The sequence below is a fragment of the Vulpes vulpes genome, chromosome 1 (assembly GCF_048418805.1).
Source record: "Vulpes vulpes isolate BD-2025 chromosome 1, VulVul3, whole genome shotgun sequence".
NCBI lineage: Eukaryota > Metazoa > Chordata > Mammalia > Carnivora > Canidae > Vulpes > Vulpes vulpes.
Window position 1 is genome coordinate 51,125,012 of NC_132780.1, and position 144,179 is coordinate 51,269,190.

At 39.4% G+C, this 144,179-nt stretch overlaps 2 protein-coding genes, 1 long non-coding RNA gene and 2 pseudogenes across 6 annotated transcripts; 3 read left to right on the forward strand and 2 right to left on the reverse strand.

The window, feature by feature from the left end:
• Nucleotides 1-6,450: 6,450 nt before the first annotated feature.
• Nucleotides 6,451-62,145, reverse strand: SLC35D2 (solute carrier family 35 member D2). Of its 4 annotated transcripts, none has more exons than XM_072763919.1 (12): nt 61,926-62,145; nt 51,551-51,584; nt 49,471-49,557; nt 42,536-42,603; nt 38,623-38,694; nt 37,658-37,726; nt 33,035-33,137; nt 31,636-31,728; nt 26,393-26,460; nt 16,946-17,024; nt 15,828-15,910; nt 6,451-9,545 (listed from the first exon to the last, which is right to left on the reverse strand). In XM_072763919.1, exons 1-12 carry the CDS (start codon nt 62,117-62,119, stop codon nt 9,488-9,490), a joined length of 1,008 nt encoding a protein of 335 aa, XP_072620020.1. In that variant the 5' UTR covers nt 62,120-62,145; the 3' UTR covers nt 6,451-9,487. The 4 variants fall into 4 exon arrangements, with proteins under 4 accessions (XP_072620020.1, XP_072620014.1, XP_072620031.1 ...); XM_072763913.1 differs by lacking the exon at nt 6,451-9,545 and adding an exon at nt 14,269-14,981; XM_072763930.1 differs by lacking the exon at nt 6,451-9,545 and adding an exon at nt 14,269-15,339.
• Nucleotides 9,650-10,594, forward strand: LOC112908722 (syntaxin-18-like; annotated as a pseudogene).
• A 90-nt stretch (nt 62,146-62,235) lies between the features above and the next one.
• LOC112908714 (uncharacterized) lies at nt 62,236-64,585 on the forward strand. The gene is made up of 3 exons (XR_003232972.2): nt 62,236-62,623; nt 62,916-63,012; nt 63,153-64,585. It is a non-coding gene; the product is annotated as an uncharacterized lncRNA (long non-coding RNA).
• Nucleotides 64,158-88,422, reverse strand: ZNF367 (zinc finger protein 367). The gene is made up of 5 exons (XM_072763955.1): nt 85,335-88,422; nt 73,963-74,113; nt 71,106-71,225; nt 69,637-69,775; nt 64,158-66,798 (listed from the first exon to the last, which is right to left on the reverse strand). The coding sequence occupies exons 1-5, from the start codon at nt 85,725-85,727 to the stop codon at nt 66,576-66,578; spliced, it is 1,026 nt and encodes a 341-aa protein (XP_072620056.1). The 5' UTR covers nt 85,728-88,422; the 3' UTR covers nt 64,158-66,575.
• A 36,330-nt stretch (nt 88,423-124,752) lies between these two features.
• LOC112908704 (ER lumen protein-retaining receptor 1 pseudogene) lies at nt 124,753-125,753 on the forward strand (annotated as a pseudogene).
• The last annotated feature ends 18,426 nt before the right edge of the window (nt 125,754-144,179 follow it).

A 144,179-nucleotide genomic window follows, 5' to 3' on the forward strand; every position in this document is an offset into this window, starting at 1 on the left:
CATGATCTGAGAGGCAGCTGGGAGGAAGGCATGGACTCTGAGAAGGACATTCCAGATGTGCATTTTGGCTTTGTAAACAGTGTGGTCCCAATTGTACATTTAGATGTGATAATTAGCAGAAAAGAAATATAGGTATATTCACCAAAATGTTAACAATGTTTTTATATTGAGATAGTAGATTTAAGGGCTTGTTTTTTCAATTGCATCTTTGTGCTTTTTTATACTTCTTAAATTTCCACAATGAAGGTGTATTATTTTTATAATTAAAAATCATGAATTTGAATTAAAATTCCACCAAACCATTAAGGACCAGCTGAGTTGATACTTCTTTTGTTAAAACTTCTCAGCTCTTTCCATTGCCAGAGATCCTTCTCTGAGCAAGTTATGGAATCACTCTGAGACCTAAATTGCTTGCCTATAAAGTGAGGACTCGTGCGCCTGGGTGGCTCACTCGGCTGGGCATCAGACTCTTGAGTTCAGTTTGGGTCTTGAGCTTGAAGTCGTGAAGTGGAGCCCCACCTCAGGCTCCATGCTCAGGGCAGAGTCTGCTTGAGATTCTTTCTCCCTATCCCTCTGCTCCTCCCCCCATTCAAGCTCTCTAAATAAATAAGTAAATAAAATCTTAATAAAATAGAATAAGGACTAAACCTTTAAATGAAAAATATATATACAGTATTATATATATAATGTGTTATAAATATATATTTATGCATCGTATATTATATATTTTTCTATATATAATATTCTCTCCATATATTGAAATAAATATGTATGTATACTTCAAATCCTGGGCTATAGAAGTACTTGATAAGTGCAGTTTTCTTTTTCTGAATACCAGAAACAAGCAAAAAAAAACCCCAAAACCAAAAAACTATAACTATGTGAATGGCTGTGTTCTGATAAAACTTAATTTACAGAAAGTCAACGGGTCAGATTTAGACTACAGGCCATAGTTTGCCAACTCCTGCCCTAACAGTTGGTTAGATTCGAGGTTCAATTTCCTAGCAAGCCATCTTCACAGGCTGTGCTGTGTGTTTCTAGAGGAGGTAACTGATGTCTGGTTGTCTCTTTTTCTGAAAGTAGCATGATTCATGATCAGTGCCTAGATCCAGTCTTTAATTATGAGTTGCAAAATGGTGACTTTCTAATTCTATCATTTTTCTTGCAGTATTCTAAACAACCACAACAACAACAAAACACCTGAACTACAGGATTGCACAGAACACTGAAGTATAGTTAATACAGAAAACGTAAAGCAAGTGCTGGACTCTTTCTCTTTTATTTACCAATTTCAAAGTAATGAGTTGGTTTCCTCGTGTCCTAAAAGGTGGACCAAAGACCTGGTTGGTTGTTTTCTGTGGTTTGTCTGGTTTTTGTTTTTGCAGGGTTTTTTGGTGAGAGAATCATTATGAAACATGGATATTAACATTTTTTATTTGTTTCAATCCTTTGCAGTTATTATTCTTTTTTTTAAGATTTGTATTATTTATTCATGAGAGACAGAGAGAGAGAGAGAGAGGCAGAGACATAGGCAGAGGAAGAAGCAGGCTCCATGCAGGGAGCCCGATGTGGGACTCGATCCCGGGACTCCAGGATCATGCCCTGGACCGAAGGTGGCGCTAAACCACTGACCCACCCAGGCTGCCCTGCAGTTATTATTCTTACCAGTGCTCAGAGCATCCCACCTTCGGTCAGTGGGACCTCTTCCAGTTCACTCCTGGATTCTTCGGACAAGATTGACGAGACCCCAGCAGTCTTTGCTAGTGTCTATGTTTTTCCAGAATGACATTTTGTCTAATTTGTGTTCAGACATGGAATGTGCCTTTTCTCAGAGGAGCCTGAGTCCTTTTAGTGGAAAATGACATCTAGAGACTATAAACTGGACACCAAGAGTACTCTTTGTTGCCAAATTTGTCATTAGTTCTAACCCTTTATAGGGCAATACTGGGAAACTCTTTTAAGTCAATGTACTTCATGAGTCAAAGTTAGAAATATAAGAGTTTTACTTAGTATCTTTTATGTGTGGATTATTTTTCTCTGACACTGAAAATCTTCATTCTTAACACATTGGCTTTGTCCTCTGGGGTGTAAATATATTTGCTCCTTTTGCTTTCACTTTTTTTCAGAGATTGCATTTTTAAAAATTCTCTGTGGTTTAACTTTGTTTTATAAATGTATAAACTTGTTTTATAAATGTATAAATTTGACTTCAAAGTCAAATTTACAATAGAAAGTTCATTCAGGAAAGTCTTGAGTCTATCCTTTATTTATTTGAGAAAGAGAGAGTTAGGGGAGGGGCAAAGGGGGAGAGAGCAAGTGAATATCAAGCAGACTCCACACTGAGCATGGAGACTGACACAGAGCACTATCTCAAGACCCTGAGTCAAAAGCAAGAGTTGGATTCTTAAACAACTGAACCACCCAGGTGCCCCATCCTCTTTTTTAAATTGAAGTATAGTTTACACATAATGTCATATTAGTTTCGGATATACAATGTAGTGATTCAAGAACTCTTCACATTTCTCAGTTCTTACCACGATAAGTGTAGTTACCATCTGTTGCCACACAAAGTTATTATAATATTATTAACTATGTTCTTTACTCTTCCATATCACGTATATCCTGAGTATGTAAAAGCCAATTGGGATCCCAGCTTCATGGAAGATGTTATTATACTAGACTCTTCCTAAGTCCATTTTTGTCCTCATAAAACTGATGCTCAATGTCACCCCATTTAGCAAATGTAGGGCTAATGTGGTTTTAATGCTCTAGACTGGAGTTTACTCCTACACTGCAATATCTTGCTGTCTTGATAGCTTTTCATGCTTTTAAAAGATTTTTAAGAATACATCTTCCTCTACCTACAAAACACGAGTGAAAATCAGACATTTTGTTGAGCAAAAGAAGACATAGAAAAGTACTGCATTATTTTTCTATTTGGTAGGAAAATTAAGCCAAAACTTCAGGCCTTACACTTTTTTTTTTTTTTAAGAGTCGTCCTTCTTCCCTGTGTGGGATGAGAGCTTTCTTTCCCTTTTTTTTTTTTTTTGAAGATTTTATTTATTTATTCATGAGAGACACAGAGAGAGAGAGAGAGACAGGCAGAGAGAGAAGCAGGTTCTCAGCAGAAGCAGAAGCAGAAGCAGAAGCAGGGCCTGATGTGGGACTGGATCCCGGGACTCTGGGCCACGCCCTCAGCCAAAGGCAGAGAGGCTCAACCACTGAGCCACATAGGCATCCCATTTACAACACTTCTTATTATCTCATGAATCCTGCAGGCTAGGAATGCAAGCATGGATTGGCTGGGTGTCTCTTGTTCAAGATCTTTCACAGGCAAAGTTCAAGAAGTTCAAGAACAGGCAAATCTATTCTTTAGTAAAATAAATCAGAATATTGGTTTCTTGGTAGAAGTACAGGATTGGTTAGGGTCATAATGAACTTTTCTAGGCTGATGAAGATGTTCTATATTTTGATAAATGTGTGTGTTTCTTGGGAGTATGCCATTTTTTAGAACTGCTTGTACTACACACTTAAAGTCTGTGATTTACTGAACATAAATTATTATACTTCAATTTCACAAATTTTATCCTACAATTAATGGTGTAGATAACTAAGCGTTACATAATTACTAGAAATGGAAATGGCAGCTCACTTGTATGCTTGATTTTATTTATTTATTTTTTAATTTTATTTATTTATTCATGAGAGACACACACAGAGAAAGAGAGGCAGAGACACAGGCAGAGAGAGAAGCAGGCTCCATGCAGGGAGCCCAATGTGGGACTCAATCCCGGGATTCCAGGATCAGCCCTGGGCTGAAGGCAGGCGCTAAACCGCTGAGCCACCCAGGGATCCCTGTATGCTTGATTTTAGATCAAAGTTCCCACTTTTACCTCTCAATATACAAAATACATTCAGAGTCACCTGGGTGGCTCAGCAGGTTAAGCGGCCAGCTCTTGATTTTGGTTGTCATGATTTCAGGGTTCTGGGATGGAGCCTGCACTGGGCTCTGTGCTCCATGGGGAGTCTACTTAAGAATTCCTTTCTTTGGAAATAAATAAATAAATAGATAAATAAATAAATAAATAAATAAGTAAATATAATTCCTTCTTTTGGGACACCTGGGTGGCTCAGCGGTTGAGCATCTGCCTTCAGCTCAGGTCCTGATCCTGGTACCCCAGATCAAGTTCCCCATCCGGCTCCTTGTGGCGGAGCTTGCTTCTCCCTCTGCCTGTGTCTCTGCCTGTCTCTGTGTGTCTCTCATGAATAAATAGATAAAATCTTTAAAAAAAAAATTCCTTCTCTCTCCCTTGCCTTTTGCCCCTCCCTGTCCTTGATTGTGCTCTTTCAAATAAATAAATAAAATTTTAATATACATATGTATTTATATATTCAACACCTTTAATAAGTTAAGAAACTACATGCCAATGTCTGACTATGGATTTAGAAAAACGTTTAAATAAATTTGTCTTTTACTACTTGAAAATCAAGGTTTTCAAAGCAGAAATGTTTTTTTGTAGTCAGCTGTTATCTCCCCTACTCAAAAAATATGACTAAATGGGGCAGCCCAGGTGGCTTAGCGGTTTAGTGCCACCTTCGGTCCAGGCCGTGATCCTGGGGACCTGGGGTCAAGTCCCATGTTAGGCTCCCCGCATGGAGCCTGCTTCTCCCTCTGCCTGTGTCTCTGCCTCTCTCTCTCTCTCGCTCTCTCTCTCTCTCTCTCTCTGTGTCTCTCATGAGTAAATAAAATCTTAAAAAAAAAAAGAAATACAACTAAATGAGTGATACTATTATAGCAACATTAAAAATAGCATAAAACTTTTAAATATGGGCAGCCCCGCTGGCGCAGCGGCTTAGCGCCACCTGCAGGCCACGGTGTGATCCTGGGGACCTGGGATCAAGTCGAGCTCCTGCTTCTCGACTGAATGGAACCTGCTTCTCCTGCTTGTGTCCTACACCCTCTCTCCCTCTCTCTCTCTCTCTCTCTCTCTCTCTCTCGCTCATGAATAAATAAATAAAATCTTAAAAAAAAAACTTTTAAATACATTTTTTAGTCTTTTAAAAAAATTTATCATATACTTTTTATTTTAAAAACAACTGTATGGGGGCGCCTGGGTGGCTCAGTTGGTTAAGGTTGCAACTCATGATTTTGGCTCAGGTCATGATTTCATGGGTCATGAGATCGATCAAATGCCATGTTGGGCTCTGCGCTCAATGGAGAATCGGCTTGGGATTCTTATTCACCCTCTCCCTCCATTCCTCCCCACCATGCTGTCTCTCTCCCAGTCTGTCTCTCAAATAAATAAATAAATAAATAAATAAATAAATAAATAAATAAATAAATAAATCTTTTTAAAAAACTGTATAAGCTGGAAAGCTATCATAAGTGTACTTAAATCAGCAAAATTTTAAAATGTTTATTTTGGTTTTTTATTGAGATATAATTGACATATAACATTATGTAGTTGTAGGTATACAGCATGATTTGATATTTGTATACATCCCAAAATGATCACTACAATTAATTTAGTTAATTCATCACCATACATAGTAACAATTTTTTTTTATGATGAGGGGTTTTAAGACCTACACCCTTAGCAACTTTCAAATACGCAATACATTATTGCTAACTATAGTCACCTTGCTGTATGTTACATCCCAGGACTTATTTATTTTATAGCTGTAAGTTTGTACCTTTCGACCCCCTTTGCCCATTTCACCCATTCCCTCCACCCCTCTGGCAACCACCAATCTGTTCTCTATAAATACAATATTATTAAAGCTCAATAAATAGTAATGAGAAAATTTCCCTGCCATACATATCTAGCAACTCCACATAGTATGGAGACAAATAGTTTGAGAACTGGCCTCTGGAACGAACTGGGATCAAATATGCAAATGCTTAAGGCCTGGCCCAGATTATGGGCCCAAGGGGGGTCTCCAGATTCAGGACATAATGTTGAGGCCAACGGTCAAAGAAAATTTTGAGGTAAAAGACATAAACAAAGAATTAAATACAGAAATATAATGAATATGCAGATGTGTGGAATAATATTTAACTCCCTGTATCATTAGAAAAGCAAATTAAGTGAATAAAATACTACATACATGTAAATTAAATTAGCAAGCAGAATTTGAGGCTGTTACTCAGCACTCATGAGGGTGCAGTAAACCTCATATTCGTCCTTCATGCCCTAGTACTACCCTCAAATAACTGGAAAATTTTCTTGACATGCATTATAAACAAAACAGGCTACTGGTTCCCTAGGGCTGGGGGTGGATTGGAAATTGTCTAGAAATGGGATGAAGGCTCTTTTTGAGGTGATGAATACATTCTCAAACTGAATTTGGTGATGGTTGCACAACTCTATACATTTACCAAAAATATCATTAAATTATATACTTGCAATTGGTGAATTTTGTGGCACTTAAATAATATCTCAATAAATCTGTTTTTCGAAAAGATTTTATTTATTTATTTAAGAGAGAGAAAGTGAGAGTGAGAGCATGAGCAGAAGGGAGAGGCAGAAGGAGAGGGAAAAGTAGACTCCCCACTGAGCAGGGAGCATGACCAGGGCTCAATCCCAGGATATCCCAGGACCCCAGGATCATGACCTGAGCCAAAGGCAGATGCTTAACCGACTCAGCCCCCGGGTGTCCCAGTAATTTTTTTTTTAATTGACAGAGCTAGGATGTAAACCCATGCCATCTGATGCTGGAAGCTGCCCTCACACAACTGTTGCCTTCCTGTACAATCACCAACAGGAGAATAATATCACAGTTGGAAAATGCAAGTCATCTAGATGTCAGCAATTTCCTCATTTGGTTTCCAAGATAAAATATGCATGACCATTCGGTTCAAAACTGTGCACATGGTAACACTATCCACCCCTTGCTCCTCAAGCCAATACCACAAGTTTGAGACTGGAATGCTTGAAAAACTCAGTCTAGAAGAGTTGCCCAAAACAGAAGTCCCCAATCCCCTGTAGTTTCTGAAAAAAGAAACTGCCACCCTTAAGTAATTTTCAGTATCCCTAAAAACCCAAATTACACAATAGCAGTCCATCCCAAAGCCACAAGCTCTAAGAGAGAGCATAGAGTGGAATTTACCAACTGTGGGATTTCCATTGTTCTCTCTCTGTGGAGTCAGGACACTAACTTTCCCAGTATCGGTGTGTGATAATATGCATGGAGTATTGCCAAACCAAGCCTCAGGGTTCAGAGTCTTATTGGGGCTCTATTACATAACATGATTGATGGCCCAGATAGCTGATCTCAGTCTCCAGCCTCCTTGGGCCTCACAGAGTCCCCATCCTAAACCACATTATTGGCTTTCCCATCCTAAATCATCCTAAATCACACTGTCAAGACTATCCAGTATGACCTGAAGACACCAGGCAAATAATAACGTTTCTATCAGGCATAATATTCCAAGGGCGTAGAACTACCTAGAAGCCAAGGGCAAAGGCCAGACATCTGTTTTTGTAAGGTCAAATTCTTTCCTGCACAGATTGGCTCTTTCGGGCACGCGCTCTGAGCCTCAGCTATGAATGCCAGCCAGGCAGTAGTCTCTGGTCTTGTCAGCTTCAGGGATCAAAGCTCCGCCCTACAACCAAGTTGGGGTGAGGGTGATGGGGAACTCAGGATTCTTGGTTTAACACACCTGGGGAAAGCCTCCATCCAATGGGTGGGGGTTAGACAGGGAGGCCCTGTCCATCTGCCACACTCCGTGGGAGCCAGGCCTCTCCAATGGGGAGAAGATGGGAAACCTGGGCAACCTGTCCCCCTGGTCAGGCACAAACCCCACTGGGTGCCAGGAGCAGGAGCCCCTGGGTCTGGCCTCAGCCTCCTGGGATGCAGCTTCCCCAAGCTGAGCTCAGGGCATTGATAAGGAGGTGGGTCAAGGCTCCAGTGCCACACTCTCATTACCAAGTGTATTACGTTTTCTCAAATCCATATTTCTTCCTTTGCTACCTGCCCCTAGGATAACTTCTAGAGATCTTACTTAAATGGTTGTTTTTGATCATTTTCTCCAGTTTTGCGTGTTTCACCGGAGAGAGGTTCTGCAAAGCTCCTCACGCTGCCGTCCCACCCTCTCATCAATAGACCTTTAACATTACACCCCAGGCAAGTGGTCACAGAATTGGAAGAATAAGGTTCTGTACTGTGACATGACTGAGGATCCCTGTGTCTGTTCTGACCTTCAAAGCGGTGGCTGCAGCAGAGAGCCTGGCTGCCCTTGTCTGTCCCTCTCTTGCTCCACTCTTTCTGGCTGTGCAGCTGCAGACAGCCGGCCCTGGGCTGAAGATGACCCCCTCCCACCAGGCGGCAGATGCAAAAAAAATGCTCCTGGGCACATCCACACCCATTCAGGCCACAGATCTCCACTGGTAGAAAGGCCAGCAATGGAACAATTTCCAGAGAAAACATATTAATCTGGAAATTTCTCTTTCCCTCTAAGACAGAGATCCTTCCCTTTTTTCAGTGCCATGGACCACAGCAGTCGTTCAGGGGCAGCTACCGCCTCCTTCCTGAAATAATGGTTTTAAATCCCTAAAATAAAATACATAAAAAGATAAACAGATTCCCCCCAAAAAAGCTATCACAGTATTTTCTAAATATGATGTATGACACATAAGCTTCTTTGTGAACTAATGCTAACATCAAGAACTGGTGGAAGGTCTAGTAACTCAGAGTCCCCAGCAGGACATAAATGATTTTTCTGCAGAAACTGTACATGATATGAAAATATCTCAACCTCTCCTGATAATAAAATCAGAAATAAAGCTACTACTACATGGTTTTGTCTACATTTTCAAATGAAAAATGCTAAATTTTGGTCAGGGAAAATTAAGATGTATTCTTTCCCTATCCCCAGTCACCAGCCAGCCCCCTAAATCCTGTGAACCCCTGGCTAAGAACTGGTACTCAAAGTGTGGTCTGGACCAATCTTCTGCAGTGGTGCTTCTCAAATCACCTGGGTAAAAATGCAGCTTCTGCTCGTGTGCACCCCAACATCCTGCAGGGGGTCTCTTTCTAACACATCCCCTAACATGCTGGTGTTCTGGTCCAGGCTGCGGACACACAGCATGGAGAAAAGGCCCTGAGCTCATCATGGGAGGAGTGGAGGTAAGAGTTGAAGGCACACAGAAAGTGTTTCCTGACCCGGAGCATCCCCAGGAATAGGATTGGGATTTTCTGACTTCATTCTAGGGGCATGTTTTCTTTTTCCACGTTTCAGTGTCTGATGACAGAGAGGAAACAGAGATTCTGAGCTGCTGGGACCCTCGGTTTCCTGAAAGCTGCCACAGAGCAGCACCTGCTGGTCAACTAGGGTGCTGATCCTTGCCAAGTCCCAGCACCCAAAACGTAAGCCCAAGTACACATATCCATTCACAGAAAACAGCAATGATTAATAAGGCCAAGTAACCAAGACTTTAGAGTTCAAGTGGTCTTCTTCCCTCATCCCCAAGTGATAAATTCCTAGTCATTCTTCCAAATACACCTTCTCTGTAGAGCGAAGCTCTCTTTGCAGTTCCTCCCCACTGTAATTAGAAACAAGAATGATAACAATAATATTATTATTATTAACAACAGTAATTAACTTTTATCAGTCGCTAGGGGCAAGCAGTGGCAAAACACTCTCCACATGTTATCTCATGTAATTCTTATAACACTTAGAAGAAGGTGCTGTCTCCATTTGATGGATTGGATGGTTGTAGGCTGGGGGAGAAAAATGCCTGTGGCCTCTATCTCTGTGCCTTGCATACCTGCTCTGTCCTAGCACTTACTGCACACCCCCAGGGCTCACCATCCTTGTGCTTCTGTCCTGCACAAGCTTTTGCATGCTGACAAATTGAGAAGTTATCTTCTGGAACACAGGACAGATTATATAAATGGTTACCACCGCATCATGCCTGAGTGTGGAAGGATGATAGGCACAGAAGATCAGATAGACCAAGACATTCAGACAGTCTTGAGGATCTGCTCAGAAGCCATCCAGCAGCTAAGAACACAAGCCCTCAAGGAGCACAGGAGTGCTGTTTCAGATTTTAGGGCAGCTTATTTGAAGAGTATACAAACTTGACTCAGAACAAAGAGCCACCGGAGTCCAACAAGTAGTGGTGAGAAAAGATGATGTAAGTTGGAACCAGATCCAAATACAAAGACAAGAGAATTCATGTCTTCTGAGAAAATTTCACAGAAACCCTCAAAAGATTCTGATGAAAAACCCATCAATGAGGAATATCCAAACAAGACTCCATGCAGAGCACAACCTGACCTGGGCACCTGGGGAGACGGCAAAGGGGAAGACGGCAAAGGGGAAGACGGATCATCCTCAGAAAAAAACACAAATGTTGGAACAATGAGAGCCTAAATGGTTGAGTGAATGGCCTGTTGGAGGAAGCAGGGCAAATCAAAGGAAAAGTGGTTGGAATTTCCAGATTCACAGATAGTCACAGAGCTTTTACAGCAAGAAGCCGAGATTGATGGCATTCACCGATTAGCTGGAGAGGGAATGCAGCTATGGAGGGGGATGAAGAGAGCCAGGAAGAAGCATGCTTGGAGCTGGAGGAGTTCTTCCTCCCGGTGATGTGGTCCTCCTCCTTGCTCCTCCCTATCCACAGGATGGCTGTAAGCAAGCTCTGTGCCGGGTGCTGCCCCCACCCTTGATCACTGGCAAACAGTATGCTGTCCTGGGTCTCCAGCATCAGAGTGTGGTTTATGATAGGAGGTTATCCCAGAGCCAACTGGGGGGAGGGGCGGAGGCAAACATGTACTCTCACAGCAGGTACCCCCAAACCTGTGGTTTTAAGCTGATTTTGTAGCTAAAGACAATGAAGTTGAAAAGAAAGGAGAAAACTAAGTTTAAATGATTGTGCAAAAAAAAGGTGACTAAAACTCTGAAATTATTGACATAGACAACTTCATCATTTTCCCAAAGGCGCAGATAATATATACAAATATAAATATAAATGTGTGTATATGTACATATACATAATATAATATATAACTTTTCTCTGACCTAGGTTCTATTCTTTAAGCAAATTCAGCTGTCCAAACCTCCAGTGTCCCCCCAACTTGAAATACATTTAATATGCAGGAAAAATATTAAAACAGCAGGAAAAAGTCCAAGTTAACAGGTGGTGTCACTGTTATTGCAGTGCAATAGCCAGAAGTAAGCAAAATATTGAGGATTTTAATTTTCATTGTCCCATCCAGACTGGCTTTTACAACTCCTTTTAGTAAGGAAAAAAGAAATCTGGAGACCTGAAGCATGAGGCTACATTTACCCTTTAGCCTCCTTGAGGCTCACAAATCCCTTTCGTACCAACTCTGGACTCCTAGCTTCAACTAATATTAATTCAAAAATCAGATTGGAGCTCCCACCACAATGCCACCAGCGACACCGCGGGAACTGGGTCTCTAGAGATTCTAGAAACTGTGGATGACAGAACATGAGAGACTCCTAACTCTGGGAAATGAACAAAGGGTAGTGGAAGGGGAGGTGGGCGGTGGGATGGGGTGACTGGGAGATGGGCACTGAGGGGGGCACTTGACGGGATGAGCACTGGGTGTTATGCTATATGTTGGCAAATCGAACTCCAATAAAAAAATACACAAAAAGAAACTGCAGATGCCGCTGGGCTGCTCTTCGCTGCCCTCTGCTGGCCACACATGGAAGCAGGACAAGTCTCCACAGGTAAAAAGAAAGGGTCATGTGAGAAAAGGCCAAAAAGCATTCAGGGTGATTGCAGAAGAAAAAATTTAAATAGGAACCCCCAAAGAGGCGTGTTGACTATGAAACAAAGGATTGACCATACTAAGAGTAGAAAAGTAGAAAATCATCTTGTTTAAGAATTCAGAGAATGAAAACCAGAAAAAAAATTGTTGGAAGAAAGCAAAAATGTGCCCATTTTGTTTTGTCACTAAAAAAATGAGGAATGGATGTTCACATCTTTTAAATCTTAGCACTTTTGGTCTCTGGGTTTCAGGACTGATGTTCATGGTGCAGGAGAAGGTGGTTACAGCAGCTCCAACGCCTCTTCAAAGTAAGGTAAAACAATGAAGAACTCTTTTTTTTTTTAAGATTTTATTTATTTATTCAGGAGAGACACAGAGAGAGAGAAGCAGAGACATAGGCAGAGAGAGAAGCAGGCTCCAAGCAGGGAGCCCGATGTGGGACTCCATCCCAGGTCTCCAGGACCACACCCTGGGCCGAAGGCAGGCACTAAACCGCTGAGCCATCCAGGGATTCCCCAATGAAGAACTCTTGAACTCAACAACAAAACACACAACCCAATTCAAAGCTGGGCAAAGGAATTAGATAGCCATGTCTCCAAAGACATACGAGTGGCCAAGAAGCACATAAATAATGTCCAATGTCCAACCCCACCAAAAATTAGGGAAATACAAATCAAAACACCAATGAGATAATCACCTCACACCCGTCAGAATGACTACTACAAAAACAAAACAAAACACAATGCAGAAAATAACAAGTCAAACAAGATATGGAGAAATTGAAACCCTTGTGCGAATGTAAAATGGTGCAGCTGCTATAGGAAACAGTAAGGATACCTACACCCCCGGGTTAGGAGAGCTCTGGGCTGGGGAACACATCAGTGTGTGGGAGGTTGGGGTGCACCCAGAGAGGGCACAGAAGGTCCACACTCCTTTCCACACACCTCTTCCTATGCATCTCTTCTTTCTGTTCCCCAGCTGTATTCTTTATAAGTAACCAGTAATAGAATTCAAGCACTCCTCTTTGAGTTCTGTGAGCCATTCCAGCAAATTATCCAACCCGAGGGAGGGTATGTGCAAACCCCTGATTCATGGCCAGTTGGTCAGCAGAACAGGTCACAACCTGGGACTTGGGATTGGCATCAGAAGTGGGGGCAGCCTTGTGGGACTGGGCCCTTCACCTGTGGGGTCTGCACTCATGCCAGGCAGTTAGAATTGAACAGAATTTGCAGGACACCTAGTTGGTGTCCAGAGAACAGGAGAATTCCTTGATAGGAGTAAAAACTCCACACGTTTGATGTCAGAAGTGTCTGTACAGAGAGGAAATTAATTTTAATATCCAAAGGAATTGAAAACAGGGTCTCAAAGACACATCTGCACACTCTTGCTCATAGCAGAATTATTCATAAATAGCCAAGTGTCCATTGCAATGAATGGATAAGCAAAATGTGGTATATCCATCCATATGATGGAATATTATTCAGCCTTTTCAAAAGGAAGAAAATTCTGACAGCTGCTATAAGAAGGATGAACCCTGAAGGCGTTACCCTAAGCAACGTAAGCCAGGCACAAAAAGACAAACACTATGCGATTCCCCTTATATATCTAGAACAGTCATGTTTACAGAGACAGAAAGTAGAATGGCAGTTGTCAGGGGCTGTGGTGAGCTACCATTTCAAGAGTGCAGAGTTTCAGTTTTGCAAGACGAAAATGTTGTAGAGATTGCGTGCACAACAATCAGAATGTACTTAACACTACTGAACACACTTAGAAATGGTTCAGATAGTAAATGTTATGTTCCGTGTGTTTTACAATTAAAACTAAATTTCCTTAAAAGGTACTTTGAAACAACACATCAATACAATCATTCCTTCACTTGCTCTCTGCCACACATTTGACTCAGCTTCTAGAAACTGAGAAAGTGAGACCTAGAAGGGATTTGGAGATCCTGCTCAATTTTTACAGAATAAAGCAATGCAGACCCCAATGGCGAGGTAAGCTGTGAGGATGTTGGATGGTTAGTGGTAGAGGTGGGATTAGAAGGGCTCGAGGCTCCCAGACTGGGGCCTTACCTGACACCTGAACCCCAACAGGGACAGCCCATTGCTTTGTTTCTTTTAAGCAGGCTCCATGCCCAACGTAGGGCTTTAACTCATGACCCTAGATTGAGAGTTGCATGCTCCTCCGACTGAGCCAGCCAGGCACCCCAGCTCATTTTTTGATGTTAATGAAAATAATAACGCTCCTCCATTCAGGGCTCCTGGCCCACTGGGAGGCCAGATGAGTCCATGAAGGAATATACATTTGGTTAAAATCCAAGTGATCTGAATTTCAAAGCCCACTGAACAAACCTGGGAAGGTGGGGAGAGAAATATAAGCTACTGAAATGTGAACAGGACACATGGAGGGTTTTTCTCCCCCACTGAGTTATTTTGTAATATTTTCCAGCATGAGCCTTAAAAGGAATATCTTCCTCCAGGCAGAGTCTTCCTGTCTATCTACAGTAATATCACAGTATGAGGCTGCGTATAAATTATTTTTTATTTTGCTTTGATGATTGGGAAAAGATACCAGTATATATGATCAAATCAGAGCTAACAACTTGCAGTTAATTTGGCTAGTTTTATTAAAATAAAGACATGTCTGTTTAAACTGAGAAGAAAAATGTTCTCACTGGCACTTTACTTTGGCTGGGATCCTTGAAATTAAGGCCAACGTGCTGATAATAATCACTCTCACACCATCGGCCTTGTTCGTCCTCTGAAGCACACGTGGTACTGGCAAACAGCAGCTCAGAGATGTGAATGAGTGAGCAAACAGTCAGTGCTCTGCCCACACAAGACCCTGGGTTACAATCCCTTTAATCAACGGTTTACTCTGAAAGATCTGCTTTCAGATGGTAAGGCTTTGCCAGGATGAGTTTCTCAGGGCCGACGATGGCTCACTGTGCAGTGGCATGTGAGGTAGATTCTCTTCACATTTTGCAGATGTTCCTGTTGTTCTTTAACCGGGGGTGGGGGTGGGGAGGTGAGTGCTGTCCATGACCAGAACATCTGGATTCACATTCCTACATGGGGGGAATGCCTCCCCATGTCCCCAATCTGCAAGCCAGTCTGCAATTCTGCCTCACATTCTAACTCTTCAAATCCAGAGGAATGTTTTCTTCATCCACAGGTTGTTTAGGTTTTAAGTGACCACTCAGAGTTAAGAAGGAATATCTCAAGCCCCCTGCCATGCTGAAAGGAGGGGGGGGAAGTGAAAATAAATAAATCTCACAGGTAGTACCACCAGATCTTCATAAAATATACATCTTTATAGATATAGCCAGCTTATTGAGACCTCTGTTTTTCTCCTAGTTTGTAGATTACTTGATGAGAATTACCCCCCTCTTATTTAGAAATCTGTAGAGGCAGAAAAAGAATAGATCATATCTAATACAAAACTTTGGAGAGGGGATCCCTGGGTGGCTCAGCAGTTTAGCGCCGCCTTCAGCCCAGGGTGTGATCCTGGAGTCCCGGGATCGAGTCCTGCGTCGGGCTCCCTGCATGGAGCCTGCTTCTCCCTCTGCCTGTGTCTCTGCTTCTCTCTCTCTGTCTCTCATGAATAAATAAATAAAATCTTTTTAAAAAAAAAAACTTTGAAAAAAAAATAAACATTTGTTTATTGCTGAATAAACTATACTATTATCCTAAGACAGTATCCCACATCTAGGATCCCAAAATGCCTTTCAAAGGTATCTCAGCCACCCCTCCCAATATCCTTAGTGTATGGTGCTTTGACAGAGCAGGACATAAGTAAGGCCCATTTCACAAAAGGAAGACAAATAACTTAGGAGACTTTTTTGTGAGAAAGACACACGGATTAAATTCACATCTCAGCCCCTTGAATTTTCATCATACATGTCCCCACAATCCATATGAAGGAACATGTCATAAAAACAGATGAATTGAGGGATTTAAGTAAAATTATCTCAAAAACAGAAATGTCAAAACACCTCCCATTCTTTCACTTCTAATAGATGAATCAGACTTTTTAGAATTCACATTTTACTAAAATGATGTTCATTTAGAAATCCCACTTACCAAATATTTAACCCTACAAAGTTTAACACAGAAAAAATGTAGTCTCCACCAACTAACATCCCAATGTAGGCAATGGATACATTCTGCAGAAAAAGAGAGAGGATTAGTCATTTTCAAAGTGAAGGGTTTAGGGGGAAAATACATATAGTAAATATATATTTTTACCATATATAAAATACATATGGTAAAATCTGAAACTAAATATTTTACTTTGCCCAGAGACTTGTACACAGAGCTGTTCACAAAATGTTGAATAAATGAATAAAAAACCATTACATATGGCTTTATAAAGAATGTGAACCATGGCATGATAATTACAGAACACTGCATCATTCATGCCCCTTACAATTAATACATAGGAAAAGAGATATGAGTTAACTTGTCATCAGCTTTCCATATCCCATTTCTTTACCATCACTGGGTGGTGAATTTTAATCATACGGACCCTAAACTTGCACAGATTAGACATCCAGCGAATTCCAAGCAGTGCCCTGCATTGAGCATTCCAGAAGGACCTAGGTGGCCAATGGAAGAGTCTACTGTTAAAGCAGGCGGTCTTTCTCACTCTATCCATGTGAATAGGAAAATAAAGCAACTGTAGCATAGAACACAGGACACCCCCCTCTTCATTCCTGTGTATCAGGTGCACAGACACAAAACATACCTACATGCAATCCATGAGTTTAGTACCTTACAACTGAGCATATATCTAGATTAAAAGCAGTTCTTCACAAGGCTTCCCTTTCTTAGTCAACAGGTTCTCCCAGAAAACCAAGTTGTACAAGCAAGGTATAGAATAAGATATGTCGGTGAGTCCAGAAATTTGGGACTTTTTCTGCTTTGCTTTTTTTTACTACATTTGCCTAGACCATCCCCTCCTATCAACCCCAAAGTAAACATCAAAATTTGTCTCTCCTTTTTAAATTAGTGAGCCCTCCCTCTGTTTATGGATTAGGGGATGAGAAGATCTAAGAAGAGATCACCCAGCTACAGCTGAAAATGTCACCAGCCTCCATGCTTGCATTATCTCCGTAACCACAATAAAATCAAACTCCGCTTCTTTCGTGACAACTGGATTCACAGCTAGTTCCTCAACACCCAAGTCTTCACCCACTTACCTTGATGGCTCCAACCACCGCTGTAGTGAGGGCTGAATTGTAATAGCTGCACAGAACCGTGGAATACATCAGCAGAAACCTGGATCAAGGAAGGAAGCGCCAGATGCATGCCTTACTGTGCCAGGTATAATAACAGATGAAGAAGAATCTGCACGTGAGCCACCCACAAGTACTTTAAACAAGTAAAAAAGAAAAGATTTTATAACCTACACCTTAAAACATCTCCTTTATAATTCCATCTTTGTACAGTAAAGTGGTCCAGCTGGGCATTAGCGAAAGTTTCTACCTTCAGTGTCCTTTTCATTCTGTCTGTGCATTTCCCATTATGTTTCCATGTAAAGAGGGTAAGAACACGGAGATTGTTTTTTAATGGTCTGAAATCTTTTAACAGCTATGTCACAACGGTGGTCTTTAATCCTCTGTGTATATTAGAATCACCCGGCACACTTTTAACATACAATGATGCGTGACAGTTTTCCCTCAGTGGGTTTGAGGTGGGGTCCTTGGCTGCGTGCAGTAGCAAAGCTCTACAGGTCATTCTCACATGCTACCAGCTGAGAACCACTGGTGTTTAGAAGGGAAAATGAGCAAAGCATTGCTTTGGATGGAAGAGAGTTAAAGGATTCCCTAGCAATCAGACAACAGAAAGGTCATCCAAATTGATAAGGAAGAAGTCAAACTTTCACTATTTGCAGGTTTATACTACTTATATTTATTCTATACTGTATATAGCAAGATTCCACAAAAAAAAAACTGCTAGAACTGATAAATGAACTCAAGAAAGCTACAGGATACAAAAATCAATGTACAGAAATCTGTTGCACTCCTATACACTAAAAATGAAGCAGCAGAAAGAGAAATTACAACAACAATCCCATTTACAATTGCACTGAAAATAATAAGATACCTAGGAATAAACTTAACCAAAGAAGTAAAAGACCTCTACTCGGAAAACAATAAAACATTGATTAAAGAAATTGAAGATGACACAAAGAAATGGAAAAACATCTTCATGCTCATGGATTGGAAGAATATTGTTAAAATGTCCATACAAAGTGATCTATACATTTAATGCAATCTCTGTAACAATTTCATTTTTCACAGCATTTTTCACAGAACTAGAACAACCAACCTTAAAGTTTGTATGGAACCACAGAAGACCCAGAAGAGCCAAAGCAATCCTATAAAGCCAAAGGTATCACAATTCCAGACTTCGAGTTACATTAATGTAGTGATCAAAACAGTATGGTACTGGCACAAAAACAGACACATAGATCAATAAAACAGAATAGAAAAACCAGAAACAAACCCACAATTTTATGGTCAATTGTAGACAAAGGAGGCAAGAATATACAATGGGAAATACAGGCTCTTCAACAAATGGTGCTGGGAAAACTAGACAACAATGTGCAAAAGAATGAAACTGGACCACTTTCTTATACCATATACAAAAATAAACTCAAGATGGATTAAGGACCTAAATGTGAAACCTGAAACCATAAAAATCCTAAGAGAACACAGGCAGTAATTTCTTTGACATTGGTCATAGCAACATCTTTCTAGATAGCTCTCCTGAGACAAAGGAAATAAAAGCAAAAGTAAACTATGGGGCCTACATCAAAATAAAAAGCTTCTTCAGAGCAAAGGAAACAACAAAACTAAAAGGCAACATACAGAATGGGAGAAGGCATATGCAAGTGATATATCTGACAAAGGGCTGGTATCCAAAGTATATAAAGAACTTACAAAACTCAACACCCAAAACACAATTAAGCCATTTAACAAGTGGGCAGAAGACATGAACAGACATTTCTCTGAAGAAGACACACAGATGGCCCAGAGATACATGAAAAGATGCTCAACATTACTGATCATCAGGGAAATGCAAATCAAAACTACAGTGAGATGTCAAAGTGGCTAAAATCCAAAACATAAGATACAAGTGTTGGCAAGGGTGTGGAGAAAAAGAAATACTTGTGCACTGTTGGTGGCAATGCAAACTAGTGCAGCCACTGTGGAAAACAGTGTGGAGGTCACTCAGAGTTAAACAGAGGACCACCTCTATGATCCAGTAATCACTACTGGGTATTTACCCACCAAATACAAAAACACTAATTCAGAGGGATACGTGCACCCTGATGTTTATAGCAGCATTATCTACAACAGCCAAATTATGGAAGCAGCCGAAGTGTTCATCCACTGATAAATGGATAAAGAAGTAGTGGTCTTTACACACAATGGAATATTACAAAGCCATCAAAAAATAATGAAATCTATTTGCAACAACATGGATGGAACTAGAGTGTATTATGCTAAGTGAAGTAAGTCAGTCAGAGAAAGACAAATACCATATGATTTCACTCATCTGTGAAATTTTTTAAAAAGGTGAGCAAAGGGGAAAAAAAGGAGAAACAAACCAAGAAACAGCCTCTTAACAATAGAGAAAAAACTGATGGGTATCAGAGGGAAGGTGGGTGGGAATGGGTGAAACAGGGTTGTTAAAGAGTACACAAAAGGAAAGGAAAGGAAAGAAATAAACTAATGGATTCCACATGCCAATAATACTCCTGTGCCCTTGGACCAAAGTTAGTTCATCAGGCATTCAACATTGAGCACTATATTGATGCTTATGTCAAGAAAATGACTATAGAACTGGGACCAAGCACCAGCCAAAGAATACATATGTACAGGGAAGAATACAGAATCTAATCAGAAGAAATATGTTCATTCCAATCAAGAACTGAAGAAAATAACCTAAGTGGGGTGCAAAATTCCATGTGCCCAAAGGATACAGAGAGATCCTAGGTGTGCTGGATTTTAAAGCTAAATCCCCGTTAGGAAGCATAAGGCTGGATCCCCCGGGAATCAGACTCTAAGGAATGGGCTCAGCCCCTGTGTGTTAGGTAGCCTCTTCCTGCAGAAATCTAGTGCCCCTGGTCCAGGTCAGAATCCCTACTAGTAACAGAATCTGGATCACAAATCAATAAACGCTTTCGGCCTGAGTATGTTTCTTACCAGGGATGGTAAAGAAAAAAATCTTAGAGATAAAGTACACCAAGCTTTTATGTTAGGGAATAAACTCAATTACAAACTTAAATTCTGTAATCTTCAGAATAACATGTGTCTCTGTTATTAAGGTAATTACAGCAATTTGACAAGTTTGAGGACCCAACGTCTTGACCTCTGTGGTTTGAAACTGAAATGTGCAATTGGGATTAGATTTGCAATTTTCAGTTGCAAGAAGTAAAATAATCTGAGTCAGTCCGAACACAGTTGATGTTTAAAAAGAAGGTGACATCACATTTTTAAGTTTGGTTTACTAGATTTCGAAGAGTTGCTTAGGTATGTAAAGCAACCTGGCTCATAAACTGCAGGGCTGCATTAGGGCTTGAACTAGCTGGAGAAATATCAGGTGAATCGTATTTGTAAGTGGTGTTTAAAATGTTTAATGTTTTTTTTTAATTCACTGAGTAGTAAACAAGACCAACTTATAGTAAATTGTTCAGGAGATTTTAATCAACTAAACTTGAGTTAAGAAGCCATTAATCAAATAATAAAAGTAAATGTTCTTATGGTAATACAAAAATTACTAGCTTTATAGAGCAACAGTATTTATAAATTGAACTTAAAAAAATTTAAGTTTTTTTTTTTAAGATTTCATTTATTCATGAGAGACACGGAAAGAGAGGCAGAGACACAGACAGAGGGAGAAGCAGGCTCCCTCTGGGGAACCTGATGTGGGACTTGATCCCAGGATCCCAGGATCATGCCCTAAGCCGAAGGCAGACACTCAACTGCTGAGCCACCCAGGTGCCCCAAAATCTAAGTTTTTTTAATGTTTATAATTTTAATAAATTCAACATTAATTCAGAGCCCAGGAACTATAAATAATCCTATTCATGCATAAAATTAAAAGATTAAAAAAAAACTCAATGTGGGGCGCCCAGGTGGCCCAGCGGTTGAGTGTCTGCCTTCGGCCGAGGGTGTAATCCTGGAGACCTGAGATCAAGTCCGACGTCCAGCTCCCTGCAAGGAGCCTGCTTCTTCGTCTGCCTGTGTCTCTGCCTCTCTCCCTGTGTCTCTCATGAATAAATTTTTAAAAATCTCAAAACAAAAAAACAAAAAAACAAAAAACAAAAAACAAACAAACAAAAAACCTCAATGTGATGTTACTGAGTATCTACTGTGTTTGCCCAGATAGTGAGAGTACATAACACAGCAAGCACCCTGGAGGAGGTAAGTCTAATAAAATACTAGAGATAAGAGCACAGGGAGGGGGTCTACCCCAACTTAGGGAAAAAAGAAAAGTTTCCTGCAGGCTCCTAAATGAAGTCCTGCAGACTTCAACCCAAGGCAATCATGGATGTTATTTTTATTTTTGTTTAAAAATTCCAACTCCAGGGTTCCAAATATGCAATGTTTTCTCCATCCTACCTTTTAGTGAAATCACCTCCACCTGCATCAGAATTGGCTGATACCTTGAATATAAGATTCCAGTATCTATCCACCATGAGTGTGGACAGCTAGGACACAAACTCACCAGCTGGGCTGGGCACAGGAAGAACCCCTCTCTGAGGCCTGGGGGTGCTTGAAACAGCCACTGTCCCTAAGGGGCCTGCAGACAGAGGCTGCACTTATCAGTGTGTCCACTAGGTGTCCCCAGAGAAAATAAGGGGAAAACCACAAGGCGCAAAGTAGTCAGTGTAGGACAATCTGTATTACAATTTTCTAAGAAAAAATTTCTACATGAGAGTATGTTCCTATATAATCCTTTGGCTAAGAACACCAAGGTTCTAAATTAAAAGAACCTCTGCTAATTCAGTACAAAGGAAAACATACCACTTTTAACACTAAAAATATCCACCTCCACATGACAGTAGTTTTGGTTTTAGCATCTATGGATTAAAAAAATGCAAAGATATTTAAAAGTATTGCTGAATTATCAGTATCTCCTTGCCATTCTGAACTTTTAAATCATATATCTTCTATGTACACTTGAAAAATAATAGCACATGTATGTGATATACATTCAGACAACATATGCCAGCTGTATGTTTGGGTTTACAGGTCCCCAAGAGATGGATGTGCTCACATAGAAACCCCTGGAGCAGAATTCCTGCTCCAAGGTTCTTACTATTTCTGAAAATGACATGAAAAATAACTTATCTACCCAAGGCTGTATGGCACACTCATACAGTCACTCTATTTGTGACAAATAGAATTCAAATGAATTCAAAGGACCTCATTTACAACTTGCAACAGTTATCATTCCATGAAGGAGCATTTATATAAATTAACACAAATGTTCAGATAATAAAAGGCCACATTTATCTCCCTTCTCTCAACCACAGTGATACCCTAGCACATGACTCTAATTCCAGATTTCAAAGAATTTCAAGTAATCTCATCTCACTCATCTCTAGTAAGAATACACTCCTACCCAAGGCCTCTGTGGTGTGCCAGGGATGTCAAAGTCATGGGATATATGTGGTCCATCTTCCCAGGGCACTGATTTTACATGAAGATTGGTTTATTGGGAATGTGGGAATATCTGCACTCTCTGAAGTTCTGTTGCCCTGTGCTATCCACAGAATCCTATATCAGGGAAGTTTTAAGGAATAGAATATTTTTTATCCTGGGATTAGAAAATATTTGGTACTTTTGTGTTTTTATTAAGGAATATATTACTGCTTCACTGGGAACAAAAGGTCCGCTACTGGAGCAGAAACAGATTAGACTAATCACCACCAAGGCCTGAGGGCTACTGCCAGCAGCTGGTATGAATGAACCAGAACCTGTAATTTTTCAGCAAGATTGAAAAGACTTGCAGAGCTAGGTTTTTATTTTATTTTATTAAAAGATTTATTTATTTTAGAGAGAGTGTGTGTGCAAGCAGAGGGAGGGGCAAAGGGAGAGGGAGAGGGAGAGCATCTTCAAGCAGACTCCTCACTGAGCACTGTGCCTGCGGGTATAGATCTCCCAACCTTGAGGCCCTGACCTGAGCCAAAATCAAGAGGCAGACACTTACCTGACTGAGCCACCCAGGTACCCCAGAGCTAGCTTTATAAAATCGAGTTAGTCAATTCAGATTTGTCTATATTTTATTTCTGCCTGCATTAAACTATCTTAGTACCCACAATCCAGTTTACCTTCCTGACATAATTAAACTCCATCATATGCTTTACAAACTCCTGATTACAAATAGCATTTCTGAAAACAGTCTTTCCATCATAACTCAAAAGAAAATTAAAAGTCTGCTTTTTTTCACCATTCCATTCACTTAACATGAATTTTTATTTTTTTATTTTTTAACATGCATTTTTAAAGCATTAAAATTTTATAATTATGTTTTCAACATGGGATAGAGGTTTAGTGGTTAGAAAAAGCAAGTTTGAAATGCAAACTTGAAAGAGTGAAAAAAGTGAGAAGCTGAGCATCAGAGCCCTCTGAAATCAAGGGCTGGGATGCATATATATGAGCCTCAAGTCATTCCTTGAGCAGGGACTAAGAAAAGAGACAGATGAGCCTAGTACCAGTTGTTCTGAAAACCAAAAATGTGCTCAAAACCTTACAATGGCTTCTTTTACAATGAAGAAATAAATGACTCAATCCTTTGAATGAGAAACTTTGATAAAGGATTCTGAAAAATCCAACATGCCAAAATTGGAGCTTCCTTCCAGAGCCGTTTCAGAATTAAAATTTGACCACTGAAGGTAAAGTACAGTTGACCCACTGCAGGAGTTTGGGTGCCGGCCCCCTGCACAGTCAAAAATCCAAGGTATTACTTTTGACTTCCCCAAAACTTAACTGCTAATAGCCTGCTGTAGACCAGAAACCTGATTGATAACATGGTCAATTAACACATATTTTGTATATTATGTGTGTTATTCACTGCATTCTTATACTATAGAAAGCTAGAGGAAAGAAAATGTTATTAAGAAAATCATAAGAGGAAATGCACTTACAGTACTATATATATATATTTTTAAAACTCTGTACATAAATGGACCCACACAGTTCAAACATGTGTTGTTCACGGGTTAAGTATATATGTAATAGAAGGAAGAGGTCACAAGAGAGCACCCAAACTCTCCTCCTTTAAAAAAGGAGGAACTGGATGCAGTGATAAAGAATTAGGACCAGGCAGGAGTCAGAGCAGCAGAGTTAGAATGGAACAGGAGTGGGGCCTCAGGGCAGAGACCTTAGCAAAGCAGCACTGAAGAAGAAAGAAAGAAAGAAAAGAAAGAAAAGAAAGAAAGAAAGAAAAAAAGAAAGAAAGAAAGAAAGAAAGAACTGAACCTTGAGCCAAATTCCAAGTTGGGAGTTACACTTTAGCCCACTGAGCCCAGACCCTCGAAAATGCCTGGAGTGGTGCAGGTCAGGGGCAATACCTGGATACCAGCTGGAGCAAAAGCAATTTTTCTCTACAGGAAAGTTTCTCAAATTTTTAATTTGAAAATTGGTAATCAGCCCACAATATTAAGACTGAAGCAATATGCTCACAATCACAAGTCACCAACCACACACAGTTTGGCAGTCGCATTCTACATACATATTTAGACTCTTAAACACTGCATATATTGAAATCATTAGATACAGAATAGCTAAGTGTATAACATTTAAAGAAATGAAAGTTAAAACAATCACAAAGATCACCAATGAGAGAATACTAGGAATGAACAGTAAGTTTGGAGGAAAAAAAAAAACAACTGTGAAACTTTTACAAACAAAATATAAAATTATTGAAATCAAAAAGTCCTGAGTAGGTCAGTCAGTTGACTGACTCTTGATTTTGGTTCAGGTAATGATCTTGTGGTAGTGAGATCAAGTCCCACATCAGGCTCCATGTTGAGCTTAAGATTCTATCTCTTCCTCTGCTTCTGTGCCCACCCCCCACCCACCACTCATGTACTCTCAATCTTAAAAAAAAAAAAAAAAATCAGGGATGCCTGGGTGGTTCAGTGGTTGAGCATCTGCCTTTTGCTCAGGGCATGATTCTGGAGTCCTGGGATTGAGTCCCACCTCGGGCTTGCTGCATAAAGCCTGCTTCTCCCTCTGCCTTTGTCTCTGCTTCTCTGTGTGTCTCTCATAAATAAATAAATAAATAAATAAATAAATAAATAAATAAATAAATAAATAAAATCTTTAAAAAAGTTTTTTTTTTTAAAAGACTCCATCACCAGGCTAAACATTAAATCAGACACAGCTAAGGAGAGAATTAGTGAAATGGAAGACATACATAAATGTTTTTATTTTATGTGACTAATCACTGCAATTAAAATTAAGTTTGAGAATTTTTAAGCGTTGATCAAAGAGATTGTGAGTTGCTCTTAGTTCACTTAAATGTAATGAAAAGGGCAGCGTGGGTGGCTCAACGGTTTAGCACTGCCTGGTTTAGTGCTGCCTTCAGCCCAGGGCGTGATCCTGGAGACCCGGGATCAAGTCCCATGTCAGGCCCCCTACATGGAGCCTGTTTCCCACTCTGCCTGTGTCTCTGCCTCTCTCTCTGTGTGTCTCTCATGAGTAAATAAATAAAATCTTAAAAATAAATAAATAAACAAACAAATAAATAAATGTAATGAAAATTATAGTATTGGAAGTAAAAAAAAAATAAGGGGAAACTCATCTTTCTTCATAGGAAAAATATTTTGATGAGTAATTTCCTGAGACAGTCATTCAAAGCACCTTTCCATATGGGATGAGACACAGGTATTGTATATGCAGGAAGCCCAGCTCAGGGACGATACTCCAAAGACTGAGCAGTGGTGACCTCTGGAGAGGTGAACCACAGTGCTAGAGGGCAGGGAAGAAGGGGGGCTTATGTTGCCCGGGCATTCTGTTGCAACTCTTGGATTATTTACTAGGTTGTGTGTATTATCTGTTCATGAAAAGGAATTTTCAAGCTTTTGGGGAAAAAAAAAAGCTACATGGCTTTTCAAAAGGAAGACAGAAATAAGGAAAATTTTAAGAACAAAAGCCTAAAATTATTGGACAATATAATGGCCTGGACATCTCACCTCAGAAATTTCCCTGAATATAGCAGGTACAGCACTAGAGTAAATGGTCATCATTTCCACATATTTAGGTGAGGTAGAAAATCTTGAAAAACTTGGGACATCATGCCCAAGACGACGAATAGTACTAAATTTGATACATCAACTGATGTCATTCAGACTTTCAGAAATCAATAGGCAACATCATATTTTGGAGTAGAATGTGACATTAGCATGACTTTCAAAAATAAAACTGATTCCTGCTTGCTCCTGGTCTTTTAGGTGGTGTTCCCAGGGACTCTGAGTCCTATTCCTCTGCTGCAGGGGTCCTTTCCAGAGAAATCTGGAGAAGCACAGACAGAGGGATTCTGACAGGGCAGATGGAATGTATATTTTGACTCGATTTGTCAAGAGATATCATAGATCAAGCTTCTAATTATGCATGGTTTCTTACCCCAAAAAACAGGAAAGAAGAAACTGTATGATAAATAAAACATTCTTCCATTCATTGAATTCAGTAGCCTATTATAAAAAAGAAAGAAAACCAATGATTAGACTAATAATATTGCAGTTCAAATCTATGGCTTTTACCAAATTGTGTGTTTTAATACAGGAACCACTTTCCCAAACAAGAAATACAGCTTAAAAAATCCCAGACAACACCAATTGTTTGATGTTGGGCAGATTGCTTTTACTCTCTGAATCTCAGATTCATTTTACAAAACAGGGATCTTATTTTAAAACTTCCTCAAAAGGTCAAGGTGAGGATTTAAAGAAATTGTTTAGAACTCAGCAGGTGGCATGTATACAACATAGCTATGTTGCTGTGACTGTCTCCTTACTAATCCATACTCACAAAATTATGGTTGGGTTTACTTTTTATAAATAATCTTAGAAGAAATCTTATTATAAAATTAGTGATGTTAGCAGGTGGTGCAGCGGTTTGGCGCCGCCTGCAGCCTGGGGTGTGATCTTGGAGACCCAGGATCGAGTCCCACGTCGGGCTCCCTGCATGGAGCCTGCTTCTCCCTCTGCCTGTGTCTCTGCCTTGCTCTCTCTCTCTCTCTGTATCTGTCATGAATAAATAAATAAAATCTTTAAAAAAAAAAAAAGAAAGAAAAAAAGAAAATTTTAAGTCCATGAACTGTTTTCAAGAATTTACAAATGCTTGGGGTGCATGGGTAGCTCAGTCTGTTAAGCATCGACTCTTGGTTTTGGCTCAGGTTATGATCTCAGAGTCCAGGGACTGAGCCCCATGTTGGGCTCTATATGCAGCAGAGAGTTGGCTTGAAATTCTCGCCCTCACCCTTGCCTTCTGCTTCTCCCTGTTTACTCATGCTCTCTAAAATAAATAAATACATAATTAAATAAAATCTTTAAAAAAGAAGAATTTCTAAATGTTTAGTAAGTATTATAAACAAATAAACTATTATTTGCTATTTACAAAGCAAGCAAGTAATCAGGGTGGAAGAGCTGGGACAAAGAAGCTTACGAGACAGTTTCAGCTCTCCAAGAACTGAGTCCTTAGCTGAGAAAATGAAATTAACCTTCTTGAAATGATAGGTCACAATAAAAAGGAGCATGTTATTCATAATTTGTCCTTTGTCTGCATCCAAAAATGATTATAAAGTGACTCAAGATTATACATTAAGAATGTGCTGAACAACATAATTCAGTATAAGTTCTATTTACTTTCTACTAGATAAAGCTTGTTAGCCATGTCTTAGTAATTTTATAGATTGAAAACTATTTAAATCTTTGTTAAGTTTATAATTCAAAAATTTTAAGCCAATTAGAATGGAATTCTCTTCATCTAATAAATACATCCTTGACATACTTGTCATTGTTTCATTGGTAAGACTTCACTCACCTCTCTCAACAAAAAGAGACACATTAAATGTTAATAATTGTTGAACCTAGTTGTTATACTACTTGTTCTCCTTCTGTATAGGTTTGAAGGTTTCCATCATCAAATTATTTTCTTTAAATGCTTACTGGTGAAAGAAAAGTAATAATAAATATAAATCTGTCTTACTGGCAAGCACAAGCCAATCAAAGGGGCAGAAAAAAAATCCAAGGTAAAGATCAAAGCCAAACAAAAACTATAGAAAACACTTTATATCTAAAATTAAAATAATACTGGCAATAAGAGAAAACCATATGCTCTAAACTTCAAACCAAGAGTAGGAAAACACTGATTCAACAAGCTGGAAGTATTTATGCAAACAGTAAAAAACTATATATTCCTGATACTATATAAACCACTAAGGGGTACACAGTACTTTTCATAAAAATATTTGTATTCTTTGCCAACCTAAATTTTAACAGATTTTGATTTGATTTTGTTCCTTTAATAATGATGAGGCTATGCAGGTGGCATTGTAAAAAATTATATAGTATGACATTTATTTTAAAACACAGCGGCCTCTGGGTGGCTCAGTTGGTTAAGCATCTGCCTTTGGCTCAGGTCATGATTTTGGATTCCTGGGACTGAGCCCAGTGTCAGGCTTCCTGCCCAGCGGGGAATCTGCTTCTCCCTCTCCCTCTGCCCTCTGCTCATGCTCTCTCTCAAGTAAATAAATAAAATCTTTGAAAAAAAAAAAAACAAAGCAAAATAAAGATGAATAACAATAACGTACTGCTTCCTTATGACTTGCTATTGTTATAAAATTATGATAGAGTGTGAATCTGTTTTGCATATATGTTTTTTTAATCAGAAAAATAAGTCCTATTTATCCCTATTCATCAGCTGTAATAAACGATGTACTCTGAACCAACTGCAGCAATTCGAATGACTAAAGAAAGGTGACCTTTCACTCAATCAGTATTTTCCAGGGGCCTAAACTGTTGACAAGAGTTGCTGGTATCGCTGACTATGCTAATCAGAGAGAATCAAGGTGCTGTTACCAGATTTGTTGACCACGTAAGTCCAAGGTCCAGGTGTGAACTCTAGGGCGGTGAGTCAGCTGCACTCGTCTTACCACAACCTCTGATACTCTCCAGTCAACAGGAAAAAATGACTCATCAAAGTACTTCTTCTATTAACAAGTTAACATTTCGCCCTAATTCATCAATTTTTGTACAATCACACCAAACTGGGCAAATAAAATGCAATTTTATAGTCTAACACACCTAATTACGTAAGTTCTCTTCTTTATTGTATCATTTGGTTCACAATCTAAAATGGATTCAAACATGATTAAAAGTAACCAATTGGAAGAAGCTTGTCATGGTTCAATGGAACACAGCAGAACGATCTTACTAGTAAAAAGTGTCATTATTTTTTCTACAGGGCTTTAAAAATGATTATAATAAGTAACCCATGTATTTTGGCATCTCCTATCTCTAAATTAAAAGAGTCAAAGTTTTAATTTTATGACTTTGTATTTTGTCATTTTTATAGAAGGCCTTTTTTCCAGTTATAAAAACACTCTATTTTTTTCTAAATTATAATTTTCTTACAGATTTTTAAATAAATCTATATATTTAGCTCTGATCCATCTGGAATTACAGTGAATAGTAACCACAACCGGGGCTCTAAGATACCTAGAGGATCTTCTGTTTGAAATCCTAGGAGCCTGGTCAAACAGAAGAGGCTACACGGGGTAAATACTGAGATAGTTCAGTCAAAAGCCAGAATAGGAGCATAATATTCTCCTAGAACACCACTATTTAATAAGTTAAAGTATATGTTTGGCCACTTATACTTTCTAAGACATAAGTGATGGGTTATGGTTTTTCATGCATGAAGGAAAGAAACAAACACTTTTCATATACAATAAAGTAACTAGGATTACAGTGGAGGAAGTGCTCCAGAGCCAGGCTGCCTGGATGTACCACCTGTACCTGAAAGCTATTTAAACACTGTGCTCTAGATTCCTTCTCTAAAAGCTAATTAGCAGTACCCTCTCCTCAGAGCACTGTTGTGGAAAGCAGTAAAACAGTTAACGTATAATGCTTTCAACAATGACAGAATAAGTTCTCAGTAAATATTAGATATTATTTTTAGTATTAATTGAGAAAGTATAATAATTCTGCAATCCTAAGTATTACAAGCAGGTGAAACTTTTTTTTTCTTTTTTTTTTTTAAGATTTATTAGAGAGAGAGATTATGTGCGCATGCACGAGAGCGAGGACCGTCAGAGGGAGACAACTCTGAAGCAGACTCCCTGCTGAGCACAGGGCCTATGGTGGGGGGGGCTTTCCCATGACCCTGAGATCATGACCTGAGCTGAAACCAAGAGTCAGACACTCAACCAACTGAGCCACCCAGGCGCCCCACAAGCCACACAGGTGCCCCACCTGGGCATCCCACAAGCAGGTGAAACTTCTGAGAGCACATGCTACAAGTTGATAAAGCAATGGTTTGGATGTGGGAACACATTCCTACTGAAACAATGTTATAAATTATTAACATGATACATCTAGTGGATTTAATTCATAAGGTAACCTAAAATTCAGTTTCTGCTCACCATGCCATTCATAACACTGCTGCTAAGCCTTCTGCTGTCCCCTCTTTTGGAAAGAAATTGTACAAATGAGAAAGTATAGCTTTGAGAGAGAATAACGTCCACCCAAGGAACCCACAGGAGCCTGCAGCCTTCTCAAAGTATTCCAACAAATGGGATCTACTCAACCTGTGTGCACCACAGAAGCATGCTGATTAGTAAACTCATAAATACTGGCACGTGGAGGGGGCATGCTATTGCACAGGGCCCCTCTGAACCGCACACCAGATCGAGCAACAGGAGAGTTAATGTCTGAGGGCTGGTTCTGTGGGCAGAGGCCAGGCCGAACCATCATTTTTGCCTAGCAAATTTTCTCACATGAACTTAAACATCTCCCTTGAGATACAGGCAAAATTCTTAGAAGTGGTGTGGCTAGCAATTTTATGAGAAAGTAGAGTTTGGCGGGGGCTGGCACACTTCAAGACCATCACTGTGGGTGCTACGGGGTGAATATTAACCCTGTAGACTGAGACTGGCCTTCACTCCCTCCAACTGGGCCGCCTCTATTTCTACTAATTGCCCATTTTACTTGTCTCTCATCTGTGTGCAGCAGACACATGAGCAGGGCAAATGCCAAATGCACAACACATTCTCAAAATTCTAATATATGTCCTGGAATATTTTGGTGCAAAATGCCGTGATGTCTGGAATTTGCTTTAAAATATTCCAGGAGGAAAAAAAATGAAAGCAGATGAATAAATGAAAAATGAATAGATGAAATGAGAATGGCAAAATGCCAAAAAGTGTTGACACTGGGTGGTGGGTATGTGAGATCCATTAAATAATTCTGCTTTGCATAGGATTCAAAATGTCCATTATAAAGGTAGTAGATAAACCCATTTTAAAACTGTTAAAATCCCCTTTTAAGTTAGTTTTCCCAGGATCCAACATCAGCAAATAGGGATATTAAAACTCAAACTCAGATTTTTGCTGTGATTGTTTTCAAAAAAAGCTTCAAGTCCAGAGTTCTTTTGACTATTTCTTGCTGCTTCCCACATGTCTAAAAATAAACAGTACAGAAAGGGTTGTGCCAAAAGGTGTTACTCTGGATATCACAGACCTTACTTTCCTGGGCCCTCCTGGTACTCCTGGTTACTGGGACAGTTCCCACTGCAGTTACCACCAGAAGTTACCTATTAAGGCTTTAAAAGACTGCTCAGCAGGAATGTCATGACTGTCACCATCTCACCTGTTGAAGGTCTCCAGTAGAGACACTGATGATAAGAGTTGGTATAATCATGAAGCAGGCATTGTAGAAAAGCACTCCATATTTCCCTAACTCCTATAAAAACAAATAAAACATTGAATTTTTGAAATATAAAGCATCAGATTTCCAAGGGCCAATTATACAACTACATATTTATTGAGTTAAAAATTATTCTGAAAAAAATTATTCTGACCAACTTTATATTGGAATATATTCAGAAAATTCCTTTTTTTTAAATCATATTCCTCATGTAAAAGGCTTCCCTTCAAGTACATCATGATAGCAAAATAAACATTTGTTTTACACAAAAATGAGAAATAAAACAAATGAACATGGAGGGCCTCTGAGGTCCCACCCATCTCTAACATTCTAATTGGGTATTTTTTTAAAGTATTATATTCAAAATAGGAAATCTGGAATAAAATAAAGAACATTTAAAATGTTAATATAAACAGAACTCCTTAAAAACATCTGCTCTTTCTGTTAAGGAGCAGCAGGGTTAAAACATCAGGTTTCTTGCTTTCTAATCTTGCATAAATTTACTTTTCATTAATGTGACTACAGCACTTCACCATTTTTCATGAATGGTGACATACTGTGACCCTCAAAGGGCAACAAACCTGTTTTTGTAAAACTGCCACCAGTAAAAAACAAAGGAGGCTGCACAGAAAAAAAAATAGCTCATAGAAATAAATCTGTCCATCAGAGCAAACTCCCTCACTCAACACAAAGAACTTGGAACAAAGCAACATATGCCTGGCTCATCCTCCCAAGCTTCTGAAACAGCTGGGGGAGTGGGGAGGGTGGGCAGGGGCCTGGACTCGGACTGGGGGGAGCCCCAGCGAGAGGCACTCATCTGGCCGCCATGGGGAGCCTGCTCAGTCACTGCCAGGAAGGGAACTTCCTGCCGGGCCGGCCCTGCCACCTGGGCCATTTCACAGAGGAATCTGACCCTTGGAGAAGTCGGTCCAAGTCACAGTGACCCGTCAGCAGCACAACTCCTCTCTGTAACCCACACCTTCAGACTCAAACTCAGTTGCTTTAGAATACCCCTGACTTTGCCCTGGTCACTGAGGAGGATGGCGAAAAAACTTCTTTTAGTTGGCCTTTCAAAATAATCTCTTTCTATATTCTGACTTTGCATCCAAAATAGTGGTACCTTTTCCCTCCCTGATTTTCACCCAAAACTTTGCAAGTTCAGGGGTCACAAGACCCCATACAGACTGAAAAAGATAACTGAAAAGAAATTAGTGATTTATAAAGCGTACCATGTAAATTAAATTATATGACAACTTTACAATCTCTTTTTTTTTTTTTTTTCATGCAATTTCAGGGTCCAGATGACAAAAGCCCAAAAACCCTAGGAGTGAAGATCTGGTACCTTTGGGTCCATTTTCTGTTTGGTATAAACTCCATTTGCTGCTGTGAAGATATCATTCAGGAATACAAAAATATAGCCTTCCAAGTTAAAGGCAAGGTCAGAACTGGGAGGGAGAACACAAAAAGGAGGACGATCATTCAGAAACTCACAACACAACTTGGCCTTCAACGCCTGCCAGCCTGTTTTATCTTTCCCTAATCAAATCCACTTGTGATGCTGGTAACTACCTTTTCTTCCTCTGGCAGATTTTCCCCCTTCTGTGGTTAATTCCTCTGCTTTGCCTTCAGACAAAACAAAACCAGGCCATCAGGTGGCTTCAATTTAATCATGAATGGCTTAAAACCAGAGGGACATTAACCATCCTCCTTTACTGCAAAGCCCTTTCTTTGGCTAACGATCCTATCCACTGGCATAATAATTGGTGAGCCCTGCTTTTTTTAAGGGGAATGGTTTGTCCAACCCACCCAGTGGCTTTGCTTATTGTAATCAACAGGGCCATCTCCAGGGTATAGTCCTGTGGGGACAGCTGAGCACTTACTGGGGCAAAGAGGGTCCAATGAGGAACTGACACCCCCCATCTGGTGCCCAGCTGGTCCCGTCATCCACCAGCACCACCCACCCCTGTCCAGCAGAAAGGCAAGGCAGAGATCCGTTCCTTCTCTGCAACTTCTCTAAAGTTCCTTTCGCCCCATTCTTCTGAAACCTCTTCTCTTCAATTTCCACTTTACACAAATAATACTAGTATAAAAATGTTCAGGGGGATATGGCACAGGAAGGAGAGAGAACGGCTGAGCCATGATATGACTCACCTACTACACTTGATCTTACAGACAGTACCAGACCCATGTCATAATTCATAAATACCCAGCATCAAGGTTTCCTCTACCCTCTTAGGTTCAGTGACTGGAGCCTTCAAGTTTGACTGACAGTAGGTTAACAAGAGAAAAGGAATATGACTTTAAGTAAATATTTTACATATACGGGAGTTCACAAAAAATTTCAAATAAGTAATTAGACTCTAAGGCTTATATACCATTTTAAAAAAGAAGAAGTTTGGATTCCAAGGAACAAATAAATTATGGGAAAAGGGCTAGGAAATTCATGGATGAAACTACTTGAAGATAAGGGTTATTGTAGGAGCTTTATTTATGCAGACCTCATCTTGCTACCGATTCTCTATCACCAGTGATAAGAACTGCTTTCCTATTACTGGAGAAAGGGGGTGGGGGGGGGGCGCAGGTGAGACCACCTCTACAAAGGGATATTTATGGTCTGCTTTTAGGCAGGAAAGGGGAAGACAGAACTCTTCCTACATCTGTTGATTCTCAATTAATGCCATCAGTTCAAAATAATGTTTATGCCAAAGCTGCAAATTTTGGAGTGGCATATCCTGATCCCCTGCAATATTAAAAAAAATGAATTTTTTAAAGGCTATTTCTAACCGAGGAGAAGGAAATAAAGAGGCAAAAATTAAATCAAAATCTGAATGCAAATTAGGCCAATTTGCCTGAGGCTTCTGCTGGTATGATATATTTGTAAGAATGCAAATTCATTTTAGATCATCATAAATCAGAATCTCTGGGCTCAATCACAAGAAATAGAATCTCCCAAATCTCATGTCTACACACATTTGGCTCCATGTTAACAAGAGTCTGCTGTTCCATAAAATGGCAAAGCTGAATGGATAAAAAAGCCAGGGTTCTAGGGGAGGGAAAGGGAGTCACTCACTCCCTCAGAGAGCCTGAGGGCAATTCCCAGAGTTCAGGCCTCCTGCTCCAGGGGCCACTGTCCCCAGCACCAGTTGTTTAGGCCACTGGTAAAAGCACAGAAGCTTGAAAAGAATTTACTTGCTTTAATAAATGAAAGCCAATTCATGGTTACTTAACTCTTGTAGTTGCCATTTAGGGCTGTTTACAGATGTAGTATTTCAACTTTTTCTGGCCACGTGACTTGCATTGGCAAATAAAATGTAAGAGGAGACATTGCCTGGCATTTCCAGGCAAAAGGTTGAAAAGCCAATGCAGGCTTGCCCACAGGCCCTCTTCTCTCCTGAATAAGTAAGGACGTCCCTTCTGAGGCAGGGCTTCCATCAGCCTCACCCCTGAGTAGCTACAATGAGCCCCGACGTGGCCGCCATGGCCCCACCGTGGCCTTAAGCCCAGCTCGGCTGGTCTGAGTGGGCGGCAGGATCAGAACACATTTGGGGTGTGGACATGGGAGCTGTTGGTTGCAGCAGTGCAACCCGGCCCCTCTGACTGAATCAGTTCTACACTTGCATTTGGATGAGGAGATCCGCAGGAGGACAGCACAGTGGGGTCATGGCAGGCCTGCAGCTACGAAGGCTGCTTGTCCCCTATGCACAGTGCCCATTCTCTGGGAGCTGAGGAAGGGAAGAGTCCAGAAGTGCTCTTCCAAGCCAGCTCTTGGGGGCAAGTTAGATGCTCTCAAAACCCTATTTACCCCTTCGGCTCATGAGAATGTCACATGTGGTAACGATGAGCTGAATTTCTATTCACCAGGCCTGGAAAGACACAGCGTCTGAAGTGCCATTCCTCGCCAGGGCTCCGCAGACCCGTTACCTTGTAAAAGTGCATGACTGGCTCTGTCAGGAGTTTCCAAACTGAGCTCTAAGAAGCTTAGAAAAGAGAGGCTGCCCAGCAGACACCCCAAGGCCCTGTGGGATGGGTGTACTCTTCACACAGGGCCTCCCTCTTTTAGCCACTTTGCTCCTCTGACTTCTTTGAAACAGAATCTTCATGAAGACACAGGCTATCAATGTTGCTGGGCCTGTGGGCTCCACCAGTGCTTGCAGGAGCTCAAGTCGGCTGTGGCCAGCACAGCGCCGAGGACGTCACACACGAAACCAGAAATAACAAACCTTGGTCCAGACAAAGGGCTAAACACATTTATAGTAAAAAATAGATTGCTAGTATGTCACCATCTGGCCTGCTATATCTTCTGTTTTGATCATTGTCTCCGCCAAGTAAAAAGGAAGCTCCGTGTCCATTCTGTTTCCTGCTGGGTTCCCCAGCACCTGGAAGGGCGCCAGGCAGCCCATGACTTAACACTCCACATGTTTCTGTTGAACTTGGCCACTCACTCATGTAAACCTCAGTTTATTGTTATCTTGTCTAATTCACACAAAGACCCTACTAGGTGGGTCTATTCTAATCTTCATTTTCTAGTTGAACTAACTGGGGTGCAAGGAGGTTAAATAGCCTGTCCTGATTATATAGCTAGTAAGCCAGGAGACTAGGATAATACCCATATCCTTATTTATTTTGCAACTGGTGATCCAGAACCCTTATTTTAAAAAAAAAAAGAAAGAAAAAATATTTTATTTATTTAAAAGAGAGAGGGACCAGAGAGAGGGGCAGGGAGAAGCAGGCTCTGCACTAAGCATGGAGCCAGACGCAGGGCCCAACCTAGGGACCCCCGAGATCATGACCTGAGCTGAAATGAAGAACTGGACGCTTAACCAATTGAGCCCACCCAGGCACCCCCAGAACTCTGATTTCTAAATCAGTTAAGGAAACTAGTTTAACTGAAATTCATCCAATCTTGGCATTCTTCCCTTCATTCAGGTAGGTTTTTCTTTTCCATTGCATTCTTTACTTTACAGATGAGTATAACTGAGGCACAGAGAGGTTGAGCAGAAGCTGGCAAGGGGCCAGGCTAAGTCTTGGACCCAAACATACTTTATTAACCACTAGTCTATAAAAGCCAGGAGTCTGAGGGTCTGCTTTCAAATGCAAACCTGGGAGTCCTCATTCCTGCTCTTGCATATTACCGAAAAAGATACCATAGTTGACCCCAAACAACCCAGGTTTGAACTGTGCTGGTCCATTTATCCATAGATTTTTTTTCAATAAATTCAGTACAGCAGCATAATGTATTATCTCTTCCTTAGGTTTTTCTTAACACTTTTCCTAGCTCGCTTTATTTTAGGAATACAGTATATAGTACACATAGCATACAAAATACATGTTAATCAATTATTTATGTTATCAGTTAAGCTTCCTGTCAACAATAGGCTATTAGTAGTGAAGTTTTTAAGGAGTCGAAAGTTACACTTGGATTTTCCACTATGTGGGTGCGGAGAGTTGGAGGGGAGGGTTATTGAGCCCTTCATCCCTGTGTTGCTCAAGAGTCAACTTGGTCATGCACTGGCTCATGCCCCAAATATACAAATACATTTAATGAGAGTATCCCACCCTTGGAAACAGACTGCTAAGACATCCCAGGTGATAAAACAAATCAGCATACAAGGGCTTTATAAAGCTGTTGTTCTTGACCAAATGCCCAAGAACTTTTCAAGTAAATTTTTTGTATTGAAGACAATCACTCAGTAATAAAAGCAAATAGCTTATTCCTTTTTATGAAGAAAAGCTATATTCATAGCTTCTAACGTTCCCATTATACGTTCTCAGAAATGTTCTGGCGAAGTTGGAACCCCATCTGACTTTCACAGAAACACATGGGGAATCCACTAACATCAACAGACTTGTCTCTTAGCTGCTCAATTCAACTGCAGCCAGATGGAAAATGGAAAATGAGGGCGGGGTGGGGCCTATTGTCAGAGGCACAAAGAGCTTATTGACCAGAAACAGTCCAAAGTCTTACCCAGCTGCTATGAAAGCACCAAGTATGATGGTAAAAACACTGGCAATGATGTTCAAGGAATACTGTTTCCTGTAATAAATAAATGGATGGATGGATGGACAGAAAAAGAAAGGAGGAGGAGAGGAAAAACACATGGATTATAATTCTTCAACTGAATATAGACATTGTTCACAGTTTTATAGCTAACATCAAACAGATATCAATTTACATAAAGAAAGCACTGTAAGTATCTATAAGTGGGTTAATAAATCACACCAAATCTATTTCTTAATCAGCTGTCTCATCTAATATAAATGTATTTCCGTTCTCATTGGAAAGATGTGTGACAAAATGGAGAAGAGGCCCTGCTAGCAGTTCTACTCAGTCTTATATCAAGCACCCAAAGATAAAGGTAAAATTCAAAAGCAGGACTTCGAACACTGAGCCATCATCCAAATTTCATCGCTAAATAATCTTCACAGCATAATTAAGAATCATCTTTTTTGAAATCAGCCTGAGTATCTTTATGAAAGATTTTTATAAAAATTAAATTAAATTCTATTAATTTATTCCTATGTTACATCATAATCACTGCAGCAGAATGGATTTCTGTGATTTCTTGCATTCCTATCTGGTATGTATATATGGACAATTTTTCCTCTGTATTCCAAAATCAGTGTATATTCCATCTAGGAAACATACTTACATTTGTTGGTGCATTGTTGCGTTTTTAAAATAATTTTCTATTATAAACATTTAAATATAAAGTTACAAGCAAAAAAAGTTAAAAAGTCACTCATTATGTTCTTAAGGAATCATGGAAACAGGAGACGCTTTTAAGTGAGTAAACCAAGGGGCCCTAAGTTACTGCAACTAGCAGTTCAAGTTAACTATTTGGAAAAATAGATGTTGAGAATTTGCTTTGCAAAAATAATGTGGGGTGAAGGGAAAGGACACTAGAGGAATAGAGGAAAAACAAAAATCACCCAAGTATGATGGTTTCCAGGAGTAAAGTGAGTGGAATGGTAAATTTCCTGAGCACGGTGAACATCGGCAAGCTGTTGGGAAAAGATTCAAGTATAATAACATCAGACACCAAGTATTTTTTTAAACATATTTTACATTTTTAATTAAGCCCACTAACTTTCCAAATTAAATATAAGAAATTAACCTTAATTCTCACATATGCTATTAGCAAATCACATTAGATAATAAAAAGAAATGGAGATTTAATAGTTTCATGCCAGGCAGCCTGGGTGGCTCAGAGATTTAGTGCCGCCTTCAGCCCAGAGCATGATCCTGGAAACCCAGGATAGAGTCCCATGTCAGGCTCCCTGCATGGAGCCTGCTTCTCCCTCTGCCTGTGTCTCTGCCTCTCTTTCTCTCTGTGTCTCTCATGAATAAATAAATAAAATATTTAAAAAAATAGTTTCAGGCCATTTTCGCTTATTAGCAATTTTTTTCACTTATTAATAATTTTTAAGAACCATGCTATTCAACTACCGCAAAGATTGTGCTAAAATTACAAAGTCCATTCTAAAAGAGTGTATGCAATGTAAACCAACAAACACACCCTTTGTCAAATCAAGTTGAAACTATGTATGAACAGTCATTTAGTGGTGCTAAACTTGGACCTAATTATTTCTTTTGGGAAACTTAACCAAAGGTAATAATACAAAAGAAAAAAATCATGTGCACAAATATGTTCACTGCAATTGTGTCTTGGGGAAAACATCAAAAATAACTTAAAAGTCACATAAAACAATGATAAAATAAATATGACACATCTACTTGAGGGAACATGGTATGTTACCTATATAATATAAAACTTTATACTGGGACACCTGGGTGGCTCAGTGGTTGAGCATCTGCCTTTGGCTCAGGTTGTGATCCCGGGATCTGGATTGAGTCCCAGGTCGGGCTCCCTGCATGGAGCCTGCTTCTCGCTTCTCCCTCTGCCTGTGTCTCTGCCTCTCTCTCTCTCTTCTCTCTCTCTCTGTTTCTCATGAATAAATAAATAAAATCTTTAAAAAATGAATATTAAATAAAACAAGGAGGACACAGAACCATGTAGTCTACAACTGAAACAAGACAGTTTACATATGGGAAAAGACTGAAATCAACATTTAAAATAGTATGTTAGGGATTCCCTGGGTGGCGCAGTGGTTTGGCGCCCGCCTTTGGCCCAGGGCGCGATCCTGGAGACCCGGGATCGAATCCCACGTCAGGCTCCCGGTGCATGGAGCCTGCTTCTCCCTCTGCCTGTATCTCTGCCTCTCTCTCTCTCTCTCTCTCTGTGACTATCATAAATAAATAAAAATTTAAAAAAATAAAAATAAAAATAAAATAGTATGTTAAAGGATAAAATTATGGGTTATTTTCCCCCAAAATTTTATGTAATAAAGCTATATTCACTGTCTTTTAAAAATCCTTAAAAACCTTTCAGTGGCTCTCAAAAGCCAGAGACTCCAAGACATAGTTCAATGCACAGTCAACGAACTGCCTGGGCTGGAACAGCCCACTTCCATCTGCTTCCAGGTATGACCCTGAGTAGATGGTGACCTGAAGAAAGAAAGTGAGAACCAGACCCAGGAGGGTAGTGGCCAGTTCCTCACAACCAGACTTGAGGAGGGGTTTCATGTCATCGATGACACCACATCCAGAGAGCAGGTAGGAAAGAATTTTCAGGAACTTTATATCCACAACTTAAAGATGTCTTATGAGACTGGTTAGAAGTGCCTTTTTCAAAGCAAGCCAAAAGTCAATTAATTCCAAAAAGTATTTTTAGATGATGTCTTTTAAAAGCAAGTAAGGAGCAGCCCTGGTGGTGCAGCAGTTTAGCGCCGCCTGCAGCCCAGGGTGTGATCCTGGAGACCCTGGATCAAGTCCCATGTCGGGCTCTCTGTATGATGCCTACTTCTCCCTCTGCCTGTGTCTCTGCCTCTCTCTCTCTCTCTGTCTCTATGAATAAATAAAATCTTTTTTAAAAATTAAAAAAAAATAAAAGCAAGTAAAGGTATATTTAATGATGAAAAGCTGAACGTTTCCCCCCTAAGATCAGTAAGAAGACCATAATATTTGCTCTCAACACTAACGTATCAATTTAACAAGTCCTTCAGAGTCTAGAAGGAGCAGTATTATCTAGTTATTGATTATGGACATATAATCAAAGGAACAGAATTTAGAATCAAGAAATAAATCCATACAATTATAATCAATTCAAGAGCTCTTTTCAAGAGCATGCCAAAACAATACAATGGAGAAATGTAATCAAAATCATAATGAGGTACTACTTCACAACTACTAGAACAGCCATAATCCAAAAGATAGACAACAACAAATTTGGCAAGAATGTAGAGAAGTTGTAGCCTTCTTACATTGCTGGTGTAAATTAGTGTAGCCACTTTGGGAAACAGTTCAACAATTCTTCAAAATTTTAAATAGAGAACTGTCATATGACCAACAATCCTACTCCCAGGCATAGATCCAATCAATGGCAATCCCATTCTTCCAAAACCATGAAGTCATCTTTGTCTCCTTTCTTTGTTTCACCTCACATGTTAATCATCAAGAAATTGTGTTGGCTGGTCCTTCACAAAATATCCAGTACCCAGATTGTGGCCTCCACATAATCTCTAAATTAAAAATAACCAGGGGATCCTTGGAGAAATGGCAGGAAAAGTCCAAAATAAGCCTGGGACGTCATGTGGTATACAGCAAGGAAATAATCAAACTACTGGGGCTCTAGAAGATAAGAGACAACTCAAAGGGGCTTCCATTGGCCTGAGATGGGATAATGTATCAAAAGAATTCTTTATATGATGAATTGAAATATCAAATAAATGAAATAGAGCAACAAAACAGATTAGAGAACCCAGAAATAAATATACACAAATATAGTCAACTGATCTTTGACAGAGGAGCAAACATAATTCAATGGAGAAAGGATGATCTTTTCAACAAATGATGCTCAAACAATTGGACAGCTACATGCAAAAAACAGAATCTAGATAGAGCCTACATCTTTCACAAAGAAACTCAAAATAGATCCTGCTCTTAAATATAAACTGCAAACTATCAAAAATCAACTAAAATGTATAACTAAAACCAATATTTCACATTTTGTTTTCCACAACCACAACCTGTTCTTTCCAAATAAGAGGAAAGACAACAGGTCTAATTTTAGTTCTCAGTTTTATATGATCTTCTCCTTCTACTCAACCTCCTACCTGCCCCCTTTTACTCTCACCAAACTCACAGGGCTTTCCTCCATCTCTGTCACTCTGCACAAACTTCATTTTCTCATTATTCATTTGTGTTAATTAGGCTACACATCTTGCACCATGTATTCTGATGGTTGGCTTGGTCTTTCTATACTTTCATTTCCACTTTTTACAGTGACTTTTAACAAAAGTAGTTAATCAAAGGACCCTGCAATACATGCAAATGCAAATTTCAGAAGTATACAACGCACTTAAAAATAACATCTATCACTTTTCTTCCTCTGTACCAAACCTGACCTATACCAAATCTGACAGAATGTTCCTGCTTTTACAAAACCATGATGAAATCAGTTGCACAGAACCATTCAGAGAAATGAATTGGATATTGGATATATAATATAAATAAATCCTCCTGGATAAATCAGACCTCTGTCTTGATGCCCACAGATCTCATGTTCTATGTTCAGACTTGATTATAAAGAAAAAAAATCAACTTTTTAACTTTCCTAAAAATATTAGCAAATCAAACTCAAAACTCCATTTAATTTCCTTAAATTATTAAATATTATTGTCTTCTGTATGTAGCCCATGCAGTACCTTCAAGGTCAAACTTGGTCTTTGTACCATTGGAAACAAGAGTCAAGAACCTCCCATCAACCATTCTCCTGCACTCTACCTTAATTTACTTGTGCTTGATAATCCACTTATGTGATTTCCAATGTAGAGAAGAGGCAAAGGAAACAGCTTCCATGAAAAAAAAGAGAGAATATTTGATTAGGACTCCAAAAATGATTTTCCTTCACATGTATGAATGGTGACACTCCCTGTCAGTAAGCAAATCATTCTAGTCCATTTCCCTGTAGCAGCTGTGAATTTTTCACAACCTAAAACACATCATGAGTTTCTCCATGTGCCCAAATTAGTTAGGTGAGCAGTGATAGCTATAACCATGGCAGGGTGGGGTAGAGCTGCACTGAAAGAGAAATGTTGACCCTGACAACGTTAGCAGACTATTTCTGTACAGGAAGGCTCTGAATAAGCATCTCTCTCAAGTGGAAACCCCTGGGTTTCAGATGACAAAATTGCACGGGACTGTTTCAGCTAATAATGGGTATTTATAGTATATGCATAAGATTCAGAAGGTCCCCTGAGAAGGTGGACAAACTTGCTACCTATGCATTATGCACTTTTCTGGATAACAACAAAGGTTCAGATCTCACTGGAATTAACAAGCTTGGTGACCCTTTCAAAAAGTTGTGTCTACCAGCCACATTACTTTGGAGTTACTTTATTTGTTTTCAAGGTGCATAATAATTACCTATTTACCAAGGTTAAACAATGTTAACAGTAGTATTTGAGTTAGGTTTAACTGAGCTCTTAGCTCCTGAATTATCTTCTGATTATCAAGAGAAATATTGTTCAAAACATACTGAAGAAACACATGACATGTAAGACCTAGTCTTCCATAAAACGAAAAAATATATATATATCCTTTCATTAGGTCACACAATAACTGAAAACTTTTTGACTGATACAATAATCCATAGCTATTAAGGTGAGCCTAGCATTTCTTTTTCCACTAAAAAGACATTAAGCATGCAACTCAGATAAGATACTCTTTGAAGGATTTTAAAATAGTAAGTGTCATCTACCCCCCCCAAATTTATAAAATGTTATTATTAGGAGATTTGTTCAAGAAAGAAGACATAGAGGACCTCAGATCCAGGACCCTCCCCTTCATTCACAACAATCTGGCTAGCAGCCTACAACTGATCCTGGAATATTAGAACTTTAGAAGTTATTAGGCATTGAAAAGAATCAATTGGCCCCCTTTCCTTATATGATTCAAAATAAAAACAATACTGACTTCTAGTTTTTAGTAACAATGGGCTAGATTATTTGTATTAATCTCCCCACTAAAAACAATTTAAAATGTTACATAAAATAATTCAAAACCTTCATAAAAGTATGAAGGGAAACTTCCAAAAGTATGTGGGAAAATAGAGAGTCCCTAGGCCAAAACTAAGGTGAAAACAGAAACCCAGAGAGAAACAATGAAAGCCAGAAGACCGCAAAACTGCCTCCTCGAAGGTCTGTCAAGTTAGAATGCTACCCCCAATGACAATATCTTTCAAAAGCAAAGAAAACCGTAGTCTTTTTCAAACAAACAAACAAACAAAAACTAAGGGAATTTAATCAGACCATTAATAAAGTACATCCTAAAGGAGGTATACTTTAATCAGGAGGAAAGTAGAAAGTGTGAGATGCAAAAAGGAAAAAAAAAGCAAAGAAAGCAATAAATACATGGGTAAATATACATGGATAAATATAAACAAATATTGATGGTTTAAAGAAAAAAGAAAAGAAAAACATACTGTGAGATTTACATAAAGCTAGAGGATTAAAGTACCTGCTGACAAGAGCAAAATAAATTGGGAGGAGAGGTAAATGTTGACAAGGAAGACACATTTATTAATCAACTTTAGATTTTGGTAAGTTAGGTATGCTTGCTGTAATTTCCAGGGAAATGTAAAAGAACTCAAACAGAAAGGGTACACCTCATATACAGTTGACCCTTGAACAATGCAGGGCTTAGGGATGACAACCCCCTGCACAGTTGAAAATCCATGTATAATATTACTTCCCAAAAACTTAAGTATTAACAGCCTACGTTTGACCAGTAGCCTTAGCAATAACATAGTCAATTAACGTGTATTTTCTATGTTATATGTATTATATGCTATACTCTTACAATAAAGTAAGCTACAGAAAATGTTAAGAAAATTATAAGAAAGAGAAGACACATCTACAATACTGCACTATACTTATAAAAAAAAAATCCACGGAGCAGCACCTGGGTGGCTCAGTCTGTTAAACATCTGCCTTCATGAGTTTCAGGTCATAATCCCAGGGTCCTGGGATCAAGCTACCTGCTCAGTGGGGAGCCTGCTTCTCCCTCTCCCTCTGCCTGCCACTCCCCCTGCTTGTGCTCATTCTCTCTCTGTCAAATAAATAAAGTCTTTAAAAACAAGAAAAAGAAAAAACAAAACAAAAAACAAGAGAAAGAGACAAATCCATAATCAGAGATGAAGGCTGCAATAGGACTCCCCATTTCATATGCTCTTAAGACATGACTTTGACACTTCCTTCCATCCAGAGGTAGGATCTAGGTCCCTTCCATTTAAAATTGCATGGGACTGTTTCAACTAATAATGTACAGATGAAATGAAACTATGTGATCTTTGAGGCCAGGTCACAAAAAGCAAGGTAGTTTTTCCCTGCTTGCTGGAACACTCGCCCTTGTAGAATTCAGTACTATGTAAGAATTTTGACCACCTGGAACCTGCCATTTTGTGAGGAAGCCCAAACTAACCTACATAAATGACATATAGAGAGGCCTGAGATAATAAGAAGAGAAAGATTTGGGACCAGGTTCCAGCTGCACAAACCAGAACCCCCATTGTTGTTTCCACTCTGCTATTGTCTGTCTGAAACTATACAGATGCCTTAAGCCAGAACTACCCAGTTGAAAACTGTCCCTAATTCCTTAACCACAGTACATGTGAGAAATAATACAGTGATTATTGTTTTGAGTCACTAAGTTATGCAGCATAAGATAATTGGAACAGGGCACCTGGGTGGTTACAGTCAGTTAAGTATCCAACTCTTGGTTTTGGCTCAGGTCGTGACCTCAGAGTTGTGAGATCAAGATACACATCAGGCTCTGCTGGGCATGGAGTCTGCTTGAGGTTCTCTCTCCCTCTGCACCCCCCCCCCACAAATAAAAAATCTTTTTAAAAAAGATAACTGGAACAGACATATAAGGTATCTATAAAAACCCTACAGCAAACAACATACTTAATGTGAAATGTTAAAAACTTTCTCTTTGAAATCAAACATGTCAGTATAACCATTTCAGTCAAAATTGCACCTAGGGTCCTACACTATACACTAAGGCATATAAAAGAAATAAAAGTTAGAATGTTGGAAAAAAATGAAGCAAAACTGTCATTTTTGCAGATGAATGTGAATGTAGAAAAAAATCTAAAGGAAACCAGAAGTAAATTATGATATATTAATTCAATAATTAGTTCTATAATTTTGTGGATATAAAATAATATATAAATACACTATAAAATATATCTCTCTAATTTTCCAAATAATATATTTTTTAAAGATATATAAAAGCAAAAAAGGAAAGAAAGGAAGAAGTACCTTGGAATAAATTAACAGAAATGTTAGACCTCTACAGAGAAAATTATAAAGTTTTACTGAGGGCAATTAAAGAAGGTATACGTATACTATGTTGACAGATTGAAATATTCAATATTTTTAAAATATCAATTTGTCCCAAATTGACTTATAACATCAATGAAATCCCAATTAAAATCCCAAAAGGTTATTTTTCTGAAACTTGACAAGCTGCTTCCAATATCCATATAGAAATTTGAAGGATCGGGCAGCCCGGGTGGCTCAGCGGTTTGGCGCCGCCTTTAGCCCAGGGCCTGATCCTGGAGACCTGGGATCGAGTCCCACATCAGGCTCCCTGCATGGAGCCTGCTTCTCCCTCTGCCTGTGTCTCTGCCCCTCTCTCTCTCCTCTCAGAGTATTCTCATGAATAAATAAATAAAATCTTAAAAAAAAAAAAAAAAAAAGAAATTTGAAGGATCAAGAACAAAGGAAAGATTTGCTCTAGTAGATAGCAAAACTTTTCACAAAGCTATAGGAATGAAGACTGTGTGGTAATGTTGCAAAAAAACAGACAAATGAAAAGACATGGAGAGCACAGAAATAAAATATGTGAATACCAATGCCCATTATTTGGGGAAAAAAAATGAAATTGAACCATTACCCCACACCATCCACACAAATTAACTGCAAACAGATTAAAAACCAAATTCTAAAAAACTACATATTTTTTATCTAGAAAAATATATTCATAACCTCAAACTGAGGAAGGATTTCTTAAGAATAGTGATTAATCATAAAGGAAAAGACTGATAAAATTTAACTAATTTTAAATTAGGATTACTGCTTATGATAGGAAATACATGATAAATACATGTAAACAAAATAAAAAGATACACCCCAGAGGGAGAAAATGTATTTGCAATACTGTATGTAATTAACAAGAGGATTATCATTAATAAATTTTCTTTTAACTCCTAAACAGATCAGTGAAAAAAAGACATCAACCCAACAGAAAAATGGGCAAGTCTTGAACCAATACTTCACAAAAAAGGATATCCAAAATGGGCATTAAAAAAAACCTCATTAATAGTCAAGAAAATGCAAATTAAAGCCGAGGTCATTATATCCCACCAGATTAGCACAATTTAAAATGACTGACATATCAACACATAGTAATTAAAATAGCAAAAAAGTAAAAAATAAATAAAATGACTGACCTATCAAGGATTAGCAAGAAGGCAGAGCAGCAGGGACTTTCACGCACTTTTGTCAGGAGTGTGAACTAGTACCACCACTTTGGAGAACACGTTGATGTTATCTACTCAACCACTGCAACCATTCCACTTCTTTTCTTTTTTTTTTTTTAAGATTTTATTTACGTATTCATGAGACACAGAGAGAAACAGAGACACAGGCAGAGGGAGAAGAAGGCTCTATGCAGGCAGCCAGATGTGTGACTTGATCCTGGGAATCTGGGATCACGCCCTGAGCCAAAGGCAGATGCTCAACCACTGATCCACCCAGGCGTCCCCCATTCCACTTCTTAATAGACCTCCCAGAGAAACTCATGCCACAAGTGCCATTTTAGACCAAGTTGTGTCCCCTTAAAATTCATATTTGAAGCCCTAATGTCCATGTGACTATTATCTGGAGATAGGGTTTTTAAGAGGTAGTTAAGGTTAAATGAGGTCATAAGGATGGGACCCAACCCAACAGGACCGATGTCCTCCTAAGAAGAAGAGACACCAGGGCAGCCCTGGTGGCACAGCGGTTTAGCGCTGCCTTCAGCCCAGGGCCTGATCCTGGAGACCTGGGATCGAGTCCCACATCAGGCTCCCTGCATGGAGCCTGCTCCTCCCTCTGCCTGTGTCTCTGCCTCTCTCTCTCTATGAATAAGTAAATCTTTAAAAAAAAAAAAGAAGAAGAAGAAGATGAGGAGACACCAGGAGTGCACGCACCAAACATAAAAGGTCACGTCAGGCATAGCAAGAAGGCAGCTATCAAAACACCAAAGAAAGAATTTATACCTCAAACCAACCCTGCCGACACCTTGATCTTGAACTTTTTGCTTCCAGAACTGTGAAACTCATTCTTGTTGTTTAAGCCCCCAAGTCTGTGGTTTTTGTTATGGGAGCCCTAGCTGACTGATATATGTGCTCTGAGATCCAACCCTAAGTATGTTCAGAACAGTATTCTCTTTCCAGAACATGCAAAAATAACAAAACATAATTCAGGAATGTGTATTAGAATAATTACAAAGAAAGCAAGAAAAGTATATTATAAGAGAATAATGAGTAAGGAAGATTTTGTGATCCCATCTCATGACCTAGGCAAGGACTGCACAGGTTATTATTCATTCAACTATACATTCATGTTGATGCCTTTTTACCCTGCATTTAGATTCGGATTTCACAATTTTAAAATGTTTAAAAACTATAGTGTATCATAAACTAAGTGTAAGCAAGCCCAACAATATTCTGATTTTTCCTATTATGGCTGGATTAATAGCTTTCATTATACTTCAATATTTTTTCTCTTTATGTGGATGTCCCTGATTACTGATGCCTCATGCATGTGCTTAGTCAGACTGATGAACAATTTAGTGATGAATAATTTAGATGCCAGCATCTTTCAGATCTTAGAGACACAGTAGTGAAGAAGCCATGCAAGTCCTCATCCTCAAGGAAGTGACAGTCTGATTTAATTCCCTAAATCTAAAAATGTCTTCATAATCCAATCAATACCACCTGTTTATAGGATCGATCTAAGAATTAAATGTCTGGCTTAAAGCAACTATTTATTGAACCACCAACTGTTTTAAAAAGGTAGTTCTATTCCACATTCCCAGGAAGGAAAGGCAGGTTTTATGTTTCTAGTTCCTCCACAGAAAAATTCGTATATTTCTAGGTATATCAAATTGTATTCTTCATTCCACTCACAGCTCTTATCAATCCAAGCTACAAATGAAAACGTCTAACAAGATCAGAAAAGTAGGGCTTACCAGCCAAATCTCACCCATTTTTTTGTCCATGTAAATAAAGTTTTATTAGCACACAATCACAGCAATTCATTTATATATCAGGATACAGTGAATAGTTCCAACAGAAATGGTCTGTCCTACAAGCCTAAATATATATTACATGGTGTGTTTTTCTTTTTAACCAAAAAAGCTTACCAATTTCCATTTCAGAAGATATAAAGTATTTATTTAATGTCATTTGCTAAGCACACACTATTACTATTACTACATTACATTAATGGACAACTGAATGAATAACAGAATATCTTTATTAAGTTTCTACTCAGTGTAAGCAGGAAGCACAGTGTGTGTGGAACATAACGTGTATTCTCAGATCAATTTATAACTCTATAGTATTTTCACATCTTCCAACAAAGCTGTATTTACTCTTCATCACATACCTTCACTGGAATTTTCTTGTCAAAATCAGGGAAGTGAATTATTTTATTGAGTTTGGACACATATAGTATTATTATGGTAGCTGCCATCTAAAAAAAAAAAGTAGAAGGTAGAAACTTCAGTAAAATATCTGAAAAGACTATTTGAGGTACAAAGACATCATCAGAAGAAAATACATTCATCAAAAAGAAAATATTATTCAGAAAAAATCCATACTCTAGGTTCCAAAAAATAACTATTTCTTAGAATATTAAAATTGTTTTTCTTGCCAATGTATGAATTCCATCAGAACTATAGGCAAAAAGTACAAGATCAAATAGATTTACACACATACATATGATTATCAAGGGGCTCAAGGAACAGTGACAGAGAGGAATAAAGAAATGGTGTCCCCAAAACTGGTCAGAGTGACCACAGTCATGAGGCCACTCCTTGATGCTGGACCATAATTCCTGTGTCCCAAGCATATGGCCACCTTCCCACATAAAGTGAATCTGTGGGTAGGGCAAAGGGGGAAATCTCCACACATAAACACACTTTCTGTTAAGTCCAATATTCCTATAATACAGAAGACAAATTAGGAGAAAAACAATTTTAAAAGAGATTTATTGTTCTCTTCAATCTAGCCAGTACTATGAAAATGTCTCATTCAAACCCTATTAATCTGGAGTCCATCAAGTAAATTAGAAATACTCCAGATTATTATTATGAAAGAAAAAATTTTAATATCATCTTCCTATGCAAATTTTAGAACTTACTCAATTTTCTCTATTTTATGATGCAAGAATTTAAGAATTCCTTCAACATGATCATCATCCTAAACCTTGAGCCTAATGAGCTTACAAATGTAATACTTATGATAAATATAACATGAGCCCATCTTGAATTATAATTACAGTTTATATTTATGACTTACTTTATAATTTTTACAGAAATATATTAACACTTACTTAAAATATTCTATAACTCAGGCTTTTTAAATTAGGTCTACTGCTCTCTTCCCCACAAATTGCATATCAGAAAGGCTTTACCTTGAGTACAAGCCAGTGAGTTTATTTGCCTTGGGGATTACTAGGGGCACATTATCACATATTCACTGATCTTTTAAAGTACTTTTTTCTATGTGTTTCACATTGAAAGACTAAGATAATATATTTTTGACCTCAAGGAACTATTTTCATTTCTTAATATTTTTTCTCCCTAAAACATTGTCACAAAGAATACCTTATCAAAAACATTTAACCAGAATAATGCTTAATCATATAAATGACATCCTTTCCAAGATTCGCAATTAAAAATTTAGCTAACAGATACAATTTTAATAATTTTACATTTTTCTCCCTATAAATTAAAGCAAATCCAAACCAAAAAAAAAAAAAAACCCTTGGGTGCCTGTTACCACTTGCCTATTAGAAATCACCAGCATATGATCAAGAGAGTAAACAAGTCACAAATTAATATTAATGGGAAATTTCAGAAGTAGCCAAATGGGGATAGTCTGAAAGCTTATCCAACCTTGTCTTTATACTCGAGAACAAAAAAAATCACAAACCGCAAGAAGCAGAATGCAAATATGTTTCGTTTGGCCCATAGAGAGTTTTGTAAAAATTGGAATGTGTGGCCAGCATTTACAAATTTGATGTAAAAATTCAAAAGCCTTGCTTCTCCTGAAACACCTCCAGAGTTTTGATAATAAGGGCATAGTGAATGGGATTGCATCTCCCCAGCCCTTTCTCTCTGGGTACAGTGGCCCGTCCCACCCCAGTCTCCAACCCATTCATTTGTCATCCACCAGGTCTTGTAGGCTTTCCTTCTCCTGGCTCCTTGCTTTACAGCAATTAAATTCAATTAAGGAAGTTGAAACAAGTAGTTCATTTTTTTTCCCTCCAAATACAACTGTTTCTAAATTATAGAAAGACATAAAATGTGTATCATTATTTCATGCTATTTAACCACAAGTATCCTGATCCTCTGGCCCTCTGCCAGCTGAATAAATTTGTAAACCACAGTCTTAAACAAAAGCACTTAAAATTTCATCATGTATAATGACAACTAAGCAGTTAATCTTTCTTTTTCACTTACCTGTCCAATTCCAAGAAAAATTGGTGATGGGAATCTACAAAAAAAAAAAAAAAACCAGAATAACAAATAACTTTAGCAACTGATAAAAATTTGCAGTCTTTAATACCTAATGGCAGGAGTTATTTAAAAAGATATTACTTTTTTTTCATTCTTAGACAATTAAAACTTAACATAAAATTCATTGACTTTTCATTTGTTCTTTTTTTTAAAACTGATTGTTGCTAAACTTGGTGATTTTCTATTGTCCCTTGCCTGTCACGATATTAACAGACAACATGACTATGTATGTAGAAAGCCAAAATAATCTGGGGATAAATTATTAGAATTAATAGATAACTTAAGCAAAGTCATGGGCTACAAGATGAAAATATGAAAAAATCATTTGTATATCTACATGCCAATAAGAAACAAAGTGAAAATTTTAAAAAGATCATTTTATAATAGCACTAAAAACACATCAAATAATCTTAACTGTTCATTTTATGATATTAAGGAATTATTTTTGCTTTTTTAGGTATGAAAAATATTAGGGTGGTATTTTTTTAAAACAAAAGAGCCCTTCTTATCTCTTAGAAATACATACTGAGGGACACCTGGATGGCTCAGTCAATTAAGCATCCAACTCTTGATTTCGACTCAGATCATGATCTCAGGGTGGTGAGATTGAGCCCCATGTCAGGCTCCATGCTCAGAGCAGAGTCTGCTTGAGATTCTTTCCCCTCCCACACCCTTCGCCTCCCCTTGCTCACACAAGCTGTCTCTCTCTAAAATAAATAAATAAATAAAGTCTTTTGAAAAAAAGAAATACATATTGAAATGCATGTGATGATATATTTTTAATCTGCTTCAAAATCATCTGAGGGGAAATGGTAGGACTGAATGGAGGGGGGAATAAAAATGTAGTAAGGTTGTTGAAACTGGGTGAGGGCTTTATGATAATTCATCATTATACAGACATATCTCATTTCATTGCGCTTCACTTTATCATGCTTTGCAGTTACCACTCTTCACCATACAAAGTGAAGGTTGGTGGTAACCCTACTTGAGCAAGTCTATTGCCACCATTTTTCCAATGGCATTTGCTCACTTCATATCTGTGTCACATTTTGATAATGCTCCTAATATTTCAGACTTTTTCATTATTATTATTATACTTGTGATGGTGATCTGTGACCAGTGATTATGACCCGCTGAAAACTCAGATGATGATTAGCATTATTTCAGCAATAAAGTATTTTTTAATTAATATATACATTATTTTTTAAGACATAATGCAATTCCACACTTAATAGACTATAGTATAGTGTAAACCTAACTTTTATATGAACTGGGAAACCAAAAAACTCAGTTGACTCACTTTATTGCAATACTTACTTTTTTGTGGTGGTTTAGAACCAAGTCCATAAGACCTCAGAGGTATGCCTATACTATTTTTTAAAAATCATATACCGGGATGCCTGGGTGGCTCAGCAGTTAAGTGCCTGCCTTTGGCTCAGGGCATGATCCTGGAGTCGCAGGATCGAGTCCCACATCAGGCTCCCTGTATGGGGCCTGCTTCTCCCTCTGCCTTTGTCTCTGCTTCTCTCTCTGTGTCTCTCATGAATAAATAAATAAAAACATTAAAAAAAATCATATACCTAGTTGGGGCGCTTGAGTGGCTCAGTTGGTTAAGTGTCTGACTTCCGCACAGATCATGACCCCAGGACCCTGGGATCGAGTCCTGCATCGGGATCCTTGCTCAGTGGGGAGTCTGCTTGTCCCTGTCCCTTTTTTTCTCCCTCTGCACCTTCTCCTACTCAGGCTCATTCTCTCTCTCTCAAATAAATAAAAACTTTAAAAAGTAATAGTATACTCTGGAACAAATCTAATAAAAGACTAGTTAAAGATTACAATAAATGCATTTATTATATTTGATGAGAGAAAAAAATCTTTCAAGGCCTGAGATAGAAGAGAAGCTATTTTTTTTTTATTTTTTAGAGAAGCTATTTTAGATTCCCAAGTCAGCATAGCTATACATAAACTTTGTTTATACCAAAAGCCCGATTTATGGTCCATCAAGCATATATTGTATACCTGTTTTACAAATGAGTAGCCTAAAGGAAAACCATGTTGTCCTTAAGATAGCAATCAATGCTACTCCCTGCATTCCTTGATGTTAAAACTTGCGGTTCTTGCATATATGTTAATATATAATCTTTTGAGCTTTTACAAGATGTAAAAACAATATGTAACCCTATAAAAACTGTTCATTCTCTGGAGCTCTTTCTTCCCTGTGAAGAGCATGTTTCCCAGGCAGGTGTCCTAACTTGGGCTCGAATAAAACTCTCTTACTCTTAGAGATTCTGAAGATTGTTCACTTTGCATCGACATAATGGATGAGACAGAGATGAGGACAGATACACACAGATATGACAAAGATGACAGTGCAGAGCTGTGAGGGAAAAATGACCTTTCCACAAATGGCATCGGGTAGTTTAGATACTTCACACTGTATTTAACAAGGCAGCACACACACCCTGTTCACTGCCCAAACCTCCACTGGCTGCCAGTCATTCTCTCAGGCTACTAAAATAGAGGGAAATAACACGCACACACACACACACACACACACACACACACACACCCTCAGCCCTCAATCTGTATATTACCTTTTCAGATAGGGCAAGATGAGGATAAAGAACTGACTTACCTTATCAAAGAAAACAGAATGAATGTCTGGACAGCACCACCAGGAGAATTAAATTAACTGCAAGGGATGTGTGCCAGTTGTGCCACCCAGACAGCCCTCTGGACTGAGCAGTCCTTCTCCAGTTGTCTAAGAACATCCTCAACTGAAGAAAGCTGCCTTGCCAATCACAAACATCCTCCCTGTGAGCATCCTGCATCCAATCTCTGCTCTAAGCAAAGGTGTAAAAGGCCAGGGCCCCCACCCCAGTTCAGAAGTCTGTTGAGCCATCCCAGCTCCAGAGCCCCTGGGATCAGGCTTTGTTGTGCTTGCAGAACAGCCAAGTCCTGCTGCCCTCACTCCACCACAGGAGTGATCCTAAGAGCTCTCCCCCATACACTTCCTCCGCATCTCACAGTCTGCTTCCCAGAGAATATAACCTTCCACATCAAAGGAGGCCACGAGACAGCAACATAAACAAACAGTAAAACAACAACAACAAAAGGCTTACAGAAGACAAAGAGATTGAGTCAGAGGAAAATACAATACAGGGAGAGAAGGAACTCAATAAAGAGAGAAAATGATTCAAAGATAAAAAGCAAATTTGTTGACACAAGGAAAACAGATTGAATCTTCTGATCTAAAACCACATTGTTAAAGAATGTTCAATGTAAGTAATGTTCAATGTAAGTAAAGCAGCAGCCATGAAATCCATAAGAAAACTACAGACAATGGTTCCACCAATCAGGAGTCAAATCAAAATAATGAATTTGGGAATGGAGACATTGTGGTAAAAGGCTGTTGCTGATGACTGTATCCATTTAAATACAGAACAGATTCAAACAGCTGTAGGATTATAATTACACAATAGGACATTACATTATAAAACAGGATATGGAGGTGGGGCGGGTTAGGAAGAAACTCGCAAACATCTTCATCCTTCAGAGCAGAGAGGTCTTCCATTGACACGTGTTTACAATTGAAATGTTGTTTACAAAATAAACATGACAAGATCAATTTCTTCAAAAAAAAAAAAAAAAGATTTATTTATTTATTTATTTATTTGAGAGAGAGAGAGAGCCCAAGGTGGTGGGTGGGGCAGAGGGGAAGGGACAAGCAGAAGCCCTGGTGAGCCGGGAGCCTGACGTGGGGCTCCATTCCAGGACCCTGGGATCATGACTTGCGCTGGAGGCAGACACTTAACCCACTGGGGCACCCAGGTGCCCCAAGAGATCAACTTCTTAATGTTTTTCATGACCTCTTCATCTTAGAGGGGTCTTTTAAGAAATACAAACATTTGTAGTAAAGAAATCTGTATTTGAAAATCAGTTTTACCTTGCAATCCCCACCTAAAATAAGCCTTCAAATGTAGCCAGCATGACAAAGAGTGAGACAGCCCCAGATATGATAGAATATGAATTCACAGGGTCAGCTATAAAGCAACCCTGCCAAAAAAAGTTTAATCTGGATGTAATAAGCTCTTAGATCTAAATTTCAGTTGGGAAATAAGGTAAGCAAGACTTCAAAAACATAACTCAGACAATCCATAATGTGGGACATTTTATAAAATACCTGGTCCAGGCTTTTCAAAAAGTCAGTATCATGGGAAAGAACTGGGATGAGGCGCTTTTCTAGATTAAAATAAAGTATAAAGACATAACTGTGCATTTCATGAAGCCTGACTGGATCTTGATTTACATGTTTAAAACAACCATAAGGGATGCCTGGGTGGCTCAGCAGTTAAGAATCTGCCTTCGCCTCAGGGAGTGATCCTGGGGACCTGGGATCAAGTCCCACATGGGACATCCTGCATGGAGCCTGCTTCTCCCTCTGCCTGTGTCCCTGCCTGTCTCTCTCTCTCTCTCTCTCTGTCTCTCATGAATAAATAAATAAAATCTTTAAAAATAAATAAATAAAACAACAATAAAAATATCTTGGGACAAATGGGAAGATTACATATTTAGTATTACATTATTTTAGGAAATCAATAAAGATTGTTAAAAGCAAAAATGATACGATGCAGGAGACTATCCATATTTCAGGAGAGACATGCTAAAGAATCTTGGAGTTCAATATCATGATGTTTGTAACTTACTTTCAGCAGTTGGAGGGGGAAGCAAATATAACAATGTTCATTATTGCATCTCAGTGATATGTATATGGTTGTTCATTGTACTCTGCTTTCCATTTTTCTGTATGCTTGAAACGTTTCATAATAAAAAGTCCTGGAGGGGCATATAGATGATCCTTAAAAAATAATTAAATAAAAGCCCCTCTTTCCAATGTCCACAATAGCCAAAATATGGAAAGAGCTCAGATGTCCACTGACAGATGAACAGATAAAGAAGATGTGGGAGATACATATATGAATATTTCTTAGCCACCAAAAAGGATGAAACCTTGCCATTTGCAATACAATGACTGGAACTAAATAAGTCAGTCAGAGAAAGACAAATACACATATGATCCCACTCATATGTCGAATTTAAGAAACAAAACAGATGAACATAGGGGAAGGAAAAAAAAAAATAAGATGAAAATTGAGAGGGAGGCAAACCATAAGAGATGCTGAACTCTAGGAAACAAACTGCGGTTGCTGGAGGAGGGGAGGGAGATGGGGTAACTGGGTGATGGGCATTAAGGAGGGCACCTGATGTAATCAGCACTGGGTTTTATATGCAACTGATAAATCACTAAATGCTCTCTCTAAAACTAATTTTTAAAAGTGCCCCCTCTTTCCAAATACTTACTGGATTAAAGAAAACAATTTATAAATAAAAGAGTAAATAACTGGTATCTATAATATGGACTCTCTTTAAAAAAGTAATTTAGGGACACCTGGTAGCTCAGTTGGTTAAGCATCTGACTCTTGATATCATCTCAGGTCATGATCTCAGGTCTGTGACATCGAGCCCCACTTCAGCCTCCACCCACAGGGGGGAGTTATGCTTGAGATTCTCTCCCTCTGCCCCTCCCCCTGCTCATTCCGTCTCTCTAAAATAAATAAATAAATCTTTTTAAAAAAGTAATCTATACATCTTCATAATATTTTATTTTATTTTTAAAAGATTTTATTCAGGGAGCCTGCAGGGAGCCTGATGCTGGCGGGACTCGATCCCCAGGACCCCGGGATCACGACCTGAGCCAAAGGCAGATGCTCAACCACTGAGCCACCCAGGCATCACCATAGTATTTTTTCTTATTTCACCTTAATATTTTGTTTGAATTCTTTGTAATGATCATGCCAGAATGACTTTTCTTGAAAAAAAAAAAAAATAGAGGGGCGCCTGGCTGGCTCTGTCAGGAGATGACATGAATCTTGATCTTGGGGTCGTGAGTTCAAGCCCCACATTGGGAAGAGAGCTTAGTTTAAAACAATTTTTATTTTTTCATTTTTATTTTTAATTTTTTTAAAAGATTTTATTCATTTATTTATGAAAGCCACAGAGACAGAGAGGCAGAGACAAAGGCAGAGGGAGAAGCAGGCTCCATTGCAGGGAGCCCAGTGTGGGACTCAATCCCCGGATTCCAGGATCAAGCCCTGGGTGGAAGGGAGGCGCTCAACCACTTAGCCACCCAGGCATCCCCAATTTTTTTTAAGTAGATATTTCAAGACATCTATTCTAGGTAGTGGGAATATAGATAATTATTTTTGCCTTCTTTATACATTTCTGTATTTACATAATCTCCAATTTTTTAAAGAATTCTTGTAGGAGTGAACGTGAAGAAATGAAGATAACTTTTGAAGTCGTCTCTAAAGAAACAAATGAGGGTCCATATGGGTTCAAGCAGGGGTTATTTCAGCTTGAGAAATCTGAATATGTCTTCAAGGGCCAGAGGCTACTAAAGCGGAGAGAAGAGAAGACAGAAGGAGCTGGGGGACAGACCTGCAGGAGGAGAGGGCCGGCCTTCCCCGGGGACAGAAGCTCCCTATGTGTTCACAGCAGCCTCACCCACTGGCTTCCACTTTGCCAACAGTACCCGGGAGGGGAGTGGAGGTTGGGGGTGAGGGAAGGTTCTGGGAGGAGAAAGCGTCAAGGAGTCACTGTGGAGCTGAGCACAGCAAGCCTCCAGCCGGCAGAAACCAGCGAAGCCGGGCAGCCCCAGGTGCGCGTGGTCCCCTCCAGCCTGTGCTGTGGAGGCTGGAGGACGGAGCAGGTGGTGGGGAGGCCGCGGCCGCCCGGAGCCCCGCGGTGGGCCTGGGTGGGACCCGCAAGGCTGGCTGCGCAGACCGGGGTGGCTCAGGCCGAATGACCCGGGGTGGCCGTGGGCAGCGAGGCCGCAGCGACTGTTAGGGTCCCTCGGTGGATCCGAAGTCCCCAAGGTCACCGCCAGTCCAGGTGGAGAGGAAGACCAGGGCCCATCGTCACCTGAGTGTCGGGAGCTCAGGAGACACCACAGAAGAGGTGAATGTGAGCCGTGGGGAGGCTCGAGGACCCAACCCCATCCTGGGCAGCCCTGGGTGACAAGGAGGCCTAGCCGCATCCAGGGGCTGGGAAGGGTGCCTTCCCGAGGGGGCAGGCTTCTATCAGAGTAGGAGAAAACTACAAGCTGTCTGTCTTTAATATGGATTTCCAGCTTCCACCATTGCAGACGATTCAACAGCTTTTATAAAACCTCCCCGAGTAATTCACACTCCCAGGCAGGGTTGGAAACCACTGTGTTAAGTGATCCCCAAAGTCCTGGGATGCAGAAAGAAGTAGAGAGCAAATACTTGCTAAACTGAATACAACTAAGCTCAATATTTTTATTAAACACCATCAGTAAATTCTTGCGTGTCACAGAGAACAGTATATCACAGTGGCAACCAGGCCACCTCACAACCCTCATGAACCTGATTCCAAATGAACCATATGAGTCTAGCGTAACAAATAATGAAGACCACCCATCAGTCTTGTCCCCAGAAAGAAACAATCTGTTCAAAATGGAAGAGAAAAAACATCCCTTGAGGTACATTCCTATGACCCTGTGGATTAGGTAATTACTGAAATGTTCTTCCTTCTATTCTATCTTATTCCTTATTCTATCTTCCTTCTATTCTATTCTCCAGCTAATGCTTGGATCAGATTTCTATGGTTTATTGTTGTAACCAAATCAGCCCAACCTTCCCCTCAAAAATGTGTTCCTAAGGCACACATTGATAGGAGAGAATGAACAGTGTTATTTGAACAGCATTCTCTAATTGCTTGTTACATTACAGAAATGTGAAATGTTTACTTCTAAGGATAAAAGAGTTTTGTCTTGCAGAGACAAAAATGCCATTTCTTCAATCACAGAACTCAAAATTTTAAAGGTGGAAAGACTAGAACATGAGATGTTTCATATAATAATAATTCTTCCCAGTTGGTTGCTGCCCTTCATCTTCGAAGCACTTAACCAGTGCTTACTGGTCCCTGCTTCCAACAAGATGACACATGTTTTGGGAGGCAGTGACTGACATGGCCAGAGAGCACACAGCCCACTCAAGTGCAGAAAAGAGAGACTGACCTTCAAACTTCACCCAACATAACTGCCAATCACTCCCAAACAAGCCTCTTAACACCATTCTCTTGTTTTGTTTTGTTTTGTTTTATCATAGATGTTTTAAATTTTCTTTTTCTTTCATTAGCTTGCATAGTAAGTGTTAAATGATACAGGCTTAGGTATACATTCATTCTAATTTCTTTCAGACAGTGTTTGTATTTTCCTTGGACACCAGCAAACATGCTTGCAACGCACTGGTTGAGATCTTGTAGGTCTATGGGATTGCCAAAAAATATCCTAAATCTCTCTCTTCCTGCCTATGTGCTGCTATCCTTAACCCCAGTCCAGGCCATCTCTTAGAATTATCTAGAATACAGCAATCACTTCCTACCTCCTCTCCCGGATTCCAGTGCCATCAGTACTCCAACCACCTGCCAGCCAATGAAATCTTTTTAATCACATAAGTTGTCATGTCACTCCTCATACTGAAACCTTCTAAGGGACTGCCAAATGCATTTAGACTAAAATTAAAACTATTTATCATGGTTTCCCTGCTTCCACCCTGGCCCCCAACATCTGCCTTCAGCACAGCAGCCAGAGTGATTTAGTTCATGTTACCCTGCTCATCACCTTCTAGTGGCTCCCATCTCCCTCAGAGCTCCCACGGGGCTTCATAGGCTCTGTAGGATCTAGCAATCCATTACCCTGGGACTTCACCTAATAACATTCCCACCCAAACACTCTTATCTTTCATGTCTGCAATGTTTTTTCCTGTTTCCCTCACCTCACTCATCTCTTGGCTCCTCAGCGAGGCTTCCCTGATCACACTGAGATGGCAGACTCCGCTAAACTCCCCTTCCTGCCTTATTTTTTTACTCCTGACCACACAACTACATCTGACATAATATAAATCCTATCAGCTTATTTACTGATTCACTAGAAAGTTCCATGTAAGCTCTCGGAGGATGGATGCTTGCTCTGTAACATTTGGGATTTTGATCTGCTTTATTCACTCCTATATCCCAAGTGCCTAGAACAATGCCTGGCACTTAACAGGTGCTTAAAAAATATTGAATGAATGAAAGATCTGATCCTGCCTTCCCTGCCTCCCTCCTCGTCATCTCTCCTACCTTCTTCTTCATTTGCTCATTCAGTTCCTCCAGCAGACCAAACTCATGCCCATTTTGTCACATTCCCTTCAGTTTGGAATGCTCCTGTGCCAACCACTCCACCCCAGTCACTCTCATAACATACCTGAAATCACCCTGCTTCTTTATGAACCCACTTCTTTTCTGTATGGAATCTCCAGAGCAGGGGGCTCTGTGTTGATCACAGCTGCTTCCCTGGTGCCTGTCATGGGCTTGGCTCATAGTGGGCTCTCAGTAAGCACCTGTTGGAGGTGTAACCAGCCACGCTCATGTGGGTCTCAACTTTCTCAAGTATAAAATAAGAAAGCTAAAGATATTCTCTGAGGTCTCTTTAGGGTCTCTCTATACAATTATGATTTCACATTCTTGTAGCACTAGTATAGTTTACAAAGAGTCCTCACTTATGTCAGCTCCTGCAAAGCTCTGGGAGGTAATGAACAGGGTTGTAATTATCCAGCTTTTGTATCTGAGGAAACTGCTGACTATAGGTGTAGCCCAAGACGCACAGCTATTAGGTGGTACAGCCGGATCTAAATCCACTATGCTTTCAGGGCTGCTACATGGATAGCAGAAGTAAACAGGAATTTCTAGTCCTTCTAAAGAAGCTCAGAGAACCACAAAACTGGCTTACTGCACGCTAATCCAAACAAGTACATCATGTGCACTTCTAATTGTTTTTTTTCCCCAGTTTTCCACCAACACACTGGTAATTTGAAAATAAACGATCAAACAATGCACATAAATTTATCCGCTTAGGACTCATCGGATTGTTGAAAGTCTAGGTCTGTGCAAAGAACTCTTCGCCTTTAGAGTTCACATCAAGATGACTTGTTTGAGCTCCCCGGTGCATCTGAAAGCCTCCGGGCGCAGGGCTACCAGCTGCGCGGTAGTAAGCGGTGCTGAGGCGTGTCCACATTTGCTGGTCAGGTCGTGGTCCGGTTTTCAGCAGCGGGGGCAGGTCCGGGCTCCGGCCTCCGCGGAAACGTGCTCGGTGCACGGAGCACACGGCCAGCACGCCAGCTCCGGAGCCCCGGGCCCGGCCGCCGCGCCCCCCCCCCCCCCACCCGGGACCCTGTGCGGCCCCCTGCGCCCCGCTCACCGGTAGGCGGTCAGCAGCGCCTTGTTGACCAGCACGATGAGGAAGGAGCAGGTCCCGTAGAAGAGCGCCGACAGCAGCCTGGCCACCCGGGAGGGCAGCCGCGCGGAGGCCGGGTCGGGGTCGGGGTCGGGGTCGGGGTCGCGGGCGGGGTCGGGGCCCGGGCCCGCGCCCTCAGCCTGGCGGCCGCTCGTCATGTCCTGCGGTCGCAGCCCGCCGCCGCCGCCGCCGCCGCCCCGCCCCGCCCCAGTTCCGTCCCCGCCCGCCGCCGGCCCGAGGGAGGGCGTCCGAGACAGGAAGGGCTGCGGCCGCCCCGAGTGCGCGACCCGCAGCGCCCCCGCAGCGCCCCCGCAGCGCCCCCGCAGCGCCCCCGCAGAGCCCTCGGCGCCCAGGGCTCAGCGCCTCCTCCCCGGGACCCGCCGCAAACCTGGCTTCCTGCTGCCCCGCTGGGAGCAGGGGGGGCTTCAGTCTGAGCGCCTGGTTCGCCTTCCCTCCAGTACAGGGTCAGACGTGTAACGGACGGGCCATGGAGTGGCTTTAGGAGCCCACCGCTGGTTTGGAGACGTGCGCGCCCCGACACTGCCCGCATGCCCGTTTCCCGCACCGCCGTCGGCGCCTCCGTGCCCAGCTGAAGTCCCGCCCGTCTCCTTCTGACTTGTTATCTATCGGCCTAGAGTTTCCGTTTCTGGAATTTCATAGAGGTACGGTCCCTTTCGAGGCCTTTACCACCCACCTTGTTGTTTCTTTAAACTGCTGACTGGGACACAGTTGACTCCCCAGCTGATGGGGTCACAGTGGCTGTTCCCCCGTGGGGTTGTGACACGAAGCGCTTCCATGAACCTTAATGCCCAGGTTCCTGTAGGAACACACGTTCCTTTCTCTCCGGTAAATACATAGTAGAAAGGGCGAAGGTGGTGCAACGTCTCAAGTCTTCTTGCCTCTGGGTGCTGGGTGGCTGCTTCTCCCAACATCAGGGCCCCTTTCTTTCCTAAGCCAACAGCAACTAGCTTCAGTGTTTGTATTCACCCAAATCCAAGGAGAGTCTCCCAGAACTGCCTACTCTGACCAATCTGATGGAGCATTTTTTCAAGTAAGTGTCCCATATTTTCATTCTCAACTATTAACTTTAAGAATCTGAAATTTTAGCTTTTTAGAAAAAAAGCTAAAGATTTCAAATGAAAATGTTTGGGCCAACTGTATTGATGCCATTCAATTGTATTTCTGTTGTAGGCACTGAACAACCAGGAACATTTTCAGCACTGGTAAGAATTAAGCCAGAACTTTTAACAACCAGAGTCCATGTTACCCAAAATAAAAAAAATAAAATAAAAAAAATAAAAAAAAAGCAGGGGCACCTGGGTGGCTCAGTGGTTGAGCATCTGCCTTTGGCACAGGTCATGATCCTGGGGTCCTGGGATCGACTCCCACATCCGGCTCCTTGCACAGAGCCTGCTTCTCCCTCTGGCTGTCTCTCTGTGTGTCTCATGAGTGAATAAATAAAAATCTTAAAAAAATAATAAAAATTTAAAAAGCAGACACACATTAAGACCATTTTAAAATTGAAAATGGGGTGCCTGTGTCACTCAGTGATCTCAGCTCATGTCTTGATCTGAAGAGTCTTGAGTTCAAGTTCTGCCCAGCATGGAGCCCACTTTTACAATTTAACATTAAACTCACTTTTAATAACAGCCTTAATCATATTTGCACTTAATTTGCTTCTACATGCATACTTTCAAGACCTTATTGGCTGTCAAAATCTCATCCCAACTGTTTAAATCACAACTCATACTGAAGAGTTCCCTATGAAATTCTTTTGCTCAAAGCCTAGACAGATTGAACCTTGCCTATTGCAAGTATACTTTAAAGATTAGTAACTAATGAAAAAAATTAGACCAACTTGCTGGACTAAAATATTAACAGGCCCTAAGTGGCTTCTCAGGGAGGTGACCACATGCAACACATCCAGATTATAAGTGAAATAAAATCCCAGTTCCTGATCACCATTACCATATGGCTGGAATACAGACGGTAATACTTATCTAAGCCAGTGTATTTTAACACTGTAATGATGAATGAGATGAGGAAGTTAAATTAATATGTACAATCTAAAAAGCCATAATTTTAAAGTAAGAAAAAGCAATTCACACTATGGTTTCTACTAATGCTAAACAGATGCCTGAGGAGACTGGAAATGAAACATAAAACGCTCCAAAATGACAATGAGGGGAGGCAACATTTTTACCTTTTCAATTTTTTATTTTATAGTTATATTGTTGAGAGGAAAAGTATAAAGGGTTCAAAAATGGACATGTACTTTAAACTGTAAATTAAAATAAAATTTTATTCAAAGCATCTTTTAAAATCACAGCATGTTTATTCTTATGCTGTCATCTCTGCCAACCTACAATTTAGCCATATGAAGCATAAAACACTTCAAAAATTTGAATGTAAACCACATTTTTAAAACAAAAAGCAGTCTTAACACACCTCAAATTTTAGATGCTAATGTATTTTGTCCAAGTATATAGCTTATATCAAGAAAGAACATTTTAAATATTTCTATAGTTAGTTGTAATAATTTCTTAAACTTCCAATTATACAAATAAAAAATGTTTGTGAATATAACAGAGTTGACGAAAGCTGACCAGAAAAACAAATAAAAACCCTTATTTTTGAAGGCCTTAAATTTTATTAACCATGAAATGGCAAGTATTTGTATTTTTTAATACAATTTTACTGTCCTTCTTTCTTTAGGTAAGTTCATCAAATTTTAAATTTCAAGACTGATGAGTATTGCTTTTTAATATTTCATTTAAGTTATATTCGAGAGGAAAAATTCTAGAGAAAATGCTGAAGCCTAACCCATAAAGATTCTGATGCTACAGTATCTCTTACTGTGCTTATAAGTGCTCCAAGTTAAAATTCTATATACCAGATTACAAACAAAATTCTTAGACCATTACAAATATAAATTCTTATTACAAAAAAAATCCCTCAAGATTTGTAATTTACTGTACAGAGGAATTACATTTTTAAAGTATGTCCTCATTCATACACATTATTTGTTACTATCATCTTTCACACTTTTGCTTCTTTCCAAGACATTTACAAACCACCCCTTCCCCATGGCTACGTATTTTAAACTATGTGTGTACTGCAACACACTGGGATTTTTGGATGAAGAAGCCTACATTTTAGATAATGTTTAAACTACATCTGTAGGCTACTACTTCAAAAAAGGGGGAAAAAAAGGCGCTGAAGAGCCCATATTTCCTTCTCATTACTCTGAGGTTTACTCCAATTAAGCAATCTATCAAATTATCATGCTATGCATGTTGTTTAGTTTTTGCTTAAAACAAAAGCTTAAATGATGAAGGTTTATGCCTACATAAAGGAGGTGAACTGCTCAGGTTTTTTTCTGTTCATGCTTCAGTACATAAAGTGGTATTTAAAAACTTCATTTGGAAAAATGGCTTAAAACCACCACCACACAAGTTAACACACTTGCAGTCGAACCTATTCCAGAAAACTGCTTATCTGAGTAGCTAATATTTTCTGCAGTGTTTAACTGATAACTAAATTTAGTGAACACAAAATAGCCTGGCATGTTACTCTGAAGTAAAAGCAAGAAGGTGGCTTTATGCACTGAAAATATAAATAGGAGGCTTCCATTTGCTAATAATTCTAAACAAGCAGTACAATTAAAATTTAGTGTTTGCTAACAAAAGATCTAAAACAGTTCACTACAAAACAACCCTGTAGATGTCCCTTTTATCAATAAAAATCCAAGTGCCAAATCTCCTTACAGGGCCCATAATTAAAAAACAAAACAAAAAACAAAACAAAAAAAAAAAAACCCAATCACCAAGTTACCTAGACTTTGCAAGATTAACCACTCAATTTCAGCAAATGAGAAATATGCAATGTGCAAAAGTTCCCAAGTTAACATAATAGGGATGCCAAGTGCTTTTCAAACCTAAACATCATAGTGAGTTGTAAAGCCTCAGGAAAATAGAATAAGACTGATATTACTCCAATTCTGAAAATCCTCAACTACTGTGCATCTTACCAAGATCCTCAAGTATCTCTTTTCTTCCAAAGTCCACAACCTAGAACATTTTCCAAAATAGTCAGTTTTCCACTTCTCATTAGGCACACTATTTTGCAATTTAAAAATACGTATCTTATACACATATCTTATACTTTCTGGCTTGCTTCAGTGTTTACAGTATTGTTAAACATACTAATATACATTGTTAATGATCTTATAAATAATCTATTTCAACGTTCTTTGGCTACATGTACCATTGTTTTTTCATACAAGTGTCTTATTCAGAAAGTGCTTCCTGTGAGAACTGCTTCCAATGAATGCATTAAACTTGCAAAATCTAGCTTCCCACAATATGTCCTTTTCTACCCTGTACTAGAAGTCCCGTATTTACAAAATATTTTAAACTTTACAACAAATCCATTACCATATAAAAAAAGTGCAATTCTCTCTCACCCCATATTATGGGGCAATGACATTCTTCATAAATTTCTACAGAATAGCAGCCTATGATAAGCAAATAAGGTGCTTAGCTTATGCCCAAGGATCTACTTTGTAAGTACGCTGGGCAGTACTTTTGTACAGTGGAAGAGTCAGAGTTCAGGCTACTGGCGGAGCGGCGCTCCAGTCAGGTTGGCGAGCTCTATGAGAGCAAGGGCTCCATGCAGCCGCTCCCGCTGTTCCTGCAGCCGGCGCTGGGCACCGCGCTTCTCGTCATCCTCCTCATCGGACTGAAGGAATTCCAGAGGGTCCTGCTGCTCCTGATCAGCCTTCTGAACGAGTTTTCCTTTCAAGGTGGGGGCACGCTGCTCTCTGGTTTCCCAATACCTATATGAAATGCATGCGCATTAGCTATATATAAACATGATCTTTTCAATTTTTTTCTTTTGAAACCAGGTTCTTGACCACAGTATTACTTTCTGTGTTTTAGCTTATAAAGCTATAAAGTGATTTTATATATATATTACATATATTTTCCATTATAGAGGGAAAAGTTCAAGATCAAGAAATTGAGGGACTTGCTCAGATTTCCAAAAAATCAAACACTGGCAGTTCTGAGTCTTTTATTCAATTCTCTCGTCATGGGTTTTCACCAATAAACCACAGCTGCCTTTAAGGTTATATGTTAAAGGGACTACAGTAAAATACAGTCATAGAACAAATGCTGTATGTCAATTATGCCTCAAAAAGAAATAAACTTAAAAAGTAAGATAATCATTAGAAACCTATTTATCCTATTCACAGAGAGATGGTGACTTCTGACGGCGTTAACTATGAGAAATTTGAAACCTCACACAAAATGACAGATTAGTATCTGTAACAGAGAGCTTATTCAAAAATTTAAGAGGCACTACCATTATTTCTGTTACATAGCCAACTGATAATTTCCTAGAGAAAACATTCCACCTTTAGGTAACTGAAGAAAGGCATATTTAGGACAGCCCGGGTGGCTCAGCGGTTTAGCACCACCTTCGGCCCAGGGTGTGCTCCTGGAGACCTGGGATGGAGTCCCACATCGGGCTCCCTGCATGGAGCCTGCTTCTCCCTCTGCCTGTGTCTCTTCCTCCCTCTCTCTCTCTCTCTCTCTCTCTCTGTCTCTCATGAATAAATAAATAAATCTTAAAAAAAAAAAAAAGGCATGTTTAAAAACAGTACCACTCCACATAAAAATGCCCCATACAAAGACCTGTATAACACTCACAGCTTTATTTGTAATAGGCAAAAACAGCCCAAAGGCCACAGGTGAATAAATAACCTGGGGTGTATCCATACAATGGATTATGACTCAACAGTAAGAAGGAATAAATCTAGGGTTGTAAGGTGACAGATAGTAGTCATACTTGAGGTGAGTAAACATAATGTACAGACTTAGTCACTATGTTGTACACCTGAAACTAACATAAAATTATGTGCCAACTATACTTTCAGTAAAAAAATAAACTGAAAACAAAACAAAACAAAACAAAACCCCATCGATACAAAAAGCAGGGAAGGGAAGGATAGATGAATTACAAAGAGGCATGAAAAAACTTTTTCAAGTGATGGATACGCTCACCATCTTGATTGTGATGATGGTTTCACAGATATACACATATGTTGAAATGTATCAAATTCTACACTCTTTTTTTTTAATATTTATTTATCTGAGAGAGAAAGAGAGACCACAGACAGGGAGGAGGGATAGTGGGATAGGGAGGAGCAGACTCCCCGCTGAGTGGGGAGTCGAGATGGGGCTTGATCTTAGGACCCCAGGATCATGACCTGACTCCAAGGCAGACACTTAAACCAACTGAGTCATGCGGGTGCCCCAAATTGTACACTCTAAATGTGTACAATCTATTGTGAGTCAATTATACCTCAGTAAAGCCTTTTTTTTTTTTTTTTTTTTTTAGTAAAGCTGTTTTTATAATTATACAAAAATAATACAACTACTAGATTTCAGGAAATCCAGACATTCCAGGAAAAATCTGGGCAATGCTCAAAGATATAAAAAAAGAAATCCAAATAGTTCAGCATGGCTTGAAGGACAACTAGGAATAGAGAAGGGCAAAGAAGCTTTTAGCAAGGTCAGCAAGGACCAGGAATCAAGGACTTTGAATGCCAAAATAAAGGGTTTAGACTTTACACTGAGTAGATGGGAGAAAGGATGAAAGCAAATGACCAACAACTTTCGGACTTGGGCAAAATTAGAGCTAATGGGGTAGCAGAGGCCAGCCAGAAGGAAAGAGGGAGGAAGTGATGCAGTACTCAAGACAAATACAACACCTGCCCAAGTGGAGCTTCCAGTTCAGCAGGGAGGATAGACATCGAACACAAATAAGTGTGTGATGAAGGTTTTGAAAGAGAAAACAGCGTGTTGTAAAAGCATCTCTTAAGTCAGTGTAACCTTGTTTGTTCTGGGGGTTAGTGAACAGATAAGGGAAGAACTTCCTGAAGGGATGTTCGACGGGTAAAAAGAAGAAAGAGAGGGTGGCTAAATGAAGAGGAAAGCAGCATTCTGGGCAGAGGGGGCACGGAGGCATGGGAGCCACAGTGAGAGTGGTGCTAACAAATCAGAAGCCCAGGTAGCTGGAGACAGTTGTGTTGTTAGAGGGAGGCAAAGCTACAGCAGAGGGATTCCGGACTTCATTCTAAATGCAGAGAAATCTGAAAAAGTAGGGAGTGTCCCAAACAGCTGATGTTGGTTTGTACACAACAGATGACTCCTTAAATCAGAATACCCTAAGAGAAACTTTTTTCAAATGGCCCCTTATTGCTGTTAAAAGGAAAATTAAACTGGGTGTTCCGTAGAGCTTTACTTTAGAAGAACCTCTAGCTTGTATCCCAGTAATAATCAGCACATATCTAAAATGAAGAAAATGAGGAGAGGCTGCACCGTGGAATACAGTACATATAAAACATCCTGAAAATGAGGAAAATCTTGCTTTTAAAATAAACTCTGCGCTGGGCACTCAGACTAATTAATATCTCATACTTGTTTTCTACCACACACCAGATCCTTGTGCTGCTAACAATTCTGTGGTTTAAGGAAATAAAGAACCATTTCAAGTTATTTTATAAACTGTGTATAAAAGCAACTTATTTAAAATGAGAAAACTGTCAAAGCTCCCAACTTCAACCCATGTGCTAGGTGGTATCCTGCAGTGGAGCATAGGGAAACCTTACTTTGCCAACCACTCAGCGGCAGCCTGGTTGTCCACAGCCTGGTGCTTACTGAGAGCATCTGTGGGCTCCTCCCGTTTGAGCCTGGCATAAGGGTGCTTCGGACAGTGGCGGTTTGCATGGGTGAATCTGCTTAGGCAGCCTTCAAAACATAAGAGGGAAACACTTATCAGAATCTGGACATCCAGCAGACATGGAAAATGTTCAGTTTCACCTGTACCCAAGGAAAGTACATTAAGACCCTGGGATTTAACATTCTGTAGCGTAGAGGAGGGAAAAAACCACCTGAACAGGAAGCCATTCCTTCACTGCTTGTGCACAGCAGCATAAATACATCAACCCCACCAGAAAGTGATTTCATAGCAAAAGTGCTCAAAACCACTGACCAAGAATTTCATTCTGGGGTAAGGAAACATCCTATAAGACGAACAAAGCTTTAAGGGGGACACCATGCCCCTCAGCTTTGTAGGCAACAAGCACATTTAAAAACATTCAATATCCAACACTGAGGCAATGCTTAAGCAAATTAAAGTGTGTGAACATTTCTTTTGGGTGTTTTGTTTTTTATTTTAATTTAAACTTGAGTTAGCTTACAGGGCAATATTGGTTTCTGGAGAAAAGTGTAGACATTTATAACAAGTGACAACAGTCAAAAAAACTACAGAGCAACAACACAAAACTCTATTGAATTTCAGCTATAACTATGTAAAAATGTGCATAAGGAAAACATCAAGAAATTGTGCTATGAGATTCAGAAAATCACTTAAGAAAAAAAAAAAAAGAAAGAAAGAAAGAAAAAAGAAAATCACTTAAGAAAAGTGATAAGAGGACAGCCCAGGTGGCTCAGCAGCTTAACGCTGCCTTCAGCCCAGGGTGTGATCCTGCGGCCCCGGGATCGAATCCCTTGTCGGGCTCCCTGCATGGAGCCTGCTTCTCCCTCTGCCTGTGTCTCTGCCTCTCATTCTCTGTGTCTCTCATGAATAAACAAAATCTTTAAAAAAAAAAAAAAAAGTGATAAGAAATTACTAACAGTGGCAGTAGTAAGATGGTAAAATCTCCCTTTTTGTGAAAAATTTAGACAATGATGTGTTTCCTTTAATACTTAAGTTTAAAACCAAAATAAAAGACTACTTAAAGGCTGTATTTACTTTTATAGATCTTTCTACCACCTCTAACTAAATACTGCTATTCTTTTTAAAGTAATCTCTCTGCTCATCATGGGGCTAGAACCCCAAGATCAAGAGTCACATGCTCTACAGATTGAGCCAGTCAGGCACCCTCTGAATACACTACTTTTAATTGCCCTTTAAGATTTTCACCTAAAAAGAATATTTTATTTAAAAATCAATCATTTCCCAGAAAATGAGCAGGGATCACAATTTACAAAGAGGGCTTATGATGTTTTATAAAATTTACATCAAAATCTCTCCTCCTAAAAACTCATTACATAAACTTAACTCCTAACACCATACCATTTTCTGAACAAACAAAAGGTTTCTCTCCGGTGTGAAGACGCTGATGTGTTTTGAGCTGTCCACTTTGAACGAAGGCTTTTCCACAGTCTGGATAATCACACAGATAGGGTCTCTCACCTAAGTAGACAAATATTATATATTATTTCTGAGACATATTGTGAAAAGAGAAAGGGACAGAGAGAATCAACCTCTATGTAGGTCATGACTCAACAATAAAACATGTCACAGCCTCTATAAAGCTGCAAGTGTTAATGCTAACAACAGCACTTTGATGCCTACCAAGCAGCTATCTACTTGGAAACACAGTAATATGGTCTTTAGGCCTTGAGCTTTTAGGTTCCCAGGTTCAAGCCTTGAAGTTATCTTCAGCTTATCCAGTCATTTTTCTCCCCATAATCTAAAATACTAGCTCTTGGATTCTTCAAAGTGTCTCCCACTCCTGCAACTTTCCCTGGTCAGACTGGCAGCCCCTCCCACCCAGAAGGAAGCCTAACTGACCTCTATTCTCTACCCCTGCACAGCCCTTCTGGAGTGAATGACACTGAACTCTTGCTTTTGTCATCCAAACTACCGCCTACATCACTTCAAACCCTACTACTTCCCTTAAACAATGAGTGAAATGATCTGCTGACTTTCAGTGATCCCCTAACAACTGCACTATAGCTACTGTATTAGAGAGCAGGGTTGATCTTACTTCACACTCCTGAGATTCATCCCGGGAGGCAGTTCCTCAGTTCGTTCTACTCCTTGAAAATCCAAAATCTTCCAACCCTGTAGGTCCTCAGTGGAACTCCCTGCTACCTCCAAATAATTGAACTATATATCCCTTCACTAATTCAGCACCTACTGCTATTTATGCATCCTGGTGCTCTACTGATACAAAAATGTACAATACTTTGTACTCCACTGCAATTTATTTTTTTTTTAAAGATTTGTTTATTTATTTATTTTAATTTTTATTTATTTATGATAGTCACAGAGAGAGAGAGAGAGAGAGGCAGAGACACAGGCAGAGGGAGAAGCAGGCTCCATGCACCGGGAGCCCGACGTGGGATTTGATCCCGGGTCTCCAGGATTGCGCCCTGGGCCAAAGGCAGGTGCTAAACCGCTGCGCCACCCAGGGATCCCTCCACTGCAATTTATACATACAACACAGTGCTAGAGAAGGCTTGAGAAGGTGTTGGAAAATATTGTTCAACCAACCATAATTAAACTTTATCATTTTTTGAAAAATCATTCTTTGATCAGTAATTATGCACTGGTCCTTCCCACATGACTCAAAGAACAGTAACAATTCCTCCCTAAATTTCTTATTATTTAGAAATGTACTAAATGAATGTGATAATTAAACACAAATTAATAAAACACAGGATATGGGAGGTTATTGAAAATAGTAACAGAAGTTTCTTACAATGTATATATATACTAGAGCTTAATCATACCATGGAGATCTTGGGCTCAGTTCTCTGGCATACAGCAAAGCCTGAAGTATTGGGTGACATGTGGTAGGCTGGCGTAGATCAGGCCTGAGACTCGGGGGTCTCATTATGCCACATGGTCCTGAATCTTATCCACACTGGCAACACATACTTTATGGCCTGTGAACCAGTTATTTGGGGGTATTTCAGACTAATTAGATTATTAAAAATCTGAAAATTCTCAAAATCAGATTTCTCATTTAGTAATGGTTTTACTGAATGGTACACCTTAAGTCAAAACCTCTTGGCCACCTTAGTTTATAATGATTCAAAATTAAAACTTTACCCTTTTTCAGGGAGTTAGCTAAGAAATGTATATTCCAACATCTTATTAAAATGTATCTTTTCAAAAACAAAAAAACATGTGATGACCATAAACACAGTGGGGAAAAAAAAGGGAACTAAGGCTTAAAAGCCCAAGTTCTAGACCAGTACTCCCCAATGGAAATATAATGGGAACCACTTCTAGTAACTGCATTACAAAAGCAGAAAGAAACCAATGAAATTAATTTTGATAATTTATTTACCCCAATAAATCTAAAATATAATTTCAATATGTAATTAATATCAAGGTTATCAAGAACACCATTTACTCTTTTTCATACTAAGTATATTTTATACATGCTGCCCATCTCAATATAGACTAGCTAAATTTCAAGTGCTCACGAGCCATATGTCCTACTATATTGGCCAGCATCACCTTAGACTCAAGGGTGTGGGAGGTTGTAAGGCAGTGGTCATTGCTTTTTTGGTGCCTCAGTTTTCTCATCTGTAAATTATTAAATACCATTATTAGAACCAAAAGGCTCCTACTTCTGGAGCTAAATTTCTCTATGGAAAGAACAAGGGCCATCTCTGTGTCATTTCTTTGCTCTCTATATGGTATTTAAAATGTAAATATAGTTTCTCTACACAAATAGAGATATTTGATAGTCCTGGGATAGCTACCTACAATAGATTTAATTCTGAAAAATTCTACTTCATCTTAGATTAAATGGCTAAGTTAAACATATTGATGGCACACTGAGGGTTCTAGAAATTCTACTAAACACTTGACACTTAATGTTTTAGAATTTGGCCTACAAACCAGTTTTAACAATTATACAGACAATTAATGGGCTTATCAAGTAAAATTTGGGTAGGTAAAATGACAGAACTACATTTAGCATTAACATTCCTAGGACAATTAGATTAATTACCATAATACCTTTACAAGTCACATGGTACCAATGTTGAGAAAACCATTCCTTCCTACCAAAAAAGAAATGGACTATACAATGCCTGTTTGAGAAACTTCACAATGATGAAATATAAGGCAACTAAAACATTAACTTATGGGCCCAAACATCAAATCAGCTGTATTCTACTCAGCTTACCTGTATGAGTCCTTTTGTGAGCCTGGAGCGATTTCTCCCGTGGAAATACCCTATTACAGATGTTACAACGGATTCTGCTGGATGAATGCTCTCCTTCATTTATTAGATCCCGGACAGTATCTGCTCTGGGTCTGCCACGTCGGATTCCATCCTATTAACAATTTGTACAAACATTAACATAATTTCTTGTATCTACTCATTAGAATAGACTTTCACAATAAATCACTTTTCATATTCTTGAGTGATATCAACGAAAATGGTCGTTCCAAAGGTCAATCCCACCACAGATCACTGAAAAAAAAATCAAACTGTCAAAATCACCTTTTATCACGACTCCAGAAAATAGAGATTTACAGCAACTCGTGAACACTGAATCAGGAAGAGGCACCTGGAAACAGCAGGAAAGCTTTGCAGCATTTTTACTGCTTGCCCTTGCTGCTCCCTGTTACCCACAGTGGTCTTGAAGAACCTTCTTCATTCTCAATGTGGGAACTTAGTCCCTGGCTACAGAGAAAGCAAAGTAGACCTGATTCTAAAAGAATTGTGTTTGTCTGTCTTAATCTGTCTGGGGGCTACCTGAAGAACTGACACAAGGTATATGTCCTTGTTTTACCTAACTCTCAGGGCAGAAAAGCAGCCCTAACACCTTTACCTAACTCTCAGAACTCTCAGGGCAGAAAAGCAGCTAAACAGAAGGCATTGCTCATAAACTTTGTAAAGCTAATAATAACTTGCTGCACCCTAGGGCAAAAGATTTCAACTGAGACGAAAGGATACATCAAAAGCCTGAGAGGAAAAGCTAGAGAGAGAGTTTCTCTGGGAAATTAGGGCATTGAAAAGTGCTCGGGTATTAAAAAAAAAAAAAAAAAAAAAAAGTGTTCTGGTATCCTAAAGATAAAAATGTAGACTCGTAATCAGTTCAGGAATTGAAGGAGAACCATAACACAGAGCCATTTCTGCAAAGTCAAGAGTTTTTTCTCAATTTTTGGCTCCAGGCATTCAAGGAAATATCTACCAATGTTGAACGAAACAGAAATTTAGAGAACACAACAAAGAATAGAGTTTACAAAAATAGTTTAGAGGGACACCTGGGTGGCTCAGTGGTTGAGCGGCTGCCTTTGGCTTGGGGCATGATCTGGAGTCCCAGGGTCGAGTCCCACATTGGGATCCCTGAATGGAGCCTGCTTCTCACCTCTGCCTATGTCTCTGCCTCTCTCTCACTCTGTCTCTAATGAATAAATAAATAAAATCTTAAAAAAAATAGTTTGGAAAATTCTCGAAACAAGTAACTACAACCTGCAGCACACAACAAAAACTGAGGAAAGAGAAGAATCTGATTTCCAGACTCATCACATTATAATATTCAAAACAGCCCATTTTTAATAATATGTAACTAAACATGTAAAGAAACAAAAGTATGGTCCATACATCGGAGAAATTAATAAAAACAGACCATGAGGAAATAGACACTGGTCTTACTAGGCAAAGACTTTAAATAAATGGTCTTAAAATATGCTGAAAGAGTTCATGGAAACCATGGACAAAGAACAAAAGGAAAAACAGGAGAACACTTTCAACAAACAAAGTACCAATAAAGAAATGAATTATAAAGGGGCACCTGGGTGACTTAGTTGAGCATTTAACTCAATTTTGGCTCAGGTCATGATCTCAAGGTCTTGAGATCAAGCCCCAAGGCGGGCTCTGCACTGAGCAGGGAGTCTGCTTGAGATTTTTTTCCCCTGTGCCCTGCCCCTGCTCACTTGCTGTCTTTCTAAAATAGATACATAAATCTTAAAAGTAAAATAAAATAAAATAAAATAAAATAAAATAAAATAAAATAAAAAGAAACCAAATAGAAATTCTGAAGCCAAAAAGTATAATAAATGAAAAAAAAAAATCACTGAAGAATTTAAATGGTAGATTTGAACTGTCAGGAAGAATCCGCAAATTTCAAGCAGGTCAATTGGAATTATCTAGTCTGAGGAACCAAAAGAGAAAAGAATGGACAGAGCCCAAGACACCTGTAGGATATCAAGTGTCTTAGTACATTTAGGCTACTGTAACAAGATAAGAAACAACAGAAATGTATTTCTCACAGTTCTGGAAGCTGGAAAGCCCGTGATCACAGCACCAGTGTGGTCAGGTGAGGGCCCTCTTCCTAGCTCATAGTTGGCACCCTCTAGCTGTGTCTTCACATCAGAGCTCTCTGTAGCCTTTACCATAAAGGCACCAATCAGTCCCCTTCAAGAGGACACCACCCTAAGAGCATAAGCACCTCTCGAAGGCTTTAATTCCTAACAACATCATCTTGGGAGTCAGGATCTCACTCACCAAATTTTGGGGTACATAAACACTTAGACTGTAACATCAAACATACCAATATACACATAATTGGAGACCCAGAAGGCAAGAGAAAGACAAGCAAAAAGAATATTTGAAAATAATGGATGAAAACTTCCAAAATTTGATAAAACATAAATCTAAACATCCAAGAAGCTCAATGAACTTCAGGAATGAGACACATTAGATCAAACTGTCCAAAGACAAAAGGCAGAGAGAACCTTGAAAACAGGAGAAGCAATTCATCAGGTATAAGGAATCTTCTCTAAGATACACAGCTGATTTCTCAGGAGAAACTATGGAAAGCAGGATGACATGTTTAAAGTGATGAAAGGAAAAAAAAAAGTCAGCCAATATTCTTTCATCCAGTAAAATTATCCTTCAAAAATAAAAAATAAATTAAGACACTCCCAGATAAACATAAGCTGAGAGTCCATGGCTGGCAGACCTGCCATGCAATAAATATAAAGAGAGTTTTCCAGGCAGAAACAAAAGGGCACTAGATAGAAATTCAAAGCCATACAAAGAAACAAAGAACACTAGTAAAGGTAACTACCTAAGTAAATACAAATGCCAAAAGTGTTGTATTTCTTGCTTACAACTCCTCTTTTTACCTATATAATTTGAAAGACAAATAAATGCCAGGCACACCTGGCTGGCTCAGTCACAGTGGTGTGCAACTCGTGATCTCAGGGTCATGAGTTCAAGCCCCATGATGGAAGTAGAGATTGCTTAAATAAATAAATCAACTTTTAAAGACAAATGTCAAGTGTATTTTAAAATCCATAAATCCATGTTAATGGGAACATAATATAAGAAGATGTAATTTGTTACTATAACAAAGAGGGAGCAACAGAGCTGGAAAGGAGCAGAGTTTTTGTATACCATTGTAGCTACAGTGGTACGAATTCAAAATAGATTAAGTCTAAGAGATGAATTGAAATTCCCAGTGATCACTAAAAAAAAAAATCTAAAAGTCAATAAAAGAAACAAGGAATGAAAATAATACACTACAAAAGAATAATAAACACAAAGAAGTCAGTAAGAGAGGAATTGAAAAACAAAACAGGTATAAGACATATAGAAAATAATAAAGGTTCTTCCTTAACAGTAATCACTTTAAACGTAAATAGCTTAAATTTGCCAATTTAAAGGCAGAGATTAGCAGAATGGGTTTTTAAAAAGTAATCCAACTATATATGCTGCCTATAACAGACCTCTATAAATCCAAAAACACAAATAGGTTAAAGGAGAAAGTATGGAGGGGCTCTTGGATGGCTCAGCCAGTAGAGCATGCAACTCTTGATCTCTGGATGGTGAGTTCAAGCCCCACCTTGGGCCCAGAGCTTACTTTAAAAAAGGGGGAGGGGGGTGGAAAAAGGAATAACAATTATAAAGACTCACTCACCTAACAACAGAGCTCCCAAAAAGTATGAAGCAAAAATTGACAGAATCGAAAGGGGAAGGAGTTCAAAATAGCTGGAGACTTTCACTTTAAATAAGACAGGACTACTAGACAGGTCAACAAAGACATAGAAGACTTTAACACCAGTCTAAGCTAACTAGACCTAACAGACATATGCAGAACACTCCACATAAAAACAGCAAAATATGCATTTTTCTCAAGTGCACATGGAATATTCTCCAGAAAAGACTATCTGTTAGGATATAAACCTAAGTATTGATAAATGTTAAAAGACCGTATCTTCTTTGACAGACATGGATGAAACTATAAATCAAAAACCAAAAGAAAACTGGAAAATTCACAAACAGTGAAAATTAAACACAGTCTTTTTTATTTTAATTTTTATTTATTTATGATAGTCACAGAGAGAGAGAGAGAGAGAGGCAAAGGACACAGGCAGAGAGAGAAGCAGGCTCCATGCACCGGAAGCCCGACGTGGGACTCGATCCCGGGTCTCCAGGATCGTGCCCTGGGCTAAAGGCAGGCGCTAAACCGCTGCGCCACCCAGGGATCCCCTAAACACAGTCTTAAACAGCCAATGGGTCAAAGAAGAAATCACAAGGGAAATCAACAAATACTTTGACACAAATGAAAACAAAAACACAACATATCAAAACCTGGGGGATACAGTTCTTGGATCGAAGGACATGATAACAATGCTATCCAAAATGATGTACAAAGTTAGTGCAATCCTTATTAAAATTCCAAAGGCCTTTTTTATTTTGCCAAAATGGAAAAAGTGATCCTCCAACTCATGTAAAACTGGATGAGGCTCCAAATAACCAAAACAATATTTAGAAAGAACAAAACAGAGGACACACACATCCCTATTACAAAACTTACTACAAAGCAGCAACTTATGGTAGTCGCATAAGGAAAGACACATAGACCAATGAACAGAATTGAGAGTCAAGAAATAAACCCTTATCTACAGCAAACTTACTTTCAACAAGGGTGCCAAGAACAATCAATGGGTTAAGAACTGTCTCTTCAACAAACAGTTCTGAGACAATTACATTTCTACATACAAAAGAATGAAGTTGAATCCCTACACCTCATGATATCCCTGCATGGAGCCTGCTTCTCCCTCTGCCTGTGTCTCTGCCTCTCTCTATGAATAAATAAATAAAATCTTTTTAAAAAAAGAAAAAAGAAAGAAAAGACAGCATATACAATACAATGGAAAATTATTCAGCCTTAAAAAAATTAATCCTGCCATGTATTATAATGTGCATGAACCTTAAAAACACTATGCTAAGTATTCTTAATTCTACATGATTCCACTTATATAAGGTATCTAAATTAGTCAAACTCTTAGAAACAGAAAGTAGAATTGCAGTTGCTAGGGACTGCAGGGAGAGAGAAAAGGAGAGTTCAATGGGTACAGTTTTGGTTTTGCAAAAATAAGTTCCTGAGATCTGTTACACAACAATGTGCATATTGTTAACCAAATATTATCAAGATGATAAATTTTGTTATACTTTTTGCCATCAAAAAAAAAAAAAAAAAAAAAAGACCGTGGAAAGGCACTATGGCAATAATAACACTGTGAAAATATTCAGTGCCCCTCTCTCACTGTGTGTGGGTACCAATGAGGCCAACGTGACCACATGACTTGCTTTGGCTAATAAAATGTGAATGGAAAGTATATGTAGGACTTCAATGCAAAAGCCTTAAAAGCCATCACATGGTTCTTCTGCCTTTAGACCCAAATGTCCCAGGTAGGGGATGTTCCTTCTGGGTCCCAGGATGAATAGGACAAGGCACATATCTGCAGTCAACCCTCATAGGATATAACATGAACCATGATTAGGCTGAGATTGGGATTTCTGAGTTTGTATTCTACAGCATGCTTTCACTTAAACTGACTTGGGCACTTTGTTAGTAAGTAAAAAACCTTATACAACACCAAAAAAAAACAAAAAACAAAAAACAAAAAACAAATAATGTGATTAAAAATGGGCATAGGACTTGATCAAACACTTTTCCAAAAACACACAGATGGCCAACAGACAAAAAGATGCTCATCATTATTCATCATGAAAATACAAATTAAAACCACAGTGAGATATCACATTACCCTTGTCAGAATGGCTAAAATCAAAAAGACAAGATATAACAAGTGTTGGCATGAATGTAGAAAAAAAGGAACACTATTGGTCAGAACGCAAACTGGTGCAGCGTCCTATACCAGGAAAACAGTACAGAGGTTCTTCAAAAAATTAATAATTAATCTGATCCAAAACTTCCACTACTAGATATTTACCCAAAGAAAACAAAAACACTAATTCAAAAAGATATATGCATCCTGTGTGTATTGCAGCACTATTTATAATAGCCAAGATATGGAAGCAACCAAAGTATCTCTCCATCAATGAATGGAGAAAGTCTTACACACACACACATTACTCAACCATTAAAAAGAATGAAATCTTGCTATATGCAACATGGATCTAGACAGTATAACATTAAAGGAAATAAATCAGAGAAAGACAAACACCATATGATTTCACTCATATATGAAATTTATGAAACATAACAAAGAAAAAAAGGAGACAAAAAAACCAGATTCTTGGGACATCTGGGTGTCTCAAATGAGTTAAGCATCCGTCTTTGGCTCAGGTCAGGACTCCAGGGTCCTGGGATAGAGCCCCACCTTGGCAGCCTACTTCTCCTCTCCCTCTCGTGCTCTCTCACTCTCTCAAATAAATAAAATCTTTAAAACAAAAACAAAAAAACCACAGATTCTTAAAGAACTGGTGGTTGCCAGGGGGAGGTAGGTAGAAGGATGGGTGAAATAGATAAAGAGGATTAAGATTACGCTTATCTTGATAAGCACTGAGAAAAGTATAGAATTGTTGAATCATTATATTGTACACCTGAAACAAATAACATGGTATGTTAATTATACTTTAATTTTTAAAAAACCTTAATGATACAACTCTTGTGCCATAAAACACTCTTTTCCCAATATTTTAAAAAAAGATGAGAGGGAGGGAGCCCGAGAAGGAGAGGAAGAGGGAAAGAATCCTAAGCAGACTCCACACTGAGCACAGACCCTGAGATCATGACCTGAGCTGATACTAAAAGTCGGATGTTTAACCAACTGAGCCACCCAGGCGCCCCTCCCAGTATTTTTAAATACATAAAAATATACTGTTGCCTCTATTATACTTTGAAATAACTGATGAGTTAATATCCAAATTTTTAGGTTATCCATTACTATTTTCCCTTTCTAGTAAAAAAAAAAAAAAAATATATATATATATATATATGTATGTATATGTATTTTCAAGTATGTTTTATGGGGGACTGAGGTTTTTTTTGTTCTGTTTTTTTAAAGATTTTATTTATTTATTCATGAGAGACACAGAGAGAAAGAGAGAGAGAGTCAGAGACACAGGCAGAGGGAGAAGCAGGCTCCCTGTGAGGAGCCCAATGTGGGACTCGATCCCGGGATCCCGGAACTCCAGGGTCACACCCAGAGCAGAAGGCAGACGCTTTTAAAAATATATATATATATATTTTATTTATTTATTTATTTATTTATTTATTTATTTATTTATTTATTTATGAGAGATAGAGAGAGGCAGAGGGAGAAGCAGGCTCCATGCAGGGAGCCTGACGTGGGACTTGATGCCACGTCTCCAGGATCACACCCTGGGCTGAAGGCCGTGTTAAACCGCTGAGCCATCCCGGCTGCCCAGAAGGCAGACGCTTAACTGCTGAGCCAACCAGGCATTCCCAAGGGACTGAGTATTTTAAAAGTTAACAATTTGGCTGTTTCCCAGCTTAAATCACATATTTGCATTTTCCAAATGAGAAACAGAGAGCTAAAAAATATAGTATGACACAACATCCTATATACAGGTAAGGCTTCACTGAGTGTTTCATTTCTTCTGAGAAAATCAAAGAAGGTAAATAATCATCTGATGCCCTAAGTAAATGAATAAAGAGTATCTTTTAATGATACATACAAAAAGAAGCTGTTACTTAAAAAAGGTTCTCTTTATTTTGGCCTTAGCTATAAAACCATGTTTCTAGGTACATTCTGACAATAACAGAGTGTTAACTAACTCATTAGCAATCAAGCATACCAGTAGTCTAACAGATCTTGTCAGAACTGCCTGCTGGTTCACAAGAGCTAACAAGAAATGCAACACATTCTATTATGTGGCAACACCTGTGACATAAGCTACTAGAAAGAAAATGATTTGATTGCCAAAAATATTTGCACACTTCAGTACATTTAATTTCTAATACAGAATTTCAGTACCACTGGAAGGTAGATTAGTGATTTTCCAAGTGATTTCTGAAATAGTACATGATGTTTTGAGTTTTCAATGTCAATAACTATCTTTAAAAGGTTATTTTATAAAACACTGGTTATTTCTCAAGCCATTTAGAACAATGTACACATTTACCTAGATTTTAGAGAAAGTTGTAGTCAAACTGGGTATTCATGTGAGAACCAAAAAACCTAAGTCAACACATTTTCATACAAACTAAAATTCAAATAAAGTGCACAAACACAACCTACAAGGAAATGGGTCTCAGAGGAAGGCATATGCACCTTGACAAGAAAATGGAAAAAAAAAAAAAGTAATTAATCATCTTTCCCTTTTCAAATTCAGGTTTAGATACAAATTTCCTTTGGCTTTCATATCTGCTTCCTCATTCTATCCCCCACCTCGACCTATCTGTGCAACTCTCTGAGTCTTAATTTGCATTTGTCTGCTCTACTGTGTGTACCCTCATAAAGCATTTCAGTTGAGATACATATAGGTGTAAATAGTGTATATTTCCTAAGTCTGCTTTCATCAGCTTAATACTAAAAAAATAAATCCCTAAAGTCAATTTACACATGTTATATACAGGAGTAATATCATGTAGGGATTAAGAACAATGGCTCTGGAAGGTTGCACTCAGTTCTACCACTTACTATATGATGTTAACTAAACCTAATCTTGGAGACTCTTTAATTCCTCCTTGTTCAACCAGTTAACAAGATAAAGAATTCAAAACACTCAGCACAGACCCTGGCAGTTTTGCTATGCTAGGCAATAAACGGTGGCTACTATGTTACATGTTTAACATGGTGATCAAAATTATATGTACTAATCTATTTGTAAGACTGTGTAGTGTGCAGGTGATAGAAAGGGTAAGTGGGATAGGCAGCTGGCAAGTCCTGAAAAGTGAATAGTATCTGAGGCTATGCACAGAGAAGCGGAACCACAGATCTCACATTGAAGTAACCTCATGAACACAGTCTGAGTAGAGGGCACAACATGCAGAGGCTTGGAAATGACCTATGGCAGAGAGAAATTAGACCTGTTCCCTTCCTTCCCCTCCCGGAATTCTATAAACTAAGAAGATAGTGCTAATATATAATTATACCCTGACGGTGCTAAGCAATCCTGTAATGAGGGGCCAAAATCAATTAGTAGATGATGGATGTTCTCCCCACAAGCAGGGGAGGAGGGAGCGTAGGGCAGAAACAAGAGAGCAAGCAAGAGCCTACACTTGGTAGGAGGGTCTCAGATGTTAACACCTCCCCAGGAAGCAGTGGCAACAAACAGACAATAAGAACACAAACGTTGTTCTTAAACTCACAGCTGTTATTGCCTCAAATCTGTAACTGAGAGAAGGGGATGGGGGAAACATGTTACTGGTCTCCCATCTTTCCATAAAGTAAACAGATTCAGTCTGCATGATTCACCCACGATGCATGTAGAGATAAAGAACTACAAGTACTTTAGAGAAACAAAACAAGGAAGAGGGCTGGATCTTCCTATCTTTAGAGTGTACTGATCACAAATGAAGCTGGTTAATATCCTTAAATAAAGGTATATTCTAGACCCTTCCCCTCAAGATGGGAAAGCTAAGTGAATTTTTGGAGCTGCAGTTGGATTGCTACATTGACTAAAAGGACAAGTTAAAATGAATTCATCTAGTAATTTTTAAATATTACTGTGAAGAGGAAAAAAAGTGAAATATAAAACAGCATTTTCACTTTTTCATGTTCTTCATAATTTCAGGTATATTTTACCCCTGAAAAGAGGTAGACAAACGAATTAAAATTCAAACCTATGCAATGTGTGAGCAACTTTTATGCAACATATGTGAAGCTAAGTCTATTTTGGGCCACAAAGAATACACCTATAAATTTCATTTATCTATTATAACACTAATATCCTGGATAATGCAAAATTAAATTGAGTTATCATTAATAGTCAATGCAAAATCTTCCACAATTATTTGTGCATGTATGCCTTTATGGTTCTCAGCTATATATCCTAGTTTTCTAAAAGGCTAAATATGTTAACATGGGAAAGATCTCTAGGCTATCCAGCCAGGTTCCCAAGGGCTACCTAGAGACAGCAACAGGGATTGTTTCCTCTACAAAGTCACTCGGCACTGTTATTAATATCTCCACTGCTTGTTCTTTCAAATTTGTTTCAAATTTTTACTCAAGTGACACTTCAAGAGTCAAAAGGGCGTCAAAGCAGTTTTATAACTTTGTAGTTCTTTGATAACAATGACACTAGCAACAAAGTATATCAACTTCCTCGGGGCTCAAAAAACGGAGTTTCAACATCTTTGCTACTGCAGTAAACGGACTTGCTTTATCTTCAGTCAACTGCTTATCTAACCTACTATTTAGCAAACAGAACCTGAATATTAACCTTATATCGGCACAATTCATTCACGATAGAAATTTTTACCAAGCACTTTTATTCAGCATTTAGAGTGTGAGGTATTATAGTTGAACAGTCTTCCAGAGAAAACGATTCCCGCCCTCGAGGAGCTCAAAGTCTATAGAGATAACTATGTCACCATGAACACATGCTTCAGGAGCACGAGCCACACAACACCTCGACTGTAGTCCCCGTTCTCCCATCACCTAGCTGTGACCTTGGGAAAGTCCCTTCACCAATCCCTCTCAGGCTTAGCTGCCTGCTGTCAAGCGTAGACTTGAACCAGAACCAGGTGGTCACATCTTTCCCAGCTCTAAGCAGTTCGCGCGTCCCGCCGCACCGTGCGCTCTCAGCAACAGGCCCAGCGGCACTCTGGCTGCACGAGCGGCAGAGGAGTGCCCCGAGTCCCTTCTCGCTCCTCGGCCATCTCCGCAGGGCACCCTTAGCAAAGCCGGGGTGTCTGCTCGGATGGAGCCGCACCTGCGCAAAGCCCTCCCTTCCCGCACCGAGGAGCGGCGGACCGCCCGCAGCCCCTTCAACCTCTCTTCAGCTCGCCGAGCGTCAGCATCCGCGACCTCAGGCTGCGCCGCGGCTCACCGCATCTGCCGCGGGGTCCCCTCGGTCGGCCACCGCCCCTCCGCTGGCGTCACGTGACCGCCGCCCCGCCTCTCCCCCGCGGGGACCCGTTTTTGGCGCGCGGCAGTGACGTCAGCGTCCTGTCAGCCGCCCCCGCCCTCGCCGCGGCCAGAGAGACCTCGCGTTTTAAACTCGGCCCCGCCCCACCCGCCGCGTCCGCGGGCGCTGCCGGCTCCCGGGCCGCGCCGTTAACGGGCCCCGGCTGCCCCGCGCCCCCCACCCGCCTCGCTCACCTTGAGGTGGCCGCTGTCCGGGCTGCTCGCCTCCTCCTCGTCTTCGCCTCCCGAGGCGGCGGGCGGGGGCGCGCCCCGGCTTCGGAGCCCCGGGTGCTCGGCGGCGGCGGGCAAGGCGGCCGAGGCGGCGCCCCCCACGGCCCCGGGGCTGAGCGTCACGTTGTGCGCGTTCTCGCCCCAGCGCCACGGGTACACCATGAAGTCGCTGAAGCCGGGGCTGGTGGGGATGAGCGGCGGCGGCGGTTCCGGCTCCCCCCCGCCGCCGCACGTGGGCTTGATCGGGGTGGTCCTGATGACCGACACCAGCACCCGCTTCGGGGAGTCGTGGCAGAAGATGACGGGCGGCGGCTGCGGCGGTTTGTCCGCCATGGGCGCCTCCGCGCCCCGGATCATCGCCCAGCCCCGGTGCAGCTCGGCAGCCGCACTCCCTGCGCCCCGCTCTGGCCCCTCGCTCCGCTCGCCCGCGCTGCTTCCGAGGCGCCGGCGCTCAGTGCCGCCGGCTCATGGCTGGCGGACGTTTCCCGGAACCCTCTGGCTCGGCCGGCAGCCGGCGGCCAGCCCCAAACCCCAGCCCCGGTCAGGCCCGCCCTCCGTCCTTCGTGCTCCCAGCGCAGGCTGCAGCGGCGGGAGCTGCGGCCGGCCAGCCCTCGGTGACGGGACAGCAGAACGTGATGCGCCGAGCCCCCGAAAATAACAACCTGCCGCCTGGGTCACCGCTCCGGCTTTTCCCGCGTTACATTTCGCGCCTGGGCGGAACCAGTCACCGCGAGGCCCCTGCCCGCTGGCCGCAGCGCCGAGCGACAGGCCGCGCCAGCCAATGGCCGCGCCCGGACGTGTCTGCAGCCGGGGGGCGGGGCCGAGCCTGCGCGCGGGCCCGTCCTGCCGCGCGATTGGTCACCGCGCTGCTCTCTTTTCTGCCTCGCGGGCCAACCGCGTTCGAAACTCCGGGGAAGCGCGCAACAGCTGCCCTTGGGCAGACACACCCTTCGGGAGCGCCGCCCCGCGGTCTGCGCGGGGTGTCGCGTCGGGGGCGCGGGCCGGGGCGGGAGGCGGCCAACCTGTGCTCGGAGAGGCGTCGGCGAGGGGCCAGGCCGGGGGGGACGGTCGTTGGGCGGCGGGGGCTCGCTCCCTGCAGCCCCGCCCGCGGCTGTTGGGCAGCCGTTCCCCCGCGCAGGGGCTTTAAAGCGCTTGGGCCCCCGCCACCGCTGGTTTCTGGTAGACACCCAAAGGTGCCTAGTTTCCTAGCCGACTCCCTTTGCCCAGCTCTTGGCTCCGCTGACCCTGCCACGCCCCCCAACTCCGTCTCCCCCCGCCCCCGGGCTGAGGTGGGGTCAGGTGGGATCGCCTTCCCGGGCTGGGTTTCTCCTGTATAGATGGGGTCTCCCATCCACAGGTAGGAAGTCGTCTCCCAAGCCCCCATGTGCCGCTCACAGTGCGGAGGGGACAAGAAGGCAGGCAAGGATCTGCTCCCACCCTCGAGATCCCCACCCCTTTCCGGGGCTGCTTTCACGCCGTCACGGGGCCGGCCTGCGTCCCCGCTCCTGCATGGAGTTTTCCGCTCATTCCGGACTCCTCTGTCTGCCGGCTCTGGCTCAGGGATCCCACCCCGCACGGGAGGGATGCTGGACGGCGAGCTTTGTCTGACACCCCACCCCCCCCCCCGGGAGCCGCTGGGGGCTCAGAAACCCCAAGCTGCAAAGGATGGGGCGAGATGGAATGTGCAGCCTCGTATTCACTAGATATGAAAGAAGTGACTGTTCTTTGATGCGTTGCCCTGCCCAGCCTGACTCATGGTAAGCCTTCAGTAAATACTTGTTCAATCAATGAATATTTTTGGGTTAAAATTGATAATTAAATTGGAACGTGACTATATAATAGATGGCTAAGTAGTATGTGTGTGTGTGAGAGACGTACAAATACACAGCTATGGCTAAATTAATGTAGCCGCAACTGTTTAAGAACATTTAACCTATATAAGTAACTTCTAAGATACATTTCAAGCAATAAAAAGAAAACCTTGAATTGTGGCATTTCGGTCACACACAAAAGGGAGAAGTATAAATTCTTGCTTTTATTTTTTTTAAGACTTTGAGAGAGAGCGTGAGCTTGAGTGGGGGCAGGGGCAGAGGGAGATGGAGAAGCAGGCTCCCTGCAGAGTAGGTGCTAGATCCCAGAACCGCAAGATGGTAAAGTGAGCCAAAGTCAGAAGCTTACTCCACTGAGCCACTCAGGCACTCCTAAATTCTTGCTTTTAGATATACACAATATCTCTTGCAAGATACACAAGAAACTGACACATCAGCTATTACCAGGGAAGTGTAATATGTGACTATGAAAAATAAGTGAAAAGATTTCAAGAGATACATATAACTCTTTGTATGTTTTGCACCTTGAACCAAGTGAAAGCATCTTTTCAAAAAATGAAGTTGTATATAGTTACCATTTTTGGAGGCCTACTATAATAGCATATGTCTACTGATACACATTTAATATGGTTGGGTAATATTCTACTACTCTCAACAATTCTGTGATGTTGAGATATTACAATTCTCATTTTACAGATGAGGAAACTTGTCCAAGGTCACATAACTCATAACTGATATATAGAAGCCAGGGTTTCTGGCCTCTGAAAATTACTGGTTTATACCTCACGGAGTCTGCTGAACAAAAGGCACTGAAAAATGGGGCCCCCACATTTCTGAGAACTTTCTCATATTTAAAACCTTCACATTTTAGGGGTTAAGTCCAACTTTATACTTTAATAGTTGATGTGGAAAGCTGAAAGTTCATTTTTCATTTCAGTTAATTTAGTAAACTTTTTTTTAACAATTTAATGCCAAATGACTGCATGATATACTTCTGGAAGGGAAATATAACACATCCAATTTATACTTGAAAGATAAGAAAAAGTGATATATCCATCATAGACACTCAAATCATGGGTTGAGTAAGATCCAATAGATTAAGCACCAACCAATAGTTACTGTTTAACATGCCCCAGAGAGCAAGATAAATTATTCAGAACCAGGACACTGACTTTCTGTTTCTAAAAACTACTCTTCATCAACAGTAACCTGGCAACTCTACTTGTTCTCTGCACAAGAGAATGAAAGACATGCCAGGAATGTGTGAAGTGAACAGAGGGTGATTCCAGGAACAGAGCTGAGGTCATGCAAGATCTGCTTCTTTGGCTCCCTGTTCATGCAACTAGGAAGCTGAAGTGTGTGAGATCGTATTTTTGATGTCTTTGTCCTGCCCAGACATCAACATCCCACAGTGTATAAACTCTGAAGAATACTAAAACCCATTTCAGGATACTTTTTATTATTATAGTAATCTTTCCAGTTGTTAAAAATATAGACATCTTCTGATAGAGATACTGTTTTTTAAAATTAATCTGAGTAAGGGGATCCCTGGGTGGCGCAGCGATTTGGCGCCTGCCTTTGGCCCAGGGAGCGATCCTGGAGACCCGGGATCGAATCCCACATCGGGCTCCCGGTGCATGGAGCCTGCTTCTCCCTCTGCCTGTGTCTCTGCCTTTCTCTCTCTCTCTCTCTCTGTATGACTATCATAAATAAATAAAAATTTAAAAAAAATTAATCTGAGTAAATTGTAAAGATTTGTTGGGCTTTATTCAGTGATTCATGAATCGGGCCCCATCCCATCTAGTAGATAGGAATTCTGAAGAGCTATACAAAAAGAAAGACTTTTATAGGTAGAAAGGGAAGTAATTAGCCAAGAGTGGATTGTTTGCAACAAGGTAATCTCCTGAGGGAACTGCAGGGGTCTATATCAGGAGGGTTATCTCCCTAGAGATAAGGTAATTGTAGATTGACTGGTTTAAGATTTCCCTCCTAGGAAAGGTTGAAACTAATTAAGTTAGATATTAAATCTGTTTAGTGACATGGGGCTTAGCACAATTGACTCCATTTGGGGCCTGTTTTGTCTTAACAATAGCCCCCTTTTAATCATGCTTTCAGCCTAATGGAAAGATGTAATCAAAATGTAAGATATTAGTACCACTCCCAGAGACAACTCTGAGGTTCTGGCAGTGTTTGCCAGTGCTCTGTGATAGTCACAGGGCATGATGTCTTTTTGCTGAATCATTGTGGTATTCACACATCATCACTTCAGGTTCACATTGATTAAATTGGTCATTCTCTTTATTACATTCATTTCCTGAAGAGCCAGTCTCAGATTATCTGCTTGGTGATTTGCAGCTGTGAACATATATTTAAAGCTTTTGAGAGAGAGAGACCCCTGGGTGGCTTAGCGGTTGAGCATCTGCCTTTGGCTAAGGGCATGATCCCAGGGTCCTGGGATTGAGTCCCACATCGGGCTCCCTGTGTGGAGCCTGCTTCTCCCTCTGCCTGTGTCTCTGCCTCTCTCTTGTGGAGGCTGAGAAAAATCAAGGCCATTCCACCTCAAGTTTAGCATTAGCACAAGTACAGCCATCTTAAGCCCCTCTGAATAGGAGCTGAACTTTATGGGAAAAACTGCAGAATGTCCTCGGCAGGTAATCCCATATCAGAAAGACAACAGACCCCATGGCAGTGGTAAAAAGTCCCATATTAGAATGAGAACAGAGCTCAATGCCCTTGAAAGCCCCATATCAGAATGTAAACAGAACTTGAGAAATTCCTCCACCCCTTCTGAAAATCCCATAGACCAGTGTATAAAAAACCCAGCTGTAACCCACTCCAGGGTCCAAGTCCCTGTTCCGCTGTGTCGGGTATACTTGGACCCAAGCTTGAGCTTGTAAATGAGCCCTCTTGTGTTTGCATCCTTGTCGGCTCCTTGGTGGTTTCTCGGATTCGCAATCTTGGGCACAACATCTGTCTATGTCTCTCATGAATAAATAAATAATATATTAAAAAATGAATAAAGCTTTTGACAAAATATAGCACACAGGGAGACTATTCTGATTATTATGAACCGGATAATTCCAGAGTGTACTATCTGGAGTGTACTTCAAAGCCATGGTCTCCAAGGCCCAAATCAATCAAAATCAAATAAGTCAGAGGAGCAGCTGGGGAGCTCAGTCGGTTAAGCATCTGACTCTTGGTTTTAGCTCAGGGCTTGATCTCAGGGTCCTGAGATGGATCCCCATGTATGGCTCTCCCCTCAGCATGTAGTCCTCCCTCTCTCTCCCTCCCCTACTCCCCCTGCCCCCATGCACTCTTGCTCTTTCTCTCTCTCTCTCTCTCTCTCTCTCAAACAAAAACAAAAAAAAAAAAGTCAAAGAAAGATCCCATTGAAGAAGTCACTTTCTTAAGCCAAGAGGCCTATTCAGTGATCTTATGTAGCTGAATCTCAACTTCCCTGGAGTGTCCATTCAAGTGTCACAAGTGATGTTGTCCACAGCACAAATACTTCATTTAGTTAAAAGATAATCAAAGGCTATGTTATTGTTAACTTGTGGATTCTGAAATATTTTTAAGAGTTAAGGAGAGATCCCTGAACATGGGCTCCTTTGAACTCACTCCTAGCCAGGAAAGTGAAATCTTGCCATAATAAGCAAATCCTGAATTGTGAATACCTCCTGGTATGTCTTTTTCTAATTTGACAATGTAAATTCGGGGGAATTGACCAATGAGATGTCCCAATTTGTTTGTGAACATTTAGAGGAACAGTTAGACAACCTTGCCCACAGCACATTCCCAGTTGTGCACCCACCATGGAAGCATTCACAGGCTCAAGGAAAATAACCACCACAGACAAGTACAAACCCTGTCAGGGAACAAACTGCTCCCACTAAGTTGAGACTGTTAATGGAATCGTTCATGGGGATTGTTGCATTTACCCATTCAAACCAGGGAGTCAGTTAGGTTTTTAGTGCATTTGAAAAGTAAATATCTTGGCCTGAAATAAAAAGTTGTTCTAAATTCCTTGCCAAGATGGGTGCTGATAGATCCTTTCACAATTGGGGGTAGGTCTGATATAGGATAACCATAAGAACATGGGAATGCAAATGTACTATGATTTACAAAGATATTTATGTCTAATTGTGGCAAGTACAGGGGCCCTTGGGTGGCTCAGTAGGTCAAACATCCAAGTCTTGATTTCAACTCAGGTCACCATCTTGGCATTGTGAGTAAAGTCCTATGTCAGGCTCCACACTGGGCATGGAGCCTCCCTAAGATTCTCTGTCTCTGGGGCACCTGAGTGACTCCAGTGGTTGAGTGGCTGCCTTCAGCTCAGGGCATGATCCCAGGACCCTGGGCTCCCTGTAGAGAGACTGCTTCTCCCTCTGCCTGTGTGTCTCTGACTCTCTCTGTGTGTCTCTCATGAATAAATAAATCTTTAAAAGAAAATCCCTTCAGATTTTGTCCTATGTTTTTCTTCTTTCTCATTATAGAATAATGAATCATTTTACTTTCCTTACCTACCTTTTATACAAACTTGTTTCCTCTTACCCTTATTAGTTCTAACTAGTTTAATTACATATACTGATTAGAGTTCTCAACCCATAGTTGGGTTACCTGCCTGGCTCAGTGGTAAAACTTGCAACTCTTGATTTTAGGGTTGTAAGTTCAAGTCCCATGTTGGGGGTAGAGATTGTTTTTAAAAAGAATTTAAAAATTCTTTTTAAAAAAGAGTTTTCTACCCTTAGAATCCTTAATTCCTAGTAAAAGCAGAAGTAAGTAGTTGTGTACTGTCTTTACCTTAACATTCTGTGGGTTGGCAAATTTATAAGTACATTTTATAATTTCTAGAAGGATATTCTTCCTCACAGTAATATTTCCAATGTGGCACGAAACATGTTTTCTAATACACCCAAATATGTTTAGTTCTTTTCTAAAAAGAAACCAAAATATGGATAAAACTATGTTCAGTGATTTATGTTTTAATATTTTATTTCATTTGCAAATGATTTGGATATTTAATCCATCATTTACTTTATTTCAGGATATCTTTAAGGTTTTAAGTAACCAACACAATTTTGGAAACTAAAAGTTCCAAAAGTTCTGAAAAGTTCACCTAGAAACACTTAGCTAACTACTCTATTTAAATCCTTTGTTCTTAACAGTTATGTTTAGACCACCTGTGAAAAGTTAAGAGAAGTCAGCCATCATCCCAAAGTATTTTTCTTGCTGACAAATTTTTAAAGAGATAACATGAACTTAATTGGCCTTTACTAAATCGAGGCAGAATAAAATTACTATATTTAATGCTAATTACTCTAAAGACACATGCCTGTTTTAATTAAATCAACAAACTTGGGGCAGCTGGGTGGCTCAGCGGTTTAGCACCGCCTTCAGCCCAGGGCGTGATCCTAGAGACCTGGGATCGAGTCCCATGTCGGGCTTCCTGCATGGATGGAGTCTGCTTCTCCCTCTGCCTGTTTCTCTGCCCCTCTCTCTCTCTCTGTTTCTCTCATGAATAAGGCATATAAAATCTTAAATAAAAACACATTAAGATGGACAAAAATATTTTTAAAAAATCAACAAACTTAAACTACTTTTATTTACTAATAATTAAGCCTAGATCACATAAAGTTGAAAAACATTTGAGTTAGTTTCTATATTTCTGAGAGTTTAGAGAATCCTTAATTTTCTATAAGCTAATTAAATAGAATTCCTTTGCAAATTAATTGTGGCTCTATCATCTGGAGGTAGAAAAATACCATGTATCTACAACACATGAATATATGTGTATATACAGATACCCATAATCACAGACACAAACTGAGACTTTTCTAAGTGGCTCCCATTCTAAACTTTAACCCATGAATCACTTACAATAATACAAAACCTACTGGTTACAAAAGAAGTTAGATCCAAATTATTTTTGGTAGATGGAATAAGTTAAGGTTACCTGCTTAGGTGCCTAAAACTTTTTACTAATATTTGTGGAGAGGACTCCTAAGATTTTTTATTTGCCTGAGTTTCAAATAACATTCCCCCTGCCTTTGTTTTCCTTCTGATAAGAATTACTTCCTTACAGTTTGTATTTCAAAGAAATGACCTAGAAGGGTTCCTGAGAAGGCCAAGTAGACCATTTATGTCTCAAAGCTACTAGGAAAGAAAGCAAGTTCCTCTAAGAAGGATTTTTGTCTCCTAAAGCCAGAAATTTTACAATATTCAGAAGTTCGTTTGGTTTTGTGGAGGTTTGGGGATTGGTAGAAAGGATACGTAAAAGTAGAACTATTTATGAAGCTGTTTTTCTAGTTTTACTAAGATTTTTAAAGATAAAGACGTTAGCTTTTTCTTTTTCTTTTTCTTTTTTTTATAATAAATTTATTTTTTATTGGTGTTCAATTTACCAACATACAGAATAACACCCAGTGCTCATCCTGTCAAGTACCCCCCTCAGTGCCCATCACCCATTCACCGCCACCAAGACGTTAGCTTTTAATTCCTTAAGAAATTGGGTTATATGGGCAGCCCGGGTGGCTCAGCGGTTTAGCGCCACCTTCAGCCCAGGGTATGATCCTGGAGTCCCCGGATGGAGTCCCACATCTGGCTTCTTGCATGGAGCCTGCTTCTCCCTCTACCTGTGTCTCTACCTCTCTTTCTCTGTGTGTCTCTCATGAATAAATAAATAAAATATTAAAAAAAAGAAATTGGGTTATGATTTACATCATATCATGGGTTGATCTACCCATCCAACCACATTATCCTCACTTCTTTATAAGGGAGAAGATTTTTATCTTAGATAGGAATGAGAATTCATGGATTTTGTGTTCTAGATTGAGAGCTGTGTGTCCTTGGGATGTTTTAATAAATCCTTTCGCAAAGGCTTCAGAAGTAAAGTGTTGTTTGCCACTGTGTACTTTTAGCACAGTGAAGGCCAAAAAAAGGTCCTATCAGGCTCTTCCAATTTGGCAATTTCAGGCCACAAATCAACTTTGGAAAAATAATCCTTTCAACTATCTTGTCAGTTTTCAGTGGGGACAAGTAGTAAAGGAAGGGACGGTGTAAAAATTTATTTTCCTCTGCTGGGCACTGCAGCAGATTCAGGAGAGCTAACTCCAGTAAGAATTTTTTGTTTTTATTTAAATTTCAAATAGTTAATATGCAGTGTAATATTAATTTCAGATATACAATATAGTGAATCAGCACTTTCATACATCACCTGATATTTATCACAGCAGGTGCCCTCCTTAATCCCCATCACCTATTTTATCTGTCCTCCCACCCACCTCCCCTCTGGTAACCAGCACCTTGTTCTCTATAGCTAAGAGTCTGTTTCTTGGTTTGTGTCTCTTTCTCACCCCCTCCCCGCTTGTTTTTTGTTTCTTAAATTCCACATAGGGGTGAAATCATATAGCATTTGTCTTTCCCTGAATGATTTATTTTGCTTAGCATCATATTCTCTTGCAAATGGTAAGAGATCATTCTTTTTTTATGGCTGAGTAAAATTCCATTATAGATATAATATATATTATATATAATATATATGTCACATCTTTATTTATTCATCAATTGATGGACACTTACTCTGTTTCCATAATTTGGCTATTGTAAACAATGCTGCTATAAACATCAGGGTGTGTGTATCCCTTTGGATTGTTATTTTTGTAAATACCTCATAGTACGATTGCTGCATCATAAAGTAGTTGTATTTTTAATTTTTTGAGGAAACTCCATACTGTTTTTCAGAGTGGCTGCACCAGTTTGCGTCCTACCACCAGTGCAAGAAAGTTCCCTTTTCTCCTCATCTGCAACAACACCTGTTCTTTCTTGTGTTTTTTTTTTTTATTTTAGCTATTCTGAGAGGTATAAGGTGGTATCTAATTGTGATTTTGATTTATGTTTCCCTAATGATGAGTGATGTTGAGCATCTAGTCTATTTTCCATCACTATGTCTCCCTTGGAAAAATGTCTATTCATGTCTTTTGCTCATTTTTTAATTGAATTATTTGTTTTTCAGGTGTGGAGTTCTATACGTTCTTTACATATTTTGGATACTAACCCTTTATTAGATATGTTATTTACAAATATCTTCTCCCATTCTGTAGGTTGCCTTTTAGTTTTGTTGTTTCCTTCTCTGTGCAGTTTTTATTTTGATGAAGTCCCAATAGATTAATTTTCTTTTTGTTTCCCTTGCCTCAAGAGACATATCTAGAAAGAAGTTGCTCTGGCTGATACCAGAGGAATTACTCCCTGTTTTTTCTTCTAGGATTTTTGTGATTTTAGGTCTCACATATAGGTTTTAAATCCATTTTAAGTTTATTTTTTTGTATGGTGAAAGAGAATGGTTCAGTTCCATTCCTTTGCATGTGGCTGTCCAGTTTTCCCAACACCATCTGTTGAAGAAACAGTCTTTTTCCCATTGAATATTAATTCCTGCTTTGTCAAAGGTAAGTTGACTGTATAATTTTGAGTTCATTTCTGGGTTTTATATTCTGTTCCATTGATATATGTGTCTATTTTTGTGCCAGTACCAAGATGTTTTAATTACTACAGCTTTTTAATATAACTTGAAGTCTAGAATTGCTTTTCTTTTTCAAGATTGCTTTGGCTATTTGGCTCTTTTGTGGTTCTATACAAATTTTAGTATTATTTGTTCTAGCTCTGTGAAAAATGCTATTGGTATTTTCATTGGGATTTCATTGGCATTAAATTTGTAGATTGCTTTGTGTAGAACAATATTTGTTCCTCTAATCCATGACCATGAAATGTCTTTCCATTTTTATGTGTGTCATCTTCAGTTTCTTTCCTCAATGAAAGAGGTCTTTCTTCTATTTGGTTAGGTTTATTCCTAGGTAATCTTATTATTTTTGGTGCAATTGTAAATGGGATCGATTCTTTAATTTCTCTTTTTGCTCCTTCATTATTGGTGTATAGAATTCAACAGATATCTGTACATTGATTTTGTATCCTGCAACTTTTTAAAGATTGTATGTATTTATTCATTAGAGACAAAGAGAGAGAGGCAGAGACATAGCCCAATGATGGGACTAGATCCTAGGACCCCAGGATCACAACCTGAGCCAAAAGCAGATGCTCAACCACTGAGCTACCCTGATGCCCCCTGTATCCTGCAACTTTACTGAATCTCTTTATCAGTTCCAGCAATTTTTAGCAGTCTTTCAGGTCTTCTATATATAGTATCATGTTTTCTGCAAATACTGGAAGTTTTACTTCTTCCTTGCTAATTTGGATGACTTTTTTTCTTTTTGCTGTCTGATTGCTGCGGCTAGGATTATTTGAGGTTTTTTGTTTTGCTTCTTGAGGTATGCCTGTATTGCTACATAACATCCCTTTGCTGCATCCCAAAGATTTTGGACCATTATGTTTTCATTTTTTTGTTTCCAAGTGTTTTTTATTTCTTCTTTTATTTACAGGTTGACCCTTTCGTTGTTTAGTAGCATGTAATTTACCCCCCATGTATTTCTGGTCTTTGTAGATTTTCTTGTGGTTGACTTCTAGTTTCATAGCATTATGGTCATGAAAATTGCACGGTATGAATTTGATATTTTTGAATTTGTTGAGACTTCTTTTGTGGCCTAATATGTGATCTTTTCTGGAGGAAGTTTCATGTACATTTGAAAAGAATGTACATTCTGCTAATTTTGGATGGGATGTTCTGAATGTATCTTTTAAGTCCATCCAGTCCAGTGTGTCATTTAAAGCCATTGTTTCTTTGTTGATTTTCTGTTTAAATGATCTGTCCATTGAAGCAAGTAGGGTGTTAAAGTCCCCTACTATTATTGTATTATTACCAATTAGTTTCTTTATGTTTATTATTAACTGTTTTATGTATTTGAGTGCTCCCACGTTGGGTGCATAAATATTTACAATTATTACATCTTTTTGTTGGATTGTCCCTTTTGTTATTGTGTCCTTCTTTGTGTCTTGTTACAGTCTTTGTTTTAAAGTCTGTAGTTTGTCTGATATAAGTATTGCTACTGTGGCTTTTCTTTGAAAACCATTTGCATGATAAATGTTTCTCCATCCCCTCAGTCTCAATCTGCAAATGTCTTTAGGTCTAAAATGAGTTTCTTATAGGCAAGCTATAGATGGGTCCTGGTTTTTTATCCATTCTTATACCCTATATCTTTTTATTGGAGCACTCAGTCCATTTACATTCAAAGTAATTATTGATATATATGTACTTATTGCCATTTTATTACTTGTGGGTTTTTTTGGAGATATTTTCTGATCCTTATCTTTCTCTCTTTTATGGTTTGCTAGTTTCTTTAGTGATATATTTGGATTTATTTCTCTTTATTCTTTGTACATTTATTAGTAGTTTTGGATTTGTGGTTAGGTTTGTATATAACATCTGCGTATTAACTTGATGGTCTTTTATGTTTGAACCCATTCATTACTTCTATCTTCCCCATATTTTAGTTATATGTTGTCATATTTTATATCCATTTATTTTAGGAGTTCCTTCACTGATTTTTTAATAGAAATATTCATTTTTACTTGCTTTTGTGTTTACTACCTTCATACTGTCATTTTTGGTCTTTCTTTCCACTTACAAAGTCACCTGTAGTATTTCTTACAGGGCTGATTTTGTGGTGATGTACTCCTTTAGTGTTTGTGAAACTCTTTATTTCTCCTTCTAATCTGAATGTTAGCCTTGGTGGATAGAGTATTTTTGGCTGCAGATTTTTCCCACTCAGTACTTTGAATATATCATGCCAGTCCCTTCTGCTTTGGAGAGTTTATGCTGAAAAATCTGCCGATAGCCTTGTGGGTTTTCCCTTATAACTGTCTTCTTTAGTCTTGCTACTTTTAAGATGTTTTTCTTTGTTGCTATCTGTTTGCCAGTTTAATTATAATGTATCTTGGTGTGGATCTATTTTTTGTTGATTTTGTTGGGGGTTCTCTTTTTCTTCTGGGTCTGGATATTTTTTCTTTCCCCAGATTAGGGAATTTTTCAGCTATTATTTCTTCAAATAAGTTTTTTGCCCCTTTTCCTCTCTCTTCTTCTGGGACCCCTATAATAGTAGGAATGTTACTATGATGGAGTCACTGAGTTCCCTAAGTCTATTCTTGTTTTGCATAATTCTTTCTCTATTTTGTTCAGCTTCATTGCTTTCCATTACTTTGTCTTCTAGGTCATGAATTCATTCCTCTTCTTCCAGCTTGATGTTTATTGTAACAAGTGTGTTTCTTAGCTCATTGATTGCACTCTTCATCTCTGACTTTTTTTTTTTTAACTCTTTTATCTCTGTCATAGGGGTCTCACTGATTATCTTCTATTTTTTCTCAAGTCCAGTGAATATCCTTATGATCATTGCTTTAAATTCTCCACCAGGCATGTTATTTATACTGTTTTGTTTAGATTTCTGGCTGTGGCCTTATCTTGTTCTTTGATTTGGGATATATTCCTCTGTCTTCTCATTTTGTCCAAGTCTTTGTATCTGTGTGTTAGAGAAGCCAGTTATGTCTCCTGCTTTTGAAAGTAATGGCCTTACGAAGAAGTAGTCTGGGCCTGGCATATCAGGGAGTGTCTCTAGTGTGTGCTGCAGGCACTCTGCTGTTGTGTTCTGGCTGTTCTGTCCTTCAGGCCAGTCATGTGTAGTGCCTTCTGTGGGCACTGTTTAGTCTCTGGTCTGAATATGACAAGTTTTAACTAGCTGTGCTCTGGTCTCCTTGTGAAATGAGACTTGTCACCACCTTCTCCAGAACCAAGGCCATGCAAAACTCTCTGGTCAGGAGACATGATAGGGGCGGGGTTTTGTGCCAGTCTTCTAGTGAATAGGACCCCGGGATCTGGGACTGAGGTAAGCTTGACTGAGAAGGGCAGTTCCACAAGAGGGCAGGGTGTGGGGCTTAGTGTAAGCAGCTCAGCCTCTCTGGTTGCAAGGACTTACAAAATTCAGCCCCTCTTGCTTTCCAAGCCAGTAACTATGGGGAAACATCCTCCTTGTGTGTTTCCCTCTGCGCTCCTCTCTCTCACCCTTCTCGGTGACTATGGCTCCCTCCCCTCCACAGTACCATGATCCATTTCTCCCCTGAACCATGTCTCTGCACTTCCTACCTTCTTTGATATGTTCTCTTCTCTAACTTTAGGTGTGGAGTTTGTTTTTCCAGGCTTCAGGTCAATTTCTGAGGGTATTTAGGATGATTTGATAGTTATCTAGTATATGTGACACAAAGCAAGCCTAGGATCCTCCTACACTGCCACCATCTTCTCCCCTCTCCTTCTGGTAAGAATTTTTACTGTTGATTGGCTTCTGCCAGTTTTCTGAGGATCTCATCTGCAGACTCTGTCTATCAAAACTTGGCAGTTTTCCATTTAATTTTAATTTTAGTTTCTTCAGGCACCCTAGGTGGCTCAGCGGTTAGCACCTCCTTCAGCCCAGGGTGTGGCCCTGGAGACCCGGGATCGAGTCCCACGTCAGGCTCCCTGCATGGAATGGAGCCTGCTTCTCCCTCTGCCTGTGTCTCTGCCTCTCTCTCTCTCTCTCTCTCTTTCATGAATAAATAAAATCTTTTCAAAAAAATAATAATAATTTTAGTTTCTTCTTGGCTGTTTAAAAGAATATCCTATCATTGTATCAGAAAATCCCTCAAGAGTACCATCAACCCTAGGAGGGGCTCTATGGGGGTACTCCTTCAAGGGTAGATATGGAGGCATCTGTAGGGCCATCAACTTGGTGAACTTTTGTTTATGATCTTGTGATGTCTTCAGAGAAGAAAGACAACTCAGAATTACTACAATAAGTACCTTTAAAAAGGAAGAAAGAGGGGAATCATAGGAGTTAATGTCAGTATTTTTTATATCTTTAATTTTTCATTAACCATTTGTAATGAATCTATCAATAAAGCTATTTTGGAATGTTGGAAGCCTTTTGGAGACTTCTGAATGCCAGTTAAACTAAGTGTCACATTTATTGGTTTGACTTGAGTTCACTTGATTTGAAGTTCACTTTTAAATGAATGATCTTGTCTAACTAGATCATTTTCTCATACTGGCCACGGTAAACTTAGATTGAGGGCTGACAGTTTGGCAGGACCCTAGCTACAAATGGAGTTTAACCCATAGTACTGTCCAGCCATATATTGGGGCCCCCAACCTGAGAGTTACCAAGCCAAGTTCTCAGGACACAAATTTTAGTAAGACCTTGCCATTTGTGTAGACATCTACAGCTTCCAGGACCACAGTTCTTAGATATAAAATAAACAATTGTGCTAGAAAGTGACAAGCTCAACTCTTTGGAACTAAGGATCACATTTCTTTAGTTAAGCCTTATGTCCCACAGAGTCAAATTACTACCTAAGAGGAGCATGCCACTGTTTGGGGGATTGTGTGGTATTTTACAGTGTACCTCACTGCATGGAAATTTTCTTGAGATTGGCAGGTGACCTAGTATCAGTCTAACTCAATCTGTGACCAAGTTATCCTAACCCAGAAGTCTTTGAGTTAGTGGTTAGCACTGAAACGGCTTTTAGGTCTTGACTCATGCCCACTAATTTTATTTACACAAAACAAGATAAACGTGTGCACATCAACATACCACAGTAACGAAAGAGATGTTACTATGGACTGGCTGAGAGAGGCCTTGAGTGTATCAGCAATTGTCAACTGAAGAAAGTACTGAACCAGCAAACCCAAACAAATGGGGAGTACAAACTGAACCAGCAACAGTTCCTAATGTGGGATTAGGACTGAACCAAGAGCTGAAGGTTTCAATTAAATGGGGAACTGTAGACTTAGCTAAAGGCTAGAGACTTGGGCTCCAGGTGGAACTATCTGCCAGCTCAGGCTGACATGCTGAGCCCTGGACAGGAAAGCCAATTAGATTGTGATCTTGACAGAAAGAAAGTGAAGTTCAGAATGGAGAGGAACTTACCCACAACCCTCAGAAATGACAAGAAAGAGAACACCAGGGGTGCCTGGTTGGCTCAGTAGGCTAAGTATCTGACTCTTGGCTTCAGCTCGGGTCATGATCTCATGGGTCATGAGATGAGCCCCAAGTTGGGCTATACACTTAGTGCGGAGTCTGCTGGAGATACTCTCTCTTCTTCTTCTGCCCGCTCCCCACCCCACTCATGCTCTCACACACTCTCTTTCTAAAATAAATAGATAGATAGATAGATAGATAGATAGATAGATAGACAGATAGATAGATAGACAAATAAAATCTATTTGAATTCTCTTCCTTTCTTTTTCTTTTTAAAGAGTTTGTTGTGTACCAGTGTCTGTGTTTCTCATTGTCCCTAAAGCCAACAGAAGTTTCTCTCAGATCCCACCAATGCCACCAATATTGTTAAACAAACAAATGAAATTCATCTGAGTAAATTTTAAAGACACCTTATTGGCTTTATTCAATGATTCATAAATCAGGCAGTATCCCGTATAGCAAATAAGAAGGGAGCTCCAAGGAGTTGTACAAAATGACTTATAGGCAGGGTGGGGGAAGTGGGGAAAGGACAAGAAAGTAGACAAGAATGGATTGTTTGTGACAAGCTTATCTTTCTTTAGAAGACAACATCGGTCTGTCAGAAAGGTTACCTTACTAGTGCTGACCAGGTAATTCCAGACTGACTAGTTTAAAATTCTACTCCCAGGAGAGGTTGAAACTATAATTAAGTTAGGCATTAAGTCTCAGTTTGATGGTGTGGGACTTAGAATAAGTGACTCTGTCTGAAGCCTTTTGTCTCTTTTTAACAATATATAGATCAAACCTGACTCTTTTTAAAATGTATTTTAAAGTTTCAAGATAAATCAAAACCTGAGTAAGACAAAGCAAGATTTTCTCACTTTGAAAACATATCAATAAGAGTATTTGAAGCTGCTTGATTGCTACAAAATCTAGTTATTGTGGGAGACTGAGCATAACGTAAATCCTTTTAAATGATGTCTTCACAAAGAAAAGTGCAAATAAAATAGCTTTGCAAATAGGTGTAGATGAAATAGGATAAAAATATCTGATCACTTGTTTTGAGAGTAACAGGAAGATATTTTACCATAAAAATTCTCCAAAATAATTTTCTCAATGTTTTATTTGGCAACAGACTCAAATTTGAGTTCCCGAAAGTTATCTTACAAAGACAAATCTAAGGAGGAAATCATTTCCCACAATATTTCAAAGCAATTTTTAAGCACAAACCAGGTACATTTTTCATACAAAAGACCATTCCCCCCCAAAAAATTTAAGAACCTTGCCCATGAAAGTTTCAGCAAGTCAAGAGAGTAAGGAAATAATTTTTAGCATTGATTTGCCCTATATACTGTCACAAGTGCCCAAATACCTCCTAATAAGCAATGATAGTATTGCTGATATTCTTAGAAATAACTTTTGGTTTCAAATAGGAGATCTGATTTGGGTTGCAAGTAATAGTAAGCCTGTCAGACCAGCTCAGAGAACAAAGAAAATTATTAAAAGAAAACAAGTGTGTCTAGGGGCACCTGGGTGGCTCAGTGGTTGAGATTCTGCCTTCGGCTCAGGTCATGATCCCCAGGGTCCTGGGATTGAGTCCTGCATTGGACTCCCCAAAGGGAGCCTGCTTCTCCCTCTGCCTGTGTCTCTGCTTTTCACTGTGTGTCTCTCATGAATAAATAAATAAAATCTTAAAAAAAAGAAAAGGAAAAAGAAAGGTGTCTAATGGACTCCAAAGTCAGGGTTAGAACCTGGAATTGGTCAGCAGAACCTTCTGAAAACACATGGCCTCAGTTCCTCTCATTATAGATGTGCTTCATTCTTTTCTCTCTGTAGATACATTTCTACATCTTTTATGTGAGTGGGAAATAAACTCTGGTCTTGTTTAAGTCACTCTTATTTCTGAAATATATCACTAACAGCCCAAAGCAATTCTAACTGGTAGAATACTTACCTATATCCAAGTTAGATTTTGCCTGGATGGCATAAATGATAGGGTTTGCTGGTGTGTCATACGACCTGATGGCCACCAAAGATTTGTGCTTCCCTTCCACAGTGTGGAGTTTTGCTACAAAAGGATTACTCAGGTAGAGACAAATGTTTTGTTAGTCCTTACATCTGGGTAGGGCCATGTGACTTGTTCTCAGTAATAAAATGTGAGCAGAAGTGATGCGTGTTGTTTCCAGACCAGCAATGTTAAGAAGAGAATATGCCTAGCCCACAGTCTCTTGACTGTAAGCTAGATGCAGAAAATCAAGCCAAGAACACTGAAGCCCTAGGAGATAGCAGAGCCCCAATCAGGCTCTATCACTACAAAGACAGAAATTGCTAGCAATTAAGAATCTCATGAAACTTCACATGAGTGAGAAATAAGCATCTATCATGACTGAGCTTACATTTTTTGGTTCATTTGTTAGAGCAGCCAGATTTACCTTAACTAATACAGAAATTAGTATCAGAAATAGGATATTTATGTGACAAAAATCTAAAGTATATGAAGCTTGGTTAGTGATCAGGGGAAGCAGTCAAAAACTGAATACACACAGATTTATTGTTTCATGCAGCCACAAGACATTTGGCAAAACTGATGGATTGGAAAGAAGACTAGAGTCTACAAGTTAGTAGCCTGAGTGGAAATGGTTAGTAAAGAGTAGGCATGTTAGTGTATGCTAACATTTACTTTGCTTTTAGCAAGTTATCCTAAGTCATGGACATCTGGGAAGAACTGGCCAGCTTGCAAACAGAAAAATGGAAGGTAATGAGAATCCAAAGTTTTGGGACTTCTGAGGGTTGCAGAAAATGACTGCAGACCCCAACAGTAAGAGACCAGCCTGAAAGAGGTCTTAGATACCAAAACTTATATCTACACCAACAAGCCATCAAGAATGCGACATTTTCACCTACTGTTTCAAAAGGGCCTCAATGTAGTCCCCATTGAGAGAGCAATAGTGGGGAATCCCTGGGTGGCTCAGCAGTTTAGCGCCTGCCTTCAGCCCAGGCTGTGATTCTGGAGTCCCGGGATCGATTCCCACATCGGGCTCCCTGCATGGAGCCTGCTTCTCCCTCTGCCTGTGTCTCTGCCTCTCTCTGTGTGTGTCTCTCATGAAGAAAGAAAGAGAGAAAGAGAGAGAGAAAGAAAGAAAAAGAAAGAAAACCTTAAAGAAAAGCATTTCTCTCTTTTTTTTTAAAGAGCAATAGGGGACAAAGAAATAGAAAAGTAGATTTAGGCTTCAGAATTCTGCCTAAAGTGCAGTTATAAGCACATTGAACTGCCTGATTGCAAATAGATCAGAAGCCTACTAAGGGTCACAATGAATTCATGACCACAAGCATCACAGATTATGGCCAAAGGGAGTTCTTTCTAGACAGCATGCTTGGATCCACTAAGTGAACTGCTTTCCCGCTCCTACCCATGCCTGTCCTACAGGATTTTGTCATTGCTATGGACAAATTGCTATGACTGCTGTGTTTCTCCATTTTTCTTGTCTAAATGGGCATTTTATCCTATCCATGTTTAACCATTATGTATTGTAGAGCAAACAATTTTTTGGTTTATAAGGTGTAGACCATGAGGAGACACTTTTGGGTTTTGTAAAGAGGATTGTAAAGAGGATATAGTAAATTGGATAGGTCTTTGGAGGAGTTGAGTGTGCTCTGTGTGTGGGAAATGGGTGCTCTTGGAGTTATGTTGGTTACATGCTAGACTAGAGAGAAGTGGATATATATCCACTAAGGTTCATTTTCTACAAAAATTATTTTTCAGTCAAAGGGATAAGATTTCCTAGTTCTCTATGTGTCTAGGTGGGGTCACGTGACAAGAAACTTTAGGGATAAGACCCAGCAACCTATAGGTTAGCAAAACCTCCAGGTGATTCTGGTGACTGCTCAAATGTGAGGGTCATTGCCTTAAGAGATAAAGGAGCTCAGTTTCTAAAAAGCTGGAGTCCTCTCCCCAAGGAGGAAAACCATTCATTGATTAGGAACACTTATTTTGGACTTAACCTGAATGAAGAGTAAATTTTTTCATATTTGAGCAACATACATTTGGAATTTATCTGTTTCTAACAGCTTAATTCACTTGGAGAGATTGAAAAGGGGGGCTAATAACCCAAACCAACTACATTCCACCTACCCTGGACACTGAGAACTGAAACTACTTCACTTACCTTATTCTCTAACCTATTTTTTTTTAATTCCTCTATCTTCATTACTTTTCTAGGAGTTTCTTTTTCCAGCAAGCTTTGAGAGTTCATCACAGAACTTCCCAAAAGAAAGTCTCCAATGGAAGGCGTCAACAGGCAGTTTGTGCCCTGCAATTCTTTGAAGTTCTATCCTCAAAACCCATTCCTTATTGTTTCCACCAATCCTTACCCAATTCTAGTCAAATCTCTGCATTGATAGACTCACCTTAAGACAAACTTCAAATTCTCAATAAATTCTGACCTGACCTTACCCTCTTTGAGACATTGCCAAAGCTCTGTGGAGGTGTGCTTCTTGCCAATCCAAGCAGTAAACTCAGCTTTATCTTATCAAAACTGTATTGCCCATATTTGGGAACCATCACTGGACAGGACTAACAGAATGCCACTGTATCCATGAGTTGCTTAGTAAATAGGGTAAGTAGAAATCATGTAAATTAAGAACATATACTAATTTATGTGCTTTTAACTAGAAGAATGAATCATGACCTCTCCTCCTCCCTAGACAGAGTATGACCTTGACCAAGAATTTAATCAAGAACTTAGAAGTACTGATTTCACAGCTTCAGCTGAGTCTAAGACAGCTAAGGGAACATCCAGGAAAACATACAGTTTATGAGCTAACAATAGGATTTCTTTGTTTTCCTAGAAGACCCGAGAGGTCATAATTTGAAAGCAGAGAGTGGAGAAGGGGGAGAGGGAAGAGAACCAATACTGCTTATATTTGTGCAGTAAATAATGTACAAGACAGATTTTATTGATTGCAAATTATGAGTCAGCAGGAAAATACTTCTCTTCCTCCTCATGACTTTACTGCACGACTTCTGAGAATTAAAATTTGTCCTTGGGAGATGGTATGATAAACATGATGATATATTTGTGTATTTTATTCTGTAGTTAGCCTGGATAGGCCAGAGAATAAAAGTTATGTTCAACTTCCAGTGGAGGAGAGCTATCAAGAGAACTCAATTTTAAGTTACCCACAGCTACTCTGACACGTTTCCTGAGATTGGAACACCAGTCTTCCGTCACACCTATGCCCACCTGTTCTGACACTTGAGAGGCCACCACCAACTTTGGTTCCTAGGCCCTCTTCTCTGGAGTATATAACTCCAACCTGGATGAAGTAACTCATACTTTTTTTTTTTTTTAAGATTTTATTTATTCATGAGAGACAGAGAGAGAGGCAGAGACACAGTCAGTGGGAGAAGCAGGCTCCCTGTGAGGAGCCCAATGCATGACTCATCCCCAGGAGCCTGATGCGGGACTCGATCCTGGGACTCCAGGATCACACCCTAGGCCGAAGGCAGGCACTAAACCACTGAGCCACCCAGGGATCAAGTAACTCGTACTTGAACACATAGAGTCCTGAGAGAAGTGTGGATCTCCAGTAAGACTAATCCTTATGTGTTGGGACTAGAGTTTCCAGGAAAGTGGCAGGGGTGGGGGACATCTATATATGACAGGATTTAGAAGGAGATACTTTCATAGGCCTAATGACAGAAGCAAGAGATTCAAACAGGAATGAGGAGTCCCTGTGGAGGGTTAACTCCTTCAGCACTTATATCTAGGACTTCAGGAATACTTTCAAATTTTTCCACCCTCTTGTGATAATTCCAAACGTTTGATGAGCTTAGCGTATCCTCAGAGGCATGGGGCATAGTCATATGAAAAACGCGGGACGAAGCAGAAAGGAAAGTCTGGCTGTCTCCTCACTCATGATTCCTCGGCCTGTGTGGACAAAGCAGCATCCTATTCTAGAGCCCATGAATTCAGATGGTGACTGGCGGAAAAAAAAAAAAGCTGATGGGGGCAGGGAGCAGCAGCTGATGCGGGACAATTCAGGAGGACTTAAAAATGAGCTCACCCCCCATAAATATATACTTACATACTTCAACTATGCGTATGTATAACTTTGAATGTATAGTAGAAAAAACAGGGTAGTGAATAAATTACATATTTTGATAAAGATCAAATGAGAGATTATCTCATTAAATTGGACATTATTTGTATATGATGATATTGAGGGCTCCACAAAGTCTATAAAAATTTTTATAAAATGATCCTTTTTACAAATCCATGGAGACTGAAAATAAATTAGTGGTTGCCTTGGGCTAAAGGTAGAAATGAGATTGAATGCGATTAGGTAGAGGGGTCTTCTGTGGGTGAAGGGAAAGCTGTAAAATGAGATTGTGGTGACATATGCACAACTTCATAAACTCATTAAACTGAATTGTACATTTACAATAGGATTTTGTAGAATGTAAATTATACTTTAATTTTTAACAAAACCCCAAATTGCCCTTTTCAGTTAAAAAGAATACTTACTTGGGGCACCTGGGTGGCTCAGTCAGTGAAACATCTGCCTTTGGCTCAGCTCGTGATCTCAGGGTCCCAGACTGAGTCCTGGCATTGAGCTCCCTGCTCAGTGGGGAGCCTGCTTCTCCCACTGCCTCTGCCTCTGCCTCTCCTCCAGCTTGTGTTCTCTTGCTCTCCAATAAATACATAATTAAAAAAAAAAAAAGAATACTTACTTAAATCCTCATATTATCAAAAAATTCTCTAAAGAACCTGCATCCTAAGCACTGCTTGGCCTTTAATCAGAGAATAAATTAAGAAAAAAATAATTCCAGAGCATTCCATGTGAAGTGCCAAATTGATGACTTCACTGAAGATATAGTGCACATCAACTTTTAAATTAATTAACCAATTAATTAAATCACACCTACTTTTGCAATTGGTTGTGAAATACCTACTAATGTAGAAAATTGTTAACTGTATATGTACAATATGTTAAAGTTCCTGTTATTATCTGTTATTATAATCATAACTGTTATTATCATTATGATTTTTTCATGCCTTAGAAAACACCTAAAGCTAATGATACCTCTGTCTCAAAATTTTTCAAAGCAAATGATCTGAATTCTTGTTTATATTGCCTGACCTGAATCCCCTGGCTAAAGCTGAGCAGAACTTGGAATTGGGTCTGAGAAAACCAGCCAGTTTGTGGGGAACTGGCATGTCAACAGGTATGTTGAGGTGCTGTGGGGCAGCAATCTGCCATGTGGATGGGGAAGTGAAGCAAGATAATGTAAGGGACGCCTGGGTGGCTCAATGGTTGAGCGTCTGTCTTCGGCTCAGGTTATGATCCCGGGGTCCTGAGATCCAGTCCCACATCAGGCTCCCTACGGGGAGCCCGCTTCTCCCTCTGTGTCTCAGCCTTTCTCTGTGTCTCTTATGACCCACAGAGCCCATTCTGCCTGACCTCTCGATGACCCTTCAGCTCCCAGAGGCCTTGGCCCTTTTCTGAGGCCCCACTGCATTTCTGCCCATGGTCTCCAGAAGACACCTGCTTTCTGTTTTGTGTTACTTAACTAAGACAGACCATAATTACATACACAGAAGCACAATTAGGAGGATAGTCCCCAAAATGGCAGCATTGGTTCCATCTGGGTAGCCAGATTGCCAGTGATGTTTATCTCCTCATGCTGGTATAAATAATTTTAAATTACCATTTTGTAATAAGGTTACTTTTTTATTGCAGTAAAATAGATATAACATAAACTTTATCGATTTAACCATGTGACAATGAAAATTCAGTGGCATTTAGTGGCAATGTCAGGCAATCATCACCACTCTCTAGCTCCAGAACATTTTCATCACTCCAAAAAGAAACCCTGCCCTCATGAAGCAGCGGCTCCTCCTTCCTTCCTCTCTCCCCAGGCTGTGGCAACTACTAATCTTCTTTCTGTCTCTAAGGATTTGACCATTTTTGAAGGTTACAATCATTTTTTTTAACTTAACATGAGAAAAACAATAGCAGACCCCCTGATGGTCTGATGGTCTGATGGTCGGGGGCTCCCTTGCTAACCTGAACTGGAATGCCTCTGACATTCTCAAGCACTGCTGGGGAAATATCTGATCTATTACAACACTGAATTTATATTAGGCAATAAATTTCAAACTTTTCTAATTAAAAGTCATAAAGTGAATGAATATTACAAATAAGTTACCTTAAGCACTCGTATATTCTTTCTTCTTCTTTTTTTAAAATAGGCTCCAACCAGCATGGAGTCTAATGCAGAGCTTGAATGCATGACCCTGAGATCAGAACCTGAGCTCAGATTGAGAGCCAGAGGCTTATCCGGGGGAGCCACCCAGCACCCCTAAGCACTGATATTTCCAAATGTGCACATGCTGAAGTAAGAAAAATTATCCCCTAAATATAACCTTCCTGACCCTTTTTGAATGATCTTTGTCCTTATTGCTAATATTTGTGTGGCTTTCATGGAGTGGAAGTGGGATGATTCATAGGCTTAATGATATTGTCTTTTTTTTCTGTATCTGGACTTAAAAAAAAACATATGACAACATTTTTACTATTATTTGGAGGCTCTAAGAATTATCTCAAGTTTAGTAGAATATGTAGGGAAATATATAAATTTCAAGGGTAAAAAATAAAACTATTTTACGAAATTTACAAGAAGAGGCAAAACAAATCTTAAAAATAAAAATAGGGCAGCCCGGGTGGCTCAGCCTTTAGTGCCGCCTTCAGCCCAGGGCATGATCCTGGAGGCCCAGGATTGAGTCCCACGTCGAGTCCCACGTCGGGCTCCCTGCATGGAGCCTGCCTGTGTCTTTACCTCTCTCTCCCTCTGTCTCTCATGAATAAATAAATAAAATCTAAAAAAAAATTAAACCAAAGAACTTCATAAAGAGACATGTCAATGATCAAGACTCATTATGACACTAATTCTTCTACTTAGTGAATGAATTAATGTAAGTAGACACTACCACTAATTTAACTTTGAAATATGGTGTTCATGCTTGAAAATCTCAAAACTCTGATTAGCTACATAAAGATGCAGTAAACAATTACTGGTTTTGAAAAAGATTCAGTAGCTATGCACATCAATTTATAATGACAAATCAGAAAATGCTGACTTACTTAAGAATAATCCAGCTTTAAAAACATTAATAAATGAAGCTAATACTTTCCTCATGATTGTATAAGGAGTAAATGAGATGGAGTGTGAAATTTGGCACTCAGTGTATAGTTTTTAAAAATTAAATTGACTCTCTTTGCAAGTCATTTCTCCACATTCTCTATAGCACTGATTACAGTTGGCCCTTGAACAATGTGGAGATTCAAAAACCTGCATATAACATTGGACTCCTTCAAAAACTTAACTGCTATTAGCCTAAGGTTGGCCAGGAGCTTTACCAATAGTATAGTCAATTAATACATATTTTGTGTACTATGTGTATTAATATTGCATCCTTACAATAAAGTAAGCTAGAGAAAGAAGTTATTAAGAAAATGATAAGAAAAAATACAGTACTGTATATACTGAAAAAAATGGGCACATAAGTGGACCCATGCCGTTCAAACCTATGCTGTCCTGGAGTCAACTATATAATACTCTTCAGTGAACACATGTGAATTAATTATATAAAGTATGCCACAAAGGTATGTATGTATGTCCCTAATTAGGAATGATTCTGGGCAGCCCGGGTGGCTCAGCAGTTTAGCGCTGCTTTCAGCCCATGGTGTGATCCTGGAGTCTCTGGATTGAGTCCCACGTCGGGCTCCCTGCATGGAGCCTGCTTCTCCCTCTGCCTGTGTCTCTGCCTCTCTCTGTGTGTGTGTCTCTCATGAATAAATAACTAAAATCTTTTTAAAAAAAAGAAAAAAGAAAACTGAAATTTTAAAAAAGGAATGATTTTGATGTGTAAATAATTTTGCTGATCGTTTCTCTAAAAATATATCCTTTCACTTATTTTTTTAAGTCTTTATTGTGGTAATATATATATAACATAAAATTTACAATTTTAATTATTTTTAGGTGTATAATTCAAGGGCATTAAGTATACTCACAATTTTGTGCAATCATCAATACTATTCACATCCAAAACTTTCTCATCAACCTAGACAGAAACTGTGAACACCATTTCCTCCTCCCTCAGCCCCTGGCAACCTTTATTCCACTTACCATCTTTAAGAATTTGCCTATTCTTGGAATGCCTGGGTGGCTCAGCGGTTGCGGGTCTGCCTTCAGCTCAGGGCGTGACCCTGGGGTTCGGGATTGAGTCCGGCATCGGGGTCCCTGCAGGGAGCTTGCTTCTCCCTCTGCCTGTGTGTCTCTGCCTCTCTCTCTGTGCCTCTCATGAATAAATAAATAAAATCTTAAAAAAAGAATTTGCCTATTCTAGATATATTCTCATATAAGCAGAATCAACCTTTTATTTGCTTTCAACTAGAAGAGGAAAAAAATAGCAACAGTCTTCAACTTTGACTCCACTTTCCTCCATATTCAATGAATGGCCAAATCCTATCTCCAGAATGTCTTCTGAATTTATTCCCTCCTTTCCATTCCCGCTGCCACTGCCCTAGTTCAGACTTTGCTTGTTTCTTCTCACCCTGTTATAAAGCCCTCCTCCCCGGGGGGTGGGGGTGAATGGGTGATGGGCACTGAGGGGGGCACTTGACGGGATGAGCACTGGGTGTTATTCTGTATGTTGGTAAATTGAACACCAATAAAAAAATAAATTTATTATAAAAATAAAATAAAATTCTAAAAAAAAAAAAGCCCTCCTCCCCGGACCCCCTTCCGTCAGTCTCCCTCCCCTGGTCCTATTCAACTTCCTGGAAGTGAGCTTCCTTAAGTATGAAACCAACAGCTAAGGATATTTATATCTTTGGGTCCCCAGCACTTTGCATTGTGTCCAGTACACAGCAGGTTCTCAACCAAAGTTTATTCAATCAAATGAAGCCAAGTTGAGTAAACTAATTGCCCTTGAGGAGATGACAGTCTAGTGGGGAAGACCAAATAACAATAACTTAAATCCAATGTGATTGCCCAAAATTAAAGACTGATGTGAACTGTACTAGAGCAGATAACAGATTGAGTAATTACACTTATAAAGATGGGTATCCAGAAATCCTCAACGAAAAAAGGATATATTAGCTGTTACTGGAAGGATATTATAGAATGTAGTTGTATATTTAGGGTTATTCCTGCCCAACTGCATCCTCAGTAGATTGCAAACTCTTTGAGGATTTTTTGTGCCGATTACAAATACAATTACTTATAACTTTAAAGTTTTGGGATTTTTATTTACTGCCTTCCTCCCAGATGGTAAACTCTATAAGGGTGGAAAACGTATCTTAGGTACTATTGTCATCCCAGAGCCTGGCACATAGTAAGTGTTTGGTCAGTATTTACTGAATAAATAAATGAATTTTGTAAGCCTTGCAGAAACTAGCAAGTGCTTTTTGTAATCTCATCTTCTGTTGCAGGCCTTTCTGATGCTTGAGAGGTAAATTAAATTGCTTTGGTCCTCCAATTTCACACGTGGTAGGAGTTGACAATCTTCCCAGAGTTCCTGAGATTGAGGCAGACTCCTCCTTCTCTTAGCTCTCTCTGTTTCCCATATTCTGACTTCCTCATGTGCAACATCCACTGGCCCATGCTAATGTACACCTCTACCCCTTTTTCAGTGTATCACAACTCAAAAATTACACAGTAGTATGGATACCAGAGCTGGGGGAAGGGAGAATGGGAAGTTATCATTGAATGGGTACAGAGCTATCCATTGGGATAGTGGGATTTGCATTGAGATAATGGAAGAGTTTAGCAGACAGTGGGGAGAGCTGCGCAATGTCCCAATATTAGCTGTCTCCCTAGAAGGGATTCTGGAGCCACATGAAGTAATATCATTTTCTTCCTTTAAAAAATTATTGATGTATATAGTTCACATGCAGTGTTATGCTATATTATCTGAACAGTGTACAACACAGTAATACACTATTCTATACATTACTCAATGCTCACCATCTGTAACCATGTAAATAATAACATTTTCTTCACTTGGTTACATCGTACCTACTACTTTGAATTTTTTTTAAAGATTTCATTTATTTGAGAGAGAGAGACAGCAAGAGAGAGCAAGAACAGGGGCAGAGGGAGAAGCAGGCTCCCTCCTAGGAGGGACCTTGACATGGGGCTCGATCCCAGAACCCTGGGATCATGACCTGAGCCAAAGGCAGACACTTAACCAACTGAGCCACGCAGGCACCGCTAATTTGTTGTGGTTTTTTTTTTTTATATTTTACTTGCTTTGTTGTTTCCTATATTTCTATTGTTTTATTACCAACGATATTTTATTTTTTTCAAAATCAACTTTAATGAAATAAACTTGCATACAATAAAATTCAGATTTGTGACTTTTGACAACAGTATACACCTGCCTAAATGCCATCCCAGTGAACACAGCACATTTCCATCCATCTAGGTAGTTCTCTTGTGCCCCTTTGCTGAAGAGTTTCTAAATTCAAAGTAGTACGAGAGTAAAATGTGTACTGCTTTGAATTTAGAAACTCTCTAGCTAAAGAGAAAGGATCCCAAAGATTTCTTCCCAACACTTTTTGCCCTATCTTCAGCAATTCCCAAGCTTTCAATCTCCAGAGAACACCCTGCTTGGAATATTTGGAGAGTGTTTGACCAGCTACCTTTGTGCCACATGGCTGACTTGCAGCAACAGGTAGGAAAATGATCTAACATACCCCAGTGGCAAAAACAAAAAACAAAACAAAACAAAACAAAAAAAACACAACAAAAAATCAAAGCAAAAAAGAAGGAAGAAGGGAGGAAAAGGAGAGAAATAAAATAAATAAACAAACAAACAACGTGGTTTAGAAAGGAAAATGTAAATTAGTTATTAATAATACATCCAGATATTTTCTCCTAAAGCCTAACTCCAATGAAGCATCATATTTTCTGCAATTAACATCATCTTAACATTGGGCGTTTTGTTTCCTGTAAGCGAGGATATATATCAATATCGTCAGAGTAATACAAAATGTAGCTTCATGTAATAATCATGAATTAATGTAATAATATTCATATTCACATTATGTAGTGAAAATTTAAACTAACTTAGTATTATCATGATAGCCTTAATGAAAATTACTTTGACAAAGAATTTCTCAGCTCCGGTGGCCCAGCGGATTCGAGCCACCTTCAGCCTGGGGTGTGATCCTGGAGACCTGGATTGAGTCCCACGTCAGGCTCCCTGCATGGAGCCTGCTTCTCCCTCTGCCTGTGTCTCTGCCTCTCTCTCTCTCTCTCTGTGTCTCTCATGAATAAATAAAATCTTTTTAAAAAAGAATTTCTCTATTAGAATCATAGAAAACTCAATGCCATTCTGGACGTGTCCAATTGTGATGAACATTTTAATAAAGTAAAAATGCCTTTAGCCATAAATAAAGAATTAATCTGCATATCCAAACTGATGCTTTGATGAAAATATTTCAGATAAATATAGTTTGAGATCTAGCTATATCGATCTATCAATCTGATTCTTATATATGTACAGTCTTATGTTATCAGTGCCCTGCTCATATCCTCTCATATTTATCTTTTCAGCACATACTTTTGCTGGACTTCCAGCTGCTAGAACCTGCAGCTCTTTGGGAACTTATTCTCATCCCCGGAATCCCCATTTTATGTTAGGGCAGTGCATCAGAAGTGCTGGGGAATTAATACCACTGCCTCCTCCCAGCACCTCTCCAACAATGGAAACAGTTGGTGTATACATACTCAGCTCCTCTCGGGTGTGATGGGTCAGGTGCATGATCTTCACTCGCTCCCAGCATTTCCCCAGTGAAATTCACTTTCAGTTGCCCACAGTGGTAATTTGCTTGCTTGAAAAGGCAGACTTTACCAACTGCTTTCCCTTCCTTGTTTCACTTCCCTACCCTCCAGCCAGGGGTTTCCTCTCTCCCAAAAAAACTTACTGTCCTCAGATCCTTGTCTCAGAATCTGCTCTGGCAAACCAGAAATGATAAGCTGCGATGTCATTTATTTAGATGTATACATATGCATAGGAGATAATGAGGAAGATTGTGTATTGAGGGGATGGAGTTAGGATATAGATTTCCTTCTTTTTGCTTATCTCTATTTTCCAATTTTCTTTTAATGATCACATTATTCATATCACTTATTTGTTATTGATATAAAATTTACACAACATAAAACTTATCATTTTAACCATTTGAAAATATACAATTAAGGGTTTTTAGTAGATTCACAGCATTGTGCAGCCAGTGCCATTATCTATGTTCAGAACATTTCCATCACCCCAAAGGAAACCCCACAGATTCCAATTCTCTTCCCCAATCCCTTGGAAATCACTAATCTACCTGCTCTATAGATTTGCCTATTCTGGGTACTTTGTATCAACGGAATCATACTACATGTGACTCTGTGTCTGACTTCTTTCACTTGGCATGTTTTCAAGGCTCATCCATTTATCAGTTTATGAATATTTGGGTTATTTCCACTTTTTGGCTATTATTAATAATGCTGCATGTATAAGTTTTGTGTCTATACATGTTTTCAATTCTCTTGGATATATACCTAACAGCGGAACTGCTGGTTCATGTGATAACTCTATATTTAACTTTTTGAAGAACTCCCAAATACCCTCAGTGGCTATACCATTTTACATTCCCACTAACAACGTATGAAGTCCAATTTCTTCACTTCCTGAAAACACACATGTTATTTTCCTTTAAAATTCATAGCCATTTTAGTGGGTGTGATATGCTATCTCATGTGGCTTTCATTTGTACTTGCCTAATGATTAATGATATTAACCATCTTTTTATGTGCTTATTGCCCACTTGTGTGTCTTCTTAGAAGAAATGTCTATTTAAATACTTTTCCTAGGGGTACCTGGGTGGCTCAGTCAGTTAAGCACCTGCCTTTAGCTCAGGTCATAATCCCAAGATCCTGGGATTGAGCCCCACATAGGGCTCCCTACTCAGCAGGGAGCCTTCTTCTCCCTCTACCCCTGATCATGCACTCTCTATCTCTTTCTCTCTCTTTTTCACATAAATACATAATATCTTTTTAAAAAAGAAATACTTTCCCTAGTTTTAATTGTGTTATCTTTTTACAAGTGAGTTATTAAGAGTTCTTTATATATTCTGAATACTAGACTTTTCAGCTATATGACTGGCCAATATTTTCTCCCATTCTGTGCATCCTTTGACTCTCCTTATAGGGTATTTTTTTTCTTGGGGGGGGGTCTTTTAATTTTGATGAATTCAATTTGTTCCTTGTTCCTTTGATGTTATATTCAAGAAACTACTCATTAAACAGTTTCATATCATTTTTAAGTATTTTACATGCCTAGTTCTTAGATCTTGATTTCTTTTTTTTAAATTTTTTAATTTATTTATGATAGTCACAGAGAGAGAGAGAGAGAGAGAGAGAGAGGCAGAGACATAGGCATAGGGAGAAACAGGCTCCATGCACCGGGAGCCCGATGTGGGATTCGATCCCGAGTCTCCAGGATCGTGCCCTGGGCCAAAGGCAGGCACTAAACCGCTGCGCCACCCAGGGATCCCTAGATCTTGGTTTCTAATAAAAATCATCAATATTAAGAACCAAGGTTCCTTGGAGAAATGGCTGATACTATGAAATACTGAAGATGATCCTGAAGCTTCTTGTAGTGCCAAAAAATAAGAAAAGTGCTAAAAAGAAATCAGTCAAAAAACAAAAAAGCCCTACATTGATATGAGTATGACAAAGGGACAGAAGAGTAAATGGAAAGAGCTTTCAATTGTCAAAACTGGAGTCATTTGAGCAATACCATATGGTATAGGACTATAACATATAGTATAAAACAAATATCCATGCGTCCATATTATATGAATAAATGATTGATTAAATTAATAATGGGGGAGAAGAGAGAAATCTCCAATGCAGAAGAATTCCAAATAAGAATATAGTATGGAAAGAGGGGGTCAAAAAGTAACTTTACATTGGGGAAACATGACAAACACTACTTAAGCCAGGGGATAAAGGTCAATAGCAGCAATAATAAATCATGTTGATAGTATGTAACCTGATGATGTGATGAAAATGGTACTTTGCCTCTGTGATCTTCCTCCCACAAATCCACATCCCTAGTCTAACCGTCGGAAAAATATCAGACAAATTCCAACAGAAGGACATCCTATAATATATCTCCCAAATTCCTCAAAAATGCCACCGTCATAAATAAAAAATCAAATCTGAGAAATAGCACAGCCAAGAAGAACCAAGTTTCCTTGACATAGCAATTAAGTGTAATATAGTATCCTGGTAGAATCTTGGAAAGAAAAGGACATTATGTAAAAACTAAGGAAATTTGAATATACTATATACTTTAGTCAATAATAATGTATCAATACTAGTTTATTAATTGTAATAAACATACTATACTTAATAAGATGTTAATGACAGGGAGAATTGTTTGCAGGGAACATTTGGGAACTCTGTACTATCTGCTTACTTTTCGAATAAATGTAAACTGCTCTAAAAATTAAAATCTATAAAAAATAGTATTTATAACGGCATCAGAAATAGAAATAATTAGGATTAAATTCGACAAAACGTGTGAAAGACCTATACACTGATAACTACAATATACTATTTATTAACATTTTATAATTTTGAAATTTAAAAAAATCTTTAAAAATAAGAAATGGAGAGATACACTGAGAAAAACAAAACAATGTTTCATGTTTATTTCAGGCGGTTTTCAAGTAATCAAATTTTATCTAAGACATAAGAATTGTTTTTCAAGTATCAAAAAAAAAGAATTGTTTTTCAAGTATCAAAATGAAAGGGTGGGAGGTAAAGAGAATATTGATCTACATATAATTACTTTACGTTTGTGGATTTATTCAATAAAAGTGATTTTTAAAGCCTCTCTAAAAAGTTATTAAAAATAGAAACAACAGGGACACCTGGGTGGCTCAGTGGTTGAGCGTCTGCCTTTGGGCCAGGGCATGATCCTGGAGTCTCGGGATCGAGTCCCACATCGGGCTCCCTGCATGGAGCCTGCTTCTCCCTCTGCCTGTGTCTCTGCCTCTCTCTGTGTGTGTCTCCCATGAATAAATCAATAAAATCTTTAAAAAAAAATAGAAACAACAGATTGTGATTATTTTATTTTCCCAAGATACTGGTATTAATACTTTTTTGGGACCTACCAAAAAAAGTAATGCCAATGGAGTGTTTGTCAAAAATATTTACTGGTAATATTTTTTTTTTTTACTGGTAATATTTTAATGCTATGACTGCCAGAGGTGACAGATAATGATTAAGTGCAATGTAATAGTTGAGGCAAACAATAGACTATCAGAAAAGCTTGACAGGAAAAGATGAAAAATGAAATATCCATTCAGACTTTGAAAAGCTCTGATATTTTTTTGGAACCTAAGAGGTCAGACAAATGTGTGAAACTTTGCACTTGGTCAGGAAAGACCTGAGTTTTCACCTCCGGCTAATCTTGAGGTTCTTCATAAGCAGAGAGTGAAGGCTAAGGCAGAATAGCAAACTTTGCAGCTGAGTGTTGAACTGTGTGCCAATAAGCACTGTCTCCTTAGGAAAGACTGTAGATTCATTGGTTCCAGGCATTGAAGAGCATCTCTGTGCAATCACTAGTTGACCACTAGGCTAACAAAGCAGAGAGGTTAGCATGGACATGCAACAAAGTATACTGATTTTATAGCATTCATTCAGGAACCTCACTAAACAACAACTAAAATAAGTAGCAGCAACCAAAGCTGGGGACAGATCCAGTTTTCAGAGTTGCCACACTATGCTATTTAAAATGTCCAGTTTTGGGGGCTCTTGGGTGGCTCAGTCAGTTAACATGTTCAAAAAATGTTCAAAAAAGCCTAAGGATATGTCTAAAAAACTAAAGGAAAGTATAAGAATGATGTCTCAACACGTAGTAAATAAAAAAAGATGGAAATTATAAGAAGGAACAAAATAGAAAGTCAAGAGCTGAAGGTACAATAACAGAAATTAAAAATTTACTAGTGGTTCAGTGTTAGATAGGAGCTAGCAGAAAAAGAATCCATGAACTTGGAGATAAGTCACTTGAGATTATCCAGTCTAAGAAACAGAAAGAAAAGTAAACAGAGCCTAAGAAACCTGCGAGACATCATCAAGCATAGTGACGTGTGCATAGTGGGAGTTCCAGAAAAAGAGGAATATAAAACTGGTCAGAAAAAATATTTAAAGAAAGAATGGCCAAATTTGCTTAAAAGCATAAATACAAGAAAATCAATGAACTACAATTAAGACAAACTCAAATAAGGCTGGTCAGACTATAATGAATTATTTCAATTGATTATTCAAAGTTATACACGAAATAGACCCTTTCCTAGATATAATTGCACGAAGAGTCTTGAAATTATAAATGAATCACATGGTAACCACAAACCCAAACAAAACCTATAATAAATAAAGAGAAAGGAAGTCAAACATAATACTGAGAAACTCATCACAAAGAAAGAGAGCAAGAGAAAAAGGAACAGAGAAGAAATTAAAAGAAAACCAGAAGATAATGAACAAAATGGCAATGAGTACATATCTATCAGTAATGACTTTAAAGTTAAATGGCCTAAATGCTCCAATCAAGACATAGATTGCCTGAATGGATTAAAAAAACAAGACCCGGGATGCCTGGATGGCTCAGCGGATGGGCGTCTGCCTTAGGCTCAGGGCGTGATCCCAGGATCCAGGATTGAGTCCCACATCAGGCTCCTTGTGGGAAGCCTGCTTCTCCCTCTGCCTGTGTCTCTGCCTCTCTCCCTGTGTCTCTCATGAATAAATAAATAAAATCTTAAAAAAAAAACAAGACCCATCTAAATGCTGCTTATAAGAGCTCTCACCTCTAGCCATCCAAGATGCTAAAAGAAAGAAGGATAAAGGGAAGAAGGTGGCCCCAACCCTGCTGTTGTAAAGAAGCAGGAGGCCAAGAAGGTGGTCAATCCCGTTTGTGAAAAGACCCAAGAATTTTGGCATTGGACAAGCCATCCAACCCAAACGAGACCTCACCCACTTTGTCAAATGGCCCCACTACATCCAGCTGCAAAATAAAAGGGCTATTTTCTATAAATGTCTAAAAGTGCTTCCCACAATTAGCCAGTTCACCCAGGCCTTGGACTGCCAAATAGCTACTCAACTGCTTAAGCTGGCTTAAAAATACAGACCAGAGACAAAGCAAGAGAAGATGCAGATTGTTGGTCTGGGCTGAGAAGAAAGCTGCTGATGAAGGGAATGTCCCCACTAAGAGGCCAACTCTCCTTCAAGCTGGGGTTAATACTGTCATCACCTTAGTAGATGAGAAGGCTCAGCTGGTAATGATTGCACATGATGTGGATCCATTGAGCTGGTTGCCCTGCATTGTAGGATGGGGGTTCCTTACTCATTATCAAGGAGAAGGCAAGGCTTGATCCACAGGAAGACCTTCACCACTGTGCCTTCACACAGCTTGACTTGGAAAACAAAGGAGCTCTGGCTAAACTGGTAGAATCTATCAAGACCATTTACAATGACAGATATGAAGAGATCTGCTGTCACTCAGGAAGCAACACTCTGGATTCAAATCAGTGGATCACATTGCCAAGTTGGAAAAGGCAAAGGCTAAAGAACTGGCCACCATACTGAACTAGGTATATGCTGTTAAATTTTCTGTATATAAAAGTAATAAAAAGTTCTCTTTCAGCCAATGTCAGATGCATACATACATATGTACATACATACTGCCTACAAGAGACTCTCCTCAGACCTAATGATACATGCAGACTGAAAGTGAAGGGATGAAAAAAACATTTACCATGCAATGGAAGCAAAGAAATAGCCAGGGTAGCAATACTTATATCAGACAAAATAGATTTCAAAGCAAAGACCATAACAATAGACAAACAAGGACATTACATAATGATATAGGAATCAATCTAATAAGAAGAGATAGCAATTGGAAATATCTACATTGGGTGCACCCAACATCTTTGTTTAGATGTATTTAGAACCTAAATACACAAAGCAAGTATTAACAAAAATAAAAAGAGAAATTGATGGTAATACAATAATTGTAGGGGATTTTAATACCCCACTTACATCAATAGATAGATAATTAAGGCAGAAAATCAATAAGAAAACAATGTCTGAATGACATATTTGACTGGATGGGTATAAGAGACCAGATGGACATATATAGAACATTCCATCCAAAATCAACAGAATCAGCACATTCTTTTTAAGTGCACATGAACATTTTCCAGAATAAGTTACATGTTAGGCCACAAAACAAGTCTCAATAAATTTAAGGGGACTTCAGTCATACCATGCATCTTTTCCAACACAGCAATATGAAACTAGAAATCAATCACAAGAAAAAAAAAGGAGAAAACACAAACAAACATGTAGAGGCCAAACAACATGATACCAAGTAACCAATAGGTCAATGAAGAAAAAAAATTAAGAAATAAAAAAATACATGGAGACAAATGAAAATGAAACCACAATGTCCAAAATCTTTGGGATGCAGTGAAAGTAGTTCTAAGAGGGAAATATACAGTGATACAGGTCTATCTCAATAAACAAGAAAAAGCTCAAAGAAGAAATCTAATATTACACTAAAAAGAAATAGAGAATGAAAAACAAAGCCAAGGGTGATGAGAAGGAAGGAAGTAAAGATCAGAGAAGAAATAAATGACATAGAGGTGAAGAAGGAAGGAGATGAGATGGAGATGGAGATGGAGAAGGAAAAGGAAAAGGAAGAAAGAAAAAGAAAGAAAGAAAGAAAGAAAGAAAGAAAGAAAGAAAGAAAGAAAGAAAGAAAAAGAAAGAAACCAAGAACTATTCCTTAGAAAAAATAAACAAAATTGATAAACCCTTAGCCTTAACTGGACTCATGAAATAAAAAAGAAGGACCCAAATAAAACCAGAAATGAGCAAGGAAAAGTCACAACTGACACTACAGGAATACAAAGGATTATGAGACTGCTATGAAAAATTATACACCAAGAAATTGGACAGCCTAGAAGAAATGGATAGATTCCTGGAAACACAAAATCTTTCAAAACTGAATCAGGAATAAATAGAAAATCCAAACAGACCAATTACCAGGAACAAAACTGAGTCAATAATCAATTATTGGCATGCCTAGCTGGCTCAGTCAGAAAAGTAGGCTTCTCCACAATCTCACAGTTGTGAGTTTAAGCCCCATGTTGGGTGTAGAGATTACTTAAATAAATCTAAAAGCAATCAATTAACTACCAATAAAATAAAATCCAGGACCAGATGGATTCACAGGCATATTCTACCAAACATGTCAATAAGAGCTAATACTTATTCTCTTCAAACTATTCCAAAAAATAGGAGAAAGAAATCATCCAAATATATTCTACAAGGCCAGCAATCCTTCATACCAAAACCAGGTGAAGACACCACACACACAAAAAAGAAAACTATAGACCAATATCCCTGATGAACAGAGATGCAAAAGTCCTTAACAAAATATTAGCAAACTGCATCCAACAACACATTTAAAGAATCATTCACCATGATCAACTGGGAATTATACCAGAGATGTAAGAACAGTTCAATATTCACAAATCAGTCAACGTGATACAACACATCAACAAAACAAAGGATAAAAATCAAATTATTATCTCAATAGATGCAGAAAAGGCATATGATAAAATTCAGCGTTAATTCATTATAAAAATTCTCAACAGAGTGAATTTAGAAGGAATATACCTCAACAAAATAAAGGCCATATATGAAAAATCCACAGTTAACATCATACTTAAAGGTGAAAAACACAGCTTTCTCTCTGAGATCAGGAACAAGACAAGCATATCTCACCACTTTTATTCATCATAGTATTGGCAGTCTTAGCCACAGCAATCAGACAAGAAAGAGCCATCCATATTGGTGAGGAAAAAGTTGTAATGTTACTATTTGCAGATGAGATGATACTACACATTTTAAAAAAATTTTTAAAAATTTAAAAAATCACTCCACCAAAAAAAAAAAAAGAAGAAGAAGTAACAAATGAATTCAGTAAAGCTCCAGGATACAAAATTAATACCCAGAAATTAGTAGTGTTCCCAAACACTAATTTGAAGTAATGGGGAAATTAAGAAAACAATGCTATTTACAATTGCACCAAAAGAATAAAATACCTAGGAATAAACTTAACCAAGGAGGTGAAAGACCTATACTCTGAAAACTATAAAATATTGATAAAAAAATTAAAGATGACACAAACAAATGGAAAGATATTCCACGTTCATGGATTGGAAGAATTAATATTGTTAAAATGCTCACACTACCCAGAGCAATCTACAGTTTCAACGCAATCCCTATTGAAATATCAACAGCATTTTTCACAGAACTAGAACAAATAATATTAAAATTTGCATGGGATCACAAAAGACCCTGAATAGTCAAAGCAATCATGAGAAAGAAGAACAAAGCTGGAGGTATCACAATTCCATATTTCAAGATATACTACAAAGCTATAATATTCAAAATAGTACAGTATTAATGCAAGAAAATAGATACATAGATCAATAGAACTGAACAGAGCCCAGAAATAAACCCGTATTTAATGGTCAATTAATCTTTGAAAAAGGAGGCAAGACTATACAATGGGGAAAAGGCAGTCTCTTCAATAAATTTTGCAGGGAAAACTGGACAGCTACAAACAAAAAAAGAAAGCTGGATGACTTTCTCACACCAAAATACACAGAATACCCCCCCCAAAAAAAACCCTCAAAATAAAGACCTAACTGTGAGACCTGAAATCATAAAATTCCTAGAAAACAGTTTAGGCAGTAATTTCTTTGACATCAGCTGTAGAGACATTTTTCTAGACATATGTCCTAAGGCAAGGGAAACAAAAGCAAAATTAAACTATTGGAACTACCTCAAAATAAAAAAATTTTGTACACTGAAGAAAACTATCAACAAAACAAAAAGGCAACCTAGTGAACTAGAATGCATTTGCAAATGGCATATTCAAAAAGGGGTTAATATCCTAAATATATAAAGACTAAGCAACAAAAGTCAAATAATCCAATTAAAGTTAGGCAGAGGACCTGAATAGCCATTTTCCCAGAGAAGACACACAGATGGCCAACAGACATATGAAAAGATGCTCAACATCACTCATCATCAGGAAAATGCAAATTAAAACCACAAGAGGAATAAATACCTGCATGGCTCAGTCAGTAAAGCGTCTTCCTTTGGCTCAGGGCATGATCAAACCCTGCACTGGGCTCCCTCTCCTCCCTGCTCATGTTCTCTCTCTCTCTCTCTCTCACTATCTTTGTTGACAAAGATTGTCTCTCTCTCTCAAATAAATAAAATCTTTTTTAAAAACCCACAATGAGTGACCAGCTCCGGCCTCGGCTCCCCCTCCCAGAGCCCCCTCCCCGGAGCGGAGCCCACCCGAGGGCCCCTCTCCCGCCCCTCAGCCCAGCCACCCGGCCAGAACATCAGCCCCCGGGGGCAAACCAGCCCAGCCTACCTTCCACCAGCCCAGCCCTGCCAGACCCCCCCCCCAAAGCATGAATCTCTTCTGATTCCTGGGAGACCTCTTCCACCTCCTAGCCATCATCTTGCTACTGCTTAAAATCTGGAAGTCCTGCTCTTGTGCGGGGATTTCAGGGAAGAGCCAGGTCCTGTTTGCTGTGGTGTTCACTGCCCGGTACCTGGACCTCTTCACCAACTACATCCCACTGTACAACACGTACATGAAGGTGGTCTACATTGCCTGTTCCTGCACCACAGTCTGGATGATTTACAGCAAGTTCAAAGCCACTTATGATGGGAACCATGACACATTCCGAGTGGAGTTCCTCGTTCCCACGGCCATCCTGGCATTCCAGGTCAACCATGACTTTACCCCTCTAGAGATCCTCTGGACCTTCTCCATCTACCTGGAGTCGGGAGCCTCCTGCCACAGCTGTTCATGGTGAGCAAGACCGGCGAGGCAGAGACCATCATCAGCCACTACCTGTTTGCTCTGGGCGTCTACCGCACACTTTATCTCTTCAACTGGATCTGGTGCTACCACTCCGAGGGCTTCTTTGACCTCATTGCCATCGTAGCAGGCCTAGTCCAGACTGTCCTCTATTGCGATTTCTTCTACCTCTACATCACCAAAGTCCTGAAGGGGAAGAAGCTGAGTTTGCCGGCGTAGCCCTGGGCTCGGCAATCCCTCTCCGCGGCAGCCCGAGAGACGCAGAGGAAGGAAGCGAAAGACAAAGAGCCTTCCCTTCCCGTCCAGGGGTGACTTTTTAAAGACCCAACCTCTCCGCACTCCCCAACCCCCCTCCTGCCAGGTTTCAGAGGGATGGTGGAGGACCCAAGTCTTGGGGAGCTCAGGACCTGGGGTGTTGGTAGTTTTTTGCCTTTTAGAAAAGAAAAAAAATCTTTCCACTGTTTAGTTTTTGATTCTGATGATTCCATTCTCTTCTACTCTCTGGCCCCCAATTTTTATAAACTGTTTTTGAGTGTCCCATGGGGCAGGGTCGCATATCTTTGCCCTCCTCCAAGCGGCTGGCCCAGATCCTACCCTCCAGCCTCCCAGCCTCACCAGTTGCCAAACACTAAATCTGCAGACACTCACCTGTCTGACCTCCCACCATGGCCATGAACACAGCCTCCCCCACCAAACCCCCCTCAAAGTTCAGGATTGGGGAGACTGCAGATGGAGAGCTCTGTAGTTACTGCGGGAGCTGAATCCAGGGCTCCAGAGCTGGCCCCGCCACTGCGGTTGTTCCTCCCGGGGCCTCACGGGGTAAACAATCCCCACTGAGCCCTGCACCAGGCAGGGGCAGAGCAGCTCCCCCAAGTGCTAACACCTGAAAATCAGCACAGCAGGCCCCTCCCCCAGAAGACCAGCTAGACGGACAAGTTCCAGGGGAAGTCAAGAGAATTTTTTAAAAATATTTATTCATTTATTCAGAGAGAGCAAAAGAGAGGCAGAGACACAGGCAGAGAGAGAAGCAGGCTCCATACAGGGAGCCCGACGCGGGACTCGATCCCGGGTCTCCAGGATCACACCCCCGGCTGAAGGCGGCACTAACCGCTGCACAACCGGGGCTGCCCAGAATCAAGGGACTTAAAGTATACAGAATCAGAAGATACTCCTTGGTGTTTTGTTTGTTTGTTTGTTTGTTTTTGTTTTTGTTTTTTTTTTTGCTTTTTGCTTTTTGTTTGCTTCCCCCACCCTTTTTCCCCCTTTCTTTCCTTTTCTTTCTCTTTTTCTTCTTTTTTTCTTCCTTTTCTCTTTTTTCTTTTTCTCTTTTCTTTCCTTCTTTCTCTCCTCTCTTTTTCTCCTTTTCCCAATACAACTTGTTTTTGGCCACTCTGCACTGAGCAAAATGACTAGAAGGAAAACCTCACCTCAAAAGAAAGAATCAGAAACAGTCCTCTCTCCCACAGAGTTACAAAATTTGGATTACAATTCAAAGTCAGAAAGCCAATTCAGAAGCACTATTATAAAGCTACTCGTGGCTCTAGAAAAAAGCATAAAGGACTCAAGAGACTTCATGACTGCAGAATTTAGATCTAATCAGGCAGAAATTAAAAATCAATTAAATGAGATGCAATCTAAACTAGAAGTCCTAACGAGGAGGGTTAATGAGGTGGAAGAACCAGGGAGTGACATAGAAGACAAGTTCATGGCAAAGAGGGAAACTGAGGACAAAAGAGACAATTAAAAGACCATGAGGATAGATTAAGGGAAATAAACGACAACCTGAGGAAGAAAAACCTACGTTTAATTGGGATTCCCGAGGGCGCTGAAAGGGACAGAGGGCCAGAATATGTATTTGAACAAAGCCTAGCTGAAAACTTTCCTAATCTGGGAAGGGAAACAGGCATTCAGATCCAGGAAATAGAGAGATCCCTCCCTAAAATCAATAAAAAATGTTCAACCCCTCGACATTTAATAGTGAAGCTTGCAAATTCCAAAGAAAAAGAGAAGATCCTTAAAGCAGCAAGAGACAAGAAATCCCTGACTTTTATAGGGGGAGTATTAGGGTAACAGCAGACCTCTCCACAGAGACCTGGCAGGCCAGAAAGGGCTGGCAGGATATATTCAGGACACTAAATGAGAAAAACATGCAACCAAGAATACTTTATCCAGCAAGGCTCTCATTCAGAATGGAAGGAGAGATAAAGAGCTTCCAAGACAGGCAGGAACTGAAAGAAAATGTGATGTCCAAACCAGCTCTGCAAGAAATTTTAAGGGGGACTCTTAAAATTCCCCTTTAAGAAGAAGTTCAGTGGAACAATCCACAAAAACAAGGACTGAATAGATATGATGACACTAAACTCATATCTCTCAATAGTAACTCTGAACGTGACCGGGCTTAATGACCCCATCAAAAGGTGCAGGGTGTCAGACTGGATAAAAAAGCAGGACCCATCTATTTGCTGTCTACAAGAGACTCATTTTAGACAGAAGGACACCTACAGCCTGAAATTAAAAGGTTGGAGAACCATTTACCATTCAAATGGTCCTCAAAAGAAAGCAGGGGTAGCCATCCTTATATCAGATAAACTAAAATTTACCCCGAAGACTATAGTGAGAGATGAAGAGGGACACTACATCATACTTAAAGGATCTATCCAACAAGAGGACTTACCAATCCTCAATATATATGCCCCGAATGTGGGAGCTGCCAAATATAATAATCAATTAATAACCAAAGTCAAGACATACTTAGATAATAATACACTTCTACTTGGTGACTTCAATCTAGCGCTTTCTATACTCGATAGGTCTTATAAGCACAACATCTCCAAAGAAACGAGAGCTTTAAATGATACACTGGACCAGATGGATTTCACAGATATTTAGAGAACTTGACATCCAAGCTCAACGTGAATCAATGTGAATACACATTCTTCTCAAGTGCACATGGAACTTTCTCCAGAATAGACCACATACTGGGTCACAAATCTGGTCTGAACCAATACCAAAAGATTGGGATCATCCCCTGCGTATTCTCAGATCATAATGCCTTGAAATTAGAACTAAATCACAAGAAGTTTGGAAGGATTTCAAACACGTGGCGGTTAAGGACCATCCTGCTAAAAGATGAAAGGATCAACCAGGAAATTAAGGAAGAATTAAAAAGATTCATGGAAACTAATGAGAATGAAGATACAACTGTTCAAAATCTTTGGGAGGCAGCAAAAGCAGTCCTGAGGGGGAAATACATCGCAATACAAGCATCCATCCGAAAACTGGAAAGAACTCAAATACAAAAGCTAACCTTACACCTAAAGGAACTAGAGAAAAAACAGCAAATAGATCCTACACCCAGAAGAAGAAGAGAGTTAATAAAGATTCGAGTAAAACTCAACGAAATCGAGACCAGAAGAACTGTGGAACAGATCAACAAAACCAGGAGTTAGTTCTTTGAAACAATTAATAAGATGATAAACCATTAGCCAGCCTTATTAAAAAGAAGAGAGAGAAGACTCAAATTAATAAAATCATGAATGAGAAAGGAGAGATCACTACCAACACCAAGGAAATACAAACGATTTTAAAAACATATTATGAGCAGTTATACGCCAATAAATTAGGCAATCTAGAAGAAATGGACACATTTCTGGAAAGCCACAAACTACCAAAGCTGGAACTGGAAGAAATAGAAAACCTGAACAGGCCAATAACCAGGGAGGAAATTGAAGCAGTCATCAAAAACCTCCCAAGACACAAAAGTCCAGGGCCAGATGGCTTCCCAGGGGAATTCTATCAAACGTTTAAAGAAGAAACCATTCCTATTCTACTAAAGCTGTTTGGAAAGATAGAAAGAGATGGAGTACTTCCAAACTCGTTCTATGAGGCCAGCATCACCTTAATTCCCAAACCAGACAAAGACCCCACCAAAAAGGAGAATTACAGACCAATATCCCTGATGAACATGGATGCAATAATTCTCAACAAGATACTAGGCAATAGGATCTAACAGTACATTAAGAAAATTATTCTCCATGACCAAGTAGGATTTATTCCCGGGACGCAAGTCTGGTTCAACACTCATAAAACAATCAATGTGATTCATCATATCAGCAAGAGAAAAACCAAGAACCATATGATCCTCTCATTAGATGCAGAGAAAGCATTTGACAAAATACAGCATCCATTCCTGATCAAAACTCTTCAGAGTGTAGGGATAGAGGGAACATTCCTCAACATCCTAAAAGCCATCTATGAAAAGCCCACAGCAAATATAATTCTCAATGGGGAAGCACTGGGGCCTTTCCCCTAAGATCAGGAACAAGACAGGATGTCCACTCTCACCACTGCTATTCAGCATAGTACTGGAAGTCCTAGCCTCAGCAATCAGACAACAAAAAGACATTAAAGGCATTTGAATTGGTAAAGAAGAAGTCAAACTCTCCCTGTTCACCAATAACATGATACTCTACATAGAAAACCCAAAAGCCCCCACCCCAAGATTGCTAGAACTCATACAGTAATTTGGCAGTGTGGCAGGATACAAAACCAATGCCCAGAAGTCAGTGGCATTTCTATACACTAACAATGACACTGAAGAAAGAGAAAATAAGGAGTCAATCCCATTCACAATTGCACCCAAAAGCATAAGATACCTAGGTATAAACCTAACCAAAGAGGTCAAGGATCTATACTCTAAAAATTATAGAACACTTCTGAACGAAATTGAGGAAGACACAAAGAGATGGAAAAATATTCCCTGCTCATGTATTGGAAGAATTAATATTGTGAAAATGTCAATGTTACCCAGGGCAATTTACACATTTAATGAAATCCCTATCAAAATACCATGGACTTTCTTCAGAGAGTTAGAACAAATTATTTTAAGATTTGTGTGGAATCAGAAAAGACCCCGAATAGCCAGGGGAATTTTAAAAAAGAAAACCATAGCTAGGGGCATCACAATGCCAGATTTCAGGTTGTACTACAAAGCTGTGGTCATCAAGACAGTGTGGTACTGGCACAAAAACAGACACATAGATCAATGGAACAGAATAGAGAATCCAGAAGTGGACCCTCAACTTTATGGTCAACTAATATTCGATAAAGGAGGAAAGACTATCCACTGGAGGAAAGACAGTCTCTTCAATAAATGGTGCTGGGAAAATTGGACATCCACATGCAGAAGAATGAAACTAGACCACTCTCTTTCACCATACACAAAGATAAACTCAAAATGGATGAGAGATCTAAATGTGAGACAAGATTCCATCAAAATCCTAGAGGAGAACACAGGCAACACCCTTTTTGAACTTGGCCACAGTAACTTCTTGCAAGATACATCCACGAAGGCAAAAGAAACAAAAGCAAAAATGAACTATTGGGACTTCATCCAGATAAGAAGCTTTTGCACAGCAAAAGATACAGTCAACAAAACTAAAAGACAACCTACAGAATGGGAGAAGATATTTGCAAATGACATATCAGATAAAGGGCTAGTTTCCAAGATCCATAAAGAACTTATTAAACTCAACACCAAAGAAGCAAACAATCCAATCATGAAATGGGCAAAAGACATGAAGAGAAATCTCACAGAGGAAGACATAGACATGGCCAACACGCACACAAGAAAATGCTCCACATCACTTGCCATCAGGGAAATACAAATCAAAACCACAATGAGATACCACCTCACACCAGTGAGAATGGGGAAAATTAACAAGGCAGGAAACCACAAATGGAGAGGATGTGGAGAAAAGGGAACCCTCTTACACTGTTGGTGGGAATATGAACTGGTGCAGCCACTCTGGAAAACTATGTGGAGGTTCCTCAAAGAGTTAAAAATAGATCTGCCCTACGACCCAGCAATTGCACTGTTGGGGATTTACCCCAAAGATGCAAATGCAATGAAACACTGGGACACCTGCTCCCCGATGTTTCTAGCAGCAATGTCCACAATAGCCAAACTGTGGAAGGAGCCTCGGTGTCCAACGAAAGATGAATGGATAAAGAAGATGTGGTCTAGGGGATCCCTGGGTGGCGCAGCGGTTTAGCACCTGCCTTTAGCCCAGGGCCCGATCCTGGAGACCCGGGATCAAATCCCACGTCGGGCTCCCGGTGCATGGAGCCTGCTTCTTCCTCTGCCTATGTCTCTGCCTCTCTCTCTCTCTCTCTGTGACTATCATAAAGAAATAAAAATTAAAAAAAAAAGATTTAAAAAAAAAGAAGATGTGGTCTATATATACAATGGAATATTACTCAGCCATTAGAAATGATAAATAGTCACCATTTGCTTCAACGTGGATGGAACTGGAGGATATTATGCTGAGTGAAATTAGTTAATCGGAGAAGGACAAACATATGTTCTCATTCATTTGGGGAATATAAATAATAGTGAAAGAGAGTCGAAGGGAAGGGAGAAGAAATGGGTAGGAAATATCAGAAAGGGAGACAGAACATAAAGACTCCTAACTCTGGAAAACGAACTAGGGGTGGTGGAAGGGGAGGAGGGCGGGGGTGGGGGTGAATGGGTGATGGGCACTGATGGGGGCCCTTGACGGGTTGAGCACTGGGTGTTATTCTGTATATTGGCAAATTGAACACCAATAAAAAATAAATTTATTATTAAAAAAAAACATCCAGTAATTTTGTTACTGGTTATTTATCCAAAGAAAACAAAAACACTAATTTGAGAAGATAAATGCCTCCCTATGTTTATTGCAAAATTGTTTACAATAGCCAAGATATAAAAGCAATCCAAATGTTCATCAATAAATGAATGAACAGGGATGCTTGGGTGGCTCAGCAGTTGAATATCTGCTTTTGGGTTAGGTCACAATCCCAGAGTTCCAGGATTGAGTCCCACATCGGGCTCCCTACATGGAGCCTGCTTCTCACTCTGCCTATGTCTCTGCCTCTCTTTGTGTGTCTCTCATGAATAAATAAATAAAATATTTAAAAAATAAATGAACAAGGAAATTGTGGTATGTTATGTAAAATGGAATATTACTCAGCCATCATAAGAATGAAATTTTGCCATTTGCAACAAATAGGTAGATGAAGAGGGTATAATGCTTAGTGAAATAAGTCAGAGAAAGACAATACTATGATTTCCCTCACACGTGGAATTTAAGAAACAAAGCAAGAGACAAAAAAACAGACTCTTAAATACAAGAATGAGCTGGTGGTTGCCAGAAAAGAGGTGGGTGGGGTGATGAGTGAAATAGGTAAAGGGGATTGTACTGTTATTGTGATGAGCATTGAGTAATATATAGAATCGCTGAATCACTGTATTGTACATCTGAAACTAATATACACTGTATGTTATTTATACTTCAGTTAAAAATTATAGAAGAGAACACAGGCAGTAATTTCGCTGACTTCAGTCACAGAAACATTTTTCTAGATATGTCTCCTAAGGCAAGGGAAACAACAGCATAAATAAAAAATTGGGACTACATCAAAATAAAAAGCTTTAATACAGTGAAAGAAACCATCAGCAAAAAAAAAGGCAACCTATTGAATGGAAGAATATATTTGCAAATGGTATATTTGATAAGAGGTTAATATCCAAAATATATAAAGAATTTATACAACTCAATACTAAGAAACTCCCAAACAATCCAATTTAAAAAATAGGTAGACGATCTGATAGACATTTTTCCAAAGACATAGATAGCCAAAAGATACATCAGTAGCCATCAGGGAAATACAAATCAAAACCACAATGAGATAACACCTGACACTGTCAGAATGGCTAAAATAATAACAAGAAATAACAAATGTTGGCAAAGATGTGGAGAAAAAGGAACCCTTGTGCACTGTTGGTGGGAATGTAAATTGGTACAGCCACTGTGGAGACAATATGGAGATCCCTCAAAAAATTAAGTAGAGAAATACCCTATGATCCAATAATTTCTCTACTGGGTATTTCCTCAAAGAAAATGAAAACACTAATTTGAAAAGATATATACACCCCTATGTTTATTGCAGAATTATTTCCAATAGCCAAGATATAGAAACAACTTAAGTGTCCATCAGTAGATGAATGGATAAAAAAGATTGCTGTACATGTACAATGGAATATTACACATCCATAAAAAATGAGAGCTTGCCATTTAGGACAGCATGGATAGACATAGAGAGTATTATGCTAAGCAAAATAAATCAGACTGAGAAGACAAATACCATATAATTTCAGTCATATGTGGAATATAAAAAGCACAAAACAAATGACTAAACAAACAAACAGTAGAATTAGTCTTATGAATACTGAGAACAAACTAATGGTTGCCAGAGAGAAGGTGGTTGGGCAAAGTGGATGAAGTGAAGAGGAGTGGGAAATGGAAGTTCCCAGTTATGGAATGAATGAGTCATAGGAATAAAGGGCACATCATAGGGAGTATGCTCAGTGATATTTTAATAGTATTGTGTAAGAGGTGGTAGCTGTACTTGGGGAGAGCACAGCATAATGTATAGAGAAGTTGAATAACTGTGTTGTACATTGTCAACTATATTCAAAGTTAAAAAATTTTTAAATAAAATTGTCCAAAACTGAAAAAAAAGAATCTTGAAAATAGTGAGAGAAGCAAATCATGTACACATGATCCTCACTAATATCAATGGCTGACTTCTCATCAGGGGCCATAGAAACCAGAAGGCAGTGGGATGACATATTCTTAGGAGTAAGATTTTTTTTAAAGATTTTTTATTTATTCATTTATGTGAGAGAGAGAGAGAGAGAGAGAGAGAGAGAGAGAGGCAGAGACACAGGCAGAGGAATAAGCAGGGTCCATGCCGGCAGCCCGACGCGGGACTCGATCCCGGCACTCCAGGATCGCACCCTGGGTCAAAGGCTGGCGCCAAACTGCTGAGCCACCCAGGGATCCCCAAGAGTAAGATTTTTAAAAATTGTCCACTGCCAAGCAGTTTTCCAATGTAGTTATTTAATTTTACATTCTCTCACCATCGGTTTATTAGAGTTGTCATTTCTTCATGATCTTGCCATCCTGGCATATAGTCAGTCTTTTTCGTTTTGCCAGCCATTTCACTGCACATATAATGGTATATCCTGCTGTGATTTTAATTTGTATTTTCTTAATGATTAATGATGTTAAGCATCTTTTTATGTGCCTGTTTGATCCATAGATCTTCTTTGGTGAAATGTCTTCACATATTTTGTTTAATTTGTCATTAGTTTTCTTATTATTTAGTTTTGAGTGTTATTTATGTATACTGTATACAAGTCAGCTATCAGATGTGTGATTTGTAATATATTCTTCCCATCTCTTTTTTTTAATTGAGATATAACTCACATATAACATTATATTAGTTTCAGGTATACAATATAATGATTCAATATTTCTATATATTGCAAAATGATCACCCTCAATAAGTCTATTATCTGTCACCATACATAGTTACAAATTTTTTCTTGTGATGAGAACTTTTAAGATCTACTATCCTATGCTAAGTGAAGTAAGTCAATCAGAGAAGGACAAACATTATATGGCCTTATTCATTTGGGGAATATAAAAAACAGTGAAAGGGAATAAAGGGGAAAGGAGAGAAAATGAGTGGGAAATATCAGAGAGGGTGACAGAACATGAGAGACACCTAACTCTGGGAAACGAACAAGGGGTGAAGGGAGTGGGCGGGGGGATGGGGTGACTGGGTGACGGGCACTGAGGGGGGCACTTGACGGGATGAGCACTGGGTGTTATGCTATATGTTGGTAAATCGAACTCCAATTAAAAAAATATACAAAAAAAATCTACTCTCCTAGCAACTTTTAAACATGCAAAACAGTATTACTAATGCAGTCACTTTGCTGTTCATTACATCTCCATGACTTATTTCATAATGGGAAGCTTGTATATTTTGACCCCCTTCACCCATTCTCTGTCTTCTCTGGCAACCACCAATCTGTTCTCTGTATCTATGAACTTGGATTTTGTTTTGTTTTGTCTTGTTTTGGGGGGATGTTTGGGGGATTTTTTTGTTTTTGTTTTAGATTTCACATGTAAATGAGATCATGCAGTATTTGTCTTTCTCTGCCTTATCAGTTGAGTGTGATGCCCTCAACTTCCAACCATGTTGTCCCAAATGGCAAGATTTCCTTCTATTTTATGGCTGAAAAGTATTCTATTGCATTTGTATAACACATCTTCTTTATCCATTGATCCAACAATGGACAATGATGTTGTTTCCATATCTTAGTTATTGTAAATAGTGCTGCAATGAACATGAAGATACAGATATCTTTTCAAGTTAATGTTCTTATTTTCTTCAGATAAATGATTGGAAGTGGAATTAATTGATGGATCATATGCTAGTTCTTTTAATTTTTTGAAGATCCTCTATACTGTTTTCCACAGTGACTGTATCAGTTTACATTCTCACCAACAGTGCATGAGAGTTCCTTTTTCTTTACATCCTTGACAACACTTGTTATTTCTTGTCTTTTTGATAATAGTGATTCTAACAGGTGTGAGGTGATATCTCATTGTGGTTTTGGTTTGCATTTTCCGGATGATTAATGACATTGAACATCTTTTCGCATACCTGTTGGCCATCTGTATGTCTTCTTTGGAAAAATGCCTATTCAGATCTTCTGCCCATTTTAAAATCAGATTTTTTTTGCCATTGAGTTTTATGAGTTCTTTACATATTTTATGTATTATATAAGTTGGAAATATTTTCTCCCATTCAGTAGTTTACCTTTTTGTTTTGTTGATGGTTTCCTTTGCTTTGTAGAAGCTTTTCAGTTTAATGTATTCCCATTTGTTTATTTTTGCTTCTGTTGCCTTTGTTTTTGGTGTCAAATTCAAAAAATCATTGCCAAAATCAATGTCAAGAAGATTATCACTTGTATTTTCTTTTAGTTTAATGGTTTCAGTTCTTCCATTCAAGTCTTTAATCCACCTTGAGTTAATTTTTGTGTATCATGTAAATTTTGTTCTTTTCATACTTTTGCATGTGGCTGTCCAGTTTTCCCAACACTGTTTATTGAAAAACTGCCCTTTCCCCATGTATAGTCTTGGCTCTTTTGTTGTAAACTAATTGATGATATATGCATGAGTTTATTTCTGGTTCTCCATTGTGTTTTGTTGATCTATGTGTCTGTTTTATGCCAATATCATACTGTTTTTATTACTACAGCATTTAATACAGTTTGAAATAAGTCGTATGATGCCTCCTGTTCCCATTTCTTAATAGTGTATTTTGCAAGAGTTCTTAATTTTTATTAAGTCCAATTTATCAATTTTTAAAAATATATATATGCAACTGGAGTAAAATCAGGAGGTTGTGCATGTGTGTGTGTTGTCCATTCATTCATTTTTTCAGACCTCAGTGGGAAGAACTCACTTCTGTGTTTCTCTTTTACTGTCACACTACAACACACAACACTTCTGACACTAGATTTTTTTTTTCCCCAAGCCAGGCAATTCCATGGCACCAGCTGAGTGTTCTACAATTTAACACAATTCTGATGCTATCCACATAGAGGTAGCATCAGAAACCACAAGTTAAGGGCTTACAAGGCTGCCCCACCCCCACCCTCCCACTAAAGGTGCCAACATCAAGCCACGGTTTTAACCCATGCTTTTGACTGATCAACTATAAATCAGAGGTTCCTGCGAGCCCTTCCTCATGTTCAATTAACTTGCTAGAACAGCTCACAAAACTAGGAAAACAGTTTGCTTACTGTTTACCAATTTACTATAAAAGAATATGATAACAGATACAGATGAACATCCAGATGAAAGACATGTAAAGCAAGGTGTGTGGGAAGGGGCACAGAGCTTCCATACCTTCTCCAGGTGCTCTACTCTCCTAGTGCCTCCACATGTTCACCAACCTAGAAGTTCCCCTAACCCCAAGCCTCTTCTGGAGGCTTCATCACATAGGCATGATTAATCTTTAAGTCCATTTCCAGCCCCTCCCCTCTCTGGAGAAATAGGAGGGGAGCTGAAAATTCCACACTCCTTATCATGACTTGGTCTTTCTGGTGACTAGCCCCCATCCAAGAACTTACCAAGTCACCTCATTAGAACAGAAGACACTGCTATCTCCTAGGAAATCCAAAAGAATTTAGGAGCTGTATGTCAGGAACCAGGAACAAAGACAGATATATAGATTAGATATATATTATTATTTTACAATACTTCACTCAAAAGAATATCAGGTAGGCTACAGAAGTCAATGAGTAAGGAGTTAAATTTCCAAAATAAAATATCATCAAAGAGATATATAACAATTTTTATAACTTCCAAGTCTGTGGACTCAAGATTTATACCATTTTCTATGTAAATTTCTCCTTTCTCACATTCACTAATTTTCTTTTCCCCCCAGCATGTAGCTTTTATCACATCTTTAAAGAACACAAATAAGTCTGAAAAATAATCTAGCATTTTGCTGTTTCTATCGATGGACAACTTAGATTTTATTCATCAGGCTGCTAAACTGTTCCTTTTTCATAAACATAGATACCATCCTAAATTTTCTGGTATCCTTGCTTTTAACTGTTGTGGCTTGCTGAATCAGAGCAGCTCTGAATTTGATACAAGTTCAATGTCATTTCCTTCAAGAATTAACTCATCTTTCTGGGATCAAGATACTGAACAAGTAAAGCTTGGTCTCATCCGAACCCTGGAGATATATTTCTCACCCAAGCATTTTTGGATTTCAATAAGAGAACCATTTTACTGAATAACAACATTGATGAGGAAGTGAACATTCACAGTCCTTGTACCAGAAGCCCAGCCCTTTACCATGTTCTGTACATGACTACAGATGATGTGAACAGTAATCATTTCCTTCTATTTCCTCACCACTTGTCAACTCTGAATCTCTTTTTTTCTTTTCAAGGAGACTGAGTTCTGTATTGATGTGATTGAAGTCCCTCCATAAGGTTCCTCTGGGTCCCTTCACTATAACAGTGCATCCCTTAGAGTAAGGTCAACATTTTCTGGGATGTCAACAATCTGACTGCTGAGAATGGACTTCATTCTTAGAGTAGATATGGCAAAAGCCCACTAATTTTCTTTAATAACAAGATGAAGTCAACCAAAGACTTCCTGCCATTTCCCCCAACTTCAATCAGTAACATCCCACCACACAGCCAACAACTGAGCCCCAAATACTCCCCAAATTCACCTTGAAGTCTGGCTGCAATCTTGTTCACAAGTCCCTCTGACTCCAGACATCATGGGCTGATCTCCTGAGCTCATCCACATCATCACACCCTTCCTTTTTTGTGCCTTTTGTTCATCATATACTTCTATTCCATTTTCTCTGAAACTTTGTGTGTTGGTTCTTTCTATGCTCACTTCCCCTTTCCACCTCCCTCCATTCTTTTACTTCTTTACTGTTGTTGCTCGTATCACAGCTTCCATGAGATTTGATCTTCAAAAGTCACCAAGGATTTCCCATCAGCAAAACCCAATTTTTAAATTCTTTTAAATTCAGTTCCTATGTTCATCCTCAGACAAAACCTTTGTTGTCAGTTTAGTAATCTCTTTCCAGACTCCTTAAAATGCACTTAAAAACGTGCACATAAAAATGCACAGTACATTTTATGGCTTTTTTTAAAAACCTCACTGAGTTTAAGCTGTTTCTACTGCTTTGTAATTTGCTTTTTCACTTAGAAAAGTATATCCTAGAGATTTCTCCATGTCACACATTCAGCTTATCTTTTTTATTCACTGCATAGTATTCCGTGGTATGTATTGATAGTGTAGTTTGACAATATTATTCTACTGATGGACATTTAGATTGTTTTTTTTTCTAATATTTTAAACAATAATTCAATAAACATAATTAGTTGTGTCATCTTATGTACAGGGGAAAATGTTGCTGTATTGAATAATTACTAAGTTAAAAGCTATAGAAATTTTTAACCGATAGATATAGTCAAATTCCCCTTCAAAATGCTGTGACAATTTACATTTCTCCCAAGAGCATAAAAGAGTACACATTTCCTTGCATGCATTTTAATACTAAACATGATGAATACTTTTATTGTTGCCAAACTGTTCAAATCTTTTGTGTGTTTTTCCATTGAGTTATCTTTTTTCAATAATTTTATAGGTATGTGCACATTCTATATTTTTATATACTATCAGTAATATATATGTTGTAAATATTTTCTTCTGATCTCTTACTTCTTTCACTTGTTTACTTGTCTTTCACTTGGTTGTTCAGAAGTTTTTAGTTTACATATAATTAAATGTGCCAGTCTTTTCCTTCATAGTTTCTGGGTTCTGTGATTTGCTTAAAGCCTTTCCAGCCCCAACACCATAAAAAAAAATATTTTTGTAATACTTTCATAGTTGAGTTTGGTGTTAGCTCATTTTTAAGGTGTTAGCTTATTAATCTATCTTTTTCTTAAAAGATTATTTATTTATTTATTCATAAGAGACACAGAGAGAAAGAGGCAGAGACAGGCAGAGGAAGAAGCAGGCTCCCTGTGGGGAACCTGATGTGGGACTCAATCCCAGGACCCCGGGATCACCCCTGAGCCAGAGGCAGATGCTCAACCACTGAGCCATCTCGGTGAGCCTTATTAATCTATCTTAAATTTGTTATTATGGGTATGATATGAAGTATAAATGTAGCTTATTTTTAAAATCCAAATGGAGAACTATGGAAGAATATGCTGGATGCTCAAACCATTTCTTCTTCCTGGTCATACATTTTTTTTAAAGATTTTATTTTTTATTCATGAGAGACAGAGGCAGAGGGAAAAGCAGGCTCCATGCAGGGAGCCCCACGTGGGACTCGATCTCAGGACCCCGGGATCAGGCCCCAAGCCAAAGGCAGACACTCAACCTCTGAGCCACCCAGGCATCCCCTTCCTGAACATACATTAATCTACCTTTCTTTTTTCTTTTTTTTTCTTTCTTTCTTTCTTTTTTCTTTTCTTTTCTTTTTTTTGTAATCTACCTTTCTAAGCCTTTGCAGTTAAGTGTGGCCATGTGACTCAGCTCTAGGGAACAAATGTGGACAGAGATTGTGGACTCCATTTAGGCCTGGCCTATGCAAACTTCCCACACTCATCCCTGACCTTCTTCCCCCTCCTGGCTGAGGCAGCCAAGTATGCACCCTTGGAAACTATGTTTTGAAGTTAGAAGTATCCTAAAATGGGAAAAGTCTTAATCCCTGAATCACTGCTTGGAGGAAGGCCACCACCTATCAGGATGACCCATTGTAGACCTTAAGGGAGAAATAGTCTTTTATGTTGTTAAATGACTAACGATACAGCAGCAAATATCACCTTTGCTAATCTTAGAGCCAATTTTTCCAGTACTATTTACCGAAAAATTTGTTCCTTCACTATTGAATTGAGATGCTTTTACCTTTATTGTAGAACAATATTGCAGTTAAGAACACAGCCATGCCATTGTTTTGTGCACATGGGCCTTGTACCTAATCTAAGTTTTCCCATAAGTAAAATGGGGTCAGTGAGAGTATGGTTGTGGGCGACCACGGACTAGCTGGAGTAACTGAACCAAACCAGGCCCCGACTTGCGTCCCTCATTCACTCAAGAGGCTCGGGAGCCTAAAGGGTGAATAGTTGGTAGACGCTTGAGAAAGGGCTTTGAGCAATGGTTCTCAGGGCTCATTTGTACGTGATCACCCACATAACACAATAGATACAACTTATTCTGACCTGGTCATAAATGTAAATAAGGGTCTGTGCTGTCCTTGTTGGTCTGTTTACCATACCTAATATTCCTTTGAAGTATGCACATCTGGAGCAACAAGCTTATCTATTTACCAAGGTCTTCTGGCACCCATGAGTCTGTCTTGCATGCTGAGAAAGGGGAACTTTGGAGGGTTTCACAAACCTGCTAAAAATAAACACCTTCTTAGCTTTGTTTTGCTCATGCTATAAAATGTTGTAAAACCTTGAATAAAGCTGGCACTGCTTGGAGATCATCCACTGTGTCCCTCCTGTCCCCATATCTTTACTTTTCTTTTATTTTCTTCATCCCCTTATCCTCGAGACCCTGATTGTATTGCTGCAGCGCATGCAACATATGGTATGTAGTGAGCTCTCAATAAATGCTTGTTGTTTTTGATGTTATGTTATATGCTAAATCCCATTAAGCATGTGTCTGCTCTATCCCATGATATATTTGTCTATTGTTTGTTTGTTTATGGTGCCCTACGTCTTTCCTTGGGATTAAACTTTCATTTTGCTGGACTTAGTACTACTCCTTAACCTGGACAGTGTCTCTGCCACAGGCCCCAAGGCTTATAAGGCCCCACTGGCCTTCCTCCAGCCAAGCCCCTTGGCTGGTGAAGAGCGAGTGAAGTGTGTAAAGAGTCCATAAGGACTACTCAGACCTCATGCCCATACCCTCAAGATCATGTTCTGAGTACCTAGGAATTCAGAATTTCCTGTCCACATGGCCCCAAGCCCACTTCTAGGACCTGTGCAGTCCTCTTCTTTGGACCTTACCTCCTGTGTGTAGATCACACTTCTAGTTAGACCTGCAGCCTTGCAAGGGGGAGGCTGCTTTAGGTAGGGTAGGATGAAACTTGGACTTGCAGGTTAGGGTTCTACATGTATGATGTGGTTTCCCTCGCAGAAAAAGATGGAGCTAGTGGTAGGAAGAAAGAGAGGGAAATGTCACAATTTGGAAATCTTCATCTGTACTCCTATCTAAACTCTGCAAAGGTTAAGGAAGCACTTGGCTGGATTATATCCTTTGGAATTTTTTTTTTCCAGTGAGCAACTGTGGGAAGAAAATTTATGAGTCCTCACATTAAACAAAGCTTATTCCTGTCATTCCACTGGACTGCTAATTTAGCTGGGGCTAGATATTCATCTATCTATATTTTTTTAAAATCAAACTTTGAAAGTATTGCTCTAATATTTTTCAGCATGTAATTTCATTGATGAAAGGTACAATACAAACTGATTCTTACCCTTCCCCATTCACCCACTCCCCAGAAGGTTTGTTTTGTTTTGATTTTCTCTTCATCCTTCATATTCTGAAATTTCACCTTGATATATCCAGGTATGCATCTTTTTTTATATACCTTGCTTTTCACTTGTGGACATTTTAGATCTGCAGATTCTTGCCTTTCTTTAGTACCAGAAAATTTTAAATTTACTCTGGATATTGCCATTCTCATTTTCATAAATGTCAACTATAAGATTTTGACCTCCCAGATTGATTCAATTTTTCTCTCCCCCTGTTGCCAATGAGGGACACGAAGAACAAGGCATGTGCTTGGCTAATGTATACCACAAATCTTTCTATATCTTTGCAACTAAATTGATATGTGTACAGGTTAGCTATAGCTTCATAACAAATAACTACAAACTTCAAGGGCATTCAACAAAGGCATTCCTCGTGCAACTGCAGGTTGATTGGGAGCTGTGCCCTTGACTGGGGCAGTTCAGTTCTGCAGGTTAGTCATCTTCCTGAGGCTAGAGGGCTAGCCCTGGTTTATCTTCCTGGGGATGCTAAAAGCACAAGAGTATATAGGCCTAATGATGTATTCACGGAAAATTGCTTCACTTCTGCTAACATCCCACCGGTCAAAGCAAGACACTTACACCCTGGCACTGTGTGAGGGCACTGCAAAGTTACATGGCTGAATGTGTGGGTGTAGGGAAGGGTGAAGAATCAGGCCTTAGCACCATCATAGTCTGGGTGCGTTACTACCCTCCCAGAGTACTCAGGTGGCCAGCTCTGGTACCACAAGTTGAAAAAGCCTGACAGAAATGTTCTCCAGTGCACACTTGCAGCTTTGTATCTACAAAGGCCCTGATATGTGACTTAAGCTAACAAAAGACCTTTTGTAACAAGAGGGCTACAATTCCATATAAATACAATTTTGTCTTGTAAATTTGCTCATGTAAACCGCATAGAAAAGATAGTGTTGGGGGACCTGGGTGGCTCAGTCAGCTGGGTGTCTGCCTTCAGCTCAGGTCATGATCCTGGAGTCCTGAGATGAAGCCCTACTTAGGGTTCCTTGCTCAGTGACGAGTCTGCTTCTCTATCTGCCTTTCCCCTCCAGCTTGTGCTCACTTTCTCTCTCTCACTCTGTCTCTCCCAAATAAATAAATAAATTTTTTTTTTTAAAAGGTAGTCTTGGGACACCTTTAAAAAAAGGTGACTTGGTGACTCAGTCAGCTGGGTGTCTGCCTTCAGCTTGGGTCATGATCCAGGTCCAGAGATTGAGCCCCGCATTGGGCTCCCTGCTCAGTGGGGAGCCTGCTTCTCCTTCACTCTGTGCACACACTCACTCTATCTCTCTCTCCCAAATAAATAAGTAAAATCTTAAAAAAATAAAAATAAAGATAGTCTTACATTCATGAGAGCACAGTAAAATTCTTCTTGGGCTGACTATAACTTGAATAGCCAGGTATTAATCATTGCCCGCAGCCTAATTATACTGGGAATAACCTGATAAACCTCTTCTTCTTCTTCTTCTTTTTTTTTTTTGTTTAAAGATTTTATTTATTTATTCATGAGAGACACACACACAGAGAGGCAGAGACACAAGCAGAGGGAGAAGCAGGCTCCCCGTGGGAAACTCGATCTCCACACTCCGGGATCACAACCTAAACCAAAGGCAGACACTCAACCACTGAGCTCCCTAGGCATCCCTGATAAACCTCTTCAACTCATGATTGCCATGTCCATAGTAATATAGAAAGAAGAGGGATCCAGAATTCTCACACCAGAAAAATAAAATCTTTAAAAAATTATATAATTTGGATTGTTTGAATAAAATCCAAAATAGACTAAAATGAAGCAGTTTAATTAAACAATTGATTGATAATACCTTCAACAAGCACTTAAATCTTATAAAAGGTGATTGAGCTGTCTCTTGGAATGACTTCCATTTTTATCACACTTAAGATCTGTAGATATGTTGAGGGCCCCAACTATAAGCTTCTGCCAAAGGTCGTCAATATGTTTTGTATCTACAGAAACTTTCTGCTATGGCATTTTATCTTAATTATTGTCAAAGTAAGGTAAGTAA

Bases quoted from the DNA above. Each gene is read 5' to 3' on its own strand.
- SLC35D2 (XM_072763913.1), bottom strand. From the start codon at position 62,119: ATGACGAGCGGCCGCCAGGCTGAGGGCGCGGGCCCGGGCCCCGACCCC. The intron at 37,727-38,622 runs GTGATTTTTGTT...TATTTATTACAG, and splicing joins CTGGAAACCATCATACTTGG to GAAACAGTATTCCTTGAACA. The intron at 14,982-15,827 runs GTAAGTGGGATT...CCCTCCTTTCAG, and splicing joins TTTGTAGGGTTAAATATTTG to CATGGCAGGGGGCTTGAGAT.
- ZNF367 (XM_072763955.1), bottom strand. From the start codon at position 85,727: ATGATCCGGGGCGCGGAGGCGCCCATGGCGGACAAACCGCCGCAGCCG. The intron at 71,226-73,962 runs GTAAGCTGAGTA...TTGTCTACTTAG, and splicing joins TCACAAAAGGACTCATACAG to GTGAGAGACCCTATCTGTGT. The intron at 66,799-69,636 runs GTAAGGTTTCCC...CATTTCATATAG, and splicing joins GCCGCTGAGTGGTTGGCAAA to GTATTGGGAAACCAGAGAGC.